Below are 144,179 nucleotides of genomic sequence, written 5' to 3' on the forward strand. Positions count from 1 at the left end.
GAGTAATATTCCATTGTATATATGTGCCACATCTTCTTTATTCTTTCATCCGATGATGGATACTTAGGTTGTTTCCATCTCCAAGCTATTGTAAATAGAGCTGCAATGAACATTTTGGTACATGACTTTTTTTGAATTATCATTTTCTCAGGGTATATGCCCAGTAGTGGGATTGCTGGGTCATATGGTAGTTCTATTTGTAGTTTTTTAAGGAACCTCCATACTGTTCTCCATAGTGGCTGTACCAATTCACATTCCCACCAGCAGTGCAAGAGTGTTCCCTTTTCTCCACACCCTCTCCAGCATTTATTGTTTCCAGATTTTTAGATTATGGCCATTCTGACTGGTGTGAAAAGGTATCTCATTGTAGCTTTGATCTGCAATTCTCTAATGATTAATGATGTGGAGCATTCTTTCATGTGTTTGTTGGCAATTTCTTTGGAGAAATGTCTATTTAGGTCTTCTTCTCATTTTTGGATTGGGCTGTTTTTTTGCTATTGAGCTGCATATGCTGCTTATAAATTTTGGAGATTAATCCTTTGTCAGTTGTTTCATTTGCAAATATTTTCCCCCATTCTGAGGGTTGTGTTTTGGTCTTGTTTATGGTTTCTTTTGCTGTGCAAAAGCTTTGAAGCTTCATTAGGTCGCATTTGTTTATTTTTGTTTTTATTTCCATTTCTCTGGGATGTGGGTCAAAAAGGATCTTGCTGTGATTTATGTCATAGAGTGTTCTGCCTAAGATTTCCTCTAAGAGTTAGATAATTTCTGGCCTTACATTTAGATATTTAATCCATTTTGAGCTTATTTTTGTGTATGGTGTTAGGGAGTGATCTAATTTCATACTTTTACATGTACCTGTCCAGTTTTCCCAGCACCACTTATTGAAGTGGCTGTCCTTTCTCCACTGTATATTCCTGCCTCCTTTATCAAAGATAAGGTGATCATATGTGCGTGGATTTATCTCTGGGATTTCTATCCTGTTCCATTGATTTATCTTTCTATTTTTGTTCCAGTACCATATTGTCTTGATTACTGTAGCTTTACAGTGTAGACTGAAGTCAGGGAGGCTGATTCCTCCAGCTTCATTTTTCGTTCTCAAGATTGCTTTGGCTATTCGGGATCTTTTGTGTTTCCATACAAATTGTGAATTTTTTTGTTCTGGTTCTGTGAAAAATGCCAGTGGTAGTTTGAAAGGGATTGCATTGAATCTGTAGATTGCTTTGGGTAGTAGAGTCATTTTCACAATGTTGATTCTTCCAATCCAAGAACATGGTACATCTCTCCATCTATTTGTATCACATTTAATTTCTTTCATCAGTGTCTTATAATTTTCTGCATTCAGGTCTTTTGTCTCCTGAGGTAGGTTTATTCCTAGATATTTTATTTTTTTTGTTGCAGTGGTAAATGGGAGTGTTTTCTTGATTTCACTTTCAGATTTTTCATCATTAGTGTATAGGAATGCCAAAGATTTCTGTGCATTAATTTTGTATCCTGCTACTTTACCAAATTCATTGATTAGCTCTACTAGTTTTCTGGTAGCATCTTTAGGATTCTCTATGTATAGTATCACATCATCTGCAAATAATGACAGCTTTACTTCTTCGTTTCCAATTTGGATTCCTTTTATTACCTTTTCTTCTCTGATTGCTGTGGCTAAAACTTCCAAAACTATGTTGAATAAGAGTGGTGAGAGTGGGCAGCCTTGTCTTGTTCCTGATCTTAGTGGAAATGGTTTCAGTTTTTCAACATTGAGGACGATGTTGGCTGTGGGTTTGTCATATATGGCCTTTATTATGTTGAGGAAAGTTCCCTCTATGCCTACTTTATTCAGGGTTTTTATCATAAATGGGTGTTGAATTTTGTTGAAAGCTTTCTCTGCATCTATTGAGATGATCATATGGTTTTTCTCCTTCGATTTGTTAATATGGTGTATCATGTTGATTGATTTGTATATATTGAAGAATCCTTGCATTCCTGGAATACACCCCACTTGATCATGGTGTATGATCCTTTTAATGTGCTGTTGGATTCTCTTTGCTAGTATTTTGTTGAGGATTTTTGCATCTATGTTCATCAGTGATATTGGCCTGTAGTTTTCTTTCTTTGTGACATCCTTGCCTGGTTTTGGTATCAAGGTGATAGTGGCCTCGTAGAATAAGTTTGGGAGTGTTACTCCATCTGCTATATTTTGGAAGAGTTTGAGAAGGATAGGTGTCAGCTCTTCTCTAAATGTTTGATAGAATTCGCCTGTGAAGCCATCTGGTCCTGGGCTTTTGTTTGTTGGAAGAATTTTAATCACAGTTTCAATTTCAGTGCTTGTGATTGTTCTGTTCATATTTTCTATTTCTTTCTGATTCGGTCTTGGCAGGTTGTACATTTCTAAGAATTTGTCCATTTCTTCCAGGTTGTCCATTTTATTGGCATAGAGTTGCTTGTAGTAATCTCTCATGATCTTTTGTATTTCTGCAATGTCAGTTGTTACTTCTCCTTTTTCATTTCTAATTCTATTGATTTGAGTCTTCTCCCTTTTTTTCTTGATGAGTCTGGCTAATGGTTTATCAGTTTTGTTTATCTTCTCAAAGAACCAGCTTTTAGTTTTATTGATCTTTGCTATCGTTTCCTTCATTTCTTTTTCATTTATTTCTGATCTGATTTTTATGATTTCTTTCCTTCTGCTAATTTTGGGATGTTTTTGTTCTTCTTTCTCTAATTGCTTTAGGTGCAAGGTCAGGTTGTTTATTCGAGTTGTTTCCTGTTTCTTAAGGTGGGATTGTATTGCTATAAACTTCCTTCTTAGAACTGCTTTTTCTGCATCCTGTAGGTTTTGGGTCATCGTGTCTCCACTGTCATTTGTTTCTAGGTATTTTTTAATTTCCTCTTTGATTTCTTCAGTGATCACTTCGTTATTAAGTTGTGTATTGTTTAGACTCCATGTGTTTCTATTTTTTACAGATACTTTCCTGTAATTGATATCTAATGTCATAGTGTTGTGGTCGGAAAAGATACTTGATACAATTTCAATTTTCTTAAATTTACCAAGTCTTGATATGTGACCAAAATATGATCTATCCTGGAGAATATTCCATGAGCACTTGGGAAAAATGTGTATTCTGTTGTTTTTAGATGGAATGTCCTATAAATATCAATTAAGTCCATCTTGTTTAATGTATCATTTAAAGCTTCTGTTTCCTTATTTATTTTCATTTTGGATGATCTGTCCATTGGTGAAAATGGGGTTTTAAAGTCCCCTACTATGAATGTGTTGCTGTCGATTTCCTCTTTTATGGCTGTTAGTATTTGCCTTATTTATTGACGTGCTCCTATCTTAGGTGCATAAATATTTACAACTCTTATATCTTCTTCTTGGATGGTCCCTTGATCATTATGTAGTGTCCTTCTTTGTCTCTTCTAATAATCTTTATTTTAAAGTCTATTTTGTCTGATATGAGAATTGCTACTCCAGCTTTCTTTTGGTTTCCATTTGCATGGAATATCTCTTTCCATCCCCTTACTTTCAGTCTGTATGTGTCTCTAGGTCTGAAGTGGGTCTCTTGTAGACAGCATATATATGGGTCTTGTTTTTGTATCCATTCAGCCAATCTGTGTATTTTGGTGGGAGCATTCAGTCCATTTACATTTAAGGTAATTATCAATATGTATGTTCCTATTCCCATTTTCTTAATCGTTTTGGATTCATTATTGTAGTTCTTTTCCTTCTGTTGTGTTTCTTTCCTAGAGCAGTTTCTTTAGCATTTGTTTTATAGCTGGTTTGGTGGTGCTGAACTCTCTCAGCTTTTGCTTTTCTGTAAAGGTTTTAATTTCTCCATCAAATCTGAATGAGATCCTTGCTGGGTAGGGTAATCTTGGTTGCAGGTTTTTCTCCTTCATCACTTTAAATATGTCCTGCGAGTCCCTTCTGGCTTGTGGAGTTTCTGCTGAATCATCAGCTGTAAACCTTATGGGGATTCCCTTGTGTGTTATTTGTTGTTTTTCCCTTGCTGCTAATATATTTTCTTTGTATTTAATTTTTGACAGTTTGAATAATATGTGTACTGGCATATTTCTCTTTGGATTTATTCTGTATGGGACTTTCTGTGCCTCCTGGACTTGATTAACTATTTCCTTTCCCATATTAGGGAAGTTTTCAACTATAATCTCTTCAAATATTTTCTCAGTCCCTTTCTTTTTCTCTTCTTCTTCTGGAACCCCTATAATTCGAATGTTGGTGTGTTTAATGTTGTCCCAGAGGTCTCTGAGAGTGTCCTCAGTTCTTTTCATTCTTTTTTCTTTCTACTGCTCTGCAGTAGTTATTTCCACTATTGTATCTTCCACATCACTTATCCGTTCTTCTGCCTCAGTTATTCTGCTATTGATCCCATCTAGCATATTCTTAATTTCATTTATTTTGTTCTTCATCATTGCTTGTTTCATCTTTAGTTCTTGTAGGTCCTTGTTAAATGTTTCTTGCATTTTCTCTATTCTATTTCCAAGATTTTGGATCATCTTTACTATAATTATTCTGAATTCTTTTTCAGGTAGACTGCCTATTTCCTCTTCATTTGTTAGGTTTGGTGGGTCTTTACCTTGCTCCTTCGTGTGCTGTGTGTTTTTCTGTCTTCTCATTTTGCTTATCTTACTGTGTTTGGGGTCTCCTTTTTGCAGGCTGCAGGTTCATAGTTCCCGTTGTTTTTGGTGTCTGTCCCCAGTGGCTAAAGTTGGTTCAGTGGGTTGTGTAGGCTTCCTGGTAGAGGGGACTAGTGCCTGTGTTCTGGTGGATGAGTCTGGATCTTGTCTTTCTGGTAGGCAGGTCCACATCTGGTGGTGTGTTTTGGGGTGTCTGTGGACTTATTATGATTTTAGGCAGCCTCTCTGTTAATGGGTGGGGTTGTGTTCCTGTCTTGCTAGTTGTTTGGCATAGGGTGTCCAGCACTGTAGCTCGCTGGTCGTTGAGTGAAGCTGGGTGCTGGTGTTGAGATGGAGATCTCTGGGAGATTTTTGCCACTTGATATTATGTGGAGCTGGGAGGTCTCTTGTGGACCAGTGTCCTGAAGTTGGCTATCCCACCTCAGAGGCACAGCACTGACTCCTGGCTGTAGCACCAAGAGCCTTTAATCCACACGGCTCAGAATAAAAAGGAGAAAAATTAGAAAGAAAGAAGAAAGAAAGAAAGGAGGGAGGGAGGGAGGGAGGAAGGAGGGAAGGAAGGAAAAAAAGAAAGAAGATAAAGTAAAATAAAAATAGTATGATAAAATATAATAATGTTATTAAAATAATAAATAATTATTAAGAAAAAATTTTTTTAAAAAACGGACGGATAGGACCCTGGGACAAATGGTGGAAGCAAAGCTATACAGACAAAATCTCACACAGAAGCATACACATACACACTCATAAAAAGAGGAAAAAGGGAAAATATCATAAATCTTGCTCTCAAAGTCCACCTCCTCAATTTGGGATGATTCATTGTCTAAAGGAGGGAAGAAAGGAAAGAAAGAAAGAAAGAAAGAAGATAAAGTAAAATCAAATAAAGTAAGAAAATAAAATAAAGTTATTAAAATAAAAATAATTATTAAGAAAAAAAATTTAAAAAAAAAACAAAAAAACAACGGACGGATAGAACCCTAGGACAAATGGCGGAAGCAAAGCTGTACAGACAAAGTTTCACACAGAAGCATACACATACACACTCATAAAAAGAGAAAAGGGGAAGAAATCATAAATCTTTCTCTCAAAGTCCACCTCCTCATTTTGGGATGATTCATTGTCTATTCATGTATTCCACAGATGCAGGGTACATCAAGTTGATTGTGGAGCTTTAATCCGCTGCTTCTGAGGCTGCTGGGAGAGATTTCCTTTTCTCTTCTTTGTTCTCACAGCTCCTGGGTCTCAGCTTTGGATTTGGCCCCGCCTCTGCGTGTAGATCGCCAGAGGGCGTCTGTTCTTTGCTCAGACATGATGAGGTTAAAGGAGCAGCCGCTTCGGGGACTCTGGCTCACTCAGGCCGCGGGGAGGGAGGGGTACGGAGTGCGGGGTGAGACTGCGGCGGCAGAGGCCGGCATGACGTTGCACCAGCCTGAGACGCGCCGTGCGCTCTCCCGGGGAAGCTGTCAGTGGCGGGCTGCACAGGCTCGCCGGAAGCGGGGCGTGGACAGTGACCTGGGCTCGCACACAGGCGTCTTGGCGGCGGCAGCAGCAGCCCCAGCGTCCCATGCCCGTCTCTGGGGTCCGCGCTTTTAGTCGCGGCTCTCGCCCGTCTCTGGAGCTCCTTTAAGCAGCGCTCTTAATCCCCTCTCCTCGCGCACCAGGAAACAAAGAAGGAAGAAAACGTCTCTTGCCTCTTAGGCAGGTCCAGATTTTTCCCCGGACTCTCTCCCGGCCAGCCGTGGTGCACTAACCCCCTGCAGGCTGTGTTCACACCGCCAAGCCCAGTCCTCTCCCTGCGCTCCGACCGAAGCCCGAGCCTCAGCTCCCAGCCCCGCCCGCCCCGGCGGCAGAGCAGACAAGCCTCTCGGGCTGGTGTGTGCCTGAGGGCACCGATCCTCTGTGCGAGAATCTCTCTGCTTTGCCCTCCTCACCCCTGTTGCTGTGCTCTCCTCCGCCAACCGCAGTCTCCGCCCGCGAAGGGGCTTCCTAGTGTGTGGAAACGTTTCCTCCTTTCCGGCTCCCTCCCACTGGTGCGGGTTCCGTCCCTATTCTTTTGTCTCTGTTTATTCTTTTTTCTTTTGCCCTACCCAGGTACGTGGGGAGATTCTTGCCTTTTGGGAGGTCTGAGGTCTTCTGCCAGCGTTCAGTAGGTGTTCTGTAGGAGTTGTTCCACATGTAGATGTATTTCTGGTGTATCTGTGGGGAGGAAGGTGATCTCTGCGTCTTACTCTTCCGCCATCTTCCCCGGAAGTCTCTACCATGAAGTTTTGATATAGTAGTCTATATATAAATAAGATTGTTTTAGGTTGCCAGTGTTTTAATTTCAAATGCATTTCCAATATCCTGCATTTGTGCTCTCTTCTTTTCACAGTTGCTGGTTTTGATATCATATTTGTGTGCAGATGATTTCCTACCTTTACTCTATTTTTGCCTTTACCAGTGAGCTTTTCCATTCATAATTTTCTTTTTTCTAGTTGTGTCATTTTCTTTTCGCCTAGAGAATTCCCTTGAGCAGTTGTTGCAAAACTGGTCTGTTAGTGCTGATTTCTCTTAGCTTTTGCTTGTCTGTGAAGCTTTTGATTTCTCCATCAAATCTGAATAAGAGCCTTGCTGGGTAGAGTATTCTTGGTTGTAGGTTCTTCCCTTTCATCGTTTTAAATATATTGTGCCACTCCCTTCTGGCCTGCAGTGTTTCTACTGAGAAATCAGTTGATAGCCTTATGGCAGTTCCCTTGTATGTTATTTGTTGCTTTTCCCTTGTTGCTTTTAATTTTTTTGTTTGTCTTTAATTTTTGTCAGTTTGATTACTATGTGTCTCAGCATGTTCCTCCTTGGGTTTATCCTGCCTGGAACTTGGATGACTGTTTCCTTTCCCATGTTAGGGAAATTTTTAGTTCTTATCTCTTCAAATATTTTCTAAGGTCCTTTCTCTTTCTCTTCTCCTTCTGGGACCCCTATAATGCAAATGTTGGTGCATTTACTGTTGTCTCAAAGGTCTCTTACACTGTCCTCATTTCTTTTCATTCTTTCTTCTTTATTCTGTTCTGCAGCACTGATTTCCACCATTCTGTCTTTCAGGTCACTTATCCATTCTTCTGTCTCAGTTATTCTGCTATTAATTCCTTCTAGTGTATCCATTTTAATTATTGTATTGTTCATCTCTGTTTGTTCTTTAGTTCTTCTAGGGTTTTTTTAAACTTTTTTTTTTTTTTTTTTTTTTTTGTATCTTCTTGATCTGTGCCTCCATTCTTTCCGCAAGATCTTGGATCATCTTTACTATCATTAGTCTGAATTCTTTTTCAGGTAGATTGCTTATCTCCACTTCACTTAGCTGTTCTTCTGGGGTTTTATCTTATTCCTTCATCAGGGATATATTCCTCTGCTGTCTCATTTGTCTAACTTTCTGTGATTGTGTTTTGCATTCTGTAGGCTGCAAAGTCTTCTAGCTTCTGCTCTCTGCCCCCTGGTGGATGAGGCTGTCTAAGAGGCTTATGGAGCCTTCCTCAAGTGAGAGCCTTGTACCTGCTCACTGGTGGGTGGATGTGGGTCTTGTCCTTTTGGTGGGCAGGGCCATGTTTAGGGGTATGTTTATTCGGGCAGCTGTTTATTCAGGAAAACTTCAAGCAGCCTGTCTGCTGATGGGTGGGGCTGTGTTCTGGCCCTGTTGGCTGTTTGGTCTGAGGTGTCCCAGCACTGAAGACTATAGGCTGTTGGATGGGGCCACGTCTTACCCACAAAGGCTCCTTTTATTTGTTTGTTTTTTGTTCTCATTAAAATGACAGAAAACCTCACCAGAAGAGTTACTGGTAGCTCAATCCTAATGGAACATAATTCATAATTTCATTATAAACTTGAACTATAGACATTTTCTTCTGTGATTGGAGAATTTGCTAAGAAATCTCTAGTATACCTAGTTATATGGAGAGGCCATCAAAATTGTGGTTGATTTTTTCATTCTAGTAGTTGAAATTGGTTTTGTTGAATGGAAAGAAATGGGCCAGGAATACTTGGAATAGTAGTTTTACATTAGAGTCACTTAAGTAAACAATTCCAAATAAACATGCCAGAACACCTAGGCCTAGTGAATCAGAATCCTTCAGTGATGGGGCCGAGGTATGCATGGTTTTTTAAAAACTCCCAGGTGATTCTAGGGAGCTGATTAAGAACCACAAACATAAGAGATAAGCCAAGTTTTGTAAAAGCATCAATTGCAGCTCATTTGTTTATTATATTCTTGCAATAAAATAATAAAATTTGTTTGTTGCCCAAGGCTAAACCTCCTAAACAAGCTTATGGTGGATATACTATGATGCAGTTATGTCCTTTCTTTGCCTGAGTGAAACTAGTGTTTTACTAGCAAAACAGCAAGAGCATTTAATAGCCACTCCACAGAGAGAAGCAATGTTTGACATTGTTTACCATTAACATTTATTAGGCTGTGGTAAGCATGGTAAGGCCACAGAGACTGGGCCAATTCATTTACAAAGGAACATGATGTAGCAGGTGGAGATGGGGGCAAAGCCTTAAAGGAAAACAACTTTTTAGAATAATGGCTGACATTTATAGGGCCTTACTTTGTGCCAGGACTTATTCAGAACACTTTACTTTCATTATCTCTTTTCATCATCATGACAACCATAAAGGTGAGGTCTATTTTCATCCCCACATTAAAGATGAGGAACCTGAAGCAGAGAGAGGTCAAGGTTACAAAGCTAGTAAGATTCCAGGCAGTATGACTGTAGAGCCTACATTTGAACTACTATGTAATATTGTCTTTCAAAGTCATACTAGTTGACTGCTATTTGGTGAGAAGGAATAAAGAGTGCATGTTTTGTTTTTTTTTAAACTAAATTGTTAGTCAGCAGCACCATACATAGTGGCAATTTGGGTGGTATTTTAGAGAAGGGGGAAGAAAGAGTGGATATCACCATATACCAAGATGTTGGGTCTACTTGCCCAAGCGTAGTAAAGCCAGTCTACTGAGACTGAATTGTGGTGAAAGAGAGTGCAGCATTTATTGTAATGCACCAGACAAGGAGTCCAGGGCAGCTAATGCTAAAAAAATCTGAACTCCCTGAGGGGTTTAAGGAAAGCATTTTTAAAGGCAAGGTGAGGGAGGGGAGTCACTGGGTATGCAATCAGCTCATGCACAATTCTCTGATTGGTTAACGGTGAGGTAACAGGGCCGTGTCACAGGAGTTAACATTATCAATCTTCAGGCTTCAGTAGGTCTGGGGGCTATGTTATGTGCTCCTGGTCATCAAATAGTTAAGTTCTTCCATTTGGTGGGGGTTTTAGTATCTATAAAACAATTTAGGAAATGTGCATCAGGTACTGTTATCTATGTATTTCAAAAAGGAACTAAAGATTCTGTGACTGGTATGTGGCTAATTTACTGTTTAAACTGTTACCAGTTCTCCTGGCCCAGCTGCTACTTTTGTCATTACGTGTTCACATCCTTTTGTTAAAAAAAAAAGGTATATAGCTAAATATGAGCAGAGAAAGGGGGCACGGGCCAAATGGCAGGAAACCATACATCCTTTTTATTTTTTTTAACATCTTTATTGGAGTATAATTGCTTTACAATGGTGTGTTAGTTTCTGCTTTATAACAAAGTGAATCAGCTATACATATACATATATCCCCATATCTCTTCCCTCTTGTGTCTCTTGCCTCCCACCCTCCCTATCCCGCCTGTCTAGGTAGTCACAAAGCACCAAGCTGATCTACCTGTGCTATGTGGCTGCTTCCCACTAGCTATTGGTTTTACATTTGGTAGTGTATATATGTCCATGCCACTCTCTCACTTTGTCCCAGCTTACCCTTCCCCTGCCCTGTGTCCTCAAGTCCATTCTCTAGAAGGTCTGTGTCTTTATTCCCATCCTGTGCCTAGGTTCTTCATGACCTTTTTTTTTTTTTTAGATTCCATATATATGTGTTAGCGTACGGTATTTGTTCTTCTCTTTCTGACTCACTTCACTCTGTATGACAGACTCTAGGTCCATCTACCTCACTACAAATAACTCAATTTCGAGGAAACCATACATCTTGTAAACAACAGGCGTCTTTGGGCAAACAAAGAAAAGCAGGAACCTCCAACGGATGGGAAGCCATATATCTTGAGGTGAGAGGAGTCCTGGAGGCAGACAAAGACATGTGGGAAAAAGCAGGAATTTCCAGCATCCTAATATAAACTTTTGCTCTTTCGTGTGTGTGTGTGTGTGGTACGCGGGCCTCTCACTGCTGTGGCCTCTCCCGTTGTGGAGCACAGGCTCCGGACGCACAGGCTCAGTGGCCATGGCTCACGGGCCCAGCCGCTCCGCGGCATGTGGGATCCTCTCGGACCGGGGCACGAACCCGTGTTCCCTGCATCGGCAGGCGGACTCTCAACCACTGCGCCACTAGGGAAGCCCAAACTTTTGTTCTTTATAGCCTCATTACAATAAAGTTATCCTTGTAGATAAGAAGTACCCATCATGCACTGATGCCATACCACTTCTGATCAAGGCTAAATAAGGACAAAAATCCCTCCTCCCCTTTGGAGGATGGAGATGGGATGAAAATCAGGAAATATAATCCAAAACCCATCCCTCCCTAATGGATATTCTGCCCATTCATTTTTACACCCCCATATCACCAGCTTGCCAAAGAAACTCAGGGCAGCTACTCACCTGAGTCTCTCCAGTCTCCCCTTGAGAGCATATTATTGGTTAATAAATCCTCACTTAGCTTTCTTGACCTCTGTGTTTCACCTCGGAATTCTTTCTGTGATGAGATAAGAACCAGGCAGAGGACATGGAGGGAGGGGTCTGTCCCAGGAAGACCACATAGGGTCCTGCTTGGTTACAGAGAGACCATGCACACCTCCTTCCTCTTCCACTCCTCTTGCTCTCCTTATTTCCTCTTGTATTTTCCATTTCTTCCTCCTGTGTCAATTTTCCTTCTCCATTGCTGAGGCTGTGAGTCTACAGACGTCACCACAGAAATTTCTAAGTGGTCTTGAGAAGCCTCAGGTATAAATAGGCAGAGGGGTGAAAAAGCCAAGCATTATGCCAGGTAAAGATGTAATAGTGAGAAGTAAGAAGTAAGAATGTCATGGAGGGAAAAAGCCAAAAGAATCAGAGATGTATCTAAGTTGAGTGGAGGGAAAGGTGTCTCAAGTGACTCTCCTAACAGTTAGGACACTAATTAGGCTGGAGGAAAGGGAGGTGGTTACAAATTTGAAATGAATGAACTGAAGGGTGTTAAAGAGGTATGCAGTTAGATGCAAATGACACAGATGTCTTTATTTCACCTCTGCAAAAATGGAAGGTGTTCACCAGAGACCAGTGAGGATAAAGTGAAGCACACTTCTTACACTAGGATGGACTACTATCTGATAAGACTCTTTTCCCATGTAAATGTTGATGAAATTACAGAATCACGTTGGAATGAAAAGGACCTTTGAAATAACTGACTCAGGTAATTAAAAAAAAAATTTAGCCACAAAACCCTTGAAACCAAGCAGGAACCTGTGGAGTCCACCCAGATAAAAAAAAAAAAGCCTTTCCATGTCCCCTGTTTCTTGATTGTAGGAAAAAGTTTTCAGCCTACTAGAGCTTCCCTGAGTTCCAAAGGGCAGATTCAAACAGTTACTAATTAGGGGAGTGAGGAAATGCAGAAACAAAGGGAAGGCAGTCAAGAAAAAAACAGTGCAGCCATGAGGCAGGGTCCTGACTCCTCCTCAAGGGATATATATAACAACCTGATACATTTCTCTGAGTTCTTCTATAGGAAATAAGGCCCACACCCAGGTGGAGGATGGCAACTTCAGGCTGAACATAAGCACATGGACCCCAGATTGGCTGGAACCAGAGGCTGATGATTGAGATTTCTGGAACACCACCCTGTCACCTCACCACCCACCAATCAGAGGAAGGTAACACACCCTGCAGATTTCCCCCCAAATTTTGCCTATAAAAACACTTTCTCCCAAATCATGGAGAGTTCAGGTCTTTAGACCATGTGCCACCCCATTCTCCTTGATTTGTTGGCCCTTGCAATAAACCTTTCTATGCTCCAGATTCTGATGTTTTGGTTTGTTTGGCCTCACTGTGTATCAGGCACATGAACTTGGGTTCGACAGCATCCCTAAAAATGACCTTCTGCTGTGAACTCCAAAATGTAAAACTGACAAAAGCGGATTTGCTTTCACTAAAGTGGGCATGGGCCGGTGTCCGTTTCCTCCTGCTACTCCCATCGTGTATGGTGACTATCTGAGGCATCTTTAAGAAACCCTAAGGCTCAAATGAATGTAATTAAAAAATTAATAGTGTTACCCAAAAACTGGGTTGGCCTATTGGTAGGTGTTGAACCAAAAGACACAACCAAGCCAAAGATCAGGAGAAGGAAAGATTTATTATCACTTGCAGCAAGTGAGGAGAATACTGGGGATCTTTCCCAAAACAGTGTCTCCCCGAACAGCAAAATTGGGGAAGTTTTAAGCTAACAGTACATGCATATTCAGGAAAGGGCTTGGGCAGTAGGCAGAGTCCAAGCTTTAGTTGATTAAAGTCAGAGAAGGTCAACATCATCCTCCCTCTGGTTCCAGTTGATCTGGTGGTTGAACACTTCAGGCTAATCTTTACCACTGAAACAAAACTGGGAGTTTTTACAAGTGATATATTGTCTTTTCTATTGTTACTTCTCTTGCCTGATACCAGGCAATGTTTCTGCATTCTTTTGTTCCCTTAAGATCATTAATTCCTGAGACCTGTTCAGGGGCAAGCACTGTGGCCAGGCTTAGATAATAAAATGGCTTAAGTCAAAAATGGCTTCTCTCTGGGGCTTCCCTGGTGGCGCAGTGGTTGAGAGTCCGCCTGCCGATGCAGGGGACACGGGTTCGTGCCCCAATCCCGGAGGATCCCACATGCCGCGGAGCGGCTGGGCCCGCGAGCCATGGCCGCGGAGCCTGTGTGTCCGGAGCCTGTGCTCCGCAACGGGAGAGGCCACAGCAGTGAGAGGCCCGCGTACAGCTAAAAAAAAAAAAAAAAAAAAAAAGGCTTCTCTCCTGTCAAGAAAGTCATGCCTGGTTCTCTTTCTTTGGGGACTCTCTGCCCTATCTGCTTCTAATAGTTTGGTCCAACTGTAAAATGGATTTTACAAAGAAAAAACTGAAGTACAGAAGAGTGACAAGAGTTACCAGGGTTAAATACTTGTTCTCCCATGCAGGGTGTTCTCTGTTGTACCATGCTGCCTTTAAACCAGCATATAGAATGAATCAGCAAATATATATTAGCATGACTTATGTGCAGTACTTGACCCTGGGTGCTAGAGTGTAAGATACAAAAGTATAAGCTGTAAGCTTCAAAGAGTTTATAGCTTAATTAAGAAAAATTGAATTAACAATGTAAAATTTGAATAGTTTAAAGAAACCAAGAATGGGACCTACCTGACTACCGTAGGGTCACTGAGGGCTTGGTTTGTTCTCACAGTGAGAGCATTTTGAGCACACCTGGAGTCCCTTAACTTCTCACCTGTAGGCCCAAACCTGCCCTAGCTTCTTCCCCCAGCAGGGATTTGAAAGCCTCCATAGGGCTCCTACCTGCTGCTCCATTTCCGGTTTAGTCTGTGAGCTCTTCCAAAGTGCTTCCTGTCCATTGTTTCTGAGCCCATGTCCTACCTGTAAACTATGATGACTAAAGCCTTTTACCTCCTGGTGGACTTCCTGGTAAAGATGCTTGCTGGGAATTTCAAGAATTGCCTGCTGTTGGATCTCTCTTTTTTGTCACTGTGCTGTGATGACTTTGCTACCTTTATGTTGCTTGCATGTCACTTACAAGTCTGTCCTGCATTCTGAATATACTGTTTTTGGGCAACACTGGTGGATTGATGTCTAGTTTCTTTGTGTAGTTCTGCACATTCCCCTTGGGTTTAAGCAGACCTTGCCGATAGTGGCTGAAGAAGTCCTGACTCTTCTTGCTGGTGGCTTCTCCTGTTATTAGCTGCTGCTAGACTAACTGATGTGTTTTGTCCTTCCTTGAGTACATATGTATCTTTTAGGCCTTTATGTCCACTAAGGAGTTGGAGAGTTGTTTTTGACAACCTAACTTGAAAAGAAGAACATGAGTGGACCATCAGCCTCACCTGTGCCTTCCAGGTCCTGACTTCACCCTGGCAACAATTTGCTCTATGACATCTAGACCAGCAGTTATTGGAGGAGAATTCTGCTCTGAGGTCTTACATCTCCTTCCTCACTGAGGAGGACCAACTCTTGAAGGCCCAGCATATGGGACATCTCAACACAGTGAAGCCCACCTCAAGGACAGTTTGACATGTGAGGAGGAGTTACAGAAATCCTGTCTAGCAATTTGGTGTTGACTTACTTTTTTCTAGTTTTCTAGGACCTAGAGTCTAGTCATAACTTTTTTACTGATCACATGAATATCAGGCTGAAGATCATTTGCCTCAAGGGATAAGCAACTTGCTATGTAACATCCCCCATGATGGCACTTATGGATGGGCCCTGACAAACCTGTGGGGAGGAAAACAGCGGTAGTGTGAGAGAGAAGCAATAAAACAGTTTTTAAATCCTAGGCTAGAAGTCTTTCTCCAATAGAAATTGAAGTGTATCACAGCAGAGAGGCGCTCAAGCTCCAAATATTTACAGCAGACCTATGTCAACTGTGGCAGTCAGAATTTTCCAGCCATATGTTCAGTGTATACCAAGGGTGGAGGTGGCTTAGCTCCATATTAAAGGCCTTAAGTTCCCTCGTGTCTGGGCTGCTTCATGTTGTCCTCTTTCAGCATCTGTACATAACTTGAAACTCTGGCTTCCCAGCCTGTGCTTGGTTATAGAAACTGCCTAGTTTGGAGCGATGGGGGTTGCATTTTTCACACCCTCTTCTAATAGGACTGGATCTTTGTCAACCTTGGCTATGTCTTTAGTGATAGTCTGTTGGCTGAAGCCTCAATCTCCAGTTCCATATAGGACCTCACCTACAGGTACTTCCTTCTAGCACTCATGATATTCTCTAAGTACACCTTATTTGGCTTGGCATAGCCAGACTCTAACTTGACACACCTGAGCATTAAGCCTTCCTTTAAATGCTATCTCTTCCATGGTCTATGTCCTTTTAGTGTGGGGACCAGCATTCCATAGCTAATAGATGACATTCCCAGTTACCCCTCAGTTTTTTAGGAGCAAGGGGGTGTTCTCACCATGTTTTTCATGGTCTGAGGGCTTGGATCATGGTGATCAAAGTCTGAAACTCAAGTCTTCAGGAATTTCTACATATCAGACTTCATTATGAGGCTCTCTTGCCCCCTTTATATAAGAAATAAACCCAGGGTACTCTGGCTATTGAGTATTCTGTTTTTGCCTGCCTGGCATCCTTTACCTTGGGACCAACTCTGGCAAGCACTTGTTCCAAACCTGACTAGCCAGGAGAGTATGAGCTTGGATCCTGATGTGAAAAAAGAGAGACTTGAGAGGACTCTTCTTGACCTAGTAGATGCTGGCTTGAGGCTGTGCTATGTATCTGATGCTGAGTACTAGGTCCTATAACTTAAAAGAAGAATAGGTGAATAATTCTTGGATCCTGATGTGAAAGAAGAGAGACTTGAGAGGACTGTTTTTGACCTAGTAGATGCTGGGTTGAGCCTGTGCTGTGTATCTGATGCTGAGTATCAGTTAAGACCTATAACTTCTAAGTTATAGGACCTAGTGGTCCTATAACTTAGAAGAAGAATAGGTGAATAATTCTTGCTTAATCTGGTCTCTGGACCAGACAGACAACCCAATATATGTGGTCTTAACCCTGCTTTACCAGAAAAGTAAGGCTAGGGGAAGTAGCACCCCGAACCACATTTTTCCCTTAGGAAATGCAAATGATCACTCAAATCTAAAGGTTTTTGTTTAGAACACCAAGCAAACGTTCTCAGCTCTTCTTCAGTTAGTAGTTTGGCCCATTTCTCCACTTTCAATGTCCCCAGATACTTATAGCTTCAACTTTCATCTCTGCTATAGACTTGTCTGGAACTAAAGACAGTTCTAGATCATCTTGAGACCAAGCCATTCTTTATAAAATGGCACAACCAAGGATGCATGACATTGTACTAGAAGTGAACTCTTTACTGTAATCTCTCTCCTTTTGGTGATTAAGTCTGATAACCCCTAGCTACCCATTTCTTTAAGATACTGTGAAAATCATTCATTGGTCTTCTGTTGTCTGACTAATTTTGACCCCCTGGTTTCTATCCTCCATCACTGTATTTATTCAATACTTCAACAGTTAATGAAAAGGAAGGAGGCACTTATGATCTACACCATTCAATTTTAGCTGCTCTTATAGACATCTATAGTACAGCCCAAGAAACTGAACTACCCTTAAAGAAACAATCATTGTCCATTGCCAAAATACCTCCTAGCCTTGACCCCAGTCCTCCCGGGGAGTCTGCCCATATGCTCCCCACCACTACTTTAATAATTGACAAAACCATGGGCCCAGTTTAGATTTTTGGCACTGACCACTCTGTTATCATCTTTGGTTCCCAGTCAGACTTGCTTTTTGCTCTGTTCTGTGACTTGTGGCTTAAATTCTTGTTCATCTTTCTGTTTCTTATTACAGTCCTTTGGTGTCTGTTACTTCTAGTTGATTTTTCTTGGTATAAACTGGGCTGGATTTTGAGAGACCTTTTGTTACCATGGTTTGGTAACAGCTGCTCACTACTCCTAATTTGATTTTGGTACTTAGGTTCCTATTTGTTCTCTGAATGGGAGAAGCCTGGGATCACTTCAGTGATGTGACACCTCCTAAAGGCCTCCATACCAGCCAGAAGACTTTGGTGATTTAGGAGCTCTTGAAGCAGGATCCTAATTTCCAACTACTACTGATATTTGCCCAGGACTTTGCCATTTTTGTTTCTATAAGTTCCTGCTTCCACTGTTGCCATCTCCTGATCAAAAGTGCCTTCTGTATTAAAGAAATGTGAGCTTATTATATTTCTTTAGGTCCTAGATCCCCATTTCTTTAACAATTTTTCCCTAACTCCTTTTGTTTCCTGAACTCTCAGCCAAGGCTTGTCTAACCACCTCACCCACCCCAATCTCCTTGAGTTAGATTAGAACCAATTAACATGAAGCCACAATAAGATTTATATTCATTGGACTGGAAGAGCATTAAAACTATGGAGGAATTTGTAGTAGAAGGGATGACATAAGAAATCTGTCAGAGACTCATAAACCCCAAGCAATTATTTTCATAGGCATGGAAAACATTTTAACTTGAGATCATGGTCTACCTATGTCATTGCCTCAGTAATTCAACTTCATTAAGTTTCTTGTTTCAAATGATTTTTCAAAGCTATTTCTATTAATGGCATGGTTAAATTTTATGAAGAGTTCCATAATCAATGCTAATTATTAATTTCTCATTCTGAGAATGTCAACAGGCTTCCTAGAGATGTTGAAAAGTAAATTCTAGGTCTAGTTAACATCCTATTAACCTACATGGGTTGAGAAAATGTTGATATCCAACCATTTCTGACACAAACTGAAACAGAAGAAAACAAGACAATTAATGCTGCTTGTCTTTTTGAAAATTAATAATATAGCATCTAAACTTTCAATTAAGATTCTGGACACACTCTCTTTATTGAAGGTTAAAGTTATGCTGTGTAAATTATTTTTACATGTGTTTGCTTAAAAGATGCAACCATTTAAATAAAACCTTTTTCATGTTTATCATGTCTATATGTCTCATAACTCTTGGATAGACTTCAAAATAACAAGGACATTTTCTCTGCAATGGTGTCCCTGAGTATAATGGTTGCAATTGGAAAAGAGGTGGGCCTTTGTGTTGGAATCCTGCTTCTATTACTAATTATATAACCTAGGGAAAGTTGCTTAACGTTGCTGAGCCTCAGATTCCACATTTGTAAAATTGAGGACATAAAACTTATTCCTAGGGTTGTTCTTGATAAGATTAAATAATAAAGTATGTTAAGTGTAGTAAGTACTTAATACCTCACTAAAATGTAGCTGTAGATAGATATGTTTTATAAAACTATGCCCTTTTATTCACGTAAGAACACAGACATGAATGTAAATCACTCTTAAAAACTATTTCCTATTTGAACAGCTTATACAGTTTGTCTTTTAAGTCTCAGTTGCTATATCTGTATAATGGGATATGGAGATATCAATAATTAGAATAGTTTTGAGATAATTTTATGGGTTCTTTAATAATCTGATAATCTGAGCACTGTATCATCTGGCTTCTTGGTCCCTTGTACCTTATAATATTACAACATTTCACCTGAAATAAAGATTCAAAATATATTAGACACTTGACAGTTTGTTACTCTGGAGCAGATTTTTTTTTTTTTTTAAGTTTTTTATTTTTTTATTTATTTATTTATTTATTTATTTATTTATTTATTTAGGCTGCATTGGGTCTTCATGGCTGTGCATGGGCTTTCTCTAATTGCGGCAAGCAGGGGCTGCTCTTCGTTGTGGTGAGTGGCCTTCTCACTACAGTGGCTTCTCTTGTTGCAGAACATGGGCTCTAGACACGTGGGCTTCAGTAGTTGTGGCACACAGGCTCAGTAGTTGTGGTTCGTGGGCTCTAGAGAGCAGGCTCAGTAGTTGTGGCACACAGGCTTAGTTGCTCCACAGTATGTGGGATCTTCCTGGGTCAGGGATTGAACCCTTGTCCCTTGCATTAACAGGTGGATTCTTAACCACTGCACCACCAGGGAAGCACTGGAGCAGATTTTTAAAGGGTTCTATGTTGATAATTTTTTTCAGTCGTTGCTAGCAAGATTGCTTGTTAAGCATGCAGATTGTTGGGCCCTGGCCCCAGAGATTTTGAAACACATACTATAATCCACTGGGGTTCAGAGAAACTATTAAAACTTATATTTGCTTTTAGCTGACTCATTATATCTAATGGGGTCTGGAACTCTGCGTTTTTAACAAGTACTCCAGTGATTCTGATACAGCTAGTCTGAGGACCATCCTCTGAGAAATATGCCCAAGGGCAGTGACCTCTAATGTGCAGTGTACATAACTTAGGTTATCTGGAAGAATATGTTAGAAATTCTATTTATAGTTTTGTCAAAATCAAATTAATCTCCAGTCATATTTAGTATGCTGGAGGTTTCATTAGGTCTGCATGTCTGATTGTCACATGTCACAGAGTCTGAGAGGTGCTCTAAGAAAACACTGTAGAGTGGGAGTTCGTAGGCAGGGGAGCTGCCTCTGGCACCCTCCCTCCTCAGCTTTAAGCAAGACATGATTTTTGTGCCTGGTAAATTCTTATATAACCCAAAAACTATTTTTGAAAAATGGACAGGTGGGTTAGAAAACTCTAAATTCCCTACAGTGAAATTGAAGATAATAATTGAAGCACAGATAACCAATAGAAAATGGCAAAATGGATGCTCCTAGTATGAGGTCTTAGCCATAATGTAAGTAAAAGCTAAGGCCATCTAAATCAGCTCTAGCAAATCTCCCCAAATTAGAAATGATCATGAAGATTATATGAAATATGGATTTACATCCAGGATAGTTAATGATGAAATTGCCATCTCTGGGCAAGTATCTTTGTATTTTGGGGTCTTTGAGAGATTAATGATAGTATGAAGCCATTAAATTAGTTAAACATTTTAAAATGAATTTTAAAAAATATTTTTAACATCTTTATTGGAGTATAATTGCTTTACAATGTTGTGTTAGTTTCTGCTGTATAACAAAGTGAATCACCTATACATATATCCCCATAGCCCCTCCCTCTTGCGCCTCCCTCCCACCCTCCCTATCCCACCCCTCTATGTCATCCCAAAGTGTCAAGTTGATCTCCCTGTGCTATGCAGCAGCTTCCCACTTGCTATCTATTTTACATTTTGGTAGTGTATATATGTCAGTGCCACTCTCTGAATTTGTCCCAGCTTACCCCACCCACACCGTGTCCATTCCTTATGTCTGCGTCTTCATTCATGTCCTGCCCCTAGGTTCATCAGAACCATTTTTATTTTTTTTTAGATTCCATATACATGTGTTAGGATATGGTATTTGTTTTTCTCTTTCTGACTTACTTCACTCTGTATGACAGACTCTAGATCCATCCACCTCAATACAAATAACTCAATTTCATTCCTTCTTATGGTTAATATCCCATTGTATATATGTGCCACATCTTCTGTATCCATTTATATGTCAATGGACATTTAAGTTGCTTCCATGTCCTGGCTATTGTAAATAGTGTTGCAGTGAACATTGTGGTACATGTCTCTTTTTGAATTATGGTTTTCTCAGGGTATATGTCCAGTAGTGGGATTGCTGGGTCATATGGTAGTTCTATTTTTAGTTTTTTAAAGAACATCCATACTGTTCTCCATAGTGGCTGTATGAGTTTACATTCCCACCAACAGTGCAAGAGTGTGCCCTTTTCTCCACACCCTCTCCAGGATTTATTGTTTGTAGATTTTTGATGATGGCCATTCTGACTGGTGTGAGGTGATACCTCGTTTTCGTTTTTTTTTTTTTTTGCGGTACGCGGGCCTCTCACTGCTGTGGCCTCTCCCATTGCGGAGCACAGGCTGCGGACGTGCAGGCTCAGCGGCCATGGCTCACGGGCCCAGCCGCTCCACGGCACGTGGGATCTTCCCGGACCGGGGCACGAACCCGTGTCCCCTGCATCGGCAGGCAGACTCTCAACCACTGCGCCACCAGGGAAGCCCCGATACCTCGTTTTTGAGAGAAATCTTTTCTTGTAGAGTTAAGAGAAACATTTAAAAAAATTGTTTTATCATAACTTTTAAAAATCCGTGCTTCCCGTGAGCCATGGCCGCGGGGCCTGCGCCTCTGGAGCCTGTGCTCTGCAACGGGAGAGGCCACAAAGTGAGAGGCCCGCGTGCCGCCAAAAAAAATAATAATAATTATAATAAATAAATAAAAATCCATAAATCCCACTCCTCTGGCCACCCTAAAGATTCTCCTGCACCCTGAGTTAACTGTTATCTCTTTACTCTCTTCTACTTGAAAAATATGTTGCAGAACAATATTCTGTGACGTAAGCAGGTCTTCAGCCTCTAGAATAAACCATTTTCTGGGGGAGGGGTGGTGGTGGGAGTTGGCCAATACTTTGCAGCTAACATGTTTTGCAATGGACCAAAAAACAATCCTCCAAGCAGATTTTTATGTTTTGTATTACAAATTAAAGTCTGGCTCCTTTTCTTTTTCTTTTTGGTTACTTTTGCCTCTCATTACTGCATGAGAATATTTTCACCATATGACTTATAAAACTGAAAACTTTTCATTGAATTTTTATCACTATAGCATGAATAATTCATTCAGTCCTCAAATGTCACAATGAACATCAAGTGGTTTTACATAATGCATTCCTGATGGAGTTTCAAGAAGCCAGCAATCCAGGGATGCAGGAGAGAAGACAAAGTTTGGAAAGGAATTTCATATAAATTTATCATTTAACCAGGAAGGATAAAATAAGTGGAGAGAAAAGACTGAGAAATAAAAGTGTGTTTTTTTTAGAAACGAAAAATAGGAAAAAAAAGCAAAACTAACACACTTGCCACTGAGGACAGAGGGGTAAAAAAACAGAAGGTAGCCAAAAACAGATGGTCTGGTTGGGGGGCAGGAGGGGAAGTTAGGAACCTCATAAGTATAGGAATTGAATTTGAAGCTGTAGTAAAATGGTATTACATTTTGGAACCATAATAAATATTTACAATTTTCAAGGACTCTGGGAACATTTTCAATGTTATCTGAGTGAGGAATCTTGAATGAAATATAATAGCTATTAGAATTCTACGTTTGACTGTTTATTAGTTGTTGAGAGTACTCCTTCTAACATCCCCTTCTTTTAGGTTTTGAGATTGACCGTATTACGGTAATCCAGCCAAATGAAATTTTCAAGCCTTTTATGGAACAGGCTGTTAATTGTCTATCCAACTGCTGTTCTCTCATTTTTTCTTGCTAATAGCACCTTAATTTTATTTTTCTCCAGATAGAGTGTAGCTTATCAAGATCTCTTCCTCTCGGGGAGGATGGGCCTCATACCAGCCCCATGGAATTAATCATCACTAGCTTACACAAGTCATGGTAATTCTACTCCCGTTAGCTAATGATTGGCCTGGGGTAAGCATGTGTAAGAGTTTTCTATTGCTGCTGTACCAAATTATCACAAATTTATTATTTCACAGTTCTGTAGGCCAGAAGTTTGTGTTTGCTCACTTGGTTTCTCTGCTCTGAGTATTTTAAGGACAGAATCAAGGGGTTGACTGACTGGGCTTTTATAAAAATGCTCTGGGATCTGCTTCCATGTTTATTCAGGTTGTTGGTAGAATCTGGTTCCTTGAGGTTGTAGGACTGAGGCCCCATTTCCTCGTTGACTATCAGCTGGGGGCTGCTCCTAGCTCACAGGAGCATCTCTTCAGTCTGCACATGGACCATTACATCACAGAGACAGCAAGAGTGTGTTGAACCCTTCACACTTGGAAACTTTCTGACTTTTGCTTTGTCTCTCTTGCTCCAGCCCTGGTAAATGTTTTGCTTTTAAGGAATCATGTGGTTATATTCGACCCCTAGATAATCTATTTAAAGTTTTGCAAACAATTATATCTGAATATTCACAGATTCCCAGGATTAAGGTGTGGATATCTTTGGGGGTCCATTATTCTGCCTACCATTATATGTAACCCATAAATAGTCAAAGAAAAAAGGGGGATTCCATTGGAGGCTTCATTTCCTAGGTGAAAGGATAGAGACTCTGCTCTTTTTATCCAGCTAGAGATGCTAGTGGGGGGACAAGGTGTCTGGAGTGGCAGCAGCTACCTTGTAACCAGGAGACATCAAGAATGAAGATAAAAGTCAACATACCAAGGATGGTGGAGCAGGAGACTAGAAAGCACCTAGGTCCTCTTGATGATATTTTTTATTAATTAATTAATTTATTTATTTATTTTTGGCTGTGTTGGGTCTTTGTTTCTGTACAAGGGCTTTCTCTAGTTGGGGCAAGTTGGGGCCACTCTTTATCGCAGCCTCTCTTGTTGCGGAGCACAGGCTCCGGACGTGCAGGCTCAGTAGCTGTGGCTCATGGGCCCAGTTGCTCCCTGACATGTGCGATCTTCCCAGACCAGGGCTCAAACCCATGTCCCCTGCATTGGCAGGCAGATTCTCAACCACTGCACCACCAGGGAAGCCCTTGATGATATTTTTGAATAGCAGAACCAATGCCAGTGATTGCTTTTGTCTGGATGGCTTGTCATTTGAGGAAAAGTAATGATTTGTTTACAAGCAATCAGTTCAGTTTTCTGTCACTGGCAACCAAAAGTAATTCTAAATGTTATGTTGCTCCTAGCCCTGATTTCTGGAACTCTACTGTGGGACACATCTCTACTTTTCCACACTTTAAAATGTAGTGTTGGCCAATCTGATTAAATTAATTTATATTGTAATTCACAATAAATGTCTTCAGTGGTGGTGTCAACCTTAGCTTCACCTTGAGACTGTATTCAGGATTACAGAGTCCAGGAAGAGTGTCCAGGGGTCAGCAAACTATAGCCCACGAGCCAAAGCCTGCTGGCATAAGCCATGGAGCTAAGAAAGGTTTTCATATTCTTTTTTGACCTGCACCACACGTCATGTGGGATCTTCCCTGACCAGGGATCGAACCCGTGCCCCCTGCATTTGGACCATGGAGTGTTAACCACTGGGCCACCAGGGAAGTCCAAAAGGCTTTCATATTCTAAAAGATTGTAACTCCACACCGCCCCCCCCCCAACAACAACAACAAAGAATTTGTGACCACAAAGCTGAAAGTTTATTATCTGGGCCTTTATGGAAAAATCATGCCAACCTCTGCACTAGTCCCAAAGAGGACTCACCTATCATGAAGTTGAGACTGGGGTTTTACTAAGGAAAGAGTTATTAGGTAAGCATTTAAGACCTTTGAAAAATTATTATAAATCACTCTGTAAAGCTTTTGGCACAGGTAAAGATGAATTCTATCTTCAAATTAGGTTTCTTTTCAGTTCAACATTTATTGAATTTCTATTATTACAAGAGTATGGAAGATACTGGAGTTACATAATGAATAAAACAGGGTCTTAATGTAGCTGGAAATCACTTCAGGGAGTCATCTTCTCTGGCAGAAATTATTCACACAATATTCTGAGCAAAAGATAAGGGCCTGTATAAAAAGGATTGCATGCAAAATTTTATATGGATTGCGAATTCCCTGGCATTCCAGTGGTTAGGACTTGGCTCTTTCACTGAAGGGGCCTGGATTTGATCCCTGGTAGGGGAACTAAAATCCCGCATGCTGCACAGTGTGGCCAAATTAAAAAAAATTTTTATATGTATCTATTTTTTTCTAAGGATATGGAAATAAGGATGGACAGCAAGTGGTTGGAAATTTGGGCCTGTAACTCAGGATCAGAAGAGTAGAAAAGGAATGAACAACCATTTAATAGCTACTTTATATATGTTGGTTAAATAGTTATATCAATCCCCAAAGGTAAATGCTGTTTTGCAATTTCTGCTTCAGGTCATACTCCAATGACCATATTGCTTTCACTAAATCAAACTGCCTCCTAAAGAGAAGCAGGGACTGAAGATAAAGATTAGGAGAAGAGTCACAAATCCCTTTAAAATTCTGGAGAGGCAGATAGGGAGACTGTAGAATAAAAGAGTCAAACACAAAACCTGAAGGATTGCCTGCATTTAATCATGGAAAAGGGAGAGAAACTAGTGAAAAACTCTGAAAACACGTGATCAGAACGTGTAAGGAAAACTAGGAGAGAATTGTTTCACAGAGGCCAGGAAATTTAAAAAGTTTAAAAGCTCCAGTACCTTCAAGCATGGTGGATGTAGAGATGAAATCAACTGAATTTGGTCAACAGGACATAAGGTGATATTTTGTTTTGCTGTCCAATTTTTTTCCCTTTTTTAAATTAATTTTTATTGGAGTAAAGTTGCTTTACAATGTTGTGTTCGTTTGTACTGTACAGCAAAGTGAATCAGCTATACATATACATATATCCCCTTTTTCGGATTTCCTTCTCATTTAGGTCACCACAGACCACAGCATTGAGTAGAGTTCCTTGTGCTATACAGTAAGTTCTCATTAGTTATCTATTTTATACATAGTATCAATAGTGTGTATATGTCAATCCCAGTCTCCCAATTCATCCCACCCCCTACCCCCCTTTCCCCCCTGGTATCCCTACGTTTGATTTCTACATCTGTGTCTCTTTCTACTTTGCAAATAAGTTCATCTATACCATTTTTCTAGATTCCACATATATGCATTAATATACTATATTTGTTTTTCTCTTTCTGACTTACTTCACTCTGTGTGACAGTCTCTATGTCCATCCATGTCTCTTCATTGTTCTCCAATTTGGTAGCCACTAGCTACATGCAGCTATTTACATTTAAATTAGTTAAAAAGTCAAAATTCAGCTCCTTAGTTGTATTAGCCACATATGAAATGTTCAAAAGCTACATGTGGCTAGTGGCTAGCATATTGGACAACTCAAAGAAAACACTTCTATCATCACAGAAAGTTCTACTGGAATGTATTTTTTTTTAAGCATCCAGTAGTGCAGAAGCAAGAATGCAATGGGGAGATTTAACATGTCTTCCCTTATGCCCTCTATAGTAGTTTGCAACATCTGATTGATTTGATTTCTCTAGCTTGAGTTTGTGTCTTCACTTTTTCTATTCATTTTCAGCCTCACGCTCATTTTACTGGACTATTGCAATGGCTGCCTATCTGCTTCCCCAACTTGTTCCTTCCTCCTTCTAATCTTTTCTCCATACAAATCATTCATCCACTCAACAACACTCTTGTCAATGCCACTTTTCCTGAGCAGCCAACCTTAACTTTTACTGATAGTCCACTGTGGTAGGGTGCAAATGGGGGCACTGTCTCAGCACCATAAGTGATTTCCTACCCACTCCCAAGTTTCCTTCCCTGCACTCACACAGATCATAATCCAATGCAAGCAGCATGATTATAATACAGTCATATCACACAAATAACGTTAGAGCAGAAACAATAGCTAATCATCATCCTCTCCTGTGTCTTTTATTTCTGATCTGTTACCAAATCTTTTCCCTTTTCACTTCACCACTGCAATAGCCTGTTACCTAGTCTTTTAGTCTCTCCTCCTACCTTCCACCAGAAGCTCCGGTCAAATTACCCAATTTCTTTCAGGGATCCCCTTAGGCCTACAGAACAGAATGGCGTAAATTCTTCTAAAATGTAGCACAGCCCATCTTTCCTCTCCTACCTCCCTCAACATTCTTCCACACATCTTTCTATCACCCGGTAGTATTCACCATTCCCCTGGCACATTCACGCATATTCACCTCCCACTCTCTTGTCTATGCGGTGTCATCTTTCAGACCCCAGGCTTCTCTCCCATTCCCTTAAGACTCAGGAGGTAAGATGCACAGAGCCCAAGGCGGAGGTGGGTATTACTCAGGGATCGAGGGACAGAAACCTGTTTGACCGTGTCCATTTGGGGAGCTACCCCAAATAAACTGCACTAACAACCTTTGCTATGCCCCGCAAAAAGTCAACCTAATTTTCACTGTAACGGAGAGCAAGCCCTCCACTGGTCAAAGACTCTTGGCAGAGAAAGAGGCACTAAACACTCTGGGAGGCGAAGGGGATTGTGGGAACGCCGGTCATCTCCCCGCAGGCTCATGGGAAATGTAGTGCAGTTTTCTCCAACATGGCTGCGCCCAGGAGAGTTGACGTACTTGTACCCTCTGCGGCTTCTTGGGATAGAGAGGGAGAAGCTGCCGAAGGAGAGAGCACCCGCGTGGTGAGAACCCAGCCTGAGTCAAGGCGGAGGTTTGTGGCACTTCTTATTGGCGGGCATGATGGATGCAAATCGCCGCTTTCTCTTGTTGGCCTCTTCCGGTCTCCTCTATCTGCCTCAAGAGCTTCGGACCTCACCAGGGAGAGGAGGGATGGTCCGTGGGCAGTAGGGTGTCTTTGCGTGGGGTGGTCCTGTCAGAGTTTGAGGTGCATGTGCTTGTATTTGTTGCGGGTGCTCACGTGGTGTCTGTGTCAATCTTCTGTTAATTTTGGGGTTGGAGACAGGCGGTTGCAGCCTGAGGAGTGTTGGTCAGTGGTGTTAGCTTCAGGTTTTTTTTTGACCCTGCCAATGCAGTGAAGAAAGGATGTTGCTGATGGTCTGGTAGCTTACAAAGCTGAATCTTCCTATGCTCTTTTTTGAGTAAAACCGGAGACCCCTGGGCTTCTGGTACTGTGAGCCTACAGTTTTGGCTGATTTCATTTAACAGATACTTGCTGAACTCTAGGCACTCAAGTTATGTGCCTTCCAGTAGGTCACAGCCTTCTGGGTGAGCCCAGCACACAAACAGGGAATTATAATATAACGTGAAAATTGCAGGGATAGAGATACACATTAGATATTAATGAAAACATTGAAGAGGGCCACCAAGCTCAGAATCCTGGCGAAGAGGTTTAGGAGGTAAGATGGCAAGTTTAATAAGTTTAGGCTTACTCAGTAAGGGTTTATTGAGTAACTGCTAGGTGCTAGGTTCTGCTCTACGTGCTGAGTGCTACAGGGTGAACAATACAGACAAAAAAAATCTCTACTTTCTTTTTTTCTTATTTCTTATTTATTTATTTATTTAATTTATTTTTGGCTGCTCGGGTGAGGCACGTGGGATCATTGTTGAGGCCTGCGGGATCTTTCTTTGTCACGTGAGCTTCTCTCTAGTTGTGGCGCGCCGGCTCCAGGGTGCGTGGGCCCTGTAGTTTTCCTCACGAGGGCTCTAGTTGAAGCACGCGAGCTCAGTAGTTGTGGCGTGAGGGCTTAGTTGCCCTGCGGCTTGTGGGATCTTAGTTGCCCCGCCAGGGATTGAACCCTCGTTCCCTGCATTGTAAGGTGGATTCTTTACCACTGGACCACGAGGGAAGTCCTAGAATCTCTACTTTCATAGAGCTTACTTTCTAGTAAGTTAAAGGAGGAAGACAGAATTAACACAATTACTGAGGGCATTAGAAAATATAGAGTAGGTATTCTTCAAAGAATTAAAATGAGGTGATATGACAAGTGATGAATCAATTTTTTCTAATCATTAAAAAATTTTTTTAAATAGGTAATGCAATTTGAATAGCTGCTAAATTCAAAACTTACAAAAGAGGAGCTTCTCATTCCTGTACCTACTCTACCTGTTTTCCCTTCCTGGTGGCAACCCATATCACTGATATCTTGTATGTCCTAGAAACCTGTATGTATAATTTGTATACCTATACTGTACTTTATAACTAGGGCTCATTTGATAGGAATTGAAGTTGTTTCCAATCTTTGCTATTAATTAAATTTAATTTACATACAAGCACAGGAACATTTGTGTATACTGCTTGGTTCATTTAGGCTGTCTTATTTAAGGAGAGCATAGACACACATATTACTATTACCATTTAGGCAATATCCAATAGGATGTGTTGGGGTTAAACTTACTAACAGAGCAGATGTGATTTCTAAACCCTTATTATCCTATGGAGAGTGTGCTTAGGCTGGACTCAGCATGGCTGGTATTCTAATAAATAGTGACCTGGCTCCTGTAACATCCCATAATAGTCCCATAACATGGCAAAGAGCATGCAAGCCTTTGTGCAGTAGTGGAAATCCCTTGGCCAGGGAAGTGGCCTTGTTAGAAAGGGGCACCTCCACATCTCAGCAGCTGGTATCAGCCTATTCCTTGGTGAGGTGACTCGACTGGTCTTTCTTCACATGTAGTAATATTGCCTCACTGAGGGAAGGAGAAGGGAAAGGGGATGACAGAAATGTGATTATGAGGCTCCATCTACTGGTGCTGGACTCTAAGTGTCAGACTTAAAAAAACGTATTCAGCATCTTTTTTCTTATTTCTTCCACTTTGCAGTCTTTGCTCATGTAACATATTTAGAAAAAAATTCTTAGTAGATTCATCCCTGTTCTTCAGTGCTAACTGCAAAAATGATGATCTTGGAATGGAGTGGCAATAAGATAATTCCTTTGAGGGCCCTCAGCTTTTCTTGGTCTTCTTAAACAAGTCTTATCTGGCTCTTCTGGAAATTAACAGTAATTTAGTAATAGACATATTTAATACTTTTAACAAAGTTATGAGATAGTGTCAAAGAATAACACAGCCAGACATTAGTTAAAGCAGTGAAAACAGACTTTATTTAGTAATTATTGACAGTAGGAGAAAGAGCTAAACTCCATTCCAATTTGTGTGGGAGTGATTAGGATGTGTGTGTGGGGGTGCTCAGTAGAGTCGGAGAAGTAAAAAATTATAAAGGGTGGGTCAGTGTAAATGCAGTTAGGCCAGCTGGCAGTTATCAAAGTTAGGATTCCATCCTGTCACAGAGACTGAGAGACAGAGGCCCTGTCCTTCCTGACGATTACATTTCAAAGGGGGAATTCCCTGACAGTCCAGTGGTTAGGACTCCGTGCTTTCACTCGGAGGGCACAGGTTCAATCCCTGGTGGGAGAACTAAGATCTTGCAAGCCGCATGATGCTGCAAAAAAAACAAACAAAGTACAAAACATTTCAAAGGAATGGTTCTCAGGTCCTTGAGAGAGACATGTCTGAGTTGCAGGAGATACATGTTCACAATTGTAAGCTGTTTTTTTTTTTTTTTTTTTGCGGTACGCGGGCCTCTCACTGTTGTGGCCTCTCCTGCTGCGGAGCACAGGCTCCAGACGCGCAGGCCCAGCGGCCATGGCTCACGGGTGCAGCCGCTCCGCGGCATGTGGGATCCTCACGGACCGGGGCACGAACCCGTGTCCCCTGCATCGGCAGGCGGACTCTCAACCACTGCGCCACCAGGGAAGCCCTGTAAGCTGAGTTTTTTTAAGCAATTTTATTTAATTAATTTATTTTTTGTCTGAATTGGGTCTTCACTGCTGCCTGCGGGCTTTCTTTCTAGTTGTGGCGAACGGGGGCTACTCTTGGTTGTGGTGCTTGGGCTTCTCACTGTGGTGGCTTCTCTTGTTGTGGAGCACGGGCTCTAGGTGCGCAGGCTTCAGTAGTTGTGGCATGAGGGCTCAGTAGTTGTGGCTCGCGGGCTCTAGAGCGCAGGCTCAGTAGTCGTGGCGCATGGACTTAGTTGCTCTGCAGCATGTGGGATCTTCCCGGATCAGGTCTTGAACCCATGTCCCCTGCATTGGCTGGAGGATTCTTAACCACTGTGCCACCAGGGAAGTCCCGTAAGCCGTTTTTAATAAGTGCTTTAAAAAAGAAGGGAGGTCAGGGGCCTATTGTTAGGAGATGTTAGAACAAATAGTAAAATATCCAGGCAGCATTTTAAGTTTTCTCAGGCAGCCATTTTAATGGGGAGCTGGGGTCATCCTAGGGTATGAGCTAGAGTTTGGTGAAGTTTTTTAGTGCAGGGTTTGGATGGAGTTATGTGCCAAGAATAGGCACTATTTTTCCTGTTTTATAGGTGAAGAAACCTAAGCACAGAAATAAGTAAGTAACTCGCACAGGGTCATATAGCTAGTAAATTGTAAACCTGAGGTTTGAACCTAGAACCTGGACCCCTAAACACTGTGTTATACTGTCTCAAAAAACTGAAGGAGGCTCTGGGGAAACAAAAATATTATTTAATTCTTGTCATCAAAGAGCTCATAGTCCAGTGGAAGGGGACAAACATTAGAACAAATAATTATAATTAGTGCAATGTTAAAAATACATATTCAGCTGTCCCCTTCCTGTGTAACGATGACTCCTAAAGCTTTCTCTCTAACCTCATTTCTTCTCATTTTGCCACTTTATGTTTTTCATCTGCCAGCCAGACATTGCAACTGTGTATCTTAACAGTACTTCAAACATATTATATCCTAAATCTGACTTATCACCTCCCTTACTGAGCAGCTCTTCCTGACCCTCTTCTGACTTTCCAGTTTTGGAATGACATCACTAGCCCCTCAGTCACTCAGGCTCTGTCCTGTTAGTAACTGATCTCTGATTCTTCTCTCCCTCATGTCCGAGTAGTCATCAGGGCTACTGATTATTCTTGAACTTTTCTTTTGCCTTCTCCCCTTCTCTCCCTATTTCCTTTCTTCCTACAGCCTTCACCCTAGATCAGGCCAGCATTTCTACTTGTTAAGCAGGGTCATTGCAAGTCCTTTTGCCTCTCATTTCCCTATTGTGCTGTCCAGCCAGCCTGTTTTACTGGCCTTACCTCCTATCACATGTGCTCCATGTATTAGTTAAACTGGATTACTGGCCGTTCTTTCAATAGTCTCAGCATTTTTCTCTATACATAAAGATTAATAATTAGAGTTTTGACTGTTTGAGAGCTGTTTTGGCATATGATTTTTTAAAATATATTTATTTATTTTATTTATTTTGGGCTGCATTGGGTCTTCATTGCTGCGCGCAGGCTTTCTCTAGTTGCGGTGAGCGGGGGTTACTCTTCGTTGAGGCATGCGGGCTTTTCATTGTGGTGGCTTGTCTTGTTGCAGAGCACGGACTCTAGGGGCGCGGGCTTCAGTAGTTGTGGCACGTAGGCTCAGTAGTTGTGGCTCGTGGGCTCTAGAGTGTAGGCTCTAGAGTTGTGGCATACGGGCTTAGTTGCTCTGCGGCATGTGGGATCTTCCAGGACCAGGGCTCAAACCTGTGTTCCCTGCATTGGCAGGCGGATTCTTAGCCACTGCGCCACCAGGGAAGTCCCTGGAATATGATTTTATTTAACTTCTTAAACTTATTTCATTTGCTAACTTTGAAGACTTTCAAGTGGGTGAAGAGTGGAATCGGTGGATCAGCCAACATTCTCTGCTCTAAAAAATTATGTCTTCTACTCACTGTCTTTGCCAAACACATCTATTTCTGTTTTTAGCTTCTGTTCTTTATTGCCTCACTGGATACCCTCCCTTCCATATGACTCTATATTTCTTGTCCTTTGATACTCAGCTCAAGTCCCCTTTTGTTTTGAAGTTCTCCCAAACTTTTCCAGTTGACATTGATCTTATCTTTTTTGTCTCTAATTTGTATCAGATCTAAAGACCATTAACACTTAATTATCTAATGACACGTCATATTCTTTCATTGTTTAATGTTTGTTTTCCTCAACTAACTTATAAACTGGTTGAAAGCATACACTATGTATTGTATTTGTATGCTGTAGAGTGCTGAGACCATAAGTAGGCATGTGTATATTCACTCATTATCATTTGTTTATCCCTTCAACAAATTTTTGTTGAGCACCTACTGTGTGCTGGCATTCCTTGGAGTTTACATCCTGATGGAGGAATTAAGCCAGCAAATTAATCATCACAAATTGTGTTAAGTTCTGTGAACAAAATAAAATAGACTTCTATAATAAAGCATGATGTAGGGTGCTGATTTGGATAGTGCAAAGACCTTTTTTGGAATAGCACTCAGTAACTACTTGCTGATTGACATATTTCAAAGAAAATGAAAACACAATTCTATGGGGTTCTTATACCTGTTATTTAAAAAATTATAGATACAAAAATATATAACATATAGCTTAAAAATAATAAAATAAACACCTAAACCACGACCTAGCTTAAATATTTTTGATGCCTCTATGTGTCCCTTTCATATCACAGTTCTCTCCTCCCCCCTGAAATAACTTCTCTCCTGAACTTTGTGTTTATCATTTCCTTGCATTATGCTATATATGTATTTCTAAACAACATATGGCTTACTTTTGGATTTTGAACTTTATACAATGGAATCATACTGTATATTCTTCTGTAAATTTTGTCTGTTTGTTTGTTTCTTCTTTTTTTCCTTTCCTAACATTATGTTGTGAGATTTGTTTGTGGCACATTTTACGTAGGACTTCATAAGTAAAGGGAACGCATATGGGAAAATAGCTCACTTAATAGCACTAAAGCATTGACGTGTTTTGTAGAACCTACCAGAGATGCTATTAGGTGTTCTTGCTTCTTTGTTACCTTCTTAAATATTCCTTTATTGTCCATGCATCTGTTTGTTCTCACTTCTCTTGGTTGGTGACAAGTATGGTAACCATTTAAAAATTATCACATAGAAATATTTATAAACTATAAAATACATGAATAGTATTATTATAACTGTTTCTTGGGACTCTTTAAGGTTGACATTTTATACTATTTTTTTTTTAAAGTATTGCCATGGACAGCAACCTCCAAAGTAATTACAAACTCAGTAAAACTGAGAAGAAGTTCTTAAGGAAACAGATTAAAGCCAGGCATACTTTGCTGAGACATGAAGGCATTGAGACAGTATCCTATGCCACTCAGGTGACCTAAAACTATTATTATCATTTGAATGTAAATGTATTGCCATGTTAGTGTGTTCTAAGTAATATTTGTTAATAATTGCTCAGAGAAGAAGGCTATAATTGTTCCATCATGTGTTACGATCTGTGTTAAATATACATATGATAGGACCTGCTAACTTTCTATTTGGGGACATAACCTAGTATAGTTTGAATTTCCACTGACTGTGTTGGTTGAACTAGAGGAAGTTGTAATTCTGTATTAATAACAATAACACTATACAACTGTTTACAGTTTACAAAGCATACTTATATTCATTATTATATTTAATTCCCTAGAAATCCTTATGAGGTAGATGGGAAAACTAAGGTTCTGAAAGGTTGTGACATGTCCATTGATATAAGGTGCTGAATAGAAACCTAAAGCTAGATCTTTTGTACCCTAATGCAGTCTTCTTTCTTCTATTCCTAACTCCATCTCTATTATAAAGTATTTGATTATATGCTGTGAAACATTTCTTATTTATGAGAGCTTATTTACAAAGCCTTTTTATTTTCTGATGGGCAATGATTAAATGATACATATGTATGTATGTATACATACCCCCCCCACCCCCCACCCCCCTTCCACACACACACACACACACACACACACACACACACACACACACACACACACACACACACACACACTCTTCCTGGGCTATGAATGAGAAGAACTTATTTTAACTCTTAGCTTCTCCACGTATTTGTACATGAGCAGTACCCTTTGACCTCAGCTTTCTTCATTTGTAAGGACATAGTATTACATACTTTTTATTCCATTGGATTGTTACATTCTAAAGAGAACACGTATATGATAGTACTTCTTAGTCATTAAAATACCACATGAATGTAAAGTATTCTTATCATATTCTTTCTGGTTCTAAAGATATAGGATAACAGTAGTAAGGCAGCTTAGCTAGCATCTAACTGAGGACCAAAGACATACAATTTAGGAGGTGAAGCTGGGATTAAAATTTAGACCTCTTGATTCTCAGACCAGTACCCTTCTCTAATGCTTTTTCTGTCTTCTGTACTGCATCATAGTTTAGGAATGAGTGCTCTATTTAGGGAGATTTAATATTAGCAGGTAAAAGGCCCAAACTTAGATTTTCTTAAATATTAATAACTTCAGGCCCTCTCACCCATGGCATCCACGCACAGCGTGCCTCACGTCCAGGTTCCTGCACTGTTCCCTTGCGGCCATGAGACGCTGGGTGCTCCTTCTGCTCTTGCCACCTGTGCTGGCCACGCTGGGGGCTCGGGGGCTCCGTGACCGATGAAATACAGTGTAACGTGATGAGGCAAGCTGCCTGTGGCGGGAGATGCATTCCTGTGGCCTGGCTCTGCAACGGAGGGCAGGAGTGCCTGGATGGGGCGGACGAGCAGTGTGCTTTGCAGGTGCGAAATCTTCATCAAGTGCTAATCACTGAAGAAACACTTGTAAGGTATCATCCAAAAAACCAGCATCATAGAGGACTTTTCCTTTCTTGAAGTACACCTTCAATAAAAGCACATATACATGAAAAAAAAAAACCCAAATAACTTCAGAGAATTTAAACCAAATCCCTCAAAAAAGGATGGAGTAGATAATAGATTAGAATTAATGTCTGCACACACTTCCTGCCAAGACCCACTGAGGCTGTGAGGCATTCAGAAGATTTATGACATACCCTATTTTCATCAATTCTCAAGCATAACTGGCTTTTTTTCCCCTTACAGGGGTTGTGAAGACAAGTGGTAAGAAAAGAAATGGGTTAAGTTTCTTTGCTGCCTCTGAAACTTGTTTCTGGTTGAGGTTGACTTTTTTCTTCAGATCTCTAGAAGCTTTAATCTCACCTTCATGGCTTCCAAAGTGTCATTTTATTTGGACTTGATTATTTTTTTCTCCTCAGTATTTTTAAAGGAAGAGAAAACAATTGTAGATGGACTTCCAATTATATATTATCTATCTAGGGGAGAACAAATGCTTTTTTCACTGTATAAGTACAGGTGCCTTTGTACAACTTTATAGTGATTGTTAGATTTTTCTAGAGCCATTATCCTCAGATTATCAGGACTGAAGATAACTTAAAGTCTGAATTCTCTTCTTCATATTACTGGAAAAATTGCTTGGCTGAACAACTATTTATTAAATTAAGCATTTCATTATATTATATAACTCACATGTAATAATAAATAAGTTCCTCCCTTCCCTCTACCATTGCACTCATTTTTGTGTGGTTTGCCTTTAGCATTGCCCACAAATCACTTGGATAGCATTTTTGAGGACCCTTAGTATTCCGCAAGTCACCTCTCACTGTTTTCCCCAATTCCTAGATGGGACAGTGGACCCTTGACATTTACAAAACCTTTGCAGTTCCTTAGATTTGGGAATATTGGAAATGTTTTTGTACTTATGGCTACATATGACCAAGCTATTCTGGTACTTTAATTTATAACTTCACTGAATGAGGTCCAGGACAAGCCATCTGAGACTAAATTTTATACCATATTTTATAGTATTGTATTAATGTGTTTATTAGTGTGTGTGTGTATACTTACATACATATAAAGTATTGGCTGCCCCATGAAAGAACAGAGCTTTACTTATCCAATTTTATAATAATTGTTTTATATACTTTTAAAACAGGGTTCTAGATATTCCCATTTTATGCATATGAAGCTAAAACATTATGTTCTACACTCCAGCTTCATATAAATCAGGTGTTGGCAGACTACTGTCTTCAGGTCAAATCTGGCTTGTGAGCTAAGGATGAGTTTTACATTTTTAAGGGTTGTTTAAAAATATAACAAGACTATGTGGCAGAGGCTTATATGACCTGTGAAGCTTAAAATATTTACTATCTGGCCCTTCTCAGAAAAGTTTTGCCAATGCCTGGTATAAATGATGAAACTGAAGAGCGTAGGCCATCAGTTGTTTACTTTCGTTATGCTACAGAGTTTAAAGATCTTAATGCTGTGTAGAATGTTTTTTAGGTACAAAGACTATAATGGCACTAGGCCATAAACATCAGAATAAAAATAGGAGACCTCCCCTACCTAATTCCTTGAGTAAAGCTGAACAGGATTGCAAATGACAGGAAGTAAGCATGATATTTACAAAGGAAAAAAATTTAATTGCAGAATGACTGAATAACCCACAAACAGAGGAAATTTTTCCTGTTTTATGTTCAATAGAACTTGTAATTGTTTTTTCTTCCAGCCAGTACCTTTACCTTTAGCTTTTAGTAAACATTGTATAATGGTTATATCAAAAAGTATGGATTCTGGAAACTGACAGAAGTAAATTTGAAACCCAGCTCCAACTAATCACCACCTTAACCTCATTTTTCTGATTTTTAGTTTCTTTCTGTATGAAGTGGGGCTTATATTACCCACTTTGTAGGATTGTTGTGAAGATTATGTTAATGAAGATTGAGTAGGTAAAAACATATAGCACAGTGTGTAGCAAAAAAGCAAGTATTATGTAAATCCTTGTTTCTTCTCTCTGCCTCCTCTTTCTGTTTCATTATGTTAAATTTATGAACAGTGAAAGTTATCTTTTAATTTGTATGTATATGGTCATTAAGAAATGAATATTTTACTGAAAAGGCTATTAAAAATCAGTATTATTTACAATATCTTATTTTTAAATTTCTTTAAAAAATAACAGGTTGATATCAATTGCTCATGTTACTTTCTTTTTTTGTTTTTTTTAGAGCCTGATTGTTGCCAATGGTGGTTTGGGTAACCGCGTGAGTAGGAACCAACTGCTCCCGGTGTTAGAGAAGTGTGGATTGGTGGATGCTCTCTTAATGCCACCTAATAAACCCTACTCATTTGTAAGATACAAAACTGTAGAAGAATCCAAGAAAGCCTATGATACTCTCAGTGGAAAAGAAATAGTGGATGACTTAGGACAAAAGATTATTCTGTACTTGAATTTTGTGGAAAAAGGTATATCATACAAGTATCTTTTTAAAAATGGTTTTTGCTTTTGTGTGAGTTTTCTTTTCATACCTCAGTTAGAAGTTTCAGTTATTGTGAAACAAAATTGAACGTCAGTTAAGCAACCCCTTTTTGTTTAACAAACATTCTTTAAGTGCCTAGTTTGTACAGGCATGGGACTAGTAGTTGAAGGGAGGTGATTTAGACATAGCTTACCAACCTAACAATATATTTATTATGTATGCATGTTATTTTGGAGCCCTGCTATCTAATTGTGTCTTTCAAAATTTATTGTTGAGGATTTAGATCACCAATTTATTTTACAGTGTCTACCCACAAGCTTTCAATTCATCACTTAGGAATTAATTGTGATCCAAATGATTATGTGCCAAGGTTCATGATTAAGGAGGAGCAGCTTTAGCTACCAAAGATCCCCAAAGCTTTAGAGTGGCGATGTCCAGTAGAACATTCTGTGATGATGGAAATATGTTCATATTTTATATCTGTACTGTCCAACACGATTGTTTGGTTTTTAAATTTAATTTTATTTAAATTAATTAAGTTAACTAATTTAAATAAGAGCTTTATAGACTGATTTACAGAATTGCTGCAGGGATTATTACATCTTTTCACCACTGAGCCATGGAAATAAGATACATTGAGATGAACTTAGACTTCTAATCTCCTCCTATTATATTCATTTGCCACCTATTTAGGCAATTAAAGAGTTTTGTTTAGATATGCTGGGAGTGGGTAGGTGAGTAGAATATGATCAGATTTATGCTTTATAAAATAAGGTTCAAAGGAAATTTTAACTCCTTTAAAGATATATTTTAGAAGTTATAATTCTCAGTGTCTATAGGTACTTAATTTTTAAAATTTCTTTAAAAAATTATTTATTTAAATTTATTTATTTTTGGCTGCAGTTGGGTCTTTGTTGCTGCACATGGGCTTTCTCTAGTTGTAGTGAGTGGGGGCTACTCTTCGTTGCTGTGCACGGGCTTCTCACTGTGGTGGCTTCTCTTGTCGTGGAGCGTGGGCTCTAGGCGTGCCGGCTTCAGTAGTTGTGGCACATGGGCTCAGTAGTTGTGGCTCGCGGGATCTAGAGCACAGGCTCAGTAGTTGTGGTGCACAGGCTTAGTTGCTCCGTGGCATGTGGGATCTTCCCGGACCAGGGATTGAGCCCATGGCCCCTGCATTGGCAGGCGGATTCTTAACCATTGCGCTACTGGGGAAATCCATATATGTACTTAATTTTAAATCTGACTTAAGCTTTCAGATTTTGAAAACTAGATTTTTTCGTATTTTGTGTTTGTGATCAGTTTTTGAAAATTGCATGCTTTAGGAATAAGTCTTTTTTTTTTTAATTGGGGTACAGTTGTTTTACAACGTTGTAGGAATAAGTCTTAGTCAAAAAATATTGTCCTTGGGTTTTCCCCCATTCAGCATGTTGAACACCGTAAGAAATTGCATGAAATGAGTTTTGGAGTGTTTTTTATTTGAAATCCTGTATTAGATCCAGATTTTTTTTTTTTTTTTTTTTTTTGCGGTACGCGTGCCTCTCACTGTTGTGGCCTCTCCCGTTGCGGAGCACAGGCTCCGGACGTGCAGGCTATGCGGCCATGGCTAATGGGCCCAGCCGCTCCACGGCATGTGGAATCTTCCGGGACCGGGGCACGAACCCGTGTCCCCTGCATCGGCAGGCAGACTCTCAATCACTGCGCCACCAGGGAAGCCCCCAGATGTATTTTTTTAATGTATTTTTTATTGAAGTATAGTTGATTTACGAAGTTGTGTTAGTGTCTGGTGTACAACAAAGTGATTCGGTTATATATATATATATATATATATATATATATATATATATATATATGTATGTATGTATGTATGTGTATATATATGGAAAAGAATATGAAAAAGAATATATATGTATGTATACATATATATTCTTTCTCATATTCTTTTCCATAATAGTTTACTACAGGATATTGAATATAGTTCCGTGTGCTATACAGTAGGACCTTGTTTATCCATTCTATATATAATAGTTTGCATCTGCTAATCCCAAACGCCCAAAACCATCCCTCTCCCACTGCCCACCCCCCTTGGCAACCAACCACAAGTGCATTCTCTATGTCTGTGAGCCTGTTTCATTTGTGTCATATTTTGGATTCCACATATAAGTGATATCATATGGTATTTGTCTTTCTCTTTCTCACTTACTTCCCTTAGTATTATAATCTCTAGGTGCTTCCATGTTGCTGCAAATGGCATTATTTCATTCTGTTTTATGGCTGAGTAGTATTCCAGTGTGTGTGTGTGTGTGTGTGTGTGTGTGTGTGTGTGTGTGTATTTACCACATCTTCTTTATCCATTCATCTGTCAGTGGACATTTATGTTGCTTCCATGTTTTGGCTATTGTAAATAGTGCTGCTATGAACATTGGGGTGCATGTATCTTTTTGAATTATAGTTTTGTCCTGATGTATGTCCAGGAGTGAGATTGCTGAGTCATATGACAACTCTATATTTAATTTTTTAAGAAACCACCATACTGTTGTTTTACACTCTTCTATTACTTGACCATAGGAGCAAAAATGAGTATTTAAATTTTTGTATTCAATATTTAGAATCTGGTTTGTTTATGGAGGTGCATACTGTAGATATTATGAGAAACCTTTTTTCTTAGTGAGATTTAAAAAGTGGCTTAATCATGTTCAAACAAAATATTTAAGTAAATACTGCCCTATTTGCTATTGGTAATTGCATTGGATAAAATGTACCATAATTTTTATCTTGGCCTTTATTTTTCTGTTTTTAATATGTTGTGTGCCTTTCAGCATTCTTATTTCTAAAAATAAGGTTTGGGGTTTTATGAACTGATAAATGGCTATTGGACAGAATTATTTGTCTATAAGAACTTTAAGTTTTGTATTTTGACTATTTTAATTTCATTTCCCACAGCACAGTGGAAAGAGTTGGGGCTTCAAGCCTTGCCTCCAGGCCTCATGGTAATAGAAGACATTATTTCTTCTGAGGATGAGAAAATGCTTTTGGAAAGTGTTAACTGGACAGAGGATACAGACAATCAAAATTGTAAGTAAAACTTTAAATCTGGTATTTAAAAGTTTCTGCAAAATGCCTTATCCTCCTTTGGTTTATTAAAACTCTATTTCCTCAAAATTACTGAAAGTACCCTGGATACAATGTTAGGTAAGTCATACCAACAATTCTTAAGAGCATTAATAATAAATAGCGTTTATATAGGTATCAATTTAAAACTCCAAACTGATTAATATTTATTAGTCAGCATTTGTGGAACTAACATTTATAAGCCATTTTATATACAGTTGGTTGTCTGTTCCGTATCCATGAATTCAGTCAACCATGGATTGAAAATATTTGGAAAAAAAAGCAAAATTCCAGAAAGTTCCAAAAAGCAAAACTTGAACTTGCCGCATGTTGGCAACTATTTACATAGCATTTACATTGTTATTTACAACTATTTTACATAGCATTTACATTGTACTAGGTATTGTAAGTAATCTAGAGATGATTTAAAGCATGCTGGAGGATGTGAAAGTTGTATGTAGGTTACATGCAAATACTGCACTATTTTATGTAAGAGACTTTATCGTCCTTGGATTTTAGTATGTGAGGGAACCAATCCCCCAAGGATAGCCAGGGACAACCCTATATTGTCTTATTTGGTTCTCTCTACCCTAAGACAAATTTCCTATGAGGAATCAGCAGTTCAGTAACATATCATTATAATGTAGTAAGAACCTCCTGGAGAAATTTACAAATTAGTCACTTTGACTCTTTTCCAGATCATTAGCAATCTTGTGAGTGGCAGTGGACATGTTTAGCTCTTTCAGATTGACTGGGTAAAACCCTTAAAAGTTTGTTTCAATTTTAGACTTAAAAGAATAGCAGCTATGAGGTAGAATGTTTCATTTTACTAAAGACAATAATTTAGCAAGTTAACAAAAGTTACCATTACTAAACCAATCCTTATTCATAAAGTTGACTTTGAAATATATGAGGAATGAAATTCTTTTTCTCCTAAATAGTTTACTTTCTTCTCTTCATACAGTTCAAAAATCCTTAAAACACAGAAGAGTAAAGCATTTTGGCTACGAATTCCACTATGAGAACAACCATGTAGATAAAGATAAGCCATTACCTGGGGGTAAGTAATTGTTGTGTTTTTTTTATACATTAAAAAAATTTTTTTAATTTATTTAATTTATTTATTTTTGGCTGCATTGGGTCTTCATTGCTGCACACAGGCTTTCTCTAGTTGTGGCGAGTTGGGGCTACTCTTTGTTGTGGCTTCTCATTGCGGTGGCTTCTCTTGTTGCGGAACATGGGCTCTAGGTGCATAGGCTTCACTAGTTGTGGCACGTGGGCTCAGTAGTTGTGGCTTGTGGGCTCTAGAGCGCTGGCTCAGTAGTTGTGACACACAGGCTTAGTTGCTCCGTGGCATGTGGGATCTTCCTGGACCAGGGGTCGAACCCATGTCCCCTGCATTGGCAGGCAGATTCTTAACCACTGCACCACCAGGGAAACCCAGTAACTGTTAATAATAAGGGCTGGTACAGAAAAAAAAAATAATATTAGGATATCATGGTTGAGATTATTTTTCATTTGTCATTTGTAGGTAAACTTATGAAACAGTTGATTAAATTTAAACCATTTTAATTAACTAAATAGTATAGTTTTGTGTTAAAAATGTTATACATACAAATAAAGCTAAATTTAATTTCTCTTGAACACTATCCATACTCCCATACTCCTCTTCAGAAGTAGTACCATTAACAGTTTAGTGTATACTATTTCAATCCTTATAAATGAGTTTACATCCAAATAACCTGTAAACGTATATAGGTGTTAACACATAGTATTACATTGTATGGTATAAATTGTATATTCATATATTACCACATTATCACAGAATGTCTTAGAGATCTTATATAGGTTTTCATTTTATTGAATGTTCAATAATAGCTTATTCAGTTAATTTCCTTTTGCTAGACATTTAGGTTATTTATAGTTTTTAGCTTTTACAAGTTGTGCTGCAGTGAATATCTTTGTATACACCTCTTTATGCATTAAAGCAAGAGTTGCTCAAGAGAAACTACTAAATTAGAATTGTGTCAGAGTTATGTTCATTTAAAAATGTCAATAGACACTGACAAATTGCACCCTAAAAAATCTATACCAACATACTCTCACGAAGTGTGTACCTCCTTCCCCCTACCCCTAGCAGCATGTGATATTGTAAAACTTTTAACTTTATAATCACCTGATTACTAGTGAGGTTCGCCATTTTTATTTCCTTTTCTGTGAATTCTTTTTCATCTTCTTTACCAGTTTTTTCTAATGGGTGGTCAAATATATTAATAAGAATTTACTATATAATCAGGATATTAATACTTTGTTAGAATTCTTTGTTGGTGTTAAATTTATCTGTATTTTTATGACTTTCATCTTATTTAAAGATTGCCTTTGCCTCATGAAATAACATTTATGACTCCAATAAAAATAAGTTAGTTCCACTTTGAAAAGCATGTTTTTTAAAGAGAAATAATTTAAAATAATTAAATTTAAAGTAAATTAATAATTTAAAATAACAAAAAAGAAAGTGGTCAGGCTAATTTTCAGTACATAATATAGTAAATTTTATAATCTTATTTCTGTTTTACAAAATACCAAAATTATTGTCTGAAAAATTGTTCTTTTGTACATCTTATTTGACAAAATCAATAAAATAACTTTAGAAGATTCTTAATATTTTGTTTTTATTTTACTTTGCTTGTGAGTTTACTGTTATGTTTGGATCTGACCACTGAACTAAAAGCTGTGTGATTTTTATCATAGTGACTATTTTTTCATTCTTGGGTAAAACATGCAAAGTAAATATTTTAATATGTTTCACCTTTATGATTACTGGTTTCAGGTCTTCCGGACATTTGTGGTAGCATTTTGGAGAAATGGTTGAAGGAAGGTTTCATTAAACATAAACCTGATCAACTGACTGTTAACCAGTATGAACCTGGGCATGGTGAATATTTCTTCTTCTAAAATTCCAGTCATATATTTCATAACTAAGGGGGTTATATAACTCTCTAAGATCAAAGATAGTATTTTTTAGCTTGAACCCACTCTTAATTTGCTTATGTTTGTTACCTCTGTTGATTTCAATCCATTTGCAATTCTATACTAAGTCTCTTGAGGAATTTGCATCTCTAAGTGTAAACAAACACAGTTGCTATTTGTGATTTTCTTTTGTTCTCCCTCAACATTTTTTTTTAGAGAGGGAGAAGATTGCTTTAAAAACAAAGGAGGCATGTAAAATGGAAGAAATCAAATAATTTACACGTACATAGAAGAAGGCTAACTGGTTGGATCATCATGCTCTTCTTTCTCTTCTGTTGAGAATGTGGAAGACAATTCTAGGATGACATTTTAGTAAAAAATCTTTAGGTTATTGATTTTTTGCACTTGTTAGCAGCATCTTCGTCTGATATTTGTACTAATCAAATGATATTGAGGGTTTTATTAATGGCAGGAGTTGTGGGTTTTTTTCCTTCTCTGCATTTATCAGGATGTTTTATGATAGCTTATTTACCTATCAGTCTTTCCATTGGTCTATAAGCTCCTTGAGGACAGAGATTGTGTCTTACTAGCTTTAGGTACTCTCACCATGTAGCAAAGTTCCTTGCGAGTAAGAGATACTCATTTAACATAGCTTGAGAAACTGGTGGAAGAAGCCATATCTTAATTATTGATAAGATTAGTCTTCACACCTGGCTGTTGTTTTTGTTCTACAAGTACTTGGGAATCCAGTATTCAGAGGTCAAAATGACTTTGTTAGTTATCTTTCACACTTCCTCTTGGGCTGGGATTGAGTAAATGTTCTAGGTAAGGAGTGACTCTCAAATCTTGATTTTACAGTCAGATCACAATGGTGCTTTAACATGAAGTTATATTTTTAGTTTAGACTTAGTTTAATTTTATTCACATTCACCTTAAATGTTTCCTTTTAACTAAAATTACAGTACATTCCAGTTTATCAAATGATGTTTTCACTGTAATACTGTGAGGCTATATTTAGAGTTGTCTTAAATCTACTAAAAGGAAAAATGAAGTGACCTGTTATCCTGTCTTCTATCTCAGGAATTCCTGCTCATGTTGACACACATTCTGCGTTTGAGGATGAGATCCTTTCTCTCAGTTTGGGGTCAGAGGTAAATATTCAAACATTTTTATTAGCTATCAACAAATGCCTTACCTTATACAATGCCCTTTTCATAGGATTTCTCACATTTCTTAATCCAAGTGAATTAAGATTTAAAAATGAAATGTAAAGGCACCATTAACAGTTTCATTTCTTACAGACTGTGAAATTATCACAGTCTCTTCTTTTAGGTGTCCAAAGTTTTATCTATCATTTCATCAGATGCCAGGAAAAGTCCTGTAAGTTAATTTTTACACATTTTACTTTTAGAAGTTAAATAAAATCCAGACTTCCATTTTGCAATAATTTACTGTAGCAGCATTACCATCTAGTGGCTAAAGATAGTAGCTGCAGGCTATAGATAAAAGAAACAAAACTAAAATGTAAGTGCCTGGAATTGTGACAAACTTTTTCACGTATATGGTTCAGTCCCTTCCACAACTTTGAGTAGTAGAGGGTAATGCCCTTATCTTTACAAATGAAGAACAAGAGGTTCATGTTTATTCATTGACTTGTTTTTAATAGCTGTACTTTATTTGAACTGCTAAAGAGGCTATCAAAAGTGTGATTTAAAGCAATCCTTGGAAACTGCAGATAGAATTTTAGATAGAAATCAACTTAAAAGCTTTTGTACAGCAAAGGAAACCATAAAACGAAAAGACAACCTCAGAATGGGAGGAAATATTTGCAAATGAAACAACGGACAAAGGATTAATCTCCAAAATATACAAACAGTTCATGCAGCTCAATATCAAAACAAAACAACCCAATTAAAAAATGGGCAGAAGACCTAAATAGACATTTCACCAAAGAAGACATACAGATGGCCAAGAGGCACTTGAAAACATGCTAAACATCTCTAATTACTAGAGAAATGCAAATCAGAACTACAATGCGGTATCACCTTACCCTGGTTAGAATGGCCATCATCAAAAAATCTACAAGCAATAAACGCTGGAGAGGGTGTGGAGAAAAGGGAACCCTTTTGCACTGTTGGTGGGAATGTAAACTGATACAGCCACTGTGGAGAACAGTATGGAGGTTCCTTAAAAACCTAAAAATAGAACTATCATATGATCCAACAATCCCACTACTGGGCATATACCCTGAGAAAACCATAATTGAAAAGGACACATGTACCCCAATGTTCATTGCAGCACTGTTTACAGTAGCTAGGACATGGAAACAACCAAAATGTCCAATGACATTTTGAGATGTGATACATATGTACAATGGAATATTATTCAGCCATAAAAAGGAACGAAATTGGGTAATTTGCAGAGATGTGGATGGACCTAGAGTCTGTCATACAGAGTGAAGTAAGCCAGAAAGAAAAACAATTATCGTATATTAACGCATATATGTAGAATCTAGAAAAACGGTACAGATGAACCTATTTGCAGGGCAGGAATAGAGATGTAGACATAGAGAACGGACATGTGTTCATGGCGGGGGAGGAGAACATGGGAAGAATTGGGAGGTTAGGTTTGACATAAATACACTACCATGTGTAAAATAGATAGCTATTGGGAACCTGCTGTATAGCTCAAGGAGCTCAGCTCGGTGTTCTGTGGTGACCTAGATGGGTGGGATGGGGGTGTTGGGAGGGAGGTCCAAGAGGGAGGAGAGGACTTCCCTGATGGCTCAGTGGTTAACAGTCTGCCTGCCAATGCAGGGGACATGGGTTCGAGCCCTGGTCTGGGAAGATCCCACATGCTGTGGAGCAGCTGGGCCCGTGCGCCACAACTACTGAGCCTGCGTGCTGCAATTACTGAAGCCTGCACGCCTAGAGCGCGTGCTCCACAACAAGAGAAGCCACTGCAATGAGAAGCCCGTGTACCGCAACGAAGAGTAGCCCCCGTTTGCCGCAACTAGAGAAAGCCCGCACGCAACAACGAAGACCCAATGCAGCCAAAAATAAATAAACAAAATAAATAAATAAATTTATTTAAAAAAAGAGGGAGGAGATATAGATATACATATAGCTGATTCACTTCATTGTACAAGAGAAACTAACACAACATTGTAAAGCAATTATACTCCAATTAAAAAAAAAAGAGAAATCAGAATTTCAAATCTACAGGAATCTTTAAAATATGAGGTTGTTTCAAAATCTGATCTTGTTCCTGGATGCAAATACTGTTTACTAGTATTTTTTTTGCATTTGCTTAGTTCCCATCACTAACTATAGTGCTTTGGCTTTTTAACTTTTGCTGAGCTTGTGTGATTATGTCGATACTGTGACTACAGAGCTAGTGTATTGGATAAGACAGAACCATCTTATCAACTACATGTGTGGATTCTTATTAAGTGCTTTCAAAAATAATGAGGACAGGAAGGGAAAAGAGCTCTTCTCTGTCTGGTTTATTTTAATTTTACCTCTTATCCTGGCTTGTAGCTTTAGGGGACCAGTAAAGAACATCTTTGATTTTTCCTCCTGTGTAACCAATTGAGAAATGAAATGAAAGATAAATGAATATCAGATTGTCAAGTTAACTACTGAGAAAACATGGAAGATCATGGCTTTGGATCTGTAGCCAAGTGGACTTATTAATAATTCACCTATGAATTAGACATACTGTCCTTTACAGTGGTACAACTGGAGACTTTTCCTATAGAGGCAGAGGCTGCCACTATAACAGAGGACATGAAGAAGCATAAATTAGATTCTGCAAACCAGCGGGATTTGAGAAAGAGAGAGGAAAGGGCTAATCCAAGCAGGTTTGGCTCCAGGCTAACCAATCCGCTGAGGTATGCCTTCTCTCCTGGGGAGTTGGAAGTGAAGGAATGGAGAAAAGCGAGGTTTGTTCTTATTACTTTCACTCCTATAGAGATTCTCTCCATTCCTAGGGAAATATAAAAAATGGGGCCTAAGTGTTCCTCCAACGCCCTAAAAGTTCATTATATAGTTGTTTTTTTCTGATGTGGACCATTTTTAAAGTCTTTATTGAATTTGTGACAATACTGCTTCTGTTTTACGTTTTCGTTTTTTGGCCACGAGGCATGTGGGATCTTAGCTCTCCCTGACCAGGGATCGAGCCTGCACCCCCTGCACTGGAAGGTGAAGTCTTAACCACTGGACCACCAGGGAAGTCCCATTATATAGTTTTTATTTTTTTAATAGATCTTTATTAGGGTATAAGTGCTTCACAATACTGTGTTAGTTTCTGTTGTACAACAAAGTGAATCAACCATATGCATACATATATCCCCCTATCCCTTTCCTCTTGAGCCTCCCTTCCACCCTCCCAATCTCACATCTCTGGGTCATTGCAAAGCACCTACCTGATCTCCCTGTGCTATGCTGCCATTTACATTACTAGCCATTTACATTTGGTAGTGTATACATGTTGACGCTACTCTCACTTCGCTCCAGCTTCCCCCTCCCCTCCCCCATGTTCTCAAGTCCATTCTCTATGTCTACGTATTTATTCCTGCCTTGCCACTAGGTTCATCAGTACCATTTTTTTCCCTTTAGATTCCACATATATGTGTTAGCATATGGTATTTTTCTCTTTCTGACTTGCTTCACTCTGTATGACAGACTCTAGGTCCATCCACCCCACTACAAATAACTCAATTTCGTTTCTTTTTATGGTTGAGTAATATTCCATTGTATATATGTGCCACATGTTCTTTATCCATTCATCTGTCGATGGACATTTAGGTTGGTTCCATGTCCTGGCTATTGTAAATAGTGCTGCAATGAACATTGTGGTGCATGTCTCTTTTTGCATTATGGTTTTCTCAGGGTATATGCCCATTAGTGGGATTGCTGGGTCATATGGTAGTTCTATATTTAGTTTCGTAAGAAAGCTCCATACTGTTCTCCATAGTGGCTGTATCAGTTTACATTCCCACCAACAGTGGAGGAGGCTTCACTTTTCACCACACTCTTTCCACCATTTATTGTTTCTAGATTTTTTGATAATGGCCATTGTGACTGGTGTGAGGTGATACCTCATTGTAGTCTTGATTTGCATTTCTTTAATAATTAGTGATGTTGAGCATCTTTTCATGTGTCTCTTGGGCATCTGTATGTCTTCTCTGGTGAGATGTCTATTTAGGTCTTTTACCCTTTTTTTAATTGAATTCTTTGTTTTTTTGATATTGAGCTCCATGAACTGTTTGTATACTTTGGAGATTAATCCTTTGTCCATTGGTTCATTTGCAAATATTTCCTCCCATTCTGAGGGTTGTCTTTTCATCTTGTTTATGGTTGGTTTCCTTTGCTGTGCAAAAGCTTTTAAGTTTCATTAGGTTCCATTTGTTTATTCTTGTTTTTATTTACATTTCTCTAGGAGGTGGGTCAAAAAAGATCTTGCTGTGATTTATGTCATAGAGTGTTCTACTTATATTTTCCTCTAAGAGTTTTATAGTGTCTGGTCTTACATTTAGGTCTTTAATCCATTTTGAGTTTAGTTTTGTGTATGGTGTTGGGGAGTGTTCTAATTTCATTCTTTTACATGTAGCTGCCCAGTTTTCCCAGCACTTACTGAAGAGGCTATCTTTTCTGCACTGTATGTTCTTGCCTCCTTTGTCATGAATTAGGTGACCATATGTGTGTGGGTTTATTTCTGGGCTGTCTGTCCTTTACCATTGATCTATATTTCTGTTCTTATGCCAGCACCATACTGTCTTGATTACTGTGGCTTTGTAGTGTAGTTTGAAATCGGGAGCTTGATTCCTCCAACTCCGTTTTTCTTTGTCAAGATTGCTTTGGCTATTCGGGGTCTTTTATGTTTCCTTATGATTTGTAAAATTTTTTGTTCTAATTCTGTGAAGAATGCCCTTGGTAGTTTGATAGGGGTTGCATTGAATCTGTAGATTGCTTTGGGTAGTATTGTCATTTTCACAATATTGATTCTTCCATTCCAAGGACATGGTGTATTTCTCCATCTGTTTATGTCATCTTTGATTTCTTTCATCAGTGTGTTATAGTTTTCTGAGTAAAAGTCTTTTGCCTCCTTAGGCAGGTTTATTCCTAGGTATTTTATTCTTTTTGTTGTGATGGTAAATGGGAGTGTTTCCTTAATTTCTCTTTTTGATTTTTTTGTTAGTAGTTTATAGGAATGCCAGAGATTTCTGTGCATTAATTTTGTATCCTGAAACCTTACCAATTTCACTGATTAGTTCTAGTAGTTTTCTGGTTGCATCTTTAGGACTGTCTATGTATAGTATCATATGATCTGCACACAGTGACAGTTTTACTTCTTCTTTTCCAATTTGTATTCCTTTTATTTCTTTTCCTTCTCTGATTGCCATGGCTAGGACTTCCAAAACTATGTTGAATAAGAGTGGCGAGAGTGGACATCCTTGTCTTGTTGCTGATCTTAGTGGAAATGCTTTCAGTTTTTCACCATTGCTTATGCTGTTTGCTGTGGGTTGGTCATATATGGCCTTTATTATGTTGAGGTAGTTTCCCTCTATGCCCATTTTCTGGAGAGTTTTTATCATAAATGGGTGTTGAATTTTGTCAAAAGCTTTTCTGAATCTATTGAGATGATCATACGGTTTTTATTCCTTAATTTGTTAATATGGTGTATCACATTGATTGATTTGTGTATATTGAAGAATCCTTGCATCCATGGGATAAATCCTGCTTGATCATGGTGTATGATTCTTTTAATATGTTGTTGGATTCTGTTTGCTAATATTTTGTTCAGGATTTTTGCATCTATGTTCATCAGTGATATTAGTCTATAATTTTCTTTTTTTGTGATATCTTTTTCTGGTTTTGGTATCAGGGTGATGGTGGCTTCATATAATGAATTTGGGAGTGTTCCTCCCTCTGCAATTTTTTGGAAGAGTTTGAGAAGGATGGGTATTAGCTCTTCTCTAAATGTTTGATGGAATTCGCCTTTGAAGCCATCTGGTCTTGGACTTTTGTTTGTTGGAAATTTTTAAATTATGGTTTCAATATCATTACTTGTGATAGGTCTGTTTATATTTTCTAATTCTTCCTGGTTCAGTCTTGGAAAATTGTACCTTTCCAAGAATTTGTCCATTTCTTCGTGGTTGTCCATTTTATTGGCATATAGTTGTTTGTAGTAGTCTCTTATAATCCTTTGTATTTCTATGGTGTCAAATGTGATTTCTCCCTTTTCATTTCTAATTTTATTGATTTGCGTCTTCTCCCTTTTTTTCTTGATGAGTCTGGCTTTATCAATATTGTTTATCTTCTCAAAGAACCAGCTTTTAGTTTTATTGATCTTTGCTATTGTTTTCTTCATTTCTATTTCATTTATTTCTGCTCTGATGTTTATGATTTCTTTCCTTCTACTGACTTTGGGTTTTCTTTGTTCTTCTTTCTCTAGTTACTTTAGGTGTAGGGTTAGATTGTTTATTTGAGATTTTTCTTGTTTCTTGGGGTGAGATTGAATTGCTATAAACTTCCCTCTTAGAACTGATTTTGCTGTGTCCCAAAGGTTTTGGGTCGTTGTGTTTTTGTTGTCATTTGTTTCTATGTATTTTTTTATTTCTTCTTTGATTTCTTCAGTGACCTCTTGGTTATTTAGTAGTGCACTGTTTAGCCTCCATGTATTTATGTTTTTTACAGTTTTTTTCCTGTAATTGATTTCCAATCTCATAATGTTGTGGTCAGAAAGGATGCTGCATATGATTTCAATTTTCTTAAATTTTCAGAGGTTTGATTTGTGTCCCGTGATGGGATCTATCCTGGAGAATGTTCCATGTGCACTTGAGAAGAAAGTGTATTCTGCCACTTTTGGGTGGAATGTTCTATAAATATCAATTAAATCTATCTGGTATATTGTGTCATTTAAAGCTTGTGTTTCCTTATATATTTTATGTTTGGATGATCTGTCCATTGCTGTAAGTGGGGTGTTAAAGTCCCCCACTATTATTGTGTTACTATTTCCCCTTTCATGGTTGTTAGCATTTGCCTTATGTATTGAGGTGCTCCTATGTTGGGTGCATAAACAGTTACAATTGTTATATCTTGTTTTTTAGATTAATCTCTTGATCATTATGTAGTGTCCTTCCTTATCTCTTGTAACAGTCTTTATTTTATAGTCTATTTTATCTGATACGAGTATTGCTACTCCAGCTTTCTTTTGATTTCTATTTGCATGGAATATCTTTTTTCCATCCCTTCACTTTCAGTCTTTATGTGTCCCTAGGTCTGAAGTGAGTCTCTTGTAGACAGCGTATATGGGTCTTGTTTTTTGTATCCATTCAGCCAGTCTGTGTCTTTTTTGGGGGGCCTTTAATCCATTTACATTCAAGGTTATTATCAATATGTATATTCCTATTACCATTTTCTTAATTGTTTTGGGCTTGTTTTTGTGGGTCTTTTTCTTCTCTTGTGTTTCCCGCCTAGAGAAGTTTCTATAGCATTTGTTGTAAAGCTGGTTTGGTGGTGCTGAATTCTCTTAGCTTTTGCTTTTCTGAAAAGCTTTTGACTTCTCCATCGAATCTGAGTGAGATCCTTGCTGGGTAGAGTAATCTTGGTTGTACGTATTTCTCTTTCATCACTTTAGGTATATCCTGCCACTCCTTTCTGGCCTGCAGAGTTTATGCTGAAAAATCTGCTCATAACCTTATTGGGATTCCTTTTCATGTTATTTATTGTTTTTCCCTTGCTGCTTTTAATATTTTTTCTTTGAATTTAATTTTTGTTAGTTTGATTAATATGTGTCTTGGTGTGTTTCTCCTAGGGTTTATCCTGTATGGACTCTCTGTGCTTCCTGGACTTGGGTGACTATTTCCTTTCCCATGTTAGGGAAGTTTTCAACTATAATCTCTTCAAATACTTTCTCAGACCCTTTCTTTTTCTCTTCTTCTTCTGAGAACCTATAAGTTGAATGTTGGTGCATTTAATGTTGTCCCAGAGGTCTCTGAGATTGTCTTCAATTCTTTTCATTCTTTTTTCTTTATTCTGCTCCTTGGCAGTTATTTCCACCATTTTGTCTTCCAGCTTACTTATTCGTTCTTCTACCTCAGTTATTCTGTTATTGATTCCATCTAGTGTATTTTTCATTTCAGTTATTATGTTGTTCATCTCTGTTTTTTTGTTCTTTAATTCTTCTAGATCTTTGCTAAACATTTCTTGTATTTTCTCAATCCATGTCTGCATTCTGTTTCTGAGATTCTAGATCATGTTTACTATCATTACTCTGAATTCCTTTTCAGGTAGACTGCCTATTTCCTCTTCATTTATTTGGTCTTGTAGGTTTTTACCTTGCCCCTTCATCTGTGATATATTTTTTTGCTCTCTCTTTTTTTTTTTTTCCTTTTTTTAATGAGTGTGATTGTGTTCCTGTCTTCCTGGTTGTTTGGCCTGTGGCTTCCAACACTGCAGTTTGTAGGCTGTTGGGTAGAACTGGGTCTTGGTGCTGAGGTGAGGACCTCCAGGAGACCTCACTCTGATGAATATTCCCTGGGGTCTGAGGTTCTCTGTTAGTCCAGTGGTTTGGACTCAGAGCTCCCACTGCAGGAGCTTTGGCCCGACCCCTGGCTCATGAACCAAGATCCCACAAGTTCTGCGGGATGGTAAAAAAAAAAGAAGAAAAAAGGTGGGAGAGGCCTTGGCTGTGGAGGGTGGGGCCTAAGCAGGGGTGATGTTTGGGCAGTGGGTGGGCCTATGCTTAGGACCAACAGGGCTGGGAAAGGCTGTGGTGGGGTGGGGGGTGGGGCTTAAGCTCAACAGAACAGAAGGGGCTCAGGAGTGCCTCCTGTCCCTGGTCTCAGAGGGTGGGGGACCCTGCCCTGGTAGCCCTGCAGGCTTCCTGGGCTTGAATGGGTGGGGCAAACGCCCTCCGCTCCTCTCCTGCTCCTCCGGTCCCAGAGGTCCCTTTACACCTGCCTCTGCTGATCTCCGCGGCCTCCCTCATATGCCCCCAGGGCCCATGAGGCCTGAAGGGGGCTTTGGAGGGCGGGGGACTGGCCTGGGTGGTCAGCAGGCTCCCCGTGCCCAAGTGGGAGGGGTAAATGCCCGCTGCTCCTTTCCTGCTCCTCTGGTCCTGAGGGCTCCTTCTGCCTGCCTATCCATCTCTCCCGGCCTCCCTCCTACTCCCCCAGGACCAACCCAGCCTGGAGGGGACCTCTGAGGGCATAGGACCCGGCCTGAGAACCGGGCAGACTTCCCCAGCCAATGTGGTAGGGGACATGCTGGGCCCACTCCCCCCTGATCCGAGCCCCTGAGGGTCCCTCCAGGCATAGGAACCCCTGTCCCCTCTCAGCCACCCCTCAGCGGTGCCGGTCCTGTCCAACCTCCACTTCTCCCTGCCTCAGTTCCCCCACATCCTACCATCTTCCTTGGGTGTTGGGCTCCCCGACCAGAGTCTGGCAGGCACCCCAGTTATGGGGAGACGTGAACTCTGCATCTTCCCACACCGCCATCTTGACTCTGCCCCCCTCTATAGTTTTTAATTAAAACTTGTAAAGAGGGGAAAACTTACCTCTAGTTGCACTGATAATCTCCTGTAATTGTTATCTCCATTTGGTGTCTCTGGAAGCATATACTTTTTTTCCCAGTTTTTAGAAAAAAATTGAAGTATAATTGACTTACAATATTATATTAGTTTCAGGTGTACAGGATAGAAATTTGATATTTTTATACATTGTAAGAGGATTACCACGATAAGCCTAGTTGCCATATGTTGCGATACAGAATATAGTCAATAATATTGTAATGCTGTACATTATATCCCCATGACCAATTTATTTTGTAAGTTTGGAAGTTTGTACCTCCTAATCTCCCTAACCTATTTCACTCATCCTTCCATCCTCTTCCCCATTGGAACCACCAGTTCTCTGTATCTTTGTTACGTTTTTTTTAGATTCCACATATAAGTGAGATCATAACATCTTACAGAAAAGCAGGAATGAACTTTTCTGGCCAACCCAATGTTTGTCTTTCTTGTCTGACTTGTTTCACTTAGCATAATACACTCTAGGTTCATCCCTGTTGTCGCAAATGGCAAAATTTCCTTTCTTATGGCTGAATAATGTGTGTGTGTGTGTGTGTGTTTATGTGTGTATCTCACATTTTCTTCATCCATTAATGGACATTTAGGTTGCTTCCATGTCTTGGCTGTTGTAAATAATGCACATGAGGGAGCACATATCTTTTCAAGTTAGTGTTTATTCCTTTGAATAAATACCCAGAAGTGGAATTGTTGGATCATATAGTAGTTCTATTTTTAATTTTTTGAGGAACTTTCATACTGTTTTCCTTAGTGGCTGAACCAATTTACATTCCTACCAAGAGCATGCAAGGTTGCATTTTTCCCATATCCATGCCAACACTTGGTATTTCTTTTCTTTTTGATAATCGCCATTCTGACAGGTGTGAGGTGATACCTCATTGTGTAGCAATCACCTATTCTATACTAGGCCTGAGGTAGGTACTATAGTAAGTAAGTTTTTCCTTATGAGGAATAGCCAGGTCCTCAGGAATAGATATACATATGACTACTATTGTTCTTGTTGTGCTAGCTGTCTTATTTTGGTTATCTGTGTATATGAATCTGGTGATTTATTTTGCTTAAGGAGGAAAGCCCAGGACATAAATAAATGGAATTAGGAAGCCTTCTCTCCAAAAATGTAAGATACACCACCTATTTTTTCAAATAAATTATTTATGATGAATTTATTCATTCATTTATTCACCCCAAAATATTTGTGGAATATAATCTACTAGACAGAATCTAACAAGTAAATAAGGATAAAATCCAAAAAATTTTTATTTAAGCTAAAATGTTTCATTACCTATGTAGCCTTATCATGTACAAAGGAAAACTTAATTTTACTGAGGTGGTTTGTGACTGATCTTGCTTTGAGAGTCCTTTTTTGGATGGTGGTGGATTTCACTTCACAGTACCTGCAAACAAATGAAACCACAGTGTGATAAATGAGAGCTGATAGCAAGTGGTCTCACTGCAAACACATAAGCATGATCATGTTATCTCATAGGTGTTTAAGCTATTGAATATTCAGTGATGGCTAAAGTGCCTCTAATTGGGCATCTGTTCATTTTCAAGCTTATTTTTCTGTTATGCAATGTATATTTTGCTCTCTTTTATGGCATTTGGCAATGTGCTTAGACCATTAAACTAAAAGATGCCTTCTCTTTTAATTTTACATTCCTCTTGAGCTCAGCCATATAAAACCATTGAAAAATCATCTGTATTTGGGGGTGAAGAGGAAGAGAGGGCAGAATCTATTATTCAGCTGTTGAGACCTACCTAGTTTTGTAAGGTAGAGTTGTGTTTGAAAGGTGGAATTTGCTGACATTGTGCTCTAGAGTAGATTTGTCTGTGGTGTTTTCTTTTAAACTTTTAATCGGATCTAATTTTGCTTGTTTCACATAGGCAATACTGTAGACAAGTTCCCAGGTATGTCCCCTAAATGTATTCATGGTATCTGATCAACTAGTAAAGTTTTCACACTGGAAACACCAAATGATGCTCAGCTTCTTACACCCTCTCTCAGAAGCAGTGAGAAATAAGTTCCTTGGGCCCCAATGGTATTTAGCTGCTGCATCTACTACTTGCAGATCACTGTTATATGCCATAAGGTACCATCTCAACTTCATGTATGAGATCTTTTTCCCCCTCTTGATAAGACTATTAAGGCCTGTACTTTAGAAAATTGCTTCTGACTGTAGGACAAGGGAGCAGAGCTCGTTTTCTTTCTGTAGTCATTTTTACATGGGAGGTCCTATGTTCTGTGTATTGATTCCAGAGTGTGTTGTTACTGCCATTGTCTCCTTCCTTTAAGTTTCACAAGACTTGGTAATCTTGAGATTCCAGTTTTCAAAGAATTTAGCAAATGAATTCATGGCTCCTAGTGTTGGGAAACTGGCTTGTTGTGGTCCTTGATTTTAACTTTTCTTAAAGGATGGAAACTAAGCAGACTTATGTAATATAGGTAGGAGATTTAAAGGTCACTAACAGCAGCTGTTGGTCTCCAACATATCCTAGGCAAAATTCCTATTAATTCCTCTGCTTTGGAAAAATATGGTATACCACAGGCTTCTCTTTCAGCTACTTTTCAGCTTAGGAAAGTATACTTCTGGGAGTATCATCTTTTGTAGAAGGACAAAAAGTTATATTTGTTTTACTAAAAATGTTCAGGGTTCCTCTTCTCCCTCACAATGGACTAATTATCTCATGATATGGTGGGTTCTATATTTATAAATCCAGGGAATGTATGTTAACAGACATTTTTTTTTTTTATAACAGGGAGAGGAAGGTTTTTTTTTTTAAAATTAATTAATTTATTTATCTATGGCTGTGCTGGGTCTTCGTTTCTGTGCGAGGGCTTTCTCCAGTGGTGGCAAGCGGGCGCCACTCTTCATCGCGGTGCGCGGGCCTCTCACTGTCGCAGCCTCTTTTGTTGCGGAGCACAGGCTCCAGACGCGCAGGCTCGGTAATTGTGGCTCACGGGCCCAGTTGCTCTGCGGCACGTGGGATCTTCCCAGACTAGGGCTTGAACCTGTGTCCCCTGCATTGGCAGGCAGACTCTCAACCACTGCGCCACCAGGGAAGCCCCTGTCATTTTTGATATTGTTGTATTTCTTCCTTTGTAAGTAGTTTGTAGCTTCAGTCTTGTATCCTTGCAGTTGTGTCTGTCTCCCTTTTTCCTTTTCTCCTTTCTCACGTGTGCAAACATGGCAGACATGGCCATGATGAGGTACGTGGAATCACTTGTTTGCTATTTAAAATAAAAAGCAAACTTACTTCATTTTGTTACTGAACCAAACTTGAGTCTGCTTGCCCGCATGCAGTAAAGCCAATCTACTGACACTGGATTGTGGTGAGGGAAATGGCAGCATTTATTGTAAAGGTGCCAATACAAGGAGGATGGGTGGCTCATGCTCTAAAACCCTAAAGTCTCTGAAGGGTTTCAGAAAAGCTTCTTTGAAGGCAAGGTGAGGGAGGGGTGTCCCAGGATATGTGATCAGCTTCTGCACAGTTCTCTGATTGATTGATGGTGATCAATCCTTAGGTGCCAGATGGTTTGGAGGCTACATGCTCATAATTATTAAGTAGTTAATTTCTTCCTTTGGTGGTGGTTTTAGCATGTAAAAAACTCAGGAAATATGCGTCAGATACTATTATCCTGGTGCTTCAGAGAGGAGCTAAGGCAGAGGATATGGGGGAGGGATCTGTCCCAGGAAGGCCCCATAGGGTCCTGCTCAGTTACAGGTGGGTCCAGTTAAGGCAACGTAGATTTGGCAGGCTATGGGAAACGGGTGGACTTCTTTCTAGTCTGCTAAATTCTCAGGTATGAATATTTTCTCCAGCTAAATATAGTCACTTCTGTCCTCTCAGCTTTCATTGTTCTGTATAAATCACACATCGTTCTTTACCTCTTATTGTCTCTCGTTGATATACCCTGAAGGGTTTCAAAAGGTTAAAGGTCTCAGCCTATTTTTAACCAATAAGGATCAGGATTAAGTTTGTCTTCTTTCTCAGAAGTGTTCCCAGTAGCAATATATTTTTTCATTTTCCTGTTTAGCCAACATGGAGGAGATCTGTTTCATGTACCTTCTGATACGCATCTTATCTTTTTTTCCTTTTCTTTTTCTTTTGGCTGTGCCATGCGGCATGTAGGATCTTAGTTCCCCGACCAGGGATTGAACCTGTGCCCCCTGCATTGGGAGCCCGGAGTCCTAACCACTGGACCGCCAGGGAAGTCCCCGCATCTTATCTTTACTTGAGTAAATACTTGAGTGATAGCTGTGTCTGGGGTTTTTTTTCTGTTGTATTTTGGTTGTGTTAAAGGTTTTATAAGATCAGAATGTCTAGGGTTTTTTCTTTGTTTGCTTTGAACTGAACATTATCCTCAGTCATGCCCCATTGTTGCAGGAGAAGGAGGTGTGAGAGAATGGTCATGTCCCAGGTCTTGGGTGAGTTCCTGGGATGGGCTACCAAGTGAGGATTCTTGGCTTCACGTAGGAGAGAATTCTAGGGCAAGCCATAGTAAATGAAAGTTTGTTTAGAGAGAGACATATTCCATAGACAGAATGTAGTCAGTCTCAGAAGGTGAGGCAGGGGTCCCAGGCTGTGGGGGTGGTTAGTTTTTATGGGCTGGGTAATTACATATGCTAACAAGTGGGAGGAATATTCTAACTGTTTTGGAGAAGGGATGGAGATTTCCAGGAACTGGGCCACAGCCCACTTTTTGGTCTTTTATGGTCAGCCTGGGAACCATCATTGTGCCTATGGGTGTGTCATTTAGCATGCTACTGCATTACAGTAAGCTAATGCATTATAATAAGGCTCAAGGTCTACTGGAAGTCAAATCTTCTGCCATCTTGGGCCTAATTAGGCGGATTAGTTTTTATTGTATCCTCAATGGCTGTGTCATTCTTTTAATGATTGTGCCCTGCCCCCTTCCCTCCTGTCTTGCCATGAGCTTGCTGGGAACTTGATCTTTATTGACTCTGCCATCTCAGAAAATAAATAATATAGGTAAAGCCAAAAGAATAATTGGAAAAAGCTCCTGTGGTGCAAAGCTGTCACAGGGCAGAATGATTCAGCAGTTGCTGGCAAGCATTATTCATTGTGAATCCTTAGTGAATTTTTGAAAAAAATCTTTTTTTTTTTTGGCCTTTAACAAGCATTATATATATTTTTAATATGTTTATTTATTTATTTATTTATTTTTGGCTGTGTTGCCTGTTCGTTGCTGCGCATAGGCTTTCTCTAGTTGCAGTGAGTGAGGACTCCTCTTCATTGCGGTGCATGGGCTTCTCGTTGCAGTGGCTTCTCTTGTTGCAGAGCATGGGCTCTAGGCACGCAGGCTTCAGTAGTTGTGGCACGTGGGCTCAGTAGTTGTGGTGCACAGGCTTAGCTGCTCCGCAGCATGTGGGATCTTCCCGGACCAGGGATCGAACCCATGGCCCCTTCATTGGCAGGCGGATTCTTAACCATTGCGCCACCAGGAAAGTCCCACACGCATTATATTTCAGATACAGATACTGTGATGATATTGATAATACTTTATTTTTATGATGGAATATTTTAAGGAAAATTTGATTTTCATAGAAAACGTACATTTAATTTTATAAATAAGAGTCATTTCCTTAAATTCACAAAAACTCCCCAGAGAGGGGAGAGGGTCTGGTAATGGAGTTAATAATTAATCATGCCCACATGAGGAAGCCTCCATAAAAATCCCAGTAGTATGGAGAGATTCCAGGTTGATGAACACGTGGAGGTGCTGGGAGAGTGGTGTGCCCGGAGAGGGCATGGATGTTCTGTACTCCTTACCTTGTCCTATACATCTCTTTCATCTGATGTTCATCTGTATGCTTTATCATATCCTTTTATAATAAACTGATAAACAGTAAGTAAACTGTCTTCCTGAGTTCTGTGAGCTTCTCTAGTAAATCAATAATGATCATCAATAATAATCATTAATAAGTATTCTGTACATTTTCTAACATAATTCCCATAACATTTGGATTATTTGGTAATGTATTTTTCTTCCTTGAAACTTGGCTTTTATATTTCAGCACAACTGTTTCCACATTAATTAGTGTCATGTTTGTATTTGTCTTGTCATTTCTAATCATTTGTTTAAACTGAGATTTCCCTATTTTAAAATCATTACTCTGTTGATAGGAGGGGATGTGTTTGAATTTCACAAATATATATGTATTTTGTATTTTTAAAACATGTGGAATATTAATTAGCCAGAAACTGTAATCTCGAGGTGGGCAGAGAATATGTCTCTTATTCACCATTGGAGTCTTTGATGCCTCACACAGTGATTAATAAATATTTGTCTAATGAATGAGTTATAGTCTAGTCTCTCAGAATATTTTCCCATCAAGAGTTTTCACCCAGACAGTTTTCATTCCTTTAAGCCACAACTGATCATCTCTAATAATGTAATTAATAAATACGCTATTATTTTTTCTTATGTGTGGACCTTAGTGTCTGTTCAGAAAATTGAAGCCTATATATAATGGCTTAAAAATGGGCCACAGTGGGGTTTTCTCCCCTTTTCCTAAGGTTTTATTATGAAAATTTTCATACTGAAAAGTTGATAGTATTATACAGTAAATCCCTATATACTCACCACCTGATGCTACAGTTAACATTTTAATATACTTGCTTTATTAAATATCTGTTCATCTAACCACCCTCTGTCTGTCAGTCCATCTTCTTTTATTTATACATTTCAGGGAAGTTTCATTTCATGCCCAAAACTTCAGAATTTATCTACAGTGTTTGTAAAATAGAATACTTTTGGAGTATGACTATTTGAAATTATATGTCATCATTTGGAACAGATAATTGTTTGGAAAACTAAATTTTATCATCTTACTTTATTTTCGATACTTAGATTGGAATGGCAGATGAGAAAGGGAAAAAAACAGCTTAGATCTGTATAATTTTGTATAGTTTACAAAGAACTTTCATGTTCATTATCTAATTTGATCCAATATTATTATTAATAATAGTAGGTAACAGTTACTGAATGCTTTCTTTGGTGCCAGGTACTGTGCTAAGTTTACCTTTAATGAAGGTACTATGCTAAATTATGTTCATCCTACTGATATTTGGTTGTCATATTTATTTTTCAGATGGATTGATTTGTTCACTTAAATATTTTTTAGCCCTGTCACACACCGTTTTTAAATTCACATTTGTTAGCTGCTGCTATGTTTAGACTGAAGTCATCAGTGTTTGGGTTCCTGAGCACAAAAACATTTTCTTGACTGTTGTACCTTTATATGTTGCTATTTATAATATTTGATCGTAATTTTGGAAGAATTGCTGAAAATCCTTCTGTGTTCTTTGTTTATCTCTTGTAAATCAGTCTCTAAAATACAAAATGTTGCATGACTTTAAAGACAAATGGATTATATGAGAATCTGCATCTAATAGTTACTTCCCCTTATATTATGAATTATTAATATTTCTATGAATAATAATAGTGTTTTTTGTATTTATGATGTGCCAGATACTGTAATTTATATCCACTTAACAATCCTGTAAGAGTTGAGGAAACTGGACACAGAAGGGTTAAATGACTTGTCCTGAGTCATATGGCCAGTAAATGAAAAAGCCAGGATATGAATGTTTCAGCTCCTAAGTCCTTGTGTTTGACCACTACCCTAGTGTTTTGCATAGTGTATGTATGCTCCTCAGACCATCTGCATCATAATTTCCTTAGGTGACTGTTAGAAGTGCAGATTCCTGAGCCTCATGATACATCTACTGAGTCTCTCTGTGGATTAAATATGTTTTTTAGTCATTCAGTTGATTCTTATGTACACTAAAGTTTGAGAACCTCTGTGCTATGCCATCCTATAAGCATTACCATGTTTTAATCTCTATTAGCCTAGAAAGATAGCCAGAATCAATGAATCGTTCTTATTCTTGGAGTACATGACATTTTGGATTGATCTTTATGCTTTTGTCTTTACTTCAAGATTGTCATGGATTTTAAGCACCCAGATGGTGTCACAGTGCCCGTTATGCTGCCTTGTAGGAGTTTGCTGGTGATGACAGGAGAATCTAGATACCTTTGGACCCATGGGTATGTACTGAAATGACCTTGATGAAAGGATACCTTTTGCTTTGTGGAAGTTCTCATTCTTTTCTTCCTGAGCCACCAGAACCATGCTCCAGGCTTGCACATTGAGGCCCCAGGCTTGCACATTGAGGCTTCTGGGTTTAAAATCCCAGGGACATCTATGGCTTTTTTAAAACTTTTTATTTTGAAAAAAATTCAAACTTAAAGAAAAGTTGTAAGCATAGTATGGTGAATTCCCTTCATCTTTCACATAGATTTACCAATTGTGAATATTTTGCTGTGTGTTTTCTCTCTCACATGTTATCATTATTATTATTTTTGCTGAATCATTTGAGAGTAAGTTGCAGCCATCATGACTCTTTACCCTTACATGCTTCATTGCATATTTTTAAAGAGCAAGGACATTGTCTGTATCAGGGGTTGGCAAACAATGGCTTGTGAGTCAAATTCAGCCCTTATTTTTATAAAGCTCTTGAGCTAAAAATGGTTTTACGTTTTTAAGTGGTTGTAAAGAACAAAAACAAAAACAAAAAAGAATATGTGGTAGAGACTGTATGTGGCCCTCTGTGCCTAAAATATTTACTATCTGGCCCTGTTACAGAAAAAGTTTGCCAGCCCCTGTTTTATGAAACTGCAGTGTAAGCCTCAAATTCAGGAAATTCAACATTGTAAAATACTCTTATCATACTCTTATACAATCCATCGTGAAATTGTGCTAGTTGTACTTTATAGTATTGTCAAAGAAAAACCAGACCCTGACAGTAGTTAAAGCAGCAAAACCAGATTTTACTCAGGAACTATTGCAACAAGGGAAAAGAGACCTCAGTATAGGAGTGGGCTCAATTTCAATACAAAAAGGAGAAATGTAGTTTTATAGGCAAGGAGCCTGGGGTTGGGAATGGGGCAGTGTGAGTGGATAGAAAACTACTAAGAGGAAACATGAGTGGAAGGGGGAATTCTGGCTAAACCAACCATAGGATTCTTGCTGAAGGCAGGCCAGGGTGATCAGACATCACCTGGGGGAAAGATGCGGGTAAGGAATTTGGTCTGACATCAAGGAAGATCAGATATCGAGGGTGGGGGATTCAGGCTAAACTGACTTATCAGGATTCTTGCTAAAATGGGGCTAGATCTAGAACATACCCAAGGATAGGGCCTATTTGGGCTCAGAGGAACCTGACTAAAGTTTGGTCATGGAGAGAATCTGTCAGTACCTCTTGGTAAGTTTTCCCTCTGATCTAGGATTTGACCCATTAACCTGCATTACACTTAGTTGTCAATTCTCTTTAGTCTTCTTTAATTTGAAACAATTCCTCAACTCTTCTTTGTCTTTCATGACATTTATGCTTTTAAGAAGCCCAGTTGTTTTACAGAATGACCCTCAATTTGAGTTTGTTCGATTGAATCTAATCTGAAAGAAATGGGTTATTCACTTTTGGCAGGAATAAATCCTTAGCCTTTTGAGGTGGAAGCATCACACTGCTAAAATTTACATATATTGTCACTTAAAATACTTCTGAGCTCTGTACTTATTAATACTGCCCTGGTTGGAGATTTTAGCTGATACATTTTTATAAAAATTCAAGGAAGTGAACATGTAAATGAATTTGTAACCTGTCCTAAATGAGCCATAAAAACAGATGGCCTGATTTTGTGCACTGAGGATTAAATTTGCCTAATTTCTTTTTCACAGCCACTTAAAATATTTTTAACTTTCAGTAATTGAAAATGGTGATGTGATCTAGTGGTGTTTAAAGTATTCCTGTAATTTTGAGAATATTCACATATCTTTGGTTTTAGGTTCAAGGATTTTTACTATTGGTACCATTTAAACTTAAGAGTAATATCAGTACAACAAATACAAAATAAGAAATTACTTTCTATGGGCCTATGTTATGAAAATATTTTAACTTGTTCTGGGTAATAGTATAGATTAATTCTCCTAAACATCATCTTGATCAGATTATTTTCATGTTAAATGTTAAGAGTAGGATCTCTGGAAGATTGACTTGCAGGTTAATATTTATTTTTAAACCCTCCTCTAGAATCAAAATTTTCTATAATAATTTCAGGGGAAAAAGAACCTTCAGTATTTTTTTTTTTTTTTTTTTGCGGTACGCGGGCCTCTCACTGTTGTGGCCTCTCCCGTTGTGGAGCACAGGCTCCGGACGCGCAGGCTCAGCGGCCATGGCTCACGGGCCCAGCCGCTCTGCGGCATGTGGGATCTTCCTGGACCAGGGCACGAACCCGTGTCCCCTGCATAGGCAGGCGGACTCTCAACCACTGTGCCATCAGGGAAGCCCCTTCAGTATTATTTTTAAAGGCTTCCACTGATACCTGTTATCTGTAATGTGATTCGTGTGTGTGTGTGTGTGTGTGTGTGTGTGTGTGTGTGTGTGTTAAGAAGAGAGAGAGAAGGAGGGAGGGAAGGGAAGGGAAGGCACACAGAAATAGGAACAGAGAGAGACTGACCAAACAAATGGTATATCAACTATTGACGGGTTCCTTGGAAGCTGGATGGAAGGGAAGATAAATTGAAAAAGCACATTTAGTGCACTTAAAAATACATATAAACTATAGAAATAAACCTTGATTAAAAAACATATATATATATATATATATATATATATTTTTTTTTTTTTTTTTTTTTTTTTTTTGCGGTACGCGGGCCTCTCACTGCTGTGGCCTCTCCCGTTGCAGAGCACAGGCTCCGGACGCGCAGGCTCAGCGGCCATGGCTCACAGGCCCAGCCGCTCCGCGGCATGCGGGATCCTCCCGGACCGGGGCACGAACCCGTGTCCCCTGCATCGGCAGGCAGACTCCCAACCACTGCGCCACCAGGGAAGCCCCCAAATACTTTTAATTTGATATATAGTTTACTATTCTAGCCAGCATGCCCTAAATCAAATATGGCAAACTGGCAACACATGGGTCAAATATAGCAGTCAGGCTGTTTGGCTGGTGTGGGAGTGGTCATTGTTGTGGCATTTTAAAAAATTGGTTACACGTGAAAATTAGGAGCTTTTACACAAGAATCTGAATTTTCAGCTTCTTTTGAAAATTGAGAAGATCTGAAATCACAGTATCTTTTGGCAGCAGTAGCTGAGACTATCAATGGCCTTCTATAGGTGAGACCTATACTTTCAGATTCTCTAGAGTTCCTACCACTTTCTATGACTCCCTGAACTATGGCTGAATATCAGTTGTCGTTTATCACTGTGCTTGTACTGTTGTTTTTATCTAATAACAGAGTTAAGTGAAAATTAAATATTTCTTAAACTCATGTCTGTTTTAAAAGTGGGGAAAAAAGGTAGAATGAGCAGGAACGTGTGTTTTAAGAAAAATGGAAGAGAACACTTTGTTTTTTTAAATGAAGACAATTCCTATGTGTTTAGTGGCAAACAATATATTTCTAAACAGTTCTACCTGCTTCACTCATTTATGTTAGTTGACTAACCTTGGGTTGCATTAGTTCACGAGTTTTGTGTGAGCTCTCCTTTTAAATTATTTTTGGAGCATTTTCTTTGTGCCAGGCATTGTCTAAAAGCTTTACATATATTAACTGATTTAACTCATACAGTCACAGTGGAAAGTTTTTTTCATGGTTTTGTCCCCATTTTTAAAGGAAATTGGAGCATAACTTGTACAAAGTTACAAAACCATTAAAGGGCAGACACAAGATCAGAAAGCCAGGGAGTCTGGCTTCAGGATCTGTGCTCTTAACCGTACCATTGTAGCTAAACTTGTTTGCTCCCTTTCATCTGAATTTATACAGTGCCTTGTAGCCTTCAGACTTTTGTCAACTCTTAATGCAATAAATTTCCTTTTCCTTTCCGTTCACTTGTTTTTAACATGTAGCTCAACTTTTATTTCCTTTATAATGTATAAAGCTTTTTCTGACTGCAGTAGCCTGAAATAATTTCTGTCTTAACTCCTAAAGACTGTATTGTCTCCTACTGGCTTGTGATATCTTTTCTATTATATTGAACTGTTATTTAAATCTATAAAAATGTTTTTATCTTTTTTTTTTTTTTTTTTTTTTTTCAGTACGCGGGCCTCTCACTGTTGTGGCCTCTCCCGTTTTGGAGCACAGGCTCCAGACGCGCAGGCTCAGCGGCTATGGCTCACGGGCCTAGCCGCTCCGCGGCATGTGGGATCTTCCCGGACCAGGGCATGAACCCGCGTCCCTTGCATCGGCAGGCAGACTCTCAACCACTGCACCACCAGGGAAGCCCTGTTTTTATCTTTTTATTTAATATTTTCCCAACTAGATTATAATTTAAGTGCAGGGGGAAAAAAAGATGTTCAGAGATATGTAAAGAATTAATTATTTTTAACATATGGATTACCTCTTCCTAAAAATCTGAGATTGGTACCCAAAGCAGTAAGTACTGCTTGACCTTTGCCTAAGATTTAACTCTAGGCAAGTGAAATAATTGACTTCAGAGAGCCATTATAGAGAACTACTTAGTACCCAAGAGAGAATTGCTAATAAGAGTTTCAAGATATTCATTGTTCTAAAATATCTTGACTTTGTTCAATACCATATTTTTAATCATTTTCAGCTATTAGAGTAACAGTCATATAATTTCAGGCATTTTTTGCTTGCCTTTACTTCTAAAAAGTTGCTTTTAGCATGAGCTCTTTTAAAAGAGCCATTTCACAACTCGTTTTATGAGACTGGCATTACCCTGACACCAAAATTTGTTAAGGACATTACAAGAAAATAAAATTACAGACCAGTATCTCTCAGAGATGATAAAAGTCCTTGACAAAATATTAGAAAATCCAATCCTGCAATATATAAAAAAGAAAACACATCAAGACTAAGTGGAGTTTATCCCAGGATTGCAAGATAGGGTTAACATTTGGAAACTGAACATTAAAAGAACAAAAGAGAAAAAATATATAATCATGTCATCTTGATGGATGCAGAAAATATATTTGACAGAATTCAGCATCCACTCATGATAAAAACTTGGCAAACTAGGATAAGAAGGAAACTTCTTCACTCTGATAAAGGGCATCAGTGAAAAACTCACAGGCAACATCATACTTAATGATAAAATATTGAATGCTTTTTCCTAAAATATTGAACATGGCAGGGATTTCTGCTCTCATCACTTCTATTTAATATTGTGTATTGGATGTCTTAGTATAATAATACAAGAGAAAGAAGTGAAAATCATATGTATTTGAAAGGAAGAAGTAAAACTCTTTATGACTATAGATGTAGAAAATCCTAGGAAATCTACAAAGTACTAGAATTAATAACTGAATATAGCATACGAGGTTGTAGCATACAGGTTCAATAATCAAAAATTAATTTTGGGCTTCCCTGGTGGCACAGTGGTTGAGAGTCCGCCTGCCGATGCAGGGGACACGGGTTCGTGCCCCGGTCCGGGAAGATCCCACTTGCCGCGGAGCAGCTGGGCCCGTGAGCCATGGCCGCTGAGCCTGTGTGTCCGGAGCTGTGCTCTGCAATGGGAGAGGCCACAACAGTGAGAGGCCCGTGTACTGCAAAAAAAATTAATTAATTAATTTTGGGGGAAAGAAAATCCTTTTTAAAATAATATCAAGATCTTGTTACCAAAACAAACTTGGTTTCACTTGCCCACACGCAGTAAAAGCCAGTCTACTGACGTCAGGTTGTGGGTGAAGGAAAGTGCAGCATTTATTGTTGGGCACTGTACAACAAATCCGGACAGCTAGTGCTCAAAAAGCCCAAACTCCTCAATGGGTTTCAGCAAAGTATTTTTAAAGACAAGGTGAGGGAGGGGCATCCCAGGGTATGTGATCAGCCTGTGCACAGTTCTCTGATTGGTTGATGTTGAAGTAACAGGGTGGTGTCACAGGGGTTAATATTATCAATCGTTAGGTGCCAGTAGGTCATGGGTGCTCATGGTCATCAAGTAGTTAATTTCTTTCATTTAGTAGGGGTTTTAGCATCTGTAAAACAATTCAGGAAATGTGCATCAGATACTATTATGTAGGTACTTCAGAGAGGAGCTAAAAGCAGAGGATATGGGGGAGGGATCTGTCTGGGGAAGGCCACATAAGGTCCTGCTCGGTTACAACCTGTAAAATACTTCTTTTCCAATACTCTGAATTAATTAGTTTCAAAAGTAAACAGTTTCAGAGGCTGTCAGCCTGGAAATTCTGATTTTTTAATTGAGATTTTATTTATATATAACACTGTTTAGTTTCAGATGTACAGCATACTGATTCTCTCTCTATATATATTGCAAAACGGTCAACACAATAAGTCTAGTTAACATCCATCACCACACAGTTACAAATGTTTTTTTCTTTTATTGGGAACTTTTATGATATACTCTCTTAGTAACTATCAAATATGCAATACAGTATTATTAACTATAGACACCATTACAGCACCCGGACTTATTTACTTTATTACGGGAAGTTTATACCTTTTGACCGCATTTACCATTTCACACACCTTCCCCCACCCCACTTCACCCCACCCCACCCACCCCACAAACCACCTATCTGTTTTCTGTATCTATAAGTTTGTTTTATTTTTATTTTTGTTTCACATTCCACATGTAAGTGAGATCATATGATATTTGTCTGTCTTTCTCTGACTTATTTCACTTAGCATAATGCCCAGTTGTTTCCATGTCTTGGCTATTGTAAATAATGCTGCAATGAACATGGGGGGTACAGATATCTTTTTAAGTTAGTGTTTTTGTTTCCTTCAGATAAATACCCAGAAGTGGAATTGCTTTGTTATATGGTAGTTATATTAAAATTTTTTGAGGAATCTCCATACTGTTCCATAAGGGTTGCACCAATTTATATAACCACCAACAGTGTACAAGCATTGTCTTTTCTACACATCCTTGCCAACACTTGTTACTTTTGTCTTTTTGATAATAGCCATTCTTTTTTTTTCCCCAATTTTTTAAACATCTTTATTGGAGTATAATTGCTTTACATTGTTGTGTTAGTTGCTGCTGTATAACAAAGTGAGTCAGCCCCATATCCCCTCCCTCTTGTGTCTCCCTCCCACCCTCCCTTTCCCACCCCTCTAGGTGGTCACAAAGCACGAGCTGATCTCCCTGTGCTATGCAGCTGCTTCCCACTAGCTATCTGTTTTACATTTGGTAGTGTATATATGTCAATGCCTTTCTCTCACTTAGTCTCAGCTTACCCTTCCCCCTCCCTGTGCCCTCAAGTCCATTCTCTGCATCAGCATCTTTATTCCTGTCCTGCCCCAAGGTTCTTCAAAACCATTTTTTTTTTAGATTCTATATATATGTATTAGCATATGGTATTTGTTTTTTTCTTTCTGAGTTACTTCACTCTGTATGACAAACTCTAGGTCCATCCACCTCACTACAAATAACTCAATTTTGTTTCTTTTTATGGCTGAGTAATATTCCATTGTATGTACATGCCACATCTTCTTTATCCATTCATCTGTCGATGGACACTTAGGTTGCTTCCATGTCCGGGCTGATAATAGCCATTCTGATAGGTCTAAGCTGATAATCTCATTGTAGCTTTGATTTGCACTTCACTGATTAGTGATGTTGAGCACCTTTTCGTGTACCCATTAGCCATCTGTATGTTTTCTTTGGAAAAATATCTGTTCAGATCTTCTGCCTATTATTGAGTTCTTAATCTTTTTTTTTTTGCAGTGGCACATAGATTGAACTGTAGTCAGTTGTTTTCTATTTTCCCTTTAATTTACACTAGAATTTTATAGATAATAAATTTCATCTTGATCATATTTTTATCATGTTTGCTTTTTTTAAAAAACTAGGTTTATCTTTTAGCCTTCCTACTAGTTTTATAAGTGGTTGATCTACTACCTTTACTGTATATTTGCCTTTACCAATGAGATTTTTCCTTTCACAGTTTTTATATTTCTTATGGTCTTTTCTGCTTAGAAAAGTCCCTTTAGCCTTTCTTGCAAAGCTGCCCTGGTGATGCTAAACTCTTTTAGCTTTTGCTTGTCTGTAAAACTTTTGAACTCTCCTTCAAGTCTGAATGAAAGCTTTTCTGGGTAGGGTATTCTTGGTTGTAGATTTTTCCCTTTCATCATTTTAAATATATTGTGTCACTCCCTTCTGGCCTGCAGAGTTTCTGCTGAATAGTCAGCTTATAACCTTATGGGGGTTCCCTTGTATGTAACTTGTTGCTTTCCCCTTGCTGCTTTTAATATTCTCTGTTTATCATCATTTTTTACCATTTTAATTACAGTGTGTCTGAGTGTCGTCCTCTTTAGGTTGTTCCTGTTTGGGACTCTTTGTGCTTCCTGCACCTGGATGTCTGTTTCCTTTCCCAGGTTAGGGACGTTTTCAGCTCTTGTGTCTTCAAATATGTTCTCTGCCCCTTTCTGTCTCTCTTCTCCTTCTGGGGCCCCTATAGTGTGAATATTAGTGCAATTGATGTGTCTCAGAGGTCTCTTAAACTGTCCTCATTTCTTTTTATTCTTTTTTCTTTTTTCTGTTCAGCTTGAGTGATTTCCACTACTCTGTCTCCAGCTCGATAATCCATTTCTCTATATATCATCTAATCTACTGATGATTCTGTCTACTGTATTTTTTATTTCAGTGGTTGTATTCTTCAGCTCTGTTTGTTTCTTCTTTATATATTCTAACTCTTTGTTAAAAATTTCTAACTTCTCGCTCTGTTCATCCAATCTTCTCCTGAGTTCTTTGATGAACTTTACAATCACTACCTTGAACTCTCTGTTAGTTAGATTGCTTATCTCCACTTTACTTAGTTCTTCTTCTGGGGTTTTTATCTTGTTCTTTCATTTGGAACATATTCCTCTGTCACCTCATTTTGCCTAATTTGCTGTTTTTATTTCTATGTATTTGTTGGGTTATATTTCTCAATCTCAGAGAAGTGGTCTTACCTAGGAAGTGTCCTTTGGGGCCCAGCAGCACACTGCCCTCTGGACACCAGAGCTATATGCTCTAGGGGTTCCCTCTATGTGGACTGCTTGGGTCCTTAAGTTGTGGTGGGCAGACTACTGTGGTCTGTCTGGTAGACATGGTTTGTACTTCAATTATATGCTGATCTTTTTCTTTTCTAGATGTGTAGTCAACATATCTGATTCTTGATAAAGCAGTATCAACAACTTTAGTATAAAATTATGCTTTTTAAAAATTTGCTGAGATCTTTCATGCCTGGCACATTCCCTGTGAGTATGAAACCCACTTCTGTAGGCAGATAACCTTGCTAGAGTGGGTCAAGCAGAAAACTTGGCTTTAGAAGATTTAAGTCTCAGGAATAGATTTAACAAAAGATATACAACACATATACTCTAAAAATCACGAAACACTGGTAAGAGAAATTACAGACCAAAATAAATGAAGAAATAGAGATGACATAATCATGGGTAGGGAACTTAATATTGTTAAGGTATCAGTTATTCCCAAATTGATCTAATGATTTAGTATAATTCCAGTCAGAATCTTAAAGGACTTATTTTGTAGAAATTGATAAGCAGATTCTAAAATTTACCAGGAAACGTGAGTGATTAAGAATAATCCAAACAATCTTGAATATAAGAACAATGTTGCAGGATTTATTCTACCTGACGTTTAAGATTTACTGCATATAAAGTTACCTAATCAAAAGAGTGTAATATTGTTGTACAGATAGACAAATAGACCAGTGGGACAGAATATATTCATAGATATAGTGTCAGTTGATTTTTGACAAAGACGGCAATGCAATTCATTGTGGAAAGGAAAATTTTCAACAGATGGTGCTGGGACAGTCAGAGATCTATGTGGAAATAAAATGAGCCTTAATATACCTCATACCATTCACAAAAATTAATATGGGGTAGATCATAAATTTAAATGTAAAAACAAAAACTATGAGATGTCTAGAAGAAAATACAAGAGGATACTTTTGCATCTCTGGGGTAGGCAAAGTTTTTATTTTAGAAAGGTTTCAGAACACTGTAAAAAGAAGACAAAATAACTGCATCAAAATTTAAAAGTTCTGCTTATCAGAAGACAGCATTAAGAAAATGAAAAGCCAGGCTATACATGGGGGAAAAAATATCCACAATACATATATCTAACAAAAGACTGGTTATAAGATTTGAACAGATCCTTTACCAGAAGGATCTATGAATGGCTAAAAAGCACATGAAAAGAAACACAATATCATTAGTCATCAGAGAAATACAAATTATAACTGTAATTTTATATCACTTGCTACTTGCTAAAATGGCTAATATTTAAAACTTAGACAATACCAAGTGTTGGTGAGAATGTCAAGCAGCCTGAAACTCTCATATGTTGCTGGTGGGAGTGTAAAATTATGTGCAACCATCTTGGAAAACTGGTAGTTTCTTACACTATGACCCACCAATTTCACTCTTAGGTATTTTCCCAAGAGTAATAAAAGTGTATATCTGAAAAAGATGTGTATAAGCTTTATTTGTAATAGTCCCAAACTAAGAATGCCAAATATCAATAAACAGGAGATTTTGGATAAATTATGGCATGTTCATATAATGAAATTTTACTCAGTGATTAAAGAAAAACAGTGAACTGCTGCAACACACAGCAACAAGGCTAAATCTCAAAATTATGTTCAATGGACAAAGCCAGATACAAAATAGTGCCAACTATATATGAAATTCAAGAGCAGGCAAAACTATACGGATAGAAATCAGAATAGTGGTTGCTTTGAGGCGGGGAAAGACTGACTGGAAAAGGGCACGAGGGAATTTCCTTGGGTAATTGTCTTGATTGGGATGGTGGATACATGGTTGTATGCATTTGTCAGAATTCATTGAACTGTACACGTAAGATCTGTGCATTTCACTCTATAAATTTAACTTTGAAAAGGCCATATTTTCTTACTAAATGATTCCTTTTCCCATTCAAAAATTTGATCTTACTTCCAAGATTTCCTTTAAACTTTCTTATAATCTACAATGGCTTGTACTTTTCTCTCTTTAGTTTTCAATCTTTGTTTTACTTATTTTATCTATGTTAATCATATACTTTTTTGTTCCATTATCTGTTGTTTTCTGATGTTGATGTCCTTGACTTGCAGCTAGATTTCACTTACTAAGAAAGATATATTAGAAATTCCAGTGATAATTATGCATTTGTCTATTTCTCCTTTTAGATTTTGTTTTCACTTTTTGCTTTATATATTTTGAGGCTGTGCTATTAGTTAGGTGCGTACAAATATATAGGGTTTTTACATAATATTTTTCTGTTGGATTGACCCTGCTATCATTATGAAATGTTCCTTTTTATCTCTATCAATACTTATTGCCTTAAAGTCTACTTTGTCTGATTAGTATAGCTATACCATTTTTCTTTTGGTTTTGCTAGGTGTATGCAAAATATTTGTTTTTTGTATGTTGTATCTTTTTTTTCTATCATTTTTCAACCATCCTCTGTCCTTATTTATAAGGTGTGTATCTTGTAATCAGCATATAGTTGGATTTTTAAAAACATCCAATCTGAAATTCTTTGTTCTTTAACTGGATTTAAAGTCCTTTTACATTTAACATTACTGATAATTGGATTTAAATTTACTATCTATTTGTTTCCCCTTTGTCCCATCTGTTTCTTTTTTTTTCTTCTTCGGCATTGGTATTAATTAAGCATTTGTTATTGTTCTCTTTTTCCCCTTGCATAGTTTGTTAGCTGTAAATGATTACCCTGGAGATAATTTCCTAAGAGACAAAGACTTCTGTTTCTTTGTTTTTTTCCACAATGCTTAGCAATTCAGGGAATCCAATAGATATTTGCAATAAATTCTTCTAGATTTACTCTATTCGCTTAATATTTTTAAAGGACCTGAAATATTTTTCTGAATACAGTGTTAAATAAACTAATTTGACTATTGTTTTTAGAATCACACCCAGAAAATTTGATACTGTTCAAGCATCCAGGAGTCACAAAAGTGGAATTATCACCGGAGATGTTGAAGACTTAACTTTAAGCAAGAGGGGAATACGGACATCATTTACCTTTAGGAAAGTGAGACAAACACCTTGTAATTGTAGTAAGTGTATAATTTTGGTTCTCCTGCAAAATCTACTATGAGTAAATCTACTATGAAAATCTTTTAAAGTCCCATAAGAACTGAGAAGAACTTTGTCTTAACTCCTCTAATGGCATTTCCCGTGTTTTGCCTTGTATTGTACTTACATATACTTTTCTTAACCACCTCCATGGTTAGGTTTATATTCCTTGAGGGCAGGGACTGCATCTTACTCATCTTTATTTTCCTCAAACATAGTACTTGAGCATAGTTGGATTCTAAATAAATATTCTATTTATTGTAATGATGGTTAAGAATACTACAGTTTGGGGGCATTAAAATATCACTTGTACAAAAATAAGTTTTTTTTGGAAACAGCTTGTCACATTTCTCAATTACTTCTCATTAACCTAACAGGGAAGTTGGAGATGACAAATTGTTCTATAGTAAGTGGATAACTTTAGGGGGATAAACAGTGTTTGTTTTAGTCAGTTTGGAAAGGAGTGCTCAATTTGTCGAGGAGGGCTTTCTTGGTGGCACAGTGGTTGAGAGTCCACCTGCTGATGCAGGGGACACGGGTTCGTGCCCCGGTCTGGGAGGATCCCACATGCCGCGGAGCGGCTAGGCCCGTGAGCCATGGCCGCTGAGCCTGCGCGTCCGGAGCCTGTGCTCTGCAACGGGAGAGGCCACAGCAGTGAGAGGCCCGCGTACCGCAAAAGCAACAACAACAACAAAAAAAAACAGTTTGTCGAGGATGCTGTTTTGAATTGTCTGTATAAGTACATCATGACCTGTATTTCTTGGACTCAAATAAAAACCCCTTGTGTTTTATAAATAATATTTTATAATGACAGTGATGTTATGAGCTTTTTACATCCTGGTGGTTTCAGTTACGGGTGGTATCTTAGCAGGAGATTTTGGATTTAGTCATGTTAAAAACATTTTAAATTAAAATCTTTATTATATGTACAAGATATTATTCTGTTAGGAAACTTGGAATCTTTATATTTGATATCTTCATGTTAGTGAAGCTTAAAATAGGTTTTAACAGGTTTTTGTTTCTTTTGCTAAAAGTGTCATTGAGGACTTAAAAACAAAATTTTTTTATCAATTAAAAAATATTTATTTAGGGCTTCCCTGGTGGCGCAGTGGCTGAGAATCCGCCTGCAGATGCGGGGGACACAGGTTCGTGCCCCGGTCCGGGAAGATCCCACATGCTGCGGAGCGGCTGGGCTCGTGAACCATCGCTGCTGAGCCTGCGCGTCCGGAGTCTGTGCTCTGCAGTGAGAGAGGCCACAACAGGCCTCTGTTGGGAGGCCCGCATATCGCAAGAAAAAAAAAAAATTTATTTAGTATTTGATGAATGTCTAACACTGCCAGTAGCTTTACAAGGTATAGAAAAATAAAGCATGGCTCTTGTTCTCAAGGAACTTGAAATTTAGTAGAAGAGACAAGTTAGTTTTCTTATGCAAATGTTTTTTTTGTTATGGGCATTAATTTAAGGGATGCTATAAGAAGCTCTGATTATATATTCAGTTTACAGATTTTTTAAAAGTTCAAGGCCATCTTTTGGATACTTTTGGTCAAAATTTGTGGATTTAAGTGATCCTCCCTTTACATAACTGAGATGTTCATAATTTCCAAGAGAATAAAATTTTTAGCAAGACCAGTTTAAGATAATTGTAATGTATATTGTAGTGTAATTGTAATTCTGAGGTGACCAACATAATGTAACCCATCTGTTTCCACATGTATGTTTTAGAGCTCTCAAGCTTTCTGGGGCTACCCTTTTCTTAAACGTCTACATAAAGTGTTTAGAGCTTCACTTTACACATTAGTAGGGACTAGATAATTCCACTCCCATTCAAGGTTTGGAATCTTCTAGTTATATTTAGGGAAAATTCCTGAAGCCATCAATTCTTTGCTGCCACATGATTTTTTTTTTTTTTTTGCGGTATGCGGGCCTCTCACTGTTGTGGCCTCTCCTGTTGCGGAGCACAGGCTCCGGACGCGCAGGCTCAGCGGCCATGGCTCACGGGCCCAGCCGCTCCGCGGCATGTGGGATCTTCTCGGACCGGGGCACGAACCCGTGTCCCCTGCATCGGCAGGTGGACTCTCAACCACTGCACCACCAGGGAAGCCCACATGATTTTTAATTATTGCTAAGTCTTGTCTGTGGTTTCTCTGGGAACACTACTTCTTCCTTTATTCTCTAGTATACTACCATAAAAACATGTTGTGTGCCACAGACTGGCTGCAGACAAAGGGAAATTATAGCATAGCCGAGAAAAGGCAAGGATTTGAAATGAATATTAGACATTATTGCAGAGAAAAGGGAACACTTCAAAATTAATTTGAGACATTGTATCCTAAATTTCCTCTGTCATCTCCTCTACTTGCTGGTGTTCTCCTTAGGATTTGCTCATTCTATTGAAGGAGGCAACACAGTGTAGTCATTGAGAATGTGGATTCTGGAGTCTCCACTGCCTGGGTTCAAATCTTGACTCTATGATTTACCATCTTCGTCACTTTAGGATCATTATTTAATATTCCGTGTGTCAGTTTCCTCATCTGTAAAATGAATGTAATAGTACCTATTCATAGTGTTACGGTGAGGATTGAGACAATATATGTAAACCACTTCAAACAGTATTCATTAAATCTTGTGATTATTACCAAATCACACTTTGTTTCTAGGTTTGGTTCTTCTTCTGAGAGTCCTAGGGTACCCAGAACTCCTACCAAGACAAAAACCCTAAATCCTGTTACTTGCTAAATTTCTTCTGGTTACACCAGGCCCATCAAGATGCTTTCCTGAATAAGAGGACCCTTAATCCCAAGATGAAATAGGCATCTGCATTATAAGGCATGCAGAATTACAGTCATATTTTGTTTCAAATGGATTTACCCCTTCTTACATTAGACCCCTCACATACATAATTGGACTTGCTAGGTAAGAACTACTTTTTTAAACTGATAAATCAGAGGCTACTTAACCCTAGTCATCAAACGTGGATTGATTTGCTTTTTCTTTTGAGAAAACAATCACACCTTATGAATCATTTGGATAAAAATAATGGTTTAGCGACTCCCCTGGTGGTCCAGTGGTTAAGACTCCGTGCTTCCAATGCAGGGGGCGTGGGTTCAATCCCAGGTCGGGGAACTAAGATCCCACATGCCGCGTGGTGCGGCCAAAAAATAAATTTAAAAAACAAATAAGTAAATGGTTTATATTGCTTTCTTTTATTCATTAGGTTACCCTTTGTTCTGTGACAGCCAGATGAAGGAGACTCCCACATCATTTCCAGAGAATGATAAAGAAGCCTCACAACTGGAGCAAGAATATGTCCATCAAGTTTATGAAGAAATTGCTAGACACTTTAGCAGCACGAGACATACCCCTTGGCCACACATCGTGGAGTTTTTGAAAGCTTTGCCAAGTGGTTCACTAGTTGCTGATATTGGATGTGGAAATGGAAAGTATCTTGGCATCAATAAGGAGTTATATATGGCAAGTAACTGTTGCTTCTGGCTTTCTTTTTGCTTTATTTGTAAGGGTTATTATCAGCTTTGTCATGATATAATGCTGTGTTTTTAGGTCACTGCAGAAAATTGTAACCAACAGGTTGAAAATTAATGAACACTCCCATTCTTTTTTATTCCTCTAGAAATTTATGGGCATGCCATTATTGGCAGTTTTTTTTTTTTTGGTCCCTTCAGATTTTGCTTTCTAAGAAGATTATTTTATCAGTAAAACTATCTTATATTTATAAAACTCTTTACAGGTTATGAAGGATTTTTATAGAAACCATTTTCTTTCCTAGTTCCTTGTAAGTATGAGAAGTATAAAGAAGATATTTTCATCCATCTTTTTTTTTTTTAATTTTTTAATTAGTTTCTGCTTTATAACAAAGTGAATCAGTCATACATATACATCTGTTCCCACATCCCTTCCCTCATGCATCTCCCTCCCTCCCACCCTCCCCATCCCACCCCTCCAGGCGGTCACAAAGCACCGAGCTGATCTCCCTGTGCTCTGTGGCTGCTTCCCACTATGTATCTACCTTACGTTTGGTAGTGTATATATGTCCATGCCTCTCTTTCGCTTTGTCACAGCTTACCCTTCCCCCTCCCCATATCCTCAAGTCCATTCTCAAGTAGGTCTGTGTCTTTATTCCCGTTTTGCCCCTAGGTCCTTCATGACTTTTTTTTTTTTTTTTAATTCCGTATATATGTGTTAGCATACGGTATTTGTCTTTCTCTTTCTGACTTACTTCACTCTGTATGACAGACTCTAGGTCTATCCACCTCATTACAAATAGCTCAGTTTCGTTTCTTTTTATGGCTGAGTAATATTCCATTGTATATATGTGCCACATCTTCTTTATCCATTCATCCGATGATGGACACTTAGGTTGTTTCCAGCTCCAGGCTATTGTGAATAGAGCTGCAATGAACATTTTGGTACATGTCTCTTTTGGAATTATGGTTTTCTCAGGGTATATGCCTAGTAGTGGGATTGCTGGGTCATATGGTAGTTCTATTTGTAGTTTTTTAAGGAACCTCCATACTGTTCTCCATAGTGGCTGTACCAATTCACATTCCCACCAGCAGTGCAAGAGTGTTCCCTTTTTTCCACACCCTCTCCAGCATTTATTGTTTCTAGATTTCTTGATGATGGCCATTCTGACTGGTGTGACATGATATCTCATTGTAGTTTTGATTTGCATTTCTCCAATGATTAATGATGTTGAGCATTCTTTCATGTGTTTGTTGGCAGTCTGTATATCTTCTTTGGAGAAATGCCTATTTAAGTCTTCTGCCCATTTTTGGATTGGGTTGTTTGTTTTTTTGCTATTGAGCTGCATGAGCTGTTTATAAATTTTGGAGATTAATCCTTTGTCAGTTGCTTCATTTGCAAATATTTTCTCCCATTCTGAGGGTTGTCTTTTGGCCTTGTTTATGGTTTCCTTTGCTGTGCAAAAGCTTTGAAGTTTCATTAGGTCCCATTTGTTTATCTTTGTTTTTATTTCCATTTCTCTAGGAGGTGGGTCCAAAAGGATCTTGCTGTGATTTATGTCATAGAGTGTTCTACCTATGTTTTCCTCTAAGAGTTTGATAGTTTCTGGCCTTACATTTAAGTCTTTAATCCATTTTGAGCTTATTTTTGTGTATGGTGTTAGGGAATGATCTAATCTCAAACTTTTACATGTCCCTGTCCAGTTTTCCCAGCACCACTTATTGAAGAGGCTGTCCTTTCTCCACTGTACATTCCTGCCTCCTTTATCAAAGATAAGTTGGCCATATGTGCGTGGGTTTATCTCTGGGCTTTCTATCCTGATCCACTGATCTATCTTTCTGTTTTTATGCCAGTACCAGACTGTCTTAATTACTGTAGCTTTGTAGTATAGTCTGAAGTCAGGGAGCCTGATTCCTCCAGCTCCGTTTTTCGTTCTCAAGATTGCTTTGCCTATTCGGGGTCTTTTGTTTTTCCAAACAAATTTTGAAATTTTTTGTTCTAGTTCTGTGAAAAATGCCAGTGGTAGTTTGATAGGGATTGCATTGAATCTGTAGATTGCTTTGGGTAGTAGAGTCATTTTCAAAATATTGATTCTTCCAATCCAGGAGCATGGTATATCTCTCCATCTATTTGTATCATCTTTAATTTCTTTCATCAGTGTCTTATAATTTTCTGCATACAGGTCTTTTGTCTCCTTAGGTAGGTTTATTCCTAGATATTTTATTCTTTTTGTTGCAATGGTAAATGGGAGTGTTTTCTTGATTTCATTTTCAGATTTTTCATCATTAGTGTACAGGAATGCCAGAGATTTCTGTACATTAATTTTGTATCCTGCTACTTTACCAAATTCATTGATTAGTTCTAGTAGTTTTTCGGTAGCATCTTTAGGATTCTCTATGTATAGTATCATGTCATCTGCAAACAGTGACAGCTTTACTTCTTCTTTTCCAATTTGGATTCCTTTTATTTCCTTTTCTTCTCTGATTGCTGTGGCTAAAACTTCCAAAACTATGTTGAATAAGAGTGGTGAGAGTGGGCAGCCTTGTCTTGTTCCTGATCTTAGTGGAAATGGTTTCAGTTTTTCACCATTGAGGACAATGTTGGCTGTGGGTTTCTCATATATGGCCTTTATGATGTTGAGGAAAGTTCCCTCTATGCCTACTTTCTGCAGGGTTTTTATCATAAATGGGTGTTGAATTTTGTCGAAAGCTTTCTCTGCATCTATTGAGATGATCATATGGTTTTTCTCCTTCAACTTGTTAATATGGTGTATCACATTGATTGATTTGCGTATATTGAAGAATCCTTGCATTCCTGGAATAAACCCCACTTGATCATGGTGTATGATCCTTTGAATGTGCTGTTGGATTCTGTTTGCTCGTATTTTGTTGAGGATTTTTGCATCTATGTTAATCAGTGATATTGGCCTGTAGTTTTCTTTCTTTGTGACATCCTTGCCTGGTTTTGGTATCAAGGTGATGGTGGCCTCGTAGAATGAGTTTGGGAGTGTTCCTTCCTCTGATATTGTTTGGAAGAGTTTGAGGAGGATGGGTGTTAGCTCTTCTCTAAATGTTTGATAGAATTCGCCTGTGAAGCCATCTGGTCCTGTGCTTTTGTTTGATGGAAGATTTTTAATCACAGTTTCAATTTCAGTGCTTGTGATTGGTCTGTTCATATTTTCTATTTCTTCCTGAGTCAGTCTTGGCAGGTTGTGCATTTCTAAGAATTTGTCCATCTCTTCCAGGTTGTCCATTTTATGGGCATAGAGTTGCTTGTAGTAATCTCTCATGGTCTTTTGTATTTCTGCAGTGTCAGTTGTTACTTCTCCTTTTTCATTTCTAATTCTATTGATTTGAGTCTTCTCCCTTCTTTTCTTGAGGAGTCTGGCTAATGGTTTATCAATTTTGTTTATCTTCTCAAAGAACCAGCTTTTAGTTTTATTGATCTTTCCTATCGTTTCCTTCATTTCTTTTTCATTTATTTCTGATCTGATTTTTATGATTTCTTTCCTTCTGCTAACTTTGGGGTGTTTTTGTTCTTCTTTCTCTAATTGCTTTAGGTGCAAGGTTAGGTTGTTTATTCGAGATGTTTCCTGTTTCTTAAGGTGGGATTGTATTGCTATAAACTTCCCTCTTAGAACTGCTTTTGCTGCATCCCATAGGTTTTGGGTCGTCGTGTCTCCATTGTCATTTGTTTCTAGGTATTTTTTAATTTCCTCTTTGATTTCTTCAGTGATCACTTCGTTATTAAGTAGTGTATTGTTTAGCCTCCATGTGTTTTTATTTTTTACAGCTCTTTTCCTGTAATTGATATCTAGTCTCATAGCATTGTGGTCAGAAAAGACACTTGATACAATTTCAATTTTCTTAAATTTACCAAGGCTTGATTTGTGACCCAAGATATGATCTATCCTGGAGAATGTTCCATGGGCACTTGAGAAAAATGTGTATTCTGTTGTTTTTGGATGGAATGTCCTATAAATATCAATTAAGTCCATCTTGTTTAATGTATCATTTAAAGCTTGTGTTTCCTTATTTATTTTCATTTTGGAAGATCTGTCCATTGGTGAAAGTGGGGTGTTAAAGTCCCCTACTATGAGTGTGTTACTGTCGATTTCTCCTTTTATGGCTGTTAGTATTTGCCTTATGTATTGAGGTGCTCCTATGTTGGGTGCATAAATATTTACAATTGTTATATCTTCTTCTTGGATCGATCCCTTGATCATTATGTAGTGTCCTTCTTTGTCTCTTCTAGTAGTCTTTATTTTAAAGTCTATTTTGTCTGATATGAGAATTGCTACTCCAGCTTTCTTTTGGTTTCCATTTGCATGGAATATCTTTTTCCATCCCCTTACTTTCAGTCTGTATGCGTCTCTAGGTCTGAAGTGGGTCTCTTGTAGACAGCATATATATGGGTCTTGTTTATGTATCCATTCAGCCAATCTGTGTCTTTTGGTGGGAGCATTTAGTCCATTTACATTTAAGGTAATTATCGATATGTATGTTCCTATTCCCATTTTCTTAATTGTTTTGGGTTCGTTATTGTAGGTCTTTTCCTTCTGTTGTGTTTCTTGCCTAGAGAAGTTCCTTTAGCATTTGTTGTAAAGCTGGTTTGGTGGTGCGGAACTCTCTCAGCTTTTGCTTGTCTGTAAACGTTTTAATTTCTCCATCAAATCTGAATGAGATCCTTGCTGGGTAGAGTAATCTTGGTTGCAGGTTTCTCTCCTTCATCACTTTAATTATGTCCTGCCACTCCCTTCTGGCTTGTAGAGTTTCTGCTGAGAGATCAGCTGTTATCCTGATGGGGATTCCCTTGTGTGTTATTTGTTGTTTTTGCCTTGCTGCTTTTAATATGATTTCTTTGTGTTTAATTTTTGACAGTTTGATTAATATGTGTCTTGGCGTATTTCTCCTTGGATTTATTCTGTATGGGACTCTCTGTGCTTCCTGGACTTGATTCACTATTTCCTTTCCCATATTAGGGAAGTTTTCAACTATAATCTCTTCAAATATTTTCTCAGTCCCTTTCTTTTTCTCTTCTTCTTCTGGAACCCCTATAATTCGAATGTTGGTGCGTTTAATGTTGTCCCAGAGGTCTCTGAGACTGTCCTCTGTTCTTTTCATTCTTTTTTCTTTATTTTGCTCTGCAGCAGTTATTTCCACTATTTTATCTTCCACCTCACTTATCCGTTCTTCTGCCTCAGTTATTCTGCTATTGATCCCATCTAGAGTATTTTTTATTTCATGTATTGTGTTTTTAATCGATGCTTGATTCATCTTTAGTTCTTCTAGGTCCTTGTTAACTGTTTCTTGCATTTTGTCTATTCTATTTCCAAGATTTTGGATCTGGGAAATAGAATCTTGGATCATCTTTACCATCATTATTCTGAATTCTTTTTCAGGTAGACTGCCTATTACGTCTTCATTTGTTAGGTCTGGTGGGTTTTTATCTTGTTCCTTCTCCTGCTGTGTGTTTTTGTGTCTTCTCATTTTGCTTATGTTACTGTGTTTGGGGTCTCCTTTTTGCAGGCTGCAGGTTCGTAGTTCCCGTTGTTTTTGGTGTCTGTCCCCAGTGGCTAAGGTTGGTTTAGTGGGTTGTGTAGGCTTCCTGGTGGAAGCTACTAGTGCCTGTGTTCTGGTGGATGAGGCTGGATCTTGTCTTTCTGGTGGGCAGGTCCACGTCTGGTGGTGTGTTTTGGGGTGTCTGCGGACTTTTTATGATTTTAGGCCACCTCTCTGCTAATGGGTGGCGTTGTGTTTCTGTCTTGCTAGTTGTTTGGCATAGGGTGTCCAGCACTGTAGCTTGCTGGTCGTTGAGTGAAGCTGGGTGCTGGTGTTGAGATGGAGATCTCTGGAAGATTTTCGCCGTTTGATATTATGTGGAGCTGGGAGGTCTCTTGTGGACCAGTGTCCTGAAGTTGGCTCTCCCACCTCAGAGGCACAGCACTGACTCCTGGCTCCTCAATTTGGGATGATTTGTTGTCTATTCATGTATTCCACAGATGCAGGGTACATCAAGTTGATTGTGGAGCTTTAATCCGCTGCTTCTGAGGCTGCTGGGAGAGGTTTCCCTTTCTCTTCTTTGTTCTCACAGCTCCTGGGTCTCAGCTTTGGATTTGGCCCCGCCTCTGCGTGTAGGTCGCCGGAGGGCGTCTGTTCTTCGCTCAGACAGGACAGGGTTAAAGGAGCAGCCTCTTCGGGGACTCTGGCTCACTCAGGCCGGGCGGGAGGGAGGGGCACGGAGTGCGGGGCGAGCCTGCAGCGGCAGAGTTCGGCGTGACGTTGCACCAGCCCGAGGCGCGCCGTGCGTTCTCCCAGGGAAGCCGCTCCTGGATCCCGGGACCCCGGCAGTGGCGGGCTGCACAGGCTCCCGGAAGGGCGGTGTGGACAGTGACCTGCGCTCGCACACAGGCTTCTTGGCGGCGGCAGCAGCAGCCCCAGCGTCCCACGCCCGTCACTGGGCTCCGCGCTTTCAGTCGTGACTCGCGCCCGTCTGTGGAGCCCCTTCAAGCAGCGCTCTCACTCCCCTCTCCTCGCGCACCAGGAAACCAAGAGGGAAGAAAAAGTCTCTTGCCTCTTCGGCAGCTCCAGAGTTTTCCCGGACTCCCTGCCGGCTAGCTGTGGCACATTAGCCCCCTTCAGGCTGAGTTCTCGCCGCCAGCCCCAGTCCTTTCCCTGCGCTCTGACCGAAGCCCGAGCCTCAGCTTCCAGCGCCGCCCGCCCTGGCGGGTGAGCAGACAAGCCTCTCGGGCGGGTGAGTGCCGCTCGGCACCGATCCTCTGTGCGGGAATCTCTCCGCTTTGCCCTACCCAGGTATGTGGGGAGTTTCTTGCCTTTTGGGAGGTCTGGGGTCTTCTGCCAGCATTCAGTAGGTGTTCTGTAGGAGTTGTTCCATGTGTAGCTGTATTTCTGGTGTATCCGTGGGGAGGAAGGTGATCTCCGCGTCTTACTCTTCCGCCATCTTACCCGGAACCCATCCATCTTTTATAAATGAAGAAACTGAGGCTTACAGAGGTTATATTACTTCCTTGGTGTTACATTATTAGAGGATATAACTGGAACTTGAACCCATGCCTTATGACTCCAAATCTAGTGTTCTTTTACTCATAATAGAAAAAAAAAAGGTTAGTATTTATTGTTGTCTTACTGTTGAGAAAATTAAACCTCAATTAGATTAAAAATTTGACCAAGGTTATAGTGCTAGACCTAGGACTTGAACCCACTTCTCTCTGATGCCAAAGTTTCTGTTTTCAGTTGTTAGAATTTCCGTTTCTAATGGATCACTTTTTTCTCTGCTGTGCTAGGAAGTAGGAAGTTCTCCCTGCATTAGTGCATTGTTGTAAGTACTCGTGTCAACACTGCTCTGTGAGGACTGGGGCTTCCCTTTCTCAAGATTAGGGGAGGAAGGACTAGAGTAAGGGGAGTATATAAGGAGAATGAGAGCAGTCTACCTTCACAGGCTGTTGTAGTATGTCAGATTGCTTGTAATCTTTATTTTTACCTCATCCTAGATATTGTACACCTACATGAAGAAAGAACGGTACTACTGCAATTGAGGAAAGGTAGAGTTTGTGCATTAAGAGGCAGATAAAAGAATCGCTTTTCATCAAGAGAAGACAAGTATTCATATATTGTCATCATGTTTACAATTAAATTTTAGTTTATAAGGAATAAGGTCTAGTGAATTAAGTTTGTTCATGTTGAAGAGGAAATAGGTTTTAGATTTATCACAACTCTAACCACAGCTTAAAACAAAGTATATCTTCTGATGTTTTAATCTTAAGGTACTGTCCAAAAATGTTTCTCAGGAAGCGCTGCTTTTACACTTTCTTGATGATAACCTGTGGCTTTGTCTAGTCAGGTATCAATTGTGACAGTGAAACTAGGTTGAAGTCAAACACACTGACTTAGTCATATGATAATATTATCCTGTTACAGTTAAGAAAAATGATTTCTTGATAAACTGAACCAAAAACCTGAAGCTGATTCAAGAAGGAATATATTCAGAAGAATTAGAAAATCATAAGTGTACTCACTCTTCATAATCTACATTCATTTTATCAGTGGCAGTCTGCATGTGTTCTTTCCTGTCTGCTCTTGCTGGAACCTACTTCCATTGTCTGACCTCTAGAGAAGGCTCAGTAGGTGTGGTTCAATGAATGAATGAAAACTACTTGTCTGGGTTGGAGTTATGGTTTTCATTATACAAGAAATGGAATTATGTATGATATAAGAGAAACCTACTTTTTTAAGCTGCTGAGGCTCCAACCTGGATGGACCAATGATACTTGAGTGTATTTTGAACAGCCATCTTTGAGCATGAAAATATGTGCATTTCTTGACATGCATAAGAGGATGTGACCTGAGACATTCATTCTGGGTATTCAAATGTATATCTAAGATAGTCTCAGAATTTAAAAAATTATTAGTATCACTATTTTATATAATTTCCTTTACAAAGTATATTTTTAGAATACTAGCTGGGGCTCTCATGGAAATAGTTTTATAAACAACTATTCATTTCTCTTAGAAGTAAATGTGAATCTGTTCTTATCTGATCTGAGTTATGCATGAGCTTGTTCTTCTGCTCTTTAACTCAAAATTTCTATATTCTAGCTAAGAAACATTTCTTATTTAGACTCCATCATTCCTAGCATCAGCATTAGCTGTTGGCTTTATTTTCAGAGTTAAATTTTATAAGAAAGATTTTATACCTTTAAGAAACTTATTGCCTTTATAATTGTACCAATAATAGATGAGATGTGCATAGCTAGAGCTTGGTCTAGCTTATTCACTATGTGATGTTCTGTGCATTGATCTTAGAGTACCCTCAGTCTGAATGTGTTTCTTAGATAAATACTTACTTAAAAACAAGACCTGTATATATGCTGTCTACAAGAGACCCACTTCGGACCTAGGGACACATAAAGACTGAAAGTGAGGGGATGGAACAAGATATTCCATGCAAACGTAAATCAGAAGAAAACTGGAGTAGCAATTCTCATATCAGACAAAAGAGACTTTAAAACAAAGACTATTACAAGAGACAGGACACTACATAATGATTAAGGGATCAATCCAAGAAGAAGATATAACAATTGTAAATATGCCCCCAACAGAGGAGCACCTCACTACATGACAAATGCTAACAACCATAAAAGGGGAAATCGACAGTAACACAATCATAGTAGGGGACTTTAACACCCCACTTTCACCAGTGTACAGATCATCCAAAATGAAAATAAATAAGGAAACAAGCTTTAGATGATACATTAAACAAGATGGACTTAATTGATATTTATAGCACATTCCATCCAAAAACAACAGAATACACTTTCTTCTCAAGTGCTCATGGAACATTAAACAGGATAGATCATATTTTGGGTCACAAATCAAGCCTTGGTAAATTTAAGAAAATTGAAATCATATCAAGTATCTTTTCCAACCACAACTCTATGAGACTAGATTAGGAAAAAATCTGTAGAAAATACAAACACGTGGAGGCTAAACAATACACTACTAAATAACCAAGAGATCACTGAAGAAATCAAAGAGGAAATCAAAAAAGAAACAAATGACAATGAAAACACAACAACCCAAAACCTATGGCATGCAGCAAAAGCAGTTCTAAGAGGGAAGTTTATAGCAATACTATCCTACCTCAAGAAACAAGAAACATCTCAAATAAACAATTTAACCTTACACCTAAAACAATTAGAGAAAGAAGAAAAAAACCCCCAAAGTTTGCATAAAGAAAGAAATCTTAACAGATTAGAAATAAATGAAGGAAACAATAGCAAAAATCAATAAAAGTAAAAACTGGTTCTTTGAGAAGATAAACAAAATTGATAAACCATTAGCCGGACTCATCAAGAAAAAAAGGGAGAAGACTCAAATCAACAGTTAAAAATGAAAAAGGAGAAGTAACAACTGACACTGCAGAAATAAAAAGGATCATGAGAGATTACTTAAAAGCAACTCTATGCCAATAAAATGGACAACCTGGAAGAAATGGACAAATTCTTAGAAAAGCACAACCTCTGAGACTGAAACAGGAAGAAATAGAAAATACAAATAGACCAATCACAGGCACTGAAATTGAGACTGTGATTAGAAATCTTCCAACAAACAAAAGTCGAGGACCAGAAGGCTTCACAGACGAATTCTATGAAACATTTAGAGAAGAGTTAACACCTATTCTTCTCAAACTCTTCCAAAATATAGTGGAGAGAGGAACACTCCCAAACTCATTCTGCGAGGCCACCATCAACCTGATACCAAAAGCAGACAAAGATGTCACAAAGAAAGAAAACTACAGGCCAATATCACTGATTAACATAGATGCAAAAATCCTCAACAAAATACTAGCAAACAGAATCCAACAGCACATTAAAAGGATCATACGCCATGGTCAAGTCGGGTTTATCCCAGGAATGCAAGGATACTTCAGTAAATACAAATCAATCAATGTGATAAACCATATTAACAAATTGAAGGAGAAAAACCATATAATCATCTCAATAGGTGAAGAAAAAGCTTTCGAGAAAATTTAACACCCATTCATGATAAATCCTTTATCAGTTGCTTCGTTTGCAAATATTTTCTCCCATTCTGAGGGTTATCTTTTCGTCTTCTTTATGTTTTCCTTTGCTGTGCAAAAGCTTTTAAGTTTCATTAGGTCCCATTGGTTTATTTTTGTTTTTATTTCCATTTCTCTAGGAGGTGTGTCAAAAACGATCTTGCTGTGATTTATGTCAAAGCGTGTTCTTCCTATGTTTTCTTCTAAGAGTTTTATCTTACATTTAGGTCCTTAATCCATTTTGAGTTTATTTTTGTGTATGGTGTTAGGAAGTGTTCTAACTTCATTCTTTTATATGTAGCTGTCCAGTTTTCCCAGCACCACTTGTTGAAGTGGCTGTCTTTTCTCCATTGTATATTCTTGCCTCCTTTATCAAAGTTAAGGTGACCATATGTGCGTGGGTTTATCTCTGGGCTTTCTATCTTGTTCCATTGATCTGTATTTCTGTTTTTGTGCCATTACCATACTGTCTTGATTATTGTAGCTTTGTAGTATAGTCTGAAGTCAGAAAGCCTGATTCCTCCAGTTCCGTTTTTCTTTCGCAAGATTGCTTTGGCTATTGGGGTCTTTTGTGTTTCCATACAAATTTTGAAATTTTTTGTTCTAATTCTGTGAAAAATGCCATTGGTAGTTTGATAGGGATTGCACTGAATCTGTAGATTGTTTTGGGTAGTATAGTTATTTTCACAGTGTTGATTCTTCCCATCCAAGAACATGGTATATCTCTCCATCTGTTTGTATCATCTTTAATTTATTTCATCAGTGTCTTATAGTTTTCTGCATACAGGTCTTTTGTCTCCTTAGGTAGGTTTATTCCTATGTATTTTATTCTTTTCATTGCAATGGTAAATGAGAGTGTTCCCTTAATTTCTCTTTCAGATTTTTCATCATTAGTGTATAGGAATGCAAGAGATTTCTGTGCAGTAATTTTGTATCCTACTTTACCAAATTCATTGATTAGCTCTATTAGTTTTCTGGTAGCATCTTTAGGATTCTCTGTGTATAGTATCACGTCATCTGCAAACAGTGACAGCTTTACTTTTTCTTTTCTGATTTGGATTCCTTTTATTTCTTTTTCTTCTCTGATTGCTGCGGCTAAAACTTCCAAAACTATGTTAAATAATAGTGGTGAGCGTGGATAACCTTTTCTTGTTGCTGATCTTAGAGGAAATGGTTTCAGTCTTTCACCATTGAGAATGATGTTGGCTGTGGGTTTGTTATATATGGCCTCTGTTATGTTGACATAAGTTCCTTCTGTGCCTACTTTCTTGAGAGTTTTTATCATAAATGGGTGTTGAGTTTTGTTGAAAGCTTTTTCTGCATATATTGAGATTATCATATGGTTTTTATTCTTCAATTTGTGGATACAGTGTATCACACTGATTGATTGGCGGATATTGAAAAATCCATGCATTCCTGGGATAAATCCCACTTGAACATAGTATATGATCCTTTTTCTATGTTGTTGAATTCTGATTGCTAGTATTTTGTTGAGGATTTCTGCGCTTATGTTCAACAATGATATTGGCCTGTAAGTTTCTTTTTTTTGTGGTATCTTTGTGTGGTTTTGGTATCAGGGTGATTGTGACCTCGTAGAATGAAGTTGGGTTTGTTCCTTCCTCTGCAATTTTTGGAAATAGTTTCAGAAGCATAGGTGTTAACTCTTCTCTAAATGTTTGATAGGATTCGCCTGTGAAGCCATCTGGTCCTGGACTTTTGTTTTTTGGGAGCTTTTAATCATAGTTTCAATTTCATTACTTGTCATTGGTCTGTTCATATTTTCTATTTCTTCCTGATTCAGTCTTGGAAGGTTATACCTTTCTAAGAATTGGTCCATTTCTTCTAAGCTGTCCATTTTATTGCTATATAGTTGCTTGTAGTAGTCTCTTATGATCCTTTGTATTTCTGTGGTGTCAGTTGTAACTTCTTTTTCATTTCTAATTTTATTGATTTGAGTCCTCTCCTTTTTTTCTTGATGAGTCTGGATAAAGGTTTATCAATTTTGTTTATATTTTCAAGAACATTCCCTTCCTCTTTTGTTCTCTTGTGATTTGATGACTGTCTTTAGTGTTGTGTTTGGATTGCTTTTTCTTTTGTGTGTGTGTATGTATTGTAGGCTTTTGGCTTGCGGTTACTTTGAGATTTTGATATAGCAATCTATATGTATATATACAAGATTATTTTAAGTTGGTGGTCTCTTAATTTCCAATGCATTTCCAATATCCTGTATTTGTACTTTCCTCACAGTTGCTGGTTTTCGATATCATATTTGCATGTGGATGATTTCCTACCTTTATTGTATGTTTGCCTTTACCAATGAGCTTTCCCATTTGTAATTTTCTTATTTTTAATTGTGGCTTTTTCTTTTCTGCCTAGAGATGTTCCTTTAGCATTTGTTGTAAAGCTGGTCTGGTGGTGCTGAATTCTCTTAGCTTTTGCTTGTCTGTAAAGCTTTTGATTTCTCTGTCAAATCTGAACGAGGGCCTTGATGGGTAGAATATTCTTGTTTGTAGGTTTTTCCCTTTCATCACTTTAAATATATTGTGCCACTCCTTTCTGGCTTTCAGAGTTTCTGCTGAAAAATCATCTGTAACTTTATGTGGATTCCCTTATATGTTATTTTTTGCTTTTCCATTGTTGCTTTTAATATTTTCTCTTTGTCTTGAATTTTTGTCAAGTAGATTAATATGTGTCTCAGCATGTTCCTTCTTGGTTTTATCCTGTATGGGACTCTCTGCACTTCCTGTACTTGGGTGACTTTTTCCTTTCCTGTGTCAGGGAAGTTTTCAGCTATTATCTCTTCCATAATTTTGTCAGGTCCTTTCTCTCTCTCTTCTCCTTCTGCAGCCCCTATAATGCGAATGTTGGTACATTTAATGTTGTCCCAGAGGTCTCTTACATTGTCCTCATTTCTTTTCATTCTTTTCTCTTTATTCTGTTCCATGGCAGTGATTCCACCATTCTGTCTTTCCAGTCGCTTATCTGTTCTTCTGCCTCATTTATTCTGCTATTGATTCCTTCTAGTGTAGTTTTCATTTTACTTATCGTATTGTTCACCTCTGTTTGTTTGTTCTTTATACCTTTGTTGAATATTTCTAGTATCTTCTCAGTCTGTGCCTCCATTCTTTTCCCCAGATTTTGGATCATCTTTACTATCATTACTCTGAATTCTTTTCCAGGTAGATTGCGTATCTCCACTTTACTTAGTTATTCTTCTAGGGTTTTATCTTGTTCCTTCGTGTCGAACATATTTCTCTGTCATCTCACTTTGTCTAACTTTCTGTGTTTGCATTTTCTGTTCTGCAGGCTGCAGGATTGTAGATTGTAGGCTGCAGGCTGCAGGATTATAGGTGGGTGAGGCTAGTCTAGAGGGTTGTGCAGGCTTCTTGGTCAGCAGGACTGGTGCCTGCCCACTGGTGAGTGGAGCTGGGCCTTGTCCCTCTGGTGGGCAGGGCCATGTCAAGGATGTGTTTAGAGGCGGCTGTGGGCTCAGGACGAGTTTTGGCAGCCTGTCTGCTGATGGGCGAGGCTGTGTTCCCTCCCTGTTGGTTGTTTGGCCTGAGGCATCCCAGCACTGGAGCCTATAGGCTGCTGGGTGGTGCCAGGTCTTGGTATCAAAATGGCGGCCTCCAGGAGATCTCACACCAATGAGTACTCCCTGTTACCTCTACCTCTGCCACCAGTGTTTTTATTCCCACAATGAGCCACAGCCGCCACCCCAGCCCACCCCTCCACGATACCTTCCAAGACCAGCAGGTAGTTCTGGCCAGGCTCCTATGAAGTCACCGAGTCCCTGGGTCTCAGTGCGCATGAAACCTTGTGTGCACCCTCTGAGACTGGAATTTCTGTTTCCCCCAGTCCTGTGGAGTTCCTGCAGTCAAACCCTGCTGCCCTTCAAAGCCAAATGCTCTGGGGGCTCCTCCTTCCAATACCAGGCCCTTAGACTGGGGAGCCCGACATGGGCGTAGAACTCTCACTCCTGTGGGAGAACCTTTGTGAAGTATTTTCCAGTTTGTGGGTCGCCCACCCGCAAGAATGGGGTTTGATTGTGCTGCAAATGCGCCCCTCCTACTGTCTCGTTGTGGCTTCTCCTTTGTCCTTGGATGTAGAATATGTTTTTTGTTGATTGTTGTTCAGCAGTTAGTTGTGATTTTGATGTTTTCTTGAGAGAACTTTAGTGTTTTTGTGAGAGGAGGTGAGCTCAAATCCTTCTACTCTACCATCTTGTCTCCACCACTCTCAAGAGTTAAGTACATTAATACAGAGAATCTGCTTTAACATATGGTGGGTATTCATTAAAGGCAATTTCATTAGCCTGTTTACCTTTTTCCATAGTTTGGATTATTTTCTTAGGATAAATTTTTTGAAGAATGATTATTGGGTGAAAAATTGTGAACATTTTTATCTTTCTTAAAAAATGGTTTGCCAAATTGCTTTTTAATTTGTACTGTCAACAACACTTTATGACAGGAAGTTGTATCACAGTGCTATCACTGTGGTATACTTTGGTTTTAAAATATTTTTGATACTTTAATAGGAGAAAAGTGGAACCTTGTTTAGTTTGATTACTAAGTTGGATACTTTTTCATTTATACCAGTACTTCCAGAATTTCATATTTAATATTATGTTGAAGACTTAAAAAATTATATAGAAGTATAAAGTATACATTTTAAGCCCAACCAATATGTGTTTTTATTGTCATTCATCTCCATCCCACATACAGAAATATGTAGCTTTACATGAGTCCCTTACCATTAATGAGTATTTATACATAAGCTATTTTCTGTCCTGTTTTTGACATTATGTAGCATTATTAGGGAGAATTTCAAATATCTGGTACTATCCTTGGTATAAAAACTGAAGGGAATTTAAAAATAGAAAGGGAAGAGAAAAAAATACTGATGATTTGACTATAGTATTTGGAAGACTCAGGCAAAATAAGTGAAAGGTGAAAGTACTAAGCCAGGCATGAGTCAGGACTACATTAGACCTGGTACTTTATGACTAAAATTGCCCCTGATTTCATTTGTTGGTGAAAAGGAGTGCTCTGTACAAATAATTGTAAGAGTCTGGCAGGAAGAAGAAAGAAATTTTCTCTAGTTTTTGTTCAATTGCTCTTCTCCTTGTTCTGTTTTATCTGTGATCCTCAGATAATAACTCTCCTCCTCTGAGTACTCAAACTATCAAGCTCTATATCTGGGGATAGGCACATTGGATTTCTTCTTGTTGACTTTTAGCAAGGTAATAGTTGAGCATACTTGAAACTTCTGTTTCCATGAGCTGAATTTTATTGTAATAAAACCTGGCAAAGACCAAAATATAATATGCATAATGTTTGAGTGGTACTGTCATCTTGATATTGTGACTATTGGCCTCTTATATGGAAGAAAATAAATAAGAGTAATAGCCAGTTATATATCTTATACAGGTAAAGGGAGCAATTAAGTGGGAATTGTGCCACTGTTGTTATTAATGGGCCTTTAGTACTTTTCCATCTTAAAATTATATCAAAATGATATTGCTATACTTTACTTCTAGCTTGGTACCTTTTATTATACCTCAGATATTAATGCAGCTGTGGGCTGGAATACTGAAGCTATTTAATATTTATTAGAAACTGAGCAAATTCATATTAGGTATGACTGGCATGGCAGTGTGACTTAATAAGAATTGTTTTGATATGAAGATTCATATCTTTATCCTCAGATGGACTGAGGGAACCCTGAACCCTTAGCAATGATCAGTGCTTACTTATAGCAAAAATTCAAATGAACCTGAGGTGGCTCCTTCTGTTAGATGAAATCTACTTATACAGATCTTTTCTTTCTTGTAGAGTTGGGTTAAGAAGAAATATCTGGAGATAATTATTAGTGATTTAACATTCTTTAAGCTCCTCCTAGTCCTCCCTCAATTTATATGTGCACATTGCACGTGCTTGTGTGTGCTCTCTCTTTGTCTCTGTCTTTGTTTCTGTCTCTCTATATATATGATATTTTTAGAACTAAACAGCAAAACTGTGTACAAAAACAACAAAACTAGAGAGAATATAGGCAGTCCTAGCCCACAAATACTTGCCATAGAACCAGACATATGCATAAGGCATGTTAGCCTCATCTGCTTGGGGAGATGAAAGGATGCCGCCAGCTGCCTTCAGTGTTCTCATTCCCATAGAATGGTTTGGTTATACCAAAAGGTTTAATTCAGTAGCATTTTACAAATTTTGAATTCAGGTATTTAGCAGAACAAGACTCAATGGCTTTAAAAAATGAAATAAGTTATTTAACTTTATTTGGGAAGATTTTGTTTTATGATGGTGCAAGTAATACATATTGAAAAGTATAAAGAAGAAGGAAAAAAAAATAAGCCATCCTCCTGATATCTGGGTCATTACTGAATAGTTTATATACTAAAAAGAGATACCTTAGAACCTCTTATTTGTAACTTCCCCCAAAAGACTAAATGTCTATGTTTATGTGATAATTTCCATTTTAAAATGTGTGATATTGGACTTCCCTGGTGGTCCAGTGGTTAAGACTCTGCGCTTCCACTTCAGGGGGTGTGGGTTCGATCCCTGGTCAGGGAACTAAGATCCTACATGCCACATGGCGCAGAAAATAAGATACGATAAGATATAAAATAAAATAAAGTGTGATATTACAAAAAGATCAAGATTCTGAGTGGTGATTAATTAGATGCCAATTAGGATCTCCCATTTCCACCAATGTTATTTTTATTCTAGTTATTTTGTTTCCATTCACTAATTTGAATTGTTTGATACCTGTTAAGATAATAAATGTTGCCCTGTAAATTATATAAGCTGACTTTGTACTGGTTGTAAGAACCTATAGTATCATGGTCTTAGACCCTTTCACAATGAATATGAAATCTGTCTAATAACTTTATGACATTTAAACAGTTGTTCTGAAATTCTTTCTTTATCTGTTATAGATTGGCTGTGATCATAGCCAAAACCTTGTGGACATTTGTAGAGAGAAGAATTATCAGGCCTTTGTCTGTGATGCTTTGGCAGTACCAATCCGCAGTGGGTCTTGTGATGCTTGCATCTCCATTGCTGTTATTCACCATTTTGCTACAGCAGTAAGTATTGTCTTTCTTGCTCCAAGAACTTGTAACTAAGTGGCAGGAAATGTTCATGGATTTTACTGACTTGGACCCCATTTTATCCTTTCCTTTCTTTCCATTCTCTTTTCTTGTCATACAGTTTACCTCAGTTTTTAAGGAAAGCCTGTGGAGTGGAGATGAGTTACATGGGAGCTGTGATTACTTAAACAGAGGTCTGATGAGACTATGCATTTATTGCTGCACATTTCTGCCTTTTTCCTACCTGAGTCTTACTCACCTTTAAATGTCTTCCTCAAACCCACAGAGTCACAGAATTTAGCTGTAAGAGACGTTAAGAGATCATCAGCTCTAGGCCTCTTGAGTATTCTCTCTGTCTCCTCAGCCTTTGAGCTTCTTCTTTATTTCCATTTCCCATCTTGCTTTCTCAGCTCTCAGTCTCATTCCTGACATCTGAGTCTCATGTTCTTCCCATTCTATTTTTCTTCTTTTCCTGTTCTTTTTTTTTTCAAAACTCAGGTATTTATCTGGTAGTAGTATGCTGATGCGTTTAATTCGTCACTCTGCTTCTAATTTTAAAATAAGTGAATTTAATATTTTATATTTTTCTTATAGGAAAAAAAATCTTATTATTCCTAGATGTTACTCATTTCCCCCAATCTAAGCAATAACATTATGGAGCCCTTTGTGCTGGAGTTCCTGGCAGTTTCAGTATATCTTATGATCTCAACTGAATTTCAAACAAAGCAGAAAACCCTCTATGCCTCTGTATTATTATCAGAAAGAAAAAAAAAAAGTTTTTCCCTGTTTATCAACACTTTTTTTCCTCTCAATTGCAGAGCAAAATTCTCCTTTCCCCCCCCTTTTTTTTAACTATAAGATTTGTTTTATGTTTGATTTTCTGTACTGTCCATCTTAATTGAAAATAGTCCTATAGTCAGTTATAATTCCCTGTTTCCTCTCTGTATCTCTTTCTCGTTGATAAATGGCAATATGGTTTTTGTTTGTTGTTTCTTTGTTTTAACTAGGAGCGTAGAGTGGCAGCTCTCCAAGAACTTGTTCGACTCCTAAGACCTGGTGGGAAGGCACTCATCTATGTTTGGGCAATGGAACAAGAATATAATAATAAGAAGTCCAAGTATCTTAGAGAAAACAGAATTAACCAAGGAAAGAAAGAGGAAATCAGCAATGATACATCAGTGCAAGAGTTGCTTGTGAAGCAGATGCCTGATGTGGGCAATCAAGATTCAACACCTTCTGTTTCCTCCATTAATGACTTTCAGGATAGAGGATGTAATTCAAGGAAAGTTACTAATTCCAAGTTGCCTATTCACACTAATAGGACTTCTTTTCATTCTCAAGACTTACTGGTTCCCTGGCACCTTAAGGAAAATCCTGGTAAGGGCAAGTCTGTTGAGCCATTTGGACCATTAGGATCCCATGACCCAGGTCCTGTGTTTCATCGTTACTACCATGTGTTCTGTGAGGGAGAAATGGAAGCTGCCTGCCAGACTTTGAGTAATATCAGCATACTGCAAAGCTACTATGATCAGGGGAACTGGTGTGTGATTCTTCAAAAGGTCTGATCATCTCTATGCACATATATACAGGGAATAAATGCTTAGCTTTTTGTTTTAAAAGGAGATTAAATTACCTGTATTATTAGTTAAAGAGAAACCGTGTGGAAAAGTATCAAAGGAGAGTGCCTGAGAGAAATTGTAAGTAGAGATTAGTTAGGAGATATTCGGTCTACTACTATTGCTGACATCATTTAATCCATAAATGTAGGCTTCTCCTATAGGGAGTAACAGGGATGGTTTTTAAAAGTGATTGAAGTAGTTTGTGAAATATTTGGGATCCTAGGGTAAGAGCACAGCATTTTGAAGATAAACTTTTGTTATAAAGTGTTACTAAATGAACTAAATCATATAGAATCTTAGTGAAGTAATCACATAACATTTTATCAATAATAAAAAATATATTCCTGTTCAGTAGAAAATTGTCTGAAGTTTTATCTGTGATTGTTAGCTCTGTAAAATCATAGATGATAACCACTCTGTCACTACACCTTACTAGCACAGGGCTTGACACATAGTAGGTACTCAGTAAAATTTTAGTCAATTGGATAGTACCCATATATTAATGTAGGAACTTTCATCCAGTAAATACTTATTGAACCTCTACTCTGTACCAGTTACTATTTTACTTTCTGGAAGGGAAACAGTGAATAAGAAAAAAACAAAGTCCATGCCCTCATGGAGCTTACGTTCGAGAAGGAAAGACAGACAATAAGCAAACAGACACAGGTGATAAATGCTGTGGAAAAAAATAAAAACAGGAGGGGGTTTCACCTGAGAACAAAAGGTTATTTTTAAAGGGCTGAAATAACTACTAATCCTGACTATAGTTATTACCAAGAGTTAATTGTTATTCCTAATGCATTGATCTGGGTGCTAAAGGCAACCCAAATATGCTCTTTTTTTTTTTTTTTTTTGGCTGAGCGGCATTTAGGATCTTAGTTCCCCAACCAGGGGTCGAATCCTCGCCCCCTTAACCACTGGACCACAAAGGAAGTCCCAGCAAATATGCTTTTTTTTCTTTAAATTTTTTAAAATAAATTTATTTATTCATTTATTTAATTTTTGGCTGCATTGGGTCTTCGCTGCTGCGTGCCGGTTTTCTCTAGTTGCTGAGAGCAGGGGCTACTCTTTGTTGCTGTGCGTGGGCTTCTCATTGCAGTGGCTTCTCTTGTTGTGGAGCACGGGCTCTAGGCGCATGGGCTTCAGTAGGTGTGGCTTGCGGGCTGTAGAGCGCAGGCTCAGTAGTTGTGGTGAAAGGGCTTAGTTGCTCCACGGCATGTGGGATCTTCCCAGATCAGGTCTCGAACCCATGTCCCCTGCATTGGCAAGTGGAATTCTTAACCACTGCACCACCAGGGAAGCCCCACAAATATGATCTTTTAACTCCTTTATTTAAATAGCAAAACTTAGAATTATGCCCTGATAGCCAAAGCTATGGTGTCATTATTGGGTATTTCTAGTTCTTTCATAGTTTGTTCCAGTCCAGTGCAGTCAGGGATTATGCTTTACCTACATATATGCCATAGTTACCCAATTAACATACCTTATGTCAAGCTTCCAGGAGGAACAGAGGTCAAATTATCATGCAGAAGGGAAAACATTTTGGTTTATTCTTTTTTTTTTTAACATCTTTATTGGAGTATAATTGCTTTACAATGGTGTGTTAGTTTCTGCTTTATAACAAAGTGAATCAGTCATACATATGCATCTGTTCCCACATCCCTTCCCTCATGCATCTCCCTCCCTCCCACCCTCCCTATCCCACCCCTCTAGGTGGTCACAAAGCACCAAGCTGATCTCCCTGTGCTATGCAGCTGCTTCCCACTAGCTACCTATTTTACATTTGGTAGTGTATATATGTCCATGCCACTCTCTCACTTTGTCACAGTTTACCCTTCCCCCTCCCCATATCCTCAAGTCCATTCTCTAGTAGGTCTGTGTCTTTATTCCTGTCTTACCCCTAGGTTCTTCATGACCTTTTCTTTTTTTCTTAGATTCCATATATATGTGTTAGCATACGGTATTTTTCTCTTTTTTGTTGTTTTTTTGTTTTTTTGTGGTACGTGGGCCTCTCACTGTTGTGGCCTCTCCCATTGTGGAGCACAGGCTCCGGATGTGCAGGCTCAGTGACCATGGCTCACGGGCCTAGCCGCTCCGCTGCATGTGGGATCTTCCCAGACTGGGGCACGAACCCGTGTCCCCTGCATCGGCAGGCGGACTCTCATCCACTGCACCACCAGGGGAGTCCTCTTTTTCTCTTTCGGACTTACTTCACTCTGTATGACAGACTCTAGGTCCATCCACCTCACTACAAATAACTCAATTTCGTTTCTTTTTATGGCTGAGTAATATTCCATTGTATATATGTGCCACATCTTCTTTATCCATTCATCCGTTGATGGACACTTAGGTTGCTTCCATGTCCTGGCTATTGTAAATAGAGCTGCAGTGAATATTTTGGTACATGACTCTTTCTGAATTATGGTTTATTCTTAATACTGTAGTCTCAGCATGCATTGCTTTGTAGTAGTAATGCTTTAGACTACCTAAAGAAAAAACTCTTTCTGTGAACGATGGCTGTGCAGGCAATTATGTGTCTTGTTACTATATGTTCGTGATGCTAATCTTCAGCATCAAGCTTTCAAAACAGTAGTCATCAAAAATCAGTCTTAGATGAGACACTGATATTTTGTTGTGGAATTTCCGAATAAGATTATAATTGTTCACTATAGATGAATTTGTAAGGTTCATGATATGGGAAGAAAGAATTTCAGGGTTAAAAATAGTTTTATTTCTGATATACATTCTAGGACTTCACATCACAATTTGAAGTTTAACACATACTAATAAATTTTAACATCTAGATGAAATAGATGATTTTCTTTTTTATGTTTAAAGAGTAAGGTAATTTATTTTAAATATTTGTATTTACATAAGAAAACTCTTTGAAATTAAGGTGAAAATTTAGATATAGCTCTTTAAATGATGGAGAGTATAGATAGTTTTTCAAAATTCTATTAGAAAAATTTAAGACCCCTGCTGGGGACCGCAGACAGTCACAGAAGGCATGGTCAGATTTCCACCAGCCTGGCAGTGAATGACATTTATACGTCTCCACACTAGAAAGGGTAGGTTTGCAGGTATCTCAAACATTTCACTAGCTACTCCAAATCCTGTGTACAAGTTCCATACACTGAAAGAACAATCTGTATAAAACTTTGTTCATCTAGCTTATAAGAAACGCATGTATTTTCTATCTGGGAAACTAGCATTTTCTTATAGTATTAAAAGCCTTCACTCTTACCTTTAGAACTCGAAGCTTGGCACAGCTTTAAAGTACCTCAAGAAAGAGCAGTTGTACGGATCTCTGAAAAACTATATTATTATACATACACCACACTTCAAATATATCTTATACTCAATGAAAGAACAAAGTGCATAGTACCTATTTCTTATGTTAGGAAACAGTTGGCTGCATTCTCCTTCTATGAAAATCATGTTTACCTATGCCCAGTGAAAGGATTCTGCTTTCAATTGGAGAGAGCACAGTAAGTGGGGATCAACATCCTTTAAGAATAGTGAGTTCTGGATACACATAGGTAAACCACAAGGTATAAAATTGTTAGAAAAACTTTGTGCTTGGTAGCTTGGTAACAAGTTCTTCTGGTTACTCTAAGGAACCCTTCATTGTCCGGTGGTTGAAGAAGCCTTGATCCCATTATCTTCACCTTGATCCCAATATCTTCTCCATGAGCTACTGCATACAGGAAGACTCAAGATAGCCTATACAAACAAAAGAGTTCCTAGTCTAGGAAATCAGACACTGCCTGCTTCAGCCACCTGGGTTGAGTTCCATCCCCTTTGCCTCAAAGTTCTTTCATCTACCTAGTGAGAAACATATACATTTACAGAATGAGAAAAAAGCCTCTCTGTAGGGTGCAAAAGCCTCCCCCACCTCAGTTTATTTGGCCGTGGAACAGAGAGCTCCACCGCAGCTCGCAAGGACAGGTGGGAAAACTAGCTTTGCAGGTCTCCCCAAACATTTCAACAGCTGCTCCAAATCCCGCATGCAAGTTCCACACCCTCCATGAACAATCTGTATGAAACCTACTCCTACTAGCGTGTAAGAAAATCTTCCATTTTCTCTAAGGGAAAGAAGGCCTTTCCTGTGGTGTGAAAGGCCTTCACTCCCATTACTTTGGGGAGCAATGCGCTCTGGGCGGGCTTGATGGTTCCTATAGGAGAAGCAGTAGGACAGATGTCTGCCCTGGTATATTTGCTGCATCCACACCTCGAGTGTGTATTATGTTCCATGAACCAACACGGTTCACAATACTCCTTTCTGATGGTAAGAAACAACAGCTGACATTTCTTACAGGAGACTTGTGCATGATGAGGCTGCCTGAAAGAAAGTCTTTTTCTTTCAGTCCCATTGACACCACATAGCTTTAATGCCACGTGATGTAAGTGACACAATGACTGCATTTACAAGTTTATAAAACCACATTCATTGCGACTTGAGCTAAGAAACACAAATGCTACATTGACAACTGTTAGGATGAAATGCCTATATTCCCCCCACACACACACACAGACACACACAAAATAACTTCCCTAGAGAAAGAACCCGGTCATGTCCCCAAAAATATTTCTGCTGTGTGCTTGATTAAAAAAAGAAAATCTCCTGGGGACTATGGGAGACCCTACGCTGTATGCAGATTGAAGAGACTTATAGCCACTTCAGTGGGTCAGTGAGGCACTTCTGGGAGGTGAGACACCAGGTCTCCTAATGAAACCCGTGTTACACTGCTGGGACCTAAGGCATGACATTCCTCAGCCACATGGGTTAAGGTTCCTGTCCAAAAACAGCAGTGTGCCCAAAGAGTTCTTTTCATGGAGCTCGTTAGACATATCATAGAATGAAGTACCAAAGAGAAGGAAACCCGCCTTTCCCCATGGTTTAAAAGGTTAGCATTCCTACTAGGCCGTTGAACATGGAGCTCCAGTCAGCTCCAAGTGAAAGTTTAGAAGGGTAGTGTTACAGGTCTCGCGTGCATTTCAGCGCTTGTCCAAATTGCGGTACAAGTTCCACAACCTGCATGAACAGCCTGCACAAAACCTAGGTTTACTAGAGTTTACCAAATGCTTCTATTTTCTCTAAGGGAAAAGATGCCTTTCCTGCAGTGTTAAAGGCCTTCAATCCCATTGCTTTGGAGAACAATGCAGTCAAGGGCAGGCTTGATGGTTCCTACAGGAGAAGCAGTTAGACAGATGTCTTCCCCGGTATATTTACTGCATCCACACTTTGAGTGTGTCTTACATTCCATGAATCAACATGGTGCCCAGTACTTTCTGATGGTAAGAAACAACAGCTGACATTTCTTATAGGAGACTCGTGCACGATGAGGCCACCTGAAAGTGTTTTCCTTTCAATACCCTGGACACCACATGGCTTCAAAGTCATGTGATGTAAGCAACACAATGACTGCATTTAAAAGTTTATGGAACCACATTCAGTATGGCATGAGCTCGAAAAACAAATGCTAGATTGACAAGTGTTAGGATGAAACGCCTATGTTCTGCTCCCCTGAAATAACTTCCCTAGAGAAAGAACACACTGACATCCCCCAAAACATTTCTGCCATGTTCTTGGCTAAAAAAAAGGAAATCTCCTTGGCACTAAGGTAGACTCTATGCTGTATGTGGACTGAAGAGGCTTACAGCCACTTCAGTGGGTCATTGAGGAACTTCTGGGAGGTGAGAGGAGAGTTCACTTAATGGAACCCTAGTGCTACACTTCTGGGACCTAAGGCATGACATTCCTTAGCCACTTGGGTTAAGGTCCTTCTCCAGAAACAACAGTGTGTCCAACGAGTTCTTTTCCTGGAGCTCATGAGATATAACATAACATGCAGTACCAAAGAGAAGGAAACCCGCCTTTTCCCATGGTTTAAGAGGTTATCACTCCTACTAGGCCATTGAACACGGAGCTCTAGTCAGCTCCCAGTGAAACTTTAGAAGGATAGTGTTGCAGATCTCTCTGCTGTTAACCCGCTTCTCCAGTGTTAAGATCAGGAACAAGAAGAGGTTGCCCACTCTTACCACTATTATTCAACATAGTTTTGGAAGTTTTAGCCACAGCAATCAGAGAAGAAAATGAAAGAAAAGGAATCCAAATTGGAAAAGAATAAGTAAAACTGTCACTATTTGCAGATGAGATGATACTATACATAGAGAATCCTAAAGACTCTACCAAAAAACCACTAGAGCTAATCAATGGATTTGGTAAAGTAGGAGGATACAAAATTAATGCACAAAAATCTCTTGCATTCCTATACACTAATGATGAAAAATCTGAAAGAGAAATTAAGGAAACACTCCCATTTACCATTGCAAAAATAAAACAAAACAAAACAAAACCTAGGAATAAACCTACCTAAGGGGATAGAAGACCTGTATGAAGAAAATTATAAGACATAGATGGAAGTAATTAAAGATGATGCAGATAGATAGAGAGATATACCACGTTCTTGGATTGGAAGAATCAACATTGTGAAAATGACTATACTACCCAAAGCAATCTACAGATAAAATGCAATCCCTATCAAAAAAGCAAAGACATTTTTCACAGAACTAGAACAAAAAATTTCACAATTTATATGGAAAGAAAAAAGACCCTGCATAGCCAAACAATCCTGAGAAAGACACAGATGGAGGAATCAGGTTGCCAGACTTCAGACTATATTACAAAGCTACACTACTCAAGACAGTATGGTACTGGCACAAAAACAGAAATATACATCAATGGAACAGGATAGAAAGCCCAGAGATAAACTCATGAACATATGGTCACCTTATTTTTGATAAAGGAGAAAGAATATACAAGGGAGAAAAGAGAGCCTCCTCAATAAGTGGAGCATGGAAAACTTTACAGTTACATGTAAAAGAATGAAATTAGAACACTCCCTAACACCATACACAAAAGTAAACTCAAAATGGATTAAACACCTAAATGTAAGGCAAGACACTATAAAACACTTAAAGGAAAGCATAGGCAGAACACTCTATGACATAAATCACAGCAAGATCCTTTTTGACCCACCTCCTAGAGAAATGGAAATAAAAACAACAATAAACAAATGGGACCTAATGAAACTTAAAAGCTTTTGTACAGCAAAGGAAACCATAAAAAGACAAAAAGTCAACCCTCAGAATGGGAGAAAATATTTACAAATGAAGCAACTGACAACGATTAATCTCCAAAATATATAAGGAGCACATGCAGCTCAATATCAAAAAGCAAGCAACCCAATCCAGAAATGGGCAGAACACCTAAACAGACATTTCTCCAAAGAAGATATACGGATTGCCGACAAACACATAAAAGAACGTTCAACATCACTAATCATTAGAGAAATGCAAATCAAAACTACAATGAGGTATTACCTAACACAAGTCAGAATGGCCATCATGAAAAAATCTACAAACAATAAATGCTGGAGAGGGTGTGGAGAAAAGGGAACCCTCCTGTACTGTTGGTTGGAATGTAAATTGATACGGAACCACTATGGAGAACAGTATGGAGGTTCCTTAAAAAAACTAAAAATAGAACAACCATACCACCCAGCAATCCCACTACTGGGCATATACCCTGAGAAACCAGAATTTAAAAAGGGTCATGTACCACAATGTTCATTGCATCACTATTTACAATACCCAGGATATGGAAGCAACCTAAGTGTCCATTGACAGATGAATGGATAAAGATGTGGCATGTATATACAATGGAATATTACTCAGCCATACAGAGAAACAAAATTTAGTTATTTTAGTGAGGTGGATGACCTAGAGTCTATCATACAGAGTGAAGTTAATCAGAAAGAGGAAAACAAATACCGTATGCTAACACATATACATGGAATCTAAGAAAAAAGAAAAAAATATAGTTAAGAAGAACCTAGGGGCAGGACAGGAATAAAGACGCAAATGGAGAGAATGGACTTGAGGACAAGGGGAGAGGGAAGGGTAAGGTTGAACGAAGTGAGTGGAATGGACTTATTTATACTACCAAGGGTAAAATAGGTAGCCTAGTGGGAAGCAGCCACATAGTACAGGGACATCAGCTCAGTGTTTTGAGACCACCTAGGGGGTGGGATAGGGAGGCTGGGAAGGAGACGCAAGAGGGAGGAGATATCAGGATATATGTATATGTATGTGTTTCACTTTGTTATAAAGCAGATTTATACTGCAATAAAGATGTTAAAAAATAAAATAGAAAAATAAATATGGGCAGACGGCTGCTCTAATGATGAGAAAAAAAGAAAAGGTCATGTTGCAGGTCTCTCTGCCATTGGCCCACTGCTCAGCTTCCACCTGTAAGGTGCATTCAGTGAAGAACCATTAACTCTACAATTTCCCGCACCTTGTTGTTTAGGAACAGAACATTCCCTCAGCGACTGAGAAGCCTTTTCTTGCAGCCTGCCTGGCTTGGACTCCTACTCCTTTTCACAACACCGAGTTTGGCATAGCATTCAAATGAACCCTTACGTCAACACAGTACACATCTCTTAAAGAATATAATCCCTGTGTGCCCATTTGTTACATGTTACCCTCTATGAAACACACAAGACTTGTGACTTGATGGTAGGAAACAATGGCCGGAGTGCTCTTTAGATAAATATCCTGTTCCAAAGGCCCCGTGAAAATCTCTTGCTTTCAAGGGTCTAGGGCATACCAAGGGCTGCCAAAAACAGCTAAAGGAGGAGAAATAAGAGAAACAGAACTTGCTCCTGACAAACCCATACATATACTGAACGAAAAGCATGCCACTTTGTGGAGACTGAAGGCCTCCCCAGCTCAGACATTTTGCCATGGGACAGAGTGCTAACGGCTGCAGCTAGGAACAGCAGGTTTGCAGGTCTCTCCTGCCTTTCAGTGCCTGTCCAAGTTGCCTGGACAATAGCCACATCCTGCCTGAACGTCCTACAGAAAACCGAGTTTCCCTAGAGTGTAGGAAATGCTTCCAAAGTTCTCTCAGGGTAAAGAGGCCATTGCTCTGGCTGGTCGGCCTTCATTCCCACTCTTTTGGAGCACAATGCCCTCTGGGCAGTGTTGATAGTTACTATAGGAGAAGCAGTTGAACAGATGTCTGCCTGGGTATACTTAACTGCATCCACACTTCGAGTGTATCTTATGCTCCAGGAACCAACACGGTGCACAGAACTCCTCTTGATCATAAGAAACAAGAGGAAACATTGCTTCTGGAGAATCGCGCGTGATGAGGCCTCCTGAGAATTTGTTCCTTCCAATCCCATTGACACCCCATAGATTGATGGCCACATGATGTTAGCAACACAATGAGAGCATTTAAAGTTCATAGAACCACGTTCAGTAGGGCATGAGAGAAGAAACCCAAATGCTACATTGACAGAGTTAGACTGAATGGCCTCTGTTCCCCCTCCGAAAAATAACTTTCTCAGAGCCCACACACGGTCACGTCCAGAGGAACATTTCTGCTGTGTGCTAGGATAAATTAAAGGAAATCTGGGGACTCTGGGAGGTACTCTGAGCTGTACGTGGCTTGAAAAATCTTCCAGACCCTTCAGTGGTCAGTGTGGAACTCCTGGACTGTGAGACACCAGGTTTCCTAATGGAAGCCTGGTGTAACATTTCGGGGGCTTAATGCACAGCCTTGCTCGGCCGCTTAGGTTAATGTCCTTGTCCTGAGCAACAGTTGCCAAAGAGTTTTTTTCCAGGAGCTCGTGAGACTGCATATCATGCAGAACCGCAGAGAAGGAGACCAGCCTTTTCCCGTGTTTTAAGAGGTTAGCTTTTCTGCTTTTCTGTTTTAAGAGGTTAGCTTCCCTCAATGCCGTACACAATTCTTAAAGAATATACTCCATGTGCCCCCATTCATTACATCTTACCTCCTATGAAACACAAAGGAGTTGTAGCTTGATGGGAGGAAACAAAGGCTGTCCTTCACCTTCTATGAATATCCCATTTCCAAAGGCCCCGAGAAAGCCTCTTCCTTTAAAGGGAGTAAATCATACAGATGGGCGCCAAACCCCGCTAAAAGAGGAGAAATAAGAGATAACACATGCTCCTGAGAAACCCGTACATTTACTGCACGAAAATCATGCCTCTTCGTGGAGTCTGAAATCCTTCCCAGCTCAGCATTTTTGCCATGGGAAAGAGTGCTTGCTAACCGCTGCTTACATGGAGAGCTAGGAAAAGTAGGTTTGCAGGTCTCGCCTGCCTTTCAGCGCCTGTCTAAATTGCGTGGACAATGTCCACAGCCTGCCTGAACATCCTGCAGAAAACCGAGTTTCCTAGAGTGTAGAAAACGCTTCCAAGTTCTCTCAGAATAAAGAAGCCATTGCTATGGTGTGGACAGCCTTCATTCCCACTCTTTTGGAGCACAATGCCCCCTGGGCAGGCTTGATAGTTCATATAGGAAAAGCAGTTCAACAGATGTCTGCCCGGGTATACTTAACTGCATCCACACTTCAGCGCATGTGCACACCGAGATTATATTCTTTTTTCTACTATATTCTACTATATTCTACTAACGCTTTGACCACAAAGATCCAGTCAATTCCCAATGACAGTTTAGAAGGTTATTGTTGCAGGTTTCTCTGCCCTTAGCCCACTGTTCAGCTACAGTCTGTAAAGTGCATTTAGTGAAGAACCAGAAACTACAACGCTCCGCATCTTGTTGGGAAGGAACAGCACATTCTCTCCTCGGTGAAAACATCTTTTCTTGCAGACTGCCAGGCTCGGACTCCTATTCCTTTTCAGAACACCGAGCTTGGCATAGCATTCAAATGAACCTTTCCACCAATGCCATACATATCTCTTAAAGAATATAATCTCGGGGCTTCCCTGGTGGCGCAGTGGTTGAGAGTCCGCCTGCCGATGCAGGGGACACGGGTTCGTGCCCCGGTCCGGGAACATCCCACATGACGTGGAGCTGCTGGGCCTGTGAGCCATGGCCGCTGAGCCTGCGGGTCTGGAGCCTGTGCTCTGCAACCGGAGAGGCCACAACAGTGAGAGGCCCACGTACAGCAAAAAAAAAAAAAAAAAAAAAAGAATATAATCTCGGTGTGCACATGCGTCATGTGTTACACTCGATGAAACACACAAGAGTTGTGGCTTTGACGGTAGGAAAGAGTGGCCGTAGCACTCCTTCGATAAATATCCCGTTCTAAAGGCCCCATGAAAAACTCTTGCATTCAAGGGTCTAGGGCATACCAACGGCTGCCAAACACAGCTAAAGGAGGAGAAATAAGAGAAACAGAACTTGCTCCTGACAAACCCGTACATATACTGAACGAAAAGCTTGCCTCTTTGTGGAGTACGAAGGCCTCCTCAGCTCAGATTTTTTGCACTGGAACACAGTGCTAACCGCTGCTTTCAAGGACAGGTAGGAAAAGTATGTTTGTAAGTCTCACTTGCCTTTCATCACCTGTTCAGCTTGAGTGGTCAATATCCACAGCCTGCCCAAACAACCTTCCGAACACTGAGTTTTACTGGAGTGTAGCAAACGCTATCATGTTCTCTCAAGGTAAAGAGACCATTGCTTTGGTGTGAACAACATTCACTCCCACCCTTTTGGAACACAATGCCCCCTGGGCAGGCATGATAGTTCTTATAGGAGAAGCATTTGAACAGACGTCTGCCCTGGTATACTTAACTGCATCCACACTTCAAGTGTATCTTACGCTCCAGGCACCAACACGGTGCACACAACTCCTTTTGATGGTAAGAAACAAGATGCAACTTTGCTCCTAGGAGGCTTGTGCGGGATGAGGCCTCATGAGGATTTGGACCTTTGAATCTCATTGAAACCACGCAGATTGATGGCCACGTTATGTTAGCGACACAATGAGAGCATTTAAAGTACATGGAACCACGTTCAGTGCGACAGGAGAGAAGAAACACAAAGGCTACATTGACAGGGTTAGATTGAATTGCCTTTGTCCCTCTCCGAAAAATAACTTTCCCAGAGCCAGCACACAGTCACGTCCCAAGGAGCATTTCTGCTGTGCACTAGGATAAATTAAAGGAAATCTGGGGACTCTGGGAGTCTCTGAGCTGTACACGGCTTGAACAAGCTTCCAGACCCTTCAGTGGTCAGTGTGGCACTTCTGGACAGTGAGACACCAGGTTTCTTAACGGAACCCTATTGTTACCTTTCGAAGACTAGATGCACAACCTTCCTCAGCCGCTTAGGTCAATGTCCTTGTCCAGAAGCAACAATTGCCAAAGAGTTCTCTTCCAGGAGCTCGTGACACAGCATATCATGCAGAACTGCAGAGAGGGAGACCAGCTTTTCCCCGTGTTTTAAGAGGTTAGCTTTTTTGCTAAGCCTTTGAGCACACAGATCCAGTAAGCACCCAATGATAATTTAGAACTGTAGCATTGAAGGTCTCTCTGCCATTAACCCCCTGCTCAGCCACTGTCTCTCAGGTGCATTCAGTGAAGTACCATAAAATCTACAGCCTGCCGCACCATGTTGTTTAGGAACAGCACACTTCCTCTTCGTAAAGAAATCTTTTCTTGTAGCCTGCCTGGCTCGGACTCCTATTCCTTTTCAGAACACCGAGTTTGGCATAGAGTTCAAATGACCCCTTCCCTCAATGCTGTGCACATCTCTTAAAGAATATACTCCATGTGTCCCCATTCATTACGTCTTACCTCCTATGAAACACAAAGGAGTTGTAGCTTGATGGGAGGAAACAATGGCCTCCTTCACCTTCTATGAATATCCTGTTTCCAAAGGCCCCGTGAAAGGCTCTTGCTCTCAAGGGTGTAGATCATATCAACGGGTGCCAAACACCGCTCGATGAGGAGAAATGAGAGATACAGAACATGCTCCTGAGAAACCCGTACATTTACTGCACGAAAAGCATGCCTCTTCGTGGAGTCCGAAATCCTCCCCAGCTCAGCTGTTTTGCCATGGGGCAGAGTGGTAACCGCTGCTTACATGGCCAGCTAGGAAGAGTAGGTTTGCAGGTCTCGCCTGCCTTTCAGCGCCTGTCCAAACGGTGTGGACAATATCCACAGCCTGTCTGAACATCCTGCAGAAAACCGAGTTTCCCTAGAGTGTAGGAAATGCTTCCAAAGTTCTCTCAGGGTAAAGAAGCCACTGCTCTGGCTGGTTGGCCTTCATTCCCACTCTTTTGGAGCACAATGCCCTCTGGGCAGTGTTGACAGTTACTATAGGAGAAGCAGTTGAACAGATGTCTGCCCGGGTATACTTAACTGCATCCACACTTCGAGTGTATCTGACGCTCCAGGAACCAACACGGTGCACAGAACTCCTCTCTGGTGGTAAGAAACAAGAGGCAACATTTCTTCTGGAGACTCATGCGTGATGAAGCCTCCTGAGATTTTGTTCCTTCCAATCCCGTTGACACCCTGTAGATTGATTGCCACATGATGTGACGTCTCTACATCTGTTATTCTGGTTATATTTCATAGATAAGTTCATTTGTGTCATATTTTAGATTCCACATATAAGTGATATAATATGATATTTGTCTTTCTTTGTCTTACTTCATTTAGTATGATATATCTAGTTTCATCTATGTTGCTGCAAATGGCATTATTTCATTCTTTTTTATGTCTGGGTAGTTCTCCATTGTATATATTCACCACATCTTCTTTATCCATTCATATGTTGATGGACATTTAGGTTTTTTCCATGTTTTGGTTATAGTGAATAGTGCTACTATGAACATAGGTGTGCATGTATCTTTTCGAATTATAGTTTTGTCTGGATAAATGCCCAGGCATAGTGTTGGGAAAGTTGGACAGCCAAATGTAAATCAATGAAATTAGAAAACACCCTCTCGCCATACACAAAAACAAACTCAAAATGTCTTAAAGACTTAAACATAAAACATAACACCATAAAACGCTAGAAGAAAGCATAAGCAAAATATTCTCTGACATAAATTATATCAATGTTTTCTTAGGTCAGTCTCCCAAGACAATAGAAATAAAAACAAGAATAAACAAATGGGACATAATCAAACTTACAAGTTTTTGCACAGCAAAGAAACATAAACAAAATGAAAAGACAATTTACAGAATGGGAGAAAATATTTGCAAACAATGTGAACAATAAGGGCTTAATTTCCAAAATATACAATCGGTTCATACAATTTAACTCAAGAGCAAAAAAACAAAACAAAAAACAAAACAAAACAAAAAAACAACCCAATCAAAAAAATTGGCAAAGTACCTAAATAGACATTTCTCCAAAGAAGAAATACAGATAGCCAATAGGCACATGAAAAATGCATGACATCACTAATTAGAGAAATGCAAATCAAAACTACAATGAGGTACTACCTCACACCTGTCAGAATGGCCATCATTAGAAAGTCTATAAATAATAAATGCTAATGAGGGTGTAGATAAAAGGGAACCCACCTACCCTGTTGGTGGGAATGCAAGTTGGTGAAGCCACTGTGGAAAACTGTATGGAGGTTCCTCAAAAAACTAAAAATATTGAGTGGGCCAAAAAGTGCTTTCAGTTTTTAAAGTAAAAATAAAAGACACATTTTTCATTTTCATGAAGAACTTTATTGAACAATGTATTCACCCTTTTGTTCCACCACCTTCTGCCATTTTTCAGACAACTAACTTCATCTTCCCAAAACTTTTTATCTTTTTGAGCAAAGAAATGTTCCAGGTGTTTTACAGTCTTCCAGGGAATTGAAATTTTTCCATTAAGAGAACTTGTAAAGACAGAAATAAATGGAAATCTGAAGGTGTAATGTCTGGTGAATATGGTGGAAGAATCAGAACTTCCCAGACAAGCTGTAACAGTTTTTGCCTGGTCATCAAAGAAACATGCAGTCTTGTGTTATCCTGATGGTAGGTTACATGTTTTCTGTTGACTAGTTCTGGATGCTTTTCATCGAGTGCTGCTTTCAGTTGCTCTAACTGGGAGCAGTACTTGTTGGAATTAATCATTTGGCTTTCCAGAAGGAGTTCATAATAGAGGACTTCCTTCCAACCCACCATATACAAAATATCACCTTCTTTGGATAAAGACCTACATTTGGTGTGGTTGGTGGTGGTTCATCTCATTTGCCCCATGATCTCTTCCATTCCACATTGTTATACAATATCAACTTTTCATAACCCATCACAATTTGTTTTAAAAATGAAACATTTTCTTTATGTTTCAGTAGAGAATCACATGTAGAAATATAGTCAAGAACTTTTTTTTTTTTTGCTTAACTTATGTGGAACCCAAACATCAAAGCAGTTAACATAACCAAGCTGGTGCAAATGATTTTCAGCACTTGATTTGGATATTTTGAGTATGTCAGCTATCTCCCACATAGTATAATGTTGATTGTTCTCAGTGTCTTGATTTGATCGGTATCAACTTCAACTGGTCTACCCCACCGTGTATCATCATCCAGTAAGAAATCTCTAGCACGAAACTTTGCAAACCTCTTTTGACAACATTCGATCAGTCACAACACCTTCTCCATACACTACACAAAGCTTTTTGTTTGTTTGTTTCAGTTGAGTTTTTACCTTTCTTGAAATAATAACACATAATATGCTGAAATTGTTGCTTTCTTCTTCCATCTTCAATATTAAAGTGGTTACACAAAAATTCACCAATTTTGTCTTTTTTTAAATGCACGCTGATATGACAGCTATCACATACAATCTAACAAAATTGTTTCAAATGAAGTTAAAGACAACTAAGTGCTACTAGAGCCATCTTATGGAAAACCTGAATGAACATTTTGGCCACCCGATAGAATTACCATACTATCCAGCAATCTCACTCCATACACATACATCATTTTTCATGTGTTTCTTGAGAATGACTGCAGAGCCATACTTAATGGACAGTACTAATATGGCATGTGACTCAGGAGATCCTAATTGGCATTTCCATTTCAGTAAATCTGCAACATTACAATAGGAAGCCAGGTGTTCTATTTTTTTAAGAATCCTAAATGTTTGCTAGAAGAAATACTGAAGCAGCATTTAGGGCTATAGGCTGAGCCCTTGAACACTTGGGTTTAAAATCATACATAAAGAGGTTACTAGACTTACCACAGTGATCAATTTGTAATGTATGTAAATGTCTAATCACTGTGTTGTGCACCTGAAAAGTAATATAATATTGTATGTCAACAGTACTCCAATAAAAATTTTAAAGAAAAAAATAAAATCATACATAAAGATCAATCATGAACCAATGGTAAAAATAAAGACTGTTTTTAATATATTGGGTAGGCAGGGAATTTATCTCAATGTTTAATAAACATTGATCTCTGTCTTGGTCAATTGTTTGGGCCAATAAAAGAGGTTCTATTTAGTTAGACACTTGGTGATATAAAATTAATATTCTATAACTCAGGCCTGGGAGATTTTTCCTAAATTGTGTGGGAAATAAAATTCTATGAAGAAACTTACAGAGTCAGACTATCTTTGGGAAACCAAATAAAAGTGATACAGTGTTTATAGGAATGACACTGTCTTTCGTCTTAAAGGTGGTTTCTCACCCTTAGCTCTTGTGACATTTTTTGCCAGGTAACTGTTGTGGGGGCTGAGCTGTGCATGGTATGATGTTTAGCAGCATCACTGGCCTACTCACTAGATGCCAATAACATCTGTATTTGTGTCGGCCAAAAATGTTTCCAGAAATAGGCATCTGTCTCGTAGGGGGCAAAGTTGGCACTCTACTGAGAAACACTGTCATAAACAGTCTGTGGCAAAGCCAGCATCCTTGGGGAAGTGTTATCAGTGGTGGCAGCCATAGTGGTCAGTGCTGACGGAGATTACCACATAATAGAGGTGAGAGGGGCAACAGCCATAGCATCAGGGGCAATTTCAATGGCACTAAGGGAAATATATGCGCCATCAAAAAACACTGTAGAAAAAAAAAAAAAAAAAAGAACAAAAAACACTGTAGGACAAGAAGGGACACCCAGAGATTGAGGTCCGAATAACCATTCTAGGTGCGGTTCTGAAATCAAATACCTATGACCTTGACTGACAGCCTATGGCCTTCCCCACCAGCAGTGTGGACGGGGGCTCAAAGTCATATACTTCTCATCTTCACTCATTTATTGACTATTGAATACCACTATAATCCAGCCACTGTATTAAAGACTAAGGTCAAAATTAATGAATAGGATTTTTGCTCCTAATGTAGCCCTGAAAATAATTATAATATATATTAATACTTGACATTATGGCAACATGTATAAGGTGCAATGGTAGAACAGGTTCAATACCCCATTATGCTTAAGGACATCAGGAAAGTGTTTGAAGACAATGTAATTCTTAACCTGAGACTTGAAGGAGGGTAAATGGTAATAATTTGGCATGTAGATTTAGAAGATATGATAGAGGGAACAGTGTATAAATAGCCCATAGAGGTGGCAAAACACCCTACATTCTTGGGTCAACACGTAGTTACACACTGCATAATGGTCATCTTTATGAGGAAAGTTTAAAAGATTCAGGGTTAGCTAAGTAAAGAGTGTTAGCTTTTGCAATTATTATTCAAGCTTCCACTATGCCAACTAAAAATGTCACTCACCATCCCACTGTACAAGGATTGAATCATTAACCACTGCAGTCACTGACCTTTAACAAACCCTGTAAGGAGCTCAAGGCAGGGAACAGGAATGAGGCTCTCTCTGCTCTGAGAAAACTGGCACAACAGGTCTTCAGATAGTTAAATATTTTCAGGAAAATTTTTTTTAATAAACTAGATTCTTGCATCTTCCCAAACTTAAAAAAGCACTAAAACAATTAACTAAGATATCTGTTTCTCATGACTAGTAGCAACCTTCTACAAGATGTGTGTTTGGTTGCAGGTACCACCTTTACCAAAATCACTTGTATACTGATCTCCCCCATTACCTCTTTGGAACAGTTTCTCAGAGCTGTCTCAAAGGCTGTCTCCCAGGCTATAGTCCTCAGTAAAACACTGAATAAGCTTGACTCAAAGCATTTATTTATTTATTTTTTTAAGTCAACAAATGTTTCTGTGTTCCTGGAAACATGTGGTCTGCTGAAAAGAAGTATATACATAAACTCAATTCTCTCTGGGTAATGAAATACTGGGTATTTACTTTGTGTGGATGTGAAATGTGTGGGCAAAGGTAGGAAAGCCAAGATTCTGGTGTGATCTAGTCACTGGAGTTACTGTGTTCTGAGCTTGTTACATGATTCATATACAGGGACAGTGGGAGAGCAAGGAGTAAAAGATCAAGACAAAGTCATCTCCACAGAGAAAAAGATCACATGAACATATAAGCCCTTAGTGACAGCATGCAAGTGTTCCAGTTTTCTATGCAGCAGTTTACTTTCTAGCCAGTGTTTTTATTATTATTAAAGACATTATTACTATTAATGTTTTTAATGAGGACCTAACACTGCTGTCTTAAAAAACTGTAGAATAACTTGCCAACTTTCCCTTTTTCCTAAGTGACCCTCTTCATTTTAGTCACTTTGCATTGGTGTTTACGTTTCTTCCTAAAATGAGTCATTAAAGATGAAAATGTTAAGTTAGTTGAAAAGATATATATACATGGCTCTGAAGCAAAGTACTGGTATCCTGAATCAGGACAGAACCTGAAGAAAAAACATCACTGTTTTTATTCACCCTGATGAGTGGAAAATTATAAAGAATATTCTCACAATGAAACAGGAAAATATACTGAATACAATAAAGTCAAATAGTAATCCATTTTCATGTTATTCAGATCATCCTGAGGATCCTCATAATTCTTATTTGATCAGGGATGGAAAAACAAGAGGGGCCTATAAAGCAGGTGTTGTTTCTGATCTACTGTTCTGGTTGGGAAGATATTCATGCTTATTTGGATCCTGACTGATTATCTCTACCCTGCTTCCATTATGTTTCCCTCTAACAGTTAAAAAGGAAAGTATTCCAATACCCCATTCTGATGCTGAATATAATTCAGGTTGAATTTACTCATAAAATTTTATTTTAAGCATAAACCTCAGGTTAATTTCCAAATCAGTTTCTCCACATGAATATTAAAATGTAAAAGAATGTAAAATGTAAAAGAATGAAATGGCTTAAATGAACAAAAATTAGAAAAGGGAAAAAAAACTCACAAGGTTAAAAGTTAATTAGGTTTTACTAATAGGTGTCATATTTCTATGTTAACCTCATATTTTCAGGCAATTTTCACAATAAAATTGTCTATTACAATATCTATTTTAGAATAATTTTTACAATATGCTTAATTAATTTTAATATTCTGCTTCCAAAAGTATTTCCATATTTGTTCAGAAGGTTTTGAAGGCTCTCCCACATAGTCAACTTTTTCCATCTTACAGTTGTACTTGCTAAAACTAGATAAATAAGATGTATTTTCCCACCTTAAAATTGATTGTTTTTTTTCTTTACAGAGTGTTGCATGCAGTATGGTAAAATATCTTGCAAGAGATTTCAGGTTTTGACACACATTATAAAGTAAAAAATTCAAAGCTACTGTTGTGATCCCCATTGTCATCTCAGCCTTCCCATGCTTTCCTTCTGAGATGTCCTTATTGCATGTGTGTTCTAGACTTCCAGGATTTTCTTGCCATTTTAATTCTCTTAAATGAGCATCTCTCCTAGAAAATAGAGTCTGCTTCTTGCCTATGAAAAGCTGCGAGCATGTGTGGTGCTCCAAATTCGCTCCTGAGGGCTCTACAGTATTTATTGCTGTATTTATTGTATTTATTGCAGGCTGCTTTTGAGTTGCTCTGTACCAGAGGTGGAGTGAATAAGATACTATTGTTTTGTGGAGGGAGACATATGCACATTGCAAATACATCCTGCCTGGCCCTGAAACTGATCTCTTTTACTTACTTGGGCAGTCACTGATAAGGATTCCCTCAGATTCCTGCTGGTGAATCCCTAGCACCTGGTTAGAATAAAGAAAATCATTTCCTGTGTGTGTGACTAGTTCCATGATTTGAGAGATAGACACATTCATTTTTCATTCTGTAACAGAATAGTAAATAGGAAGTTTCAACTGAAGCATCCAGGTATAAGGATATGAAATTCCAACATGTGGTGCCAGGCCAGGATGCAGATTTTCAAAGAAATATATGAGAATTTGTTTTACAACTCTAGAAACTTCTCATTCACAAGAGAGAGATAAAGGTGTAGAATGTGGAGATTAAAAGACCATCCTGGCTACACCAATTTATATTCCCATGAATAGTGTACGAGAGCTCTCTTTTCTCCACATCCTCACCAACAATTTCTGGTCTTTTTGATAACAGTCATTTTGACACATGTCAAGTGATATCTCATTATGGTTTTGATTTGTGTTTTCTGTTGGTTAGTAATGTTGAGCATCTTTTCATGTGCCTATTGGCTATCTGTATACCTTCTTTGGAAAAATATCTATTTAGGTATCCTGCCCATTTTTTGACTGGGTTGTTAGGGGTTTTTTTGATATTGTGTTATATGAGCTATTTGTATATGTTGGATATCAACCCCTTTTTAGCCCTATCCTTTGCAAATATTTTCTCACATTCAGTAGGTTGTCTTTTCATTTGTTGATGGTTTCCTTTGCTGTGCAAAAGCTTTTAGGTTTAATTAGGTCTTTTTTTTTTTTTTTTTGCCTTTGTTTCCTTTGCCTTAGGAGCAAGATCCAAAACATATTGCTACAGTTTATGTCAAAAAATGTTCTGCCTATGTTTTCTTCTAGGAATTTTATGGTTTCCAGTCTTATATTTAGGTCTTTAAATCACTTAAGCTTATTTTTATATATGATGTGAGAAATTTTTCTAATTTCACCCTTTGATATTGTGTTCACTTTTCCCAGCACCACTTATTGAAGAGATTGTCTTTTCTCCATCGCGTATTCTTGCTTCCTTTGTCATAGATTAATTGACCATAATTGTGTGAGTTTATTTCTGTCCTCTCTATTCTGTTGCATTGATCTTTGTCTCTGCTTTTGTGCCAGTACCATACTGTTTTTGATTACTGTAGCTTTGTAGTACACTTTGAAGTCAGGGAGGGTTATACCTCCAGTTCTGTTTTTTTTTTTTTTCTCAAGATTGTATTGGGTATTTGGGGTCTTTTGTGTTTTCATACAAATTTTTAAATTATTTATTCTAATTTAGTGAAAAATGCCATTTGTATTTTGATAAGGATTGCATTGTATCTGTAGATTGCCTTGGGTAGTGTCAGTGTGGCAGTTCCTCAAAAAAACTAAAAATTGAACTACCATATGCTACAGCAATTCCACTCCTGGGTATAAATCCAAAGAAAATAAAAATACTAGTTCAAAAAGATACATGCACCCCAATGTTCATAGCAGCATTATTTACAACTGCCAATATATAGAAACAACCTAAGTGCCCATCAACATATCAATGGATAAAACAGATGTGGTAATATATATACTACAGAATACTACTCAGTCATAAAAAAGAATGAAATCTTGCCATATGCAACAACATGGAAGGACTTGGAGGGTATTACACTTAGTGAAATAAGTTAGACAGAGAAAGAAAAATACTGTATGGTATCACATATGTAGAATCTAAAAAAACACAACAAACTAGTGAATATAAAAAAAATGAAACAGACTCACAGATATAGAGAACAAACTAGTGCTTACTACTGGGGAGAGGGAAGGGGGAGGGGCAAAAGAGGGTTAACGGGGTTAAGAGGTACAAACTACTATGTATAAAATAAATAAACTAAAAGGATATGGTATAGTACATGGAATATAGCCATTTTTTATAATACCTATAAAATGAGTATAATCTTTAAAAATTGTTAATCACTATATTATACACCTGAAACATATAATATTGTAAATTGACTATACCTCAATTAAAAAAAATGAAAAAGAAGAGTATCTTGGAAGGTGATTTATTGGGTGAGGTAGCTGTGGAGAGTAGAAGGACCAAGGTCACTTAGTTCAAGCCTGGTGATATGATAAGCATGTCATTTGAAAATGCTCATTGAAACACTTGAAAAGTGTTCCCTGCAGTTGGCAGATGCAGGGTATTGGTGCTTGTCTCATGCCTGCCTACAGTGGCTAAGGAAACAATGTGCTGGAGAAGGTCTTACTGCAAAGTTAACTGAATTCTCCTGTGACTGTGGGTCAAAAGCATGTATGTTCCAGAGAGCAGATATGGAGATAGCAATGGGAAGTTTAAGACAGAAGTCTGGTGAGAAGACGTTCAAAATGGTAGAGGAGTAAAACGTGGAGATCACCTTCCTCTCCACAAATACATCAGAAATGCATCTACATGTGGAACAACTCCTACAGAACACTACTGAACACTGGAAGAAGACCTCAGACTTCCCAAAAGGCAAGAAACTCCACACTTACCTGGGTAGGTCAAAAGAAAAAGGAAAAACAGAGATAAAAGAATAGGGATGGGACCTGCCCCTCTGGGAGAAAGCTGTGAAGGAGGAAAAGTTTCCACACACTAGGAAGACCCTTCAGTGGTGGAGACTAGGAGTGGGAGGGGGGAAAGCTTCAGAGCCACAGAGGAGAGTGCAGCAACAGGGGTGCAGAGGTCAAAGAGGAGAGATTCCTGTACAGAGGATTGGAGCCGACCAGCACTCACCAGCCTGAGAGGCTTGTCTGCTCACCTTCTGGGGTGAGTGGGGGCTGGGAATTGAGGCTCTAGCTTCGGAGATCAGATCCCAGTGAGAGGACTGGGGTTGCCTGGGTGAACACAGCCTGAAGGGGGCTAGTGCACCACAGCTAGCCAGAAGGGAGTCCAGGGAAAAGTCTGGACCTGCTAAGAGGAAAGAGAACATTGTTTTGGGGTGCATGAGAAGAGGGGATTCATAACACTGGTTAAATGAGCTCCAGAGACAGGCACGAGCCACGGCTACCAACGCAGGCACCAGAAACAAGAATGAAATGCTAAGGTTGCTGCTGCAGCCAACAAGAAACCTGTGTTCAAGCACAGGTCAATATCCACACCTCCCCTCCTGGGAGCCTGTGCAGCTTGCCACTGCCAGGGTCCCGTGATCCAGGGACAACTTCCCTGGGAGAACACATGGCGCGCCTCAGGCTGCTGCAACATCATGTTGGCCCCTGCTGCCGCAGGCTTGCCCCACATTTCATACCCCTCCCTCCCACAACCTGAGTGATCCAGAGCCACATAATCAGTTGCTACTTTAACCCTGTCCTGTCTGAGTGAAGAATAGACACTGTCAAGTGACCTACATGCAGAGACAGGGCCAGATCCAAAGCTGAACCTCAGGAGTTGTGCCAACAAAGAAGAGAAAGGGAAATTTCTCCCAGAAGACTCAGGGGCAGTGGATTAAATCTCCACAATCAACTGATGTACCTGCATCTCTGGAATAACTGAATAGACAATGAATCATCCCAAAATTGAGACAGTGGACTTTGGGAGCAACTGTAGACTTGGGGATTGCTTTCTGCATCTAATTTGTTTCTAGTTATATGTGTATCTTAGATTAGTATTTAGTATTTAGTATTAGTATTTAGAATTTCTTATCATTGGTAGATTTGTTTACTGATTTTGTTGCTCTCTTCCTTTTTTTAAATATATATATATATATATTTTTCCTTTACTTGTGATTGTGCATGTGTATGCTTCTTTTTGTGATTTTCTCTGTATATCTTTGATTTTACTATTTGTCCTAGGGTTAAGTCTGTCCGATATTTATTTATTTATTTATTTAGTATAGTTTTATTTTGCTTTGTTTTGTTTTGTTTTGTGGTATGCAAGCCTCTCACTGTTGTGGAGCACAGGCTCTGGACGTGCAGGCTCGGTGGCCATGGCTCATGGGCCCAGCCACTCCACGGCATGTTGGATCTTCCCGGACCAGGGCACGAACCCGTGTCCCCTGCATCAGCAGGCGGATCCTCAACCACTGTGTCACCAGGGAAGCCCTATTTAGTATAGTTTTTAGAGCTTGTTATCATTGGTGGGTTTGTTTTTAGGTTGGTTGTTCTCTTATTTGTTTTTTCTTTTTTTTATTACTTTTTAATTTTTTAATTTTTAATTATTATTTTTTATTCTTTACCTTAAAACTTTTATTTTACTCTTTCTTGCTTGCTTTTTCTTTCTTTCTTTCTTTCTTTGTTTTTCTTCCTTTCTTTCATTTTTCTCCCTTTTCTTCTGAGCTGTGTGGCTGAGAGGGTCTTGCTGCTCTGGCTGGGTGTCAGACCTGTGCCTCTGAGGTGGGGGAGCCAAGTTCAGGACACTGGTCGACCAGAAACCTCCCAGCTCCTTGTAATATCAAACAGCAAAAACTCTCCCACAGATCTCCATTTCAATGCTAAAATCCACCTCCACTCAAGGACCAGCAAGCTACAGTGCTGGGCACCCTGTGCCAAACAACTAGCAAGACAGGAACACAAGCCCACCCATTAGCAGAGAGGCTGTCTAAATTCATAACAAGGTCACAGACAACCCAAAACACACCACTGGACGCAGTCATACCCACCAGAAAGACAAGATCCAGCCTCATCAACCAGAACACAGGCACTAGTCCCCTCCACCAGGAAGCTAACAACCCACAAAACCAACCTTAGCCACAGCAAACAGACACCAAAAACAAGGGGAAATACAAATCTGCAGCCTGCAAAAAGGAGACCCCAAACACAGTAAGTTAAGCAAAATGAGAGGACAAATTCACAGCAGAGGAAGGAGCAAGGTAAAAACCCACCAGACCAAACAAATGAAGAGGAAATAGCAGTCTACTTGAAACAGAATTTAGAATAATTATAGTAAAGATGATCCAAAATCTTGGACATAGAATGGAGAAACTACAAGAAAAGTTTAGCAAGGACCTAGAAGAACTAAAGAGCAAACAAACAATGATGAACAACACAATATATGAAATAAAAATTCTCCAGAAGGAATCAATAGTAGAACAACTGAGACAGAAGAAAGGATAAGTGACCTGGAAGATAAAATAGTGGAAATAACTATGCAGAGCAGAGTAAAGAAAAAGGAATTCAAAGAATTGGGGACAGTCTTAGAGACCTCTGAGACAAATTAAACACACCAACATTCAAATTATAGGGGGCCCAGAAGAAGACGAGAAAAATAATAAGGACTGAGAAAATATTTGAAGAGATTATAGTTGAAAACTTCCCTAATAAGGGAGAGAAAATAGTTAATAAAGTTTCAGGAAGCACAGAGAGTCCCATACAGGATAAATCCAAGGACATATATGACAAGGCACATGTTAATCAAACTATCAAAAATTATGTACAAAGAAAAAATATTAAAAGCAGCAAGGGAAAAACAACAAATAATATACAAGGGAATCCCCATAATGATAACAGCTGATCTTTCAGCAGAAACTCTGCAAGCCAGAAGGGAGTGGCAGGACATATTTAATGTGATGAAAGGGAAAAACCTACAATCAAGATTACTCTGCCCAGCAAGGGTCTCATTCAGATTTGGTGGAGAAATTAAAAACTTTACAGACAAGCAAAAGCTAAGAAAATACAGCACCACAATACCAGCTTTACAACAAATGCTAAAGGAACTTCTCTAGGCAGGAAACACAAGAGAAGGAAAAGACCTACAATAACAAACCCAAAGCAAATAAGAAAATGGTAATAGGAACATACATATTGATAATTAACTTAAATGTAAATGTATTAAATGCTCCAACAAAAAGACATAGACTGGCTCAATGGATATGAAAACAAGACCCATATATATGCTCTCTACAGAGACCCACTTCAGACCTGGCAGCACATATAGACTGAAAGTTAGGGAATGGAAAAAGATATTCCATGCAAATGGAAATCAAAAGAAAGCTGGAGTAGCAATTCTCATATCAGACAAAATAGACTGTAAAATAAAGACTATTGCAAGGGGCAAAGAAGGACAATCCATAGTGATCAAAGGATCAGTCCAAGAAGAAGATATAACAATTGTAAATATTTATGCACCCAACATAGGAACACCTCAATACATAAGGCAAATACTAACAGCCATAAAAGGGGAAATTGACAGTAACAAAATCATAGTAGGGGACTTTAACACCCCACTTTCACCAAAGGACAAATCATCCAAAATGAAAATAAATAAGGAAACACAAGCGTTAAATGATACATTAAACAAGATGGACTTAATTGATATTTATAGGATGACCCATTCAAAACCAACAGGATACGCTTTCTTCTAAAGTGCTCATGGAACATTCTCCAGGATAGATCATATCTTGGGTCACAAATCAAGCCTTGGTAAATTGAAGAAAATTGAAATCATATCTGGTACCTTTTCCAACCACAATGCTATGAGGCTAGATATCAATTACAGGAAAAAATCTGTAAAAAAATATAAACACTTGGAGGCTAAACAATACACTACTCTATAGCCAAGAGATCACTGAATAAATCAAAAAGGAAATTTAAAAAAAAAACTAGGAACAAATGACAATGAGAAAACAATGACCCCTAACCTATGAGATTCAGCAAAAGCAGTTCTAAGAGTGAAGTTGAGAGCAATACAATCCTATGTCAAGAAACAAGAAACATCTCAAATAAACAACCTAACCTTACACCTAAAGCAACTAGAGAAAGAAGAACAAAAAACCCCAAAGTTAGCAGAAGGAAAGAAATCATAAAGATCAAATCAGAAATAAATGAAAAAAAATGAAGGAACAAATAACAAAGATCAATAAAACTAAAAGCTGGTTCTTTGAGTAGATAAGCAAAATTGATAAACCATTAACCAGACTCACCAAGAAAAAAAGAGAGAAGACTTAAATCAATAGAATTAGAAATGAAAAAGGAGAAGTAACAAATGGCACTGCAGAAATACAAAGTATCATGAGAGATTACTAGAAGTAACTATAAGCCAATAAAGTGGACAGCCTGGAAGAAGTGGACAAATTCTTAGAAAAGCACAACCTTCCAAGACTGAACCAGGAAGAAATAGAAAGTATAAACACACCAATCACAAGCACTGAAATTGAAACTGTGATTAAAAATCTTCCAACAAACAAAAGCCCAGGACCTGATTGCTTCACAGGCGAATTCTATCAAACATTTAGAGAAGAGCTAAGACCTGTATGCAGAAAACTATAAGACACTGATGAAAGAAATTTAGGATGATACAAACAGATGGAGAGATATATCATGTTGGAAGAATCAACATTGTGAAAATGAATATACTACCCAATGCAATCTACAGATTGAATGCAATCTGTATCAAACTACCAATGGCATTTTTCACAGAAACAGAACAAAAAATTTCAAAATTTGCAAGAGACACAAAAGACCCCAAATAGCCAAAGCAAACTGGAGAAGAAAAACGGAGCTGAAGGAATCAGGCTCCTGCACTTCAGAGTATACTATAAAGTTACAGTAATCAAGACAGTATGGTAGTGGAACAAAAACAGAAATATAGATCAATAGAACAGGATAGAAAGCCCAGAGATAAGTCCACACACATATGGTCACCTTATTTTTGACAAAGGAGGAAAGTATACAATAGAGAAAAGACAGTCTTTTCAATAAGTTGTGCTGGGAAAACTGGACAGCTACACATAAAAGAATGAAATTAGAACACTCCCTAACACCATATACAAAAATAAACTCAGAATGGATTAAAGACCTAAATGTAAGGCCAGAAACTATAAAACTCTTAGAGGAAAACATAGGCAGAACACTGTATGACATAAATCACAGCAAGATCCTTTTTGACCCACCTCCTAGAGAAATGGAAATAAAGACAAAAATAAACAAATGGGACCCAACGAAACTTAAAACCTTTTGCACAGCAAAGGAAACCATAAACAAGACCAAAAGACAAACCTCAGAATGGGAGAACACTTTTGCCAATGAAGCAACTGACAAAGGATTAATCTCCAAAATTTACAAGCAGCTCATGCAGCTCAATATAAAAAAAAAAAAAAAAAAAAAAAAAAAAACCAGACAATCCAATCCTAAAATGGGCAGAAGACCTAAATAGACCTTTCTCCAAAGAAGTTATACAGATTGGCAGCAAACATGAAAGAATGCTCAAAATCACTAATCATTAGAGAAATGCAATTCAAAACTACAATCAGCTATCACCCCACACCAGTCAGAAAAGCCATCATTAAAAATTCTACAAACAAAAGTGCTGGAGAGGGTGTGGATAAAAGGGAATCCTCTTGCACTGTTGGCGGGTATGTAAATGGATACAGCTACTATGGAGAACAGTATGATGGTTCCTTAAAAAGCTAAAAATAGAACTACCGTATGCCCCAGCAATCCCACTACTGGGCATATACCCTGAGAAAACCATAATTCAAAAAGTCATGTACCACAGTGTTCATTGCAGCAGTATTTACAATAGCCAGGACATGGAAGCAACCTAAGTGTCCATCAACAGATGAATGGTAAAGAAGTTGTGACACATATATACAATGGAATATTAGCTGTAAAAAGATATGAAATTGAGTTATTTTTAGTGAGGTAGATGGACTAGAATCTGTAGTCAGTAAGAGAAAAAGAAATACCTTATGCTAACACATATATATGGAATTTAAAAAAAGGGGAGGGTTCTGAAGAACCTAGGGGCAGGACAGGAATAAAGATGCAGACTTAGAGAATGAACTTGAGGACACAGGGAGGGGGAATGGTAAGCTGGGACTAAGTGGGAGAGTTGCATGGACATATATACACTACCAAATGTAAAACCGATAGCTAGTGGGAAGCAGCCACATAGCACAGGGAGATCACCTCAGTGTTTTGTGACCACCTAGATGCGTGGGATATGGAGGATGGGAGGGAGGCGCAAAAGGGAAGAGATATGGCGATATATGTATATGTATAGCTGATTCAGTTTGTTAAAATCAGAAACTAACACAGCATTGTAAAGCAATTATACTGTAATAAAGATGTTAAAAAAAAAAGACTGACTTCTGGTTAAATGGTCATATTTTATGAGTGTGGCTGCTGGGGTTAGGTGTTTTCAGAAACTAGGGGCATTTTCAATGCTGAGTGAGTGGAGGAATGACCAGCTGACTGAGAGGCACCTGCTACAACAGAGGAGGGCCCAGAATCTAAGAATTTTGGGATACATCCATGTGACAGTCAGAACCAGAAATGAAACTTAGAGATGAAGCTGCCTTGCTCCTCCCAGAAGGCTCCTCTGATGTTATGGTGGGGAGGCCTGGAGAGATATTACCTTTGAATGAAGGTTTAAATGTGGATTGTGTCAGATTGAAGTCTTAATTTCTAAATTAAAAGTGAATTCTCTGATAAAGTGTTGATAGTGACTTAACTGACATAAGAGTGATCAGAAAAGTCATTGGACAATCTCTTCTTGGCCTTTTGGCTAAGATCAAGTGTGGAGAAGTCTTTGGACAGCCCACGTTTCCATCTAAAATACAGGGGAAGGATAACCATTCCTATAAAGGTTTAGAAGGAGAGTGGGGCCGTGGGAAGGAGGGTGTAAAATAAATGTGTTTTGATGGTTTTACCATAGGAATCCACTACATCTTTTTTTTTCTTTTTATGAAAACTTGCATTCTCTTTCTTGCCTGTTAATGTCTCAAGGGGCAGGGACATGGGTTCCTAGCCTTTCTGAAACCTTGCACTGAGCAAGACAGAGTCACACGTGCATAAACCAAGGCCTATAACACTCATAGAGTATAAACCATACTCAACAAGCAGTGCCTGCTCTCAGGAGCAAAAGGCCCAGGAAGGTCTTAAGTGCAGAGCCAGAACCAGTTGTTATTGGTTAGCAGCCCTCTGGGGAAGAGTGATATGGATTTAAAAAAAAAAAAATCAAAACAAAACAAGAACTCTGAGAATTTCATGATTGTAGATGAAATTTAAGTACACACTGGGAATCACTGAAAAATACCTTCCCCTGTAAGATGGCATTTTCCTTAGACAAGTTTCTTGCCCTTACCTTCCCCTCTTCCTTTATTTTCCTTCCCTAGTCTCTCTCTCTCCTTCTTCCCACACTAATTTGGTGTCCAAAAGGGCATAGCAGGGTCTAGAAATCAAAGGTGAGGTAGAAAAATGATGGTAAACTAATCATCTCTGCATTTCTTTTCTTTTTTTTTTTCGGTACGTGGGCCTCTCACTGTTGTGGCCTCTCCCGTTGCGGAGCACAGGCTCCGGACGCGCAGGCTCAGCGGCCATGGCTCACGGGCCTAGCCGCTCCGCGGCATGTGGGATCTTCCCAGACTGGGGCATGAACCCACGTCCCCTCCATCGGCAGGTGGACTCTCAACCACCGCGCCACCAGGGAAGCCCTGCATTTATTTTCTTTTCAACAAGTTTAAACACCTTATAAAATTTTGTCATGTCTATGAGAAGAATTTTATTCTTAACTTTAATAAGTAAAAATTCTTATAAATATTTAGTGACAAAATACTTTTGAAGGTAAGGTGGACACAATGTCTCCAACTACTGGAGCTCTAGTACTTTGAAGGGCACTGAGAGATCTCTTAAGGACGCAGCCACTGTGGATTTGGGAGACAAAATTTCAGGTGTTCCCTACCACAGCCCAGGATGCTGTAAGGAACTAGAGTCACTATGGGAGGCCATAGAGTGTGTGGCTAAAATTTGGGTACCAGAGTGCTACTGAGAGTGTCAAATTCTGGTTCCACAACATACTTCTATAATTTATGTAAACTCTCTGTGCCTCAGTTTCCTCATCTGCAAAATGGGTGTAGTAATAGTATCACATATGATTGTTAAGAAGTTTAAATGAAATATGTATTTAGAATGCTCTGTCACATGGCGCTCCTAAAATGTTCTTTTGTCATATTTCTGTAGCATCCTCTCTCTTTTGACCAAGAGAGGTAAGAGAGGAGGAATTGCCTGCCAGCTTTTGACAAAATTTAACTCTAAGGAAAGAAGGAGAAAAAGAGAAACTCTAGGATTAATTACAGAGTCAAGTGGACTATAGGGTTTGGTACTTATTTCCCTCTGAAGGGAGATCTGAGGCCACACCAAGCTGAATGGAGGCACAGATTCCTTCAGTGGAGTGGTTAGGGTCTTCTGAGAAAGGACAACAACTTGTGCCAACCTAATGAGTGGGAAGTGGCTAGGCTTGTCCAGAATCTTCCCAGGCATTGACACAGGGGAATTCTGGGGCCTGTCTAATACCACATCTTTGCATCTTAAACTCAACTTTGAAATAATTTGTTGTATTTTCCTTTTGCAAGAAAATTCATCTGCTGCTCTTATTATTGCTTCTATGGGATGGTACTGAGGCTTTCTCCAAAGTACCAGTTAAAAGGTTCAGGTGCCTTTTGTTTTTATTGTAACTGCCATGGTTCAAGCACTAATTGATGTCAACAGGATAGCCTGGAGGTAAGAAAAACTGAGTCCACTGAGAAGTTTCAGAAAGAAAGAAAAATGAAGGTTTGGAACTAGTAACATCTGTTTGAGCTCATTTGGAAAAGCCAAACTGGAGCTGCATGAGGGGAGAGATTTATAACTCTGTCTTTTCCTTCAGTGCCTGGCATGTCACTTCTCAATAAATATTTGCTGTGTACATGAGTAATTAAGAAAAGAAGAATAAAATGGGATGGAGGTGGGGGCAGACTAGGAAGATTTCAGGGCATGGGGAGAGAATGAAGGAAATGGAAACCATGTCACAAGAGAAAGATGTTTATGCCAAAAAATGTAGGATATTGAATACTCCTGCTGAGGGCAGTATGAAGAGCACAGGAACTTCCCAGGAGTCGATAGAGGAAGAATGACAAGGAAAGCAATGGGAAGGAGAAGGCAAAGAGGAAAAAACAAACCAACTCCATTTGTTGAAGATCTCTGAAAGATCTGCACGAATTTGAAACCTGAGAAAATAATAGTACAGATTCTGTGACAAATACAAGATTACTTAAGGCAGAAACTCAGTAGTCAATGAAGGAGAGGGTGAGAGCATTTTCTTGCAACAAGAAAAGACTAATAAAATTCACACAAAGCTCCATCTTGTGGAGCTGCTCTGAAAGGAGGAGTGCATAGTAGGCACAGTGCTCCTTCTAGAGAAGGCTCCCAGTAGAGAACACAAAAAGAACCATCAAAAGAGAAGAATTAAAGAAACAAGAATGGAGAGAGGGCTTCCCTAGTGGCGCAGTGGTTGAGAGTCTGCCTACCGATGCAGGGGACACGGGTTTGTGCCCCGGTCCGTGAAGATCCCACATGCTGTGGAGCAGCTGGGCCCGTGAGCCATGGCCACTGAGCCTGCACTTTCGGAGCCTGTGCTCCACAACGAGAGAGGCCACAACAGTGAGAGGCCCGCGAACCACAAAAAAAAAAAAAAAAGAATAGAAAGAAATGGAACCAGTTTTTTATATGTTTATTTTATACTGTCATTGAGGGTTGGTGGATAAAGTATTTCCCTCCTTCCCTCCCTCCCTTCCTTTCTTTCTTTTTTGGGAGGCTTATAAGCTTCATTTTAAATACATAGCATAGAAATTTAGCTTCTTATAGTAACCTATGAGTTCATGAGGCCATGTGTACGAAATGACTTTTCTGAGTATAAATCAAATGTAAAGAGTGTAAAGCCAGGTCCAAAGACTGAGGGTCTTTCTCATCTCTCTCTCTAGCTCCCAGAGAAGAGGTGTCTTGGGTTAAGTCCACAGTAACTCAAGGAGAGTTAAATGTAAAGTGTTGTATTTTCACTGCAAAAATTACTTCAGAGTGAAATTGTAAAACCAAAGGCTGAGCTCCAAAAAGACCTCTGGATGTAATATTATCAGTGTGATGGTTTATGGAAATACTTTGGGGCATCTGCATTCTGGCCAGCTGCCTGAATCCAAATGTCTCCTCTTGGGTCTTTGACTTGGACCTGACTAAACTAATTTACTCTGAGCATGAGGCACACTATTCACATCAAAAACATATACTTAAATAGATAAAAGGCAGCCTTCCCTTGGGGCTGGTTTTGCTTTGCTCAAGACGGGAGCTTGGCTGCTCTCTGGAAAGATGGTCTAATTTCACTTTTGAGCCAGTAAAGCCCAAATCATCTGTAATGGCATAAACTTTTAAATAAGTCCACTGGAGAGGAAAGCCTGCAGTAAGGCATTTATCAGTAGGTGAGTGGCAGTGGGACGCTAGAAATGTAGTCCCAGTCAGGGCGGGCCCTTAATTGAATTCCACAAATGGTATCACTCCTGAATAGAAGAATGATGCACTGGTTATGGCAACAGGCTGTCAAGTCATTAAGATGCAGTTCAAATGCCCAGCTTGGCCCCTTAGTCAAGTTATTTAACCTCTCTGAATCAGTATCCTCATACATAAAGTCAGGAAAACAATGCTACCCTCAGTGGGTTTTTCTAAAGTTTAAATAAAACACATATATAAAACATTTAGTGCATAGTGATTTTCAACTCTGGCTGCACACTGGAATGAACTGGGGAAGGTTTAAAAACAAACCCAATGCCCCACCAAAAATATATAATCCTTTATATTAATTGTGATGCATAAACTACATTTCCATTCTGCAGCAGTATGTGAATCATAAATGCCTCAATATAGAAAAAATTACTAAAAATAATTTGGTAAAAATTCACTGAAATGCTATTTCAATCCTACCACAGTGAAGAAGTTCACCCTACCTGGTCCATGTTATATGCCCATCCTTCCTTGCCCAAAATTAATCATGCTGAACGTTTGGAATACAGAAATTACTTTTTCCTTTAGAGATGACACAATCAACATTTATTTATCTTAAAATCAATATTCAAGTTCTTCCCTGGTGGTGCAGTGGTTAAGAATCTGCCTGCCAATGCAGAGGACATAGGTTCGAGCTCTGGTCTGGGAAGATCCCACATGCCGCAGAGCAACTAAGCCTGTGAACAACAACTATTGAGCCTGCTCTCTGGAGCCCACAAACCACAACTACTGAACCCATGAGCCATAACTACTGAAGCCCATGTGCCTAGAGCCTTTGCTCCACAACAAGAGAAGCCACTGCAATGAGAAGCCTGCACACCACAATGAAGAGTAAACCCCACTCACAACAACTAGAGAGAGCCCACGTGTAGCAATGAAGACCCAACACAGCCAAAAATAAATTTAAAAAATTAATTAAAATTTAAAAATTAATATTCAATATGAGTTTAATATATTTCATTGAAATTTCTGATATATTATATTTTAATGTTTTATTTTATTTTAATATTATTTTATAATTTTACATTTATAATCTCATATGGGGTCATAATATATTCATTTTATTTATTTTGAATCTTTTATTCAATATTTTATTACCATATATATTTTCTTTTTCTTCTATTATTTTCAAATTCTGAAAGTCACAGGATTTTCATTAAATTCTTTCAAAAAGCCAAACACCACCCTTCACTCTACTTATCTTTGAGGTTCTCTTTGCTCCTCCCCCTGAACCCTAGAAGGTAGTGCCCTTCCTATATTCACATTTGGTTTGAAAATGTTTATTCTTGTTTTGTTAGAATCTTATGATTCCTGAAAAAGTAGCAATTTAACACTTGACTTGCTGCAGCCAGCTCAGGGAAAGCTATAGAAATGAGAAGTTGATGGATCACAGAACTTAATGTAAAAATTCTGATAAATCTGTAAAATCTGTAAAAAGAAAATGGTGAGGATTCTAAGAAGAGTCAAAACACCAGTCCAGATAGGAAGAAAGCAGAGCCCCATCAATGTCAATAGTCTAGGGAAAGCTTTCTTGTTCTTACCTTTTTCCTTTCCCGCATTGCCCTGGGCAGAATACTACCCAGGGCCACTATAATAAAAAAAACAAAAACAAAAACAAATCCCCAGCAGCCCCAGCCCATGCCTGGAGCTGGGCTGGGCTGGAAATTAGTTAACAATGAGTAGTGATGCTTTTCCCACTCACACTCAATCCTCCTGTTGTTGGGAGAGTTGGGAGCTGACATCTCACAGCCAAGTCCCTCTAGGGCTTTTCTCAATTGAATACTCACCTCTGTCTCAGAATCTGCTTCATGAGGAAACTGACCTGGCTGCATTTTGATCTGCTAGCTCTTGAACCAGCCCCTCTACCACTTCTACTTCTTGGGCTTAGGGATTATAAATCAGGGAAGTATTTTATTGGGAAAAGGAAGGTGTAGGGAATTCCTCTGAGGTGCTGGGTGAAGGTTGCCTGGTTATTTAAGCACAAACAAGTTGTTGAGCCCTGACTAAAACTAGACCTTCTGAGTGGAGGCACATCTTCTACTCTCATATCCCATATCCTTTTTGGAGGAAAAAATACATTTCAGTACAGAAAACCAGTCTGAGTACAGTTTACTAAAGATTGTTATTTTTCACAGAAGCATTGGTAGATTCCAAATTATTCTATTGGTCCATTATTACAAAATCATAAGAATGGAGAAGCCACCAACCTCAGAAAATGTTCATACAAATGAATGTCATCATTTGGAGTTCATGCCCTGTCATTTGGAGTATTAGGTCAGATTACCTCACACCTGCATTTTTGAAGGTGGTAGTGTCAGATAGACATCAAGTTGAGCATTTCAAGCCCTTTATTTGAAGGGACACTACTGGAAGCAGGTTGGTTATATCAATTGTTATGTAATTACCAAACTGGAATAGGCATTACCAGGTCCCTCTATAATGAGCTGTGTGTAGACAATCTGCCCACTCTAGTGGTTGGGTTTCCAAAAGATATTTATCACAAGACTCAAAATGAATATTCAGGAAAGTATATTATGAGTATGACTAAACTTACGTTGTACAAATGCTGTATACTTTACTAAACAGTAAAGTTTTAAAAATGTACAGATAAATGGATAAGACAAAACTGTATAATTGAGTTATTGGTTGAAGTTTTTTTTAATGTAATAAAACAGTTGAGAGAAGCTAAAAAATTTTTAAATGTTTTATTTATTCTTTTAAAATGAGCTTTGAGGCATAATTTACATACAAAAAGTGTGTCCATTCTTAAAGTACAGTTCAATTAATGTCAAAAAATATAATCTGTGTAACCATCACCCACAGAATTCCAGTTTGGCCCTTTGCAGTCAATCTCCTCCCACTCCCAGCCCCAGGAAACCACTGCTTTACTCTCATCATAAATTTGCTTAGTATTTTATAAACATTTGCTTACATTTCATATAAATCTACAAATAGTATGCATTCATTTTTGTCTGGCTTCCTTTGCTCAACATGGGTTTTTCAGACTTATTCACACTGTTGCACATATCAGTGGTTTATTTAAATTGCTGAATGGTATTCAGTTGTTTTGAATATTCCACGTTTTGTTTGTTCATTCATGTGTTAATGTACATTTGAATTTTTACCAGGTTTTGGCTAATATGGCTAAATCTATTATTTACAGTGTTTATGTGAACATATTTTAAAAATAATTTTAAATATTTATTTTGGAATAATTTTAGATTTGCAGAAAAGTTTTGATAGTACAAGTGTTCCTATGCAGACTTACCTCATCTTTCCCTAAGGCTAACATCTTACATAAACATAGTACTTCATTAAAACTAAGAAATTATGTGGGAACAGATGTATATGTATGACTGATTCACTTTGTTGTAAAGCAGAGACTAATAAAAAAATAAATTAAAAAAACCCAAAAAAACTAAGAAATTAACATTGTATAGTACTATTAACTATACTATAGACTTTATTCAAATTTCACCAGTTTTCCACTGACATCCTTTTTCTTTTCTAGGATCCAATCCAGGGTACCACATTGCATTTAGTAATCATGTCTTCCTAGTCTCCTTCAATCTATGACAGTTTATCAGTCTTTCTTTCCTTTCATAATTTTGACAGTTTTGAATGATACTGGCCAGGTACTTAATGTAATGTCTCTAAAATAGGGGACATTGTCTGATGTTTTCTCATGATCAGACTATGGTTCTGAGTTTTGTGAAAAATGCCAGAGAGGCAAAGTGCTCTTCTTACAGTATCACATCAGGGATCATACTATATCAACATGACATCATTGGAGTTGTTAATCTTAATCACTTGGTGATTTCTCCACTGAAAGAGTTACTATTTTCCCCTTTCCATACTCTATTGTTTGAAATCAAGTCACTAAGTCTAACTCAAGGGTAGAAGAATTAAGCTTCACCTCCTTGAGGTGGGGATTATATACACATATTACTTAGAATTCACCAACAAGGAATATTTGTCTTCTTTTACCCATTCACTTATTTATTTAATAATTTATATCTGTATGCACTCATTATATTTATTTTATTCTTTAGGTTTATATTAATTTCCAAATGGTGCTGTAAAAAGTTACCACAAACTTAGTAGCTTAAAACAACACAAAGTGATTATCTTATAGTTATGGAGGTCAGAAGTCTGAGATGGGTCTCACTGGGCTCAAATCAAAGTCTTGGCAGGGTTAATTCTTTCTGGAAATTCTAGCAGAGAATCCATTTTCTTGCCTTTTGTAGCTTCTAGAGGCCATCCACATTTCTTTGCTCCTAGTCCCCTTCCATCTTTAAGGCAGCAAAATCCAGTGAGCCTTTTTTATACTGCAGTACTCAGACATTGAGACTCCTTCTTCCTTTTTCCACTAATAAGGACCTTCGTGATTGCATTGGGCCTACCCACAAAATCCACAATAACTTCTTCATCTCAAGGTTAGCTGATTAGCAAGCTTAAACCTGTCTGAAATATTAATTCCATTTGCCATGTAATGTAACATATACATTTTGTTGCCTCTCTCAGGATTATTATCTACTACATCATTTATTTTGCTGCTTAAATTGCTCCAGCTTTGGCTTTTTTAGGTTAGCTCCTGTGTTCTTTGCACATATCCCAATTCTTTTTGTAAAAGTAATTCCTTTCTTTTTGCCATGACAAGATGTACTAGGTGTGTGTCTTGTTTTTTCCCTATTCCAGCCTTAGAATCAGCCACTTCTCCAAGGTGTCTTGATTTTCTTTATTGGAGAATGGTATTTAGAAACCAAGATCTGGAAACTGGGTGTGCTTATAGTTACTGGGGTATCACTGCTTCTAAGCCCTCAGTGGGCAAATCTGATATATATATGTATGTATAGTACCCCATGTATACACACTCATCTATAAGTATTTCTGCATCTGTCTGTACATATATTAAAATAAGCATGTATTCATATTTATTTCTTCAACTCTAATCCAGCACTGCATGCCTTGTTCTAGACTTCTCTCTTTTTTTATTTGTAACTTCTTTCTTGGACAGTGAGAAATCTGGTTCCCATTATCTACAATTTATTTACTTATTTCTTTAGTCCTAGTACACATATAAAGTAGATTTAGCATTGCTAATCCAGACCTCTATGGGAAACAAATTTATTAGATAAAGTAGTGTTTATATACATTTCTTTGGTCTTTAGCCATACAGTTCCTTGTCAAAATATCATTTCCAAAGTTTCTTAGGTCAGATCTTTCTTCCTCAACATTTTCCATGAGATTGTATCATGCATGCTTTTGTAATAGAGTTAAATTCATTTCTTACTGTTTGCATCCCAGCCTGGGATACCCTGACTTTGCAGCTGATATGTTAAAAGTTGCATACAACAGTGTTCACTTTTTTAAAAATAGATTTTATATTTTAGAGCCATTTTAGGTTTACACCAAAATTGAACAGAAAGTACAGAGTTCCCATATACCCCCCACCCCCCACACATACTCAGTCTCCCCCACTTTCATTATCCTATACAAGAGTGATGCATTAGTTTGTTTTTTTTTCTTTTTTTAATTTGTATTGGAGTATAGTTGATCTACAATGTTGTATTAGTTTCTGCTGCACAGTAAAGTGAATCAGTTAGTTATTCATATACAATATATATCTATTCTTTTTTAGATTTCCTTCCCATTTAGGTCACCTCAGATCATTGAGTAGAGTTGTCTGTGCTAAACAGTAGGTTCTATTAGTTATATATTTTATACATAGTAGTGTATATGTGTCAATCACAATCTCCCATTTCATCCTCCTTTCCCCTTTGGTAACTATAAGTTTGTTCTCTACATCTGTGACCCTATTTCTATTTTGCCAATAAGTTCATCTGTACCACTTTTCTAGATTCCACATATAAGTAATATCATATGATATTTGTTTTTCTCTTTCTGACTTACTTCACTCTGTATGGCCGTCTTTAGGTCCATCCACATCTCTGCAAATGGCATTATTTTGTTCCTTTTTATGGCTAATATTCCATTGTATATATGTACCATCTTCTTTATCCATTCCTCTGTTGATGGACATTTGGGTTGCTTCCACTTCCTGGCTATTGTAAATAGTGCTGCAATGAACATTGGGGTGTCTTCATCTCTTCAAATTATCATTTTCTCTGGATATATGCCTAGAAGTGGGATTACTATGTCATATTGTAGCTCTATTTTTATTTTTATATTTTTAGGTCACACCACACGGCATGCAGGATATTATTTCCCTGACCAGAATGAACCTGTGCACCCTGCATTGGGAGCTCAGAGACTTGTAGCTCTATTTCTAGCTTTTAAAATCATATCAAGCATTTTTTTCAACCACAATGCTATGAGATTAAAAATGTTCACTCCTTTTAATGCATAAATCTATGGGTTTTAATAAATTCATAAAGTTATATATCCATTGACTCAGTATCATACAGAGCTGTTGCATCACTGCAAAAATTCCCCTATCCATCACACCTTCTCTCCTCCAACCCCTGACAACCACTAATTAATTTTCCATCCCCTATAGCTTGCCTTTCAATAATGTATAAATGGTATCATATAAAATATAGCTTTTGGGTCTAGCATCTTTCTCTTATTAAAGTACAATTAAGTTTTTTGCATCTGAAACTGAGCAGAACACTGTGGGATCCTCCCAAGTATAAAGGCTCCTCCATGTACCCTGCCTCTTGCTTGCAGTAAAGCTGAAGTCTCCTAAGCCTTCCCTGAGTCACAAAAGAACAGGCTCAAACAGTTAATGATTAGGACAATAGAGTCATAGAATCTTTAGTTCCTCCCTAAAGGACACAGATAACAGAGTCTAGTGCACTTTCTTGACTTATTTTACAGATACTATAACTGCCACCAGAGTGAAAAAGCTAACTGCATAGTGACAGACTGTAGCCATGACATAAGCTGCTCCATCCTGAGCAGTACTGAATCTATGGCTAGCACAATTCCAAGAACTGGTCTCAAGAGAATGGGATTAACACTATTGCTCATAATAATCTGTATCTTTGTGGACATCAAAATAGTGGTGGTTTATTCTGCCTATATATGTAAGGGAGTAACAGATGTTGTCAGCAAAGAGATGCTACAGATGCATGTTGACATTTTTCTCTCAAAGACCTCAACACCATTTCTCAGACTAAAGCAGTTACAGAATATGGACATTTGCCCCTGATCCTATAGAAATGGAATGATGTCTGACAGTGGAGATTTGTAAGCAGCCCATAAAAGCTAACACATAATAGACTTCAATAAGCTATATTTTAACTTAACCTTTATGCCTGGTGCACCCATGCTTCACCAACCTCTAGCCCTAGAATAATACCTTTCAAATCTTTTGATTACACAATGTTTTGCCTAAAATGTTGATGATTTTCTAAGATTAAAGAAGTAGGAATGAAGAATAAGTAGTTAACAGATGAATAGATCTATCCCCTAGCTTCCAACTGAGTGAAAAAGATAATATCTAAAGAAAAATTACGAGGAGTCAGCACACAGTGAAAGATGACAAAGACTCTGACTTCCTCCCCAAATGATTAGCTGCAACTAGCTTCCCCTTTCTCTCTTTAAAAATTCTCATGATCAAGCAGAATCTTCAGAGTTGGTTCTTGGACATGAATCCATCTTCTTCCCAGGTTGCTGGCTTCCTGAATAAAGCAACTTTTCCTTTCCAACTAACACTTGTCTCTCCAGTATTGGCTTTTGAGCTGTGAACAGCTGAACCTGAGTTCAGTAACATCTTGTTGCGTGAATCAACAGATTTTTCCTTTTTACTGCTGAGTAATACTCCATCACATGATTCATTATGGTTTGTCTATCCATTCACCTATAGAAGAATTTCTAGATTGTTTCCAGTTTGGTGTGATTATGAAAAAAAAGCTGCCATGAACATTGAATGTAAGGTTATTTTATTTTATTTTATTATTTTATTTTATTTTCTGTGAATGTGAGTTTTCAATTCATTTAGATAAATGCCTAGATGCATGTTTGCTGGGTCATATAGTAAGTGTACATTTAACTTTATAAAAACTTCTAACGTGTCTTCCAAAGTGTTTGCACCATTTTGCATTCCCATCAGCAATTACTAAACCTTTTTTTTTTTTTTGGCTTCACACCCTTGACAGCATTTGGTATTGTCAGTTTTTAAAATTACTTAACAAATTTAATGGGTATATAGCAGTGTCTCATGGTGATTTTAATCTGCATTTTCCTAATGATAACTGATCATGAGTGTTCCTTCATAGGTCTATTTTCATTTCCATATGATCTTTAGTGAAGTCTGTGTTTATGTCTTTTGCCCCGATTTTAATTGTGTTGTTTGTTTTCTTATAGTTGAGCTGTAAGTGTTCTTAATATATTCTGCATACAAATCCTTACTCAGATATTTGATTTGCAAATGGTTTCTCCCAATCTGTGGCTTGTCTTTTCATTTTCTTAACAGTGTATTTTGTAAAAAAAAAAAAAAAAAAAAAAAGAAATTGATTTTAAAGAGGTCCAATTAATGATTTTTTACTTTTGTGACCCATTCTTGCTTTTGGTGGCATATCTAACAACTTAACTGCCAAACTTAAGGCCACAGAGATTTTCTTTTGTTTTTTCCCACAAATGTTTAAATTTAGGTTTTATATTTAGGTCTATAATTCATTTTGAGTTAATTCTTTGTATGAGATGTGAGATATGTGTCGAGACTTATTTATTTATCTTTGTATGAGGATGTCCAATTATTCCAACACCATTTGTTGAAATGATTGTTCTTTCTCCATTGTGTTGCCTTGTGCCTTTGTCAAAAATCAGTTGACTTATGTTTATGTGGGTCTATTTCTGGGTTGTCTGTTTTATACCATTTATATATATTTCTATATATTCATATCACACTGTTTGATTAAAGTAGCTTTAAAATAAGTCAGAATTTGGCAGTGTAACTTCTCCAATTTTGTTCTTCTTTTTCAGAATTTTTTGCTCATTATACTTCTTTGCCTTGCTGCATAAATTTTAGGATCAGCTTCTCAATATCTACAAATCCTTCTTGAGAATTTTACTCTATAGTCAATACAATACAAATTAGTGAGAACTGGCATCTTGACTATACTGAATCTTTCAATGCATGAACAAAGTATATCTCTTCATTTAGATTCTTTAAAAATTTTTCTTTCATTGGTATTTTATAGTTTACAGCATACATATTATGATCATATTTTTTAAATACTCTTAAAATTCTGCAGGGCAGATAACTAAGTGAAATCAGGATACCTGACTAGACAAAGATTTAGTGATCAGGATCTTGGCCACAATACAATCTCTTACTCTTAAACTTTCAATAGTTCTCCATTATACTGTAGGAAGACTTCAAACTCATTAGCATGAAATTTACATTATAACATGTAATGAACTTTCCATTCTTAAATTCTACCTCACTTTCATAACCTTAGTTATAGTTAATATAATAGTTAATTCAATAAATAAATTGGAGTGCTAGTGTTATGTGTTAAACACTGTGCAAATTCTGGAGTTACAAGTCTTTGTCTTCCATCATTTCAATTCTGTGACTAAACAGACAAGTCAACAGATAAAAAAATATTTAATATTATTAATGATAACAATTTATTTACTGTGAAGCTTCAATGAAAAATTATACTTAATTCTTACCATAATCCTGCAAAATATCTAATTTCAAAAATTTTGGGAGATTCTCTGGTGATTCGGTGGTTAGGACTCCATATTTCCACTGCAGGGGGCCCAGGTCTGATCCCTGGTTGGGGTACTAAGATCTCAAAAACCACGTGGCACAGTCAAAAAAAATTGTTGAAACCAAAAAACATACTTGTCAATTTGAAAATGATACAAAGAAATGGAAAGATACCCAGAAGGATCCAAGATCCTTCTTGGATTGGAAGGATTAATGTTGTTAAAATGTCCATACTACCCAAAGCAATCTACAAATTTAATGCAATCTCTATCAAAATACCCATGACATTTTTCACAGAACTGGAACAAAGAATTCTAAAACTTTTGTGGAACCACAAAAGACCCACATTTCTTTCTTTTTTTTTTTTTAAGAAGAAAACTTTTATTTCAAACAGATTCAGTTGCATGTGTGCTACAGCAAAGGCTGGTTGTAGCAGTTTCCTTTCAAACCTGCACTGATGTATAAATTAGACATTACTTGGGAATGATTAATTTCTGGTAAAATGTAGATTCAATCCAACATTATGCCAATTTTTACATTTACTGTAGACCCTATTTTAGTACTAGAATTTAAATTTTCATAACCAAAAAATGAAAATAACCTTACAGCTACTCCTAAGGTAATGAACTGTGAAATTAACTCCTCACTATTGCTTTGTAAATATACCCCTAGGTTGTTAAGAGAAATTCCGACTTCCTCCAAACCTGTTATTTAATTCTTCAGTCATCATCTACTGTTGGCTTGATTGTCACTCCTCTTCTTATTTGACCCCAACCAATTAAACGCCAGTGTTTCTCAACTCTTCGGCTAAGTGTAATTTTTTCTCCTACTTCTGTGCACACAGGATTAGTCAAAATGATTTTGCCCAAATCAGCCTTGACTGCACTAACTCTTCCTCCTGTCGACAGGGATCCTATGTTCACCATAAGCACTTCATTCTTAGACAGCTTTTGCACTTTTGCTGCTTTCTTGTCTCCTTCAGTGTGTACACCTAGAAGCCGTCTAAGCAAGAAATAGGAAATTTCCAGTTCTGTGAAGATCTCAGGTAAAGCTCCAACTGCACCAAGTACCTGCCCCACCATTCTGTCAGCCCGGCACAAAGTGGGGTCAATTTTTGTTCCAACTCCAATAAGACCTCCTGGAGCAGCATACTGAAGGTCATTATGCTCTGCGAAAAGTGATACAATTTTGGAAAAGATGGGTTTACACATGAGCTTTCCTTCACTATCTTTGGAAACAATACCAGGTCTGACTTCTATCTCCTGGCCCACCTTTAATACTCCTTTTAGAATACTGCCACCAGCTACACCCCCCTTAAGGTCATCAACTTCACAGCCAGGTTTGTTGCCATCAAAGGATCTAATAACAATAAGTCGGGGTTCTGAAGTAAAGTCTCTTGGAGGTACTGGAATTTTCTTTACTATGTACTCACAGACAACTTCAATATTGTATTTTAGCTGAGCAGAAATTGGAATAATAGGAGCTCCTTCTGCTACTGTACCTTGTACAAATGCAAGGATCTGTTCATACTGTTCTTTAGCCTGGCTTTCTTTTACCAAATCAATTTTATTTTGTAGAATCAAAATATGCTTCAGTTTCATGATTTCTATAGCAGCCAGGTGTTCAGAAGTCTGGGGCTGAGGACAAGACTCATTACCAGCTATCAACAGAAGAGCTGCATCCATCACTGCGGCACCGTTCAGCATAGTAGCCATCAAAATATCGTGGCCAGGACAGTCAACAAAGGAAACATGTCTGACTAATTTGAAGTTCCCTTTGGTCCCTGGAATATCTGTAGGAAACTCATCGGGTGTACTACTTCCACAGGATGTATAACATTCTGGCCGAGGACAACTTGGGTCGTCAAGTTTATAAATCTTAGCATTAGCATAGCCAAGTTTGATTGTAATGTTTCTTTCTAGTTCATTTTTGAACCTGACAGTGTGAACTCCAGAAATAGCTTTTACAACCGTAGACTTCCCATGAGCTACATGACCAATTGTACCTATATTAATTGTGGCCTGTCTGCTGATAACTTCACGTGAAAGTGGCATCAACTTGGTAACATCCAAAGTGTTGAGATCTTGCCGAGAAAGGTGCGGCTGCCCTAAAGTCACACCAGCCTCACCCCCCGCCATCTTGCCCGGAGAGCCACATTTCTGACATACAATTTTCTGACAAATTTGGGAGAGACTAAATAACATTTCCATGACACATTTTTGAAAGCCTGTTATATGCTAATAGGGTGACAAACAGCATCTCAGGAAAGACCAAGGTCCCAGCAAACCTGGACACGTGGTCACACTATATACTAGGTATTGTTCTTCAGAAAAGAAACCAAGATTCAGAAAAGTTTATTTATCCAAAGTTACCACTGATACACTGCATTTATTAAGACAACTACAACACTTGAGAAGGCAGATAGTGGCAGAGCTGAGATTCAAATACAGCTCAAATTCTTTCAATATATTTTCTATTTGCTGATCAAATGTGGTCACACCTCTTTTGAAGCGCATTTGTTATTTATTTACTTACTTATTTGACAATATATCATATACAGTCAATCATATTCATACATTTGTATTTTCTCCTGTTCTGGGTTACATGTTCTTTTTTAGGAAGAGATTTTCTTAATCTTGAGATCTCTACTTGGAACCTTGAACAGTGTCTTTTTTAACTGAAATGAACATCACTAACCATATGCCAAGTAGTTCCAAGACTTAAATAACTGTTCTCTACAGACCTGTTCCCTTTTTTATTTTAACAACGTTTTGAAGTATAATTGCTTTAAAATGGTGTGTTAGTTTCTACTATATAACAAAGTGAATCAGCTATACATATACATATATCCCCATATCTCCTCCCTCTTACATCTCCCTCCCATCCTCCTTATCCTACCCCTCTAGGTGGTCACAAAGCACTGAGCTAATCTCCCTGTGCAAACAGTTCAGCTGGTTGTTTTCAAGGCTCAGGAGTAAGAAAGAGAAATGACAGGCATTCCAACAGATAGATGGATATGAGTAAGTCACATATGCTCAGATGCATGATGGCACACACCATACACATATTTCAAGGCCTCATATATATTATACTTCTCTTCACCACTTACATATTTCAAGGCCTCAATTATGTTATACTTCTATCACTTAGTTTTTCCTAGTTTCTCTGGTTCTCTAAATCTTTATAATTTTCCACATATTAGTCTTTATTACAATTTTATGAAATATATTTCACATACCACAAAATTCATCCATTTAAAGTGTACAATTCAGTGCTTTTTAATATATTTGTTGTTGTGGAGCCATCACCACCATCTAACTTTTGAACATCTTCAGGACCCTAAAAAGAAACCCTATGCATATTAACTGTCATACCCCATCCTTCAACACCCTTAGGCTCTGGAAACTACTAATCTACATTCTGTCTCTGGATTTGCCTATTGTGGACACTTCACATACATAGAATCATACAAGTGGTCTTTTGTGACTGTCTTCCTTCACTTATAATGTTTCCAAAGTTCATCCACGTGCAGCATGTATAAGCACTTCGTTCATTTTATTGCCTAACAATATTCCACTGTATGAAAATACCACTTTTTAAAATCAATTCATCAGTTGATAGAAATTTAAGTTGTTTCTACATTTTGCTATTATAAATAATGTTTCTATAAATGTTCATGTACAAGTTTTTGTGTAGACATGTGTTTTGTTTCTCTTGCTTATTACCAAGAAGTGGACTTACTGAGTCATATGGTAACTCTGTTTTTCACTTTTTGAGAAACTGTCAGACTCTTTTCCAAAGTGGTTATACCATTTTACACTATCACTGACAATGTATGTATGAAGATTCCAATTTGTCTCCTAACCAACAATTGTTCTTGTCTGTCTTTTTTATTTTAGACATTCTGGTGTTTGTGAAGTAATATCTCATTCTGGTTTTGATTTACATTTCCATAA

The 144,179-nt window shown here is 38.5% G+C and overlaps 2 protein-coding genes across 3 annotated transcripts; one reads left to right on the forward strand and one right to left on the reverse strand.

The window, feature by feature from the left end:
* Nucleotides 1-27,390: 27,390 nt before the first annotated feature.
* On the forward strand, nucleotides 27,391-97,825 carry ALKBH8 (alkB homolog 8, tRNA methyltransferase; the record flags this gene model as incomplete). Of its 2 annotated transcripts, XM_081240452.1 has the most annotated exons (12): nucleotides 27,391-27,512; nucleotides 33,804-33,939; nucleotides 37,661-37,898; nucleotides 40,853-40,984; nucleotides 41,985-42,080; nucleotides 43,851-43,955; nucleotides 45,071-45,141; nucleotides 62,551-62,657; nucleotides 74,527-74,678; nucleotides 77,912-78,168; nucleotides 95,705-95,854; nucleotides 96,865-97,825. In XM_081240452.1, the coding sequence occupies 12 exons, from the start codon at nucleotides 27,391-27,393 to the stop codon at nucleotides 97,420-97,422; spliced, it is 2,124 nt and encodes a 707-aa protein (XP_081096578.1). In that variant the 3' UTR covers nucleotides 97,423-97,825. The 2 variants fall into 2 exon arrangements, with proteins under 2 accessions (XP_081096578.1, XP_081096579.1); XM_081240453.1 differs by lacking the exon at nucleotides 33,804-33,939 and having other exon boundaries at nucleotides 27,404-27,512.
* A 42,737-nt stretch (nucleotides 97,826-140,562) lies between these two features.
* Nucleotides 140,563-142,368, reverse strand: LOC308620275 (eukaryotic translation initiation factor 2 subunit 3-like). Its single transcript, XM_081239674.1, has one exon. It carries the CDS (start codon nucleotides 142,359-142,361, stop codon nucleotides 140,943-140,945), a length of 1,419 nt encoding a protein of 472 aa, XP_081095800.1. The 5' UTR covers nucleotides 142,362-142,368; the 3' UTR covers nucleotides 140,563-140,942.
* Between the last annotated feature and the right edge of the window lie 1,811 nt (nucleotides 142,369-144,179).

The sequence above is a fragment of the Mesoplodon bidens genome, assembly GCF_964165515.1.
Source record: "Mesoplodon bidens genome assembly, chromosome: 7".
NCBI lineage: Eukaryota > Metazoa > Chordata > Mammalia > Artiodactyla > Ziphiidae > Mesoplodon > Mesoplodon bidens.

Coding starts and splice junctions, on each gene's coding strand:
- LOC308620275 (XM_081239674.1), bottom strand. CDS start 142,361: ATGGCGGGGGGTGAGGCTGGTGTGACTTTAGGGCAGCCGCACCTTTCT.